The sequence below is a fragment of the Lepidochelys kempii genome, chromosome 2, assembly GCF_965140285.1.
Source record: "Lepidochelys kempii isolate rLepKem1 chromosome 2, rLepKem1.hap1, whole genome shotgun sequence".
NCBI classification, from domain to species: Eukaryota; Metazoa; Chordata; order Testudines; family Cheloniidae; genus Lepidochelys; species Lepidochelys kempii.
Genome location: NC_136381.1, coordinates 260243275 through 260387453, shown reverse-complemented (window position 1 = coordinate 260387453; position 144179 = coordinate 260243275). Strand labels below are relative to the sequence as shown.

The 144179-nt window shown below is 41.5% G+C and overlaps 1 protein-coding gene across 2 annotated transcripts; it reads right to left on the bottom strand.

Annotated features, from left to right (window-relative positions):
* Window positions 1-41829: 41829 nt before the first annotated feature.
* On the bottom strand, window positions 41830-141426 carry MINDY4 (MINDY lysine 48 deubiquitinase 4). Of its 2 annotated transcripts, none has more exons than XM_073334753.2 (18): window positions 141224-141426; window positions 138014-138133; window positions 136181-136401; window positions 129337-129595; window positions 127738-128198; window positions 100283-100341; window positions 99677-99786; window positions 97714-97830; window positions 95941-96029; window positions 83205-83306; window positions 82486-82549; window positions 79975-80040; window positions 79635-79702; window positions 68814-68877; window positions 65954-66115; window positions 53991-54171; window positions 50872-50944; window positions 41830-44501 (listed from the first exon to the last, which is right to left on the bottom strand). In XM_073334753.2, the coding sequence occupies exons 1-18, from the start codon at window positions 141299-141301 to the stop codon at window positions 44453-44455; spliced, it is 2343 nt and encodes a 780-aa protein (XP_073190854.1). In that variant the 5' UTR covers window positions 141302-141426; the 3' UTR covers window positions 41830-44452. The 2 variants fall into 2 exon arrangements, with proteins under 2 accessions (XP_073190854.1, XP_073190853.1); XM_073334752.1 differs by lacking the exon at window positions 41830-44501 and adding an exon at window positions 49903-50557.
* Window positions 141427-144179: the final 2753 nt, after the last annotated feature.

The following is a 144179-nucleotide window of genomic DNA, read 5'->3' as shown; positions in this document are numbered from 1 at the left end:
CTGAAAATCTGGGCCTGATTTCAAATGATGGCCTACAGCTGAAGCCCTCCATATCCTGTCCCTAATCTCCATGGCCATCCGGACCCCTGAAGCATAAATATTTTAACTACATGAAGATAAAGTTCCATGCCACAGGGCTTCCTCTTCTTGCACATCAGTGATGTCTGTGATACTCCAACCAACCCATGTGGCAAAAAGAGGATTTGGGTTTTTTTCAGCATCTTTTCTTGAAAGTGAAGTGCAGCTGTATGGATTTAATTTTGTTAGCCCCCTCTGAGGCTGGAAACCATTGGCATCTCCTCTATCCTATAGTCTCATTTCAGCACCAGTAGAGCTCCACTTTCACTGGCTAGGAGGAGGATCGTAAAAGATTCCAGGTCCTCAGAAGCGTGAAGCACCCTCTTATATTGGGTGTAAACTCAGTACCAATGTGTGAAAAGAAATAATTAGAAAGGACTGTTTTACATTTGAAAAGACTTCAAAACTTCAATCTTTAAAAAAGGGAAGAAGGAGGATCCTGGGAACTACAGGCCAGTCAGCCTCACCTCAGTCCCTGGAAAAATCATGGAGCAGGTCCTCAAAGAATCAATCCTGAAGCACTTGCATGAGAGGAAAGTGATCAGGAACAGCCAGCATGTATTCACCAAGGGAAGGTCATGCCTGACTAATCTAATCGCCTTTTATAATGAGATTACTGGTTCTGTGGATGAAGGGAAAGCAGTGGATGTATTGTTTCTTGACTTTAGCAAAGCTTTTGACACGGTCTCCCACAGTATTCTTGTCAGCAAGTTAAGGAAGTATGGGCTGGATGAATGCACTATAAGGTGGGTAGAAAGCAGGCTAGATTGTCGGGCTCAACGGGTAGTGATCAATGGCTCCATGTCTAGTTGGCAGCCAGTATCAAGTGGAGTGCCCCAAGGGTCGGTCCTGGGGCCAGTTTTGTTCAATATCTTCATAAATGATCTGGAGGATGGTGTGGATTGCACTCTCAGCAAATTTGCGGATGATACTAAACTGGGAGGAGTGGTAGATACGCTGGAGGGGAGGGATAGGATACAGAAGGACCTAGACAAATTGGAGGATTGGGCCAAAAGAAATCTGATGAGGTTCAATAAGGATAAGTGCAGGGTCCTGCACTTAGGACGGAAGAACCCAATGCACAGCTACAGACTAGGGACCGAATGGCTAGGCAGCAGTTCTGCGGAAAAGGACCTAGGGGTGACAGTGGACGAGAAGCTGGATATGAGTCAGCAGTGTGCCCTTGTTGCCAAGAAGGCCAATGGCATTTTGGGATGTATAAGCAGGGGCATAGCGAGCAGATCGAGGGACGTGATCGTTCCCCTCTATTCGACATTGGTGAGGCCTCATCTGGAGTACTGTGTCCAGTTTTGGGCCCCACACTTCAAGAAGGATGTGGATAAATTGGAGAGAGTCCAGCGAAGGGCAACAAAAATGATTAGGGGACTGGAACACATGAGTTATGAGGAGAGGCTGAGGGAGCTGGGATTGTTTAGCCTGCAGAAGAGAAGAATGAGGGGGGATTTGATAGCTGCTTTCAACTACCTGAAAGGGGGTTCCAAAGAGGATGGCTCTAGACTGTTCTCAATGGTAGCAGATGACAGAACTAGGAGTAATGGTCTCAAGTTGCAGTGGGGGCGGTTTAGATTGGATATTAGGAAAAACTTTTTCACTAAGAGGGTGGTGAAACACTGGAATGCGTTACCTAGGGAGGTGGTAGAATCTCCTTCCTTAGAGGTTTTTAAGGTCAGGCTTGACAAAGCCCTGGCTGGGATGATTTAACTGGGAATTGGTCCTGCTTCGAGCAGGGGGTTGGACTAGATGACCTTCTGGGGTCCCTTCCAACCTGATATTCTATGATTCTATTATTCTATGAAAAGCCTGTGGAAGTGAATTCAGCACAAATGAGAGGCTATCCGTTTATCTATCCTGCCCGTTGCTGAAGTATCTAAGTGCTCATGTGTTGCGGTTTGTATGAAGGAAGTTATACCTGATGAAACCCTTTACTAAGCCCAGGGACGGTGGTATGCCCATGCTCTTTACTTGCGTGGGGGAGGGATAGTTCAGTGGTTTGAGTATTGGCTTGCTGAACCCAGGGTTGTGAGTTCAATTCTTGAGGGGGCCATTTAGGGATCTGGGCCAAAAATTGGGGATTAGTCCTGCTTTGAGCAGGGGGTTAGGCTAGATGACCTCCTGAGGTCCCTTCTAACCCTGATATGCTATAAACATGTTTCAGATAATGCATGATGAAAATATAAGAACCTCCTCCAGCAGGGTCAGCTCTGGAGGCTTCTTTCCTTACCACTCAGACTTGGAATGGAGTTTCTGTTATATTCTCTTTGTCTACTGGGCATTACCTTAGGAATGGCATCGAAGAGTCAAACACTCCATCACTGCCAAAGACTTTTAACTGTTTAACCAAAACAAGTGTTTTCTAGCCATAAGAGCAGGGGTTTTGGAGTCAGCATCAAGCAATCCAGCAACTTTAAATCAAATCAAACCCTCCATGTACAAGTTATTGTTTCTCAGCTCAGCAACCAAACCAGCCTTCCAAGCTCCCCTCACTCCAAAGCATTCAGAGTTCATATCACTAAGCAAACGGATCAGAACATTGTGACACACTGAAGGAATGGTTGTCTGTGGGGATGCAGATGACCCATCCATCAGAAGGGAGGAGGGATTTCCCCTGGCTGGTGAGACACAGAAAGCAGCTATGGAAGAACTCTGGGGAAAGGTGAATCCAAATGAAAATAGACACTCTTAGCCCAGAGAGCAGAGATCACAACTCTCTAGAAGAAGAGTGTGGGGAAGGTCCCAATGCTGGGAGTGGGGATCACACAGTAACCCCAAGAAGGGAGATGGATTTTTTGCATCTGTACAGTTCGAGGGTTGGGAGACAGCTCAACAGAGGGCCAGCCAATATGCAGGATCTCCCTGAACCATTATCTCACCAGACCCTGTGGTGCCAGAATCCCAAATGTAGGATTAGATTGAGAACACAGGCAGAAAAGAACACTGGAGGAAAAGAAAAGCCAGTAACTGATTACATGCAAAGGTTCAGGAAGGAGATAAATGACACAATGAGTAATTAACAAACCAACCTCAAACCCAGGCTGATTAAACCGAAGGCGTAGTATAGTAAAAATACTTGGAAACGCCTACCCATGGTGAAAGATTTGCTGTTACAGTTAAACCTTGTAATAAGGATTTTGATACTGATGTTAAACCCCGTGATAAGATACAGTGTGCACAATTTTTGGGAAGAGCCTTTGAGCATACTAGGAATGATAATTGGGAACACCTGGAATGATAAGAACCCTCATGATAATGCTGCTGCTCAGCTATTATCTGTAAACACACTTAAAGTTTGTCACTGCAGAGAAACCATAATAAACCTGGTTTGCTGTACGGAAGGGGAAACTGAGGCATACCGCCTCATGGCTTTGATGGCTGGATGCCAAAAGAACCCTAACACACATTGCATTTGAGTTAGTCAGTGACTAACTATCTTACAGTGAACTAAGGGGGGAAGTGAGACACACTGTACCTCAAAAGGGCACCCTGTAACCCCCATAGTCATCATTCACATATAGTTGTGATACCTCATACAAAGCATGCCGTGTAAGATATCATATGAAAGGTCATGATCTACTGAAACCCATTGTTCTGTCCAAATATGTATATCATTAGTATGTCTGAAGTTATGAAATTTTGCTGTATGGTTGTTACTGAAATATGCTGTAAGCTTGCTAGTGACATACAAAGGATCCCCGCCCAGGATGGTGTTCAACGACCATTGATCAGCAGGGGAGTTGTAACTGAGGGATTTAGAAGTCAATGACAGCTGCCCAAGCACCACACAATGGGGCGTACTCAGCTCTATGACTCAGTTGCACAAGACCACACCAAGGGATTGGTCAGCACAGTGATTCAGCAAAGCCCACCAGGACATTTCTGGGCAAGTGTCTTCAGGGCACATGGACGAAGGATATAAAATAGGAAACAGAGGCAGCCTGCTTTTGCCTTTCTCCTCCCCCACCCACTCTGGAAGCTGCCGGAAGGCTGAGAATATGACAATTTTGCCGCAGGAGACTGGTCCAGGCGTAAGGGGAAGTCTGTGTATTAAGAACTGCAACATCCCATGAGGTAAGATATTGCTGCTCTAAATACTGCTTAATGTAATAAGGTTTAAGATTTAGATTGTGTGTTTTTCTTTTATTTTCTTTGGTAACTTTCTCTGATCTTTTATGTCTACCACTTATAGTCACTTAAAAGCTATCTTTCTGTGGTTAATAAATCTGTTTTATGCTTTACCTAAAGCAGTGTATTTTGGTTGAAATGCTTGGGAAATCTCAGCTCAGTTACACAGGCTTGTGCATCTCCTCTCCACATAGAGGGAGGGATGGACTGGGTAATAAACTTACACTGGTCAGGCTTCTGATCAGGACAAGACGGTACAGCTCTGGGGTGTAAGATTGCGAAGCTGGTGGGAATTGGCTGGACCCTCTCTATTGTTGGTTTATGAGTGGGTGAGAGAAGCATTCATATAATTCAGCTGGGTGTGTCCCTGCCTGTGGATGTCTGTGTAAGTGCCGTACCTGCCAAAGGTTTGCAGAGTGTCACAGTACTACACTGTGAGAAGGAGCCCAGGTTGGTGGGACAGAGGGCTCAGCAGTATCCCAGTTCTAGGTTGCACCCCAGGGATCCCGTCACAAACATAGACGCATTTCATAAGCACATACCAGGGCAGATCCTCGGCTGAGGTAAATTGTCATAGCTCTGTTGACTCCAATGGAGCTCATAGAATCATAGAAGATTAGGGTTGGAAGAGACCTCAGGAGGTCATCTAGTCCAACCCCCGATCAAAGCAGGACCAATCCCCAACTAAATCATCCCAGCCAGGGCTTTGTCAAGCCAGGCCTTAAAAACTTCTAAGGATGGAGATTCCACCACCTCCCTAGGTAACCCATTCCAGTGCTTCACCACCCTCCTAGTGAAATAGTGTTTCCTAATATCCAACCCAGACCTCCCCCACTGCAACTTGAGACCATTGCTTCTTGTTCTATCACCTGCCACCACTGAGAACAGCCGAGCTCCATCCTCTTTGGAACCCCCCTTCAGGTAGTTGAAGGCTGCTATCAAATCCCCCCTCACTCTTCTCTTCTGCAGACTAAATAACCGCAGTTCCCTCAGCCTCTCCTCATAAGTCATATGCCCCAGCCCCCTAATCATTTTCGTTGCCCTCCGCTGGACTCTCTCCAATTTGTCCACATCCTTTCTGTAGTGGGGGGACCAAAACTGGATACAGTACTCCAGATGTGGCCTCACCAGTGCCGAATAGAGAGGAATAATCACTTCCCTCAATCTGCTGGCAATGCTCCTACTAATACAGCCCAATATGCTGTTGGCCTTCTTGGCAACGAGGGCACACTGCTGACTCATATCCAGCTTCTCATCCACTGTAATCCCCAGGTCCTTTTCTGCAATCGTCCGGGACTTCCCCCGATTGCCATGAGTTTTCAAAGATAATGGCCAATTGCTCTGCAATCACATCAGCCAACTCCCTCAGCACCCTCAGATGCATTGCATCTGCACCATAGACTTGTGCATGTCCAGCTTTTCTACATAGTCCTTAACTTGTTCTTTCACCACTGAGGGCTGCTCACCTCCTCCCCATACTGTGCTGCCCAGTGCAGCAGTCTGGGAGCTGACCTTGTCTGTGAAGACCGAGGCAAAAAAAGCATTGAGTACTTCAGCTTTTTCCACATCATCTGTCACTAGGTTGCCTTCCCCATTCAGTAAGGGGCCCACACTTTCCCTAGCCTTCTTCTTGTTGCTAATATACCTGTAGAAACCCTTCTTGTTACCCTTCACATCTGTTGCTAGCTGCAACTCCAATTGTGCCTTGGCCTTCCTGATTACACCCCTGCATGCTCAAACAGTATTTTTATACTACTCCCTAGTCATCTGTCCAAGTTTCCACTTCTTGTAAGCTTCCTTTTTGTGTTTAAGCTCACCGAAGATTTCTCTGTTAAGCCAAGCTGGTCATCTGCCATATTTGCTATTCTTTCTGCACATTGGGATGCTTTGTTCCTGTGCCCTCAATAAGGCTTCTTTAAAATAAAGCCAGCTCTTCTGGATTCCTTTTCCCCTCATATTAACCTCCCAGGGGATCCTGCCCATCAGTTCCCTAAGCAGTCAAAGTCTGCTTTTCTGAAGTCCAGGGTCCGTATTCTGCTCTCCTTTCTTCCTTTTGTCAGGATACTGAACTCGACCATTTCATGGTCACTGCTGCGCAGGTTGCCACCCACTTCTACTTCCCCTACCAATTCTTCCCTGTTTGTGAGCGGCAGGTCAAGAGGAGCATGGCCCCTAGTTTTACTATTAGTTGTACTACATGGTCCCTAATTGTACATACCAGTGAGTTTCTTCTAAAATGTAAGTTATTGGCCGATGCTGGAATTCATACCAATATCAAAATTTAATTGATGCCACAAAATTAAGCCCTTGGTTTCCATTTTCCAGTGCAACTCTTGTGTGGTACTAGAATGTGGCAGCATTCTTTGAATCTCAGTTTGACATGGCAGATATATGGAGGAACACGGCCCCTAGTTGTACTAGGAAGTTGTCCCCAACACTCTCCAAAAACTTCCTGGATTGTCTGTGCACGGCTGTATTGCTCTCCCAGCAGATGTCAGGGTGATTGAAGTCCCCCATGAGTACCAAGGCCTGTGATCTGGAAACTTCTTTTAGTTGTCCGAAAAAAGCCTTGTCTACCTCCTCCTTCTGGTCTGGTGGTCTATAGCAGACGCCCACCACGACATCACCCTTGTTGCTCTCGCCTCTAAACGTAACCCAAAGACTCTCTACAGCAATGGTTCTCAAAGCCGGTCTGCCGCTTGTTCAGGGAAAGCCCCGGGCGGGCCAGGCCGGTTTGTTTACCTGCCGCATCCACAGGTTCGGCCGATCGCGGCTCTCACTGGCCGCGATTCACCGCTCCAAGCCAATGTGGACTGCAGGAAGGGCGGCCAGCACATCCCTCGGCCCGCGCCGCTTTCTGCAGCCCCCATGGACCTGGAGCGGCAAACCGGAGCCAGTGGGAGCCGCGATCAGCCAAACCTGCAGACGCAGCAGGTAAACATACTGGCCCGGCCCACCAAGGGCTTTCCCTGAATAGGCGGCAGACCGGCTTTGAGAACCACTGCTCTACAGGCTTTTCTCCAGTTTCATTCTGTAGCTCTGAGTAATCATACTTCTCTCTTACATACAGTGCAACTCCTCCACCTTTTCTCCACTGCCAGTCCTTCCTGAGTCACGACAACTTATGCCAGATGAGAATCTGCCCTATCATATTTTCTCTGGGACCATTGGATGAGCACATCAGTAACAGGGACTGGAGTGTTTCCTTTATCCAAAAGAGATGCAATAAATGAAGATGGAAAACCTTTATTCCTCTTCAGACCCTTTCCATACATCTCACCAACAGCTGGTGAATGCTGCTGAGCAAAGGCCCACTGGACTGAAAGATTTGGGAAGGAGGAGCAAATGGCGGCATGTGAATGTGATGGCATTCAGAGGAGATGCTGATCTGGGAAATGTTGCAAAGATTCCCGGGAAAGGAGATGTATTTCAAAAGGAATCTACTACAAGGGGGTTAGAAGTATGGACAGGAAGAAACAACATGATGTTCAAGCTGAAAAAATGCCTGCCAAAACATAGCGGGGGAAATAACCCAACACACATATGAAAACGGGAAAGACGGACACTGAAAGCAGCGGTGCTGGAAGAAATGGCAGCAAGCAGCACTGATAATATGCTGGAACAAAAAGCCATGTGAGGCTTGTCTCAGAAGAGGGAGACGCTAGGCTCTCTCTGTGGGCCTGATCCTGCAAGCTGGGAGTCATAAGTTCACAACACTGCGCAGAAGGCACTCAGCACCGGCCAGGATCTAATCCTACATGAATCTAGTGAGACAGTGCTTACAGCAAGGCTGTTTTGAAGAGGTGCTCTGCGGCAGTGCCCCAAGAAAGGGGACTGAGTTTTCCATTTCAGTGCCTTGGCTCTGCTGTGGGACTGGTGACACGAGAAATATATTGTTCCCCCCCCCCCCCGCTAAGCTGCGCAGTTTGCACTCCTCTATACCAGGAAGATATTGACAAATGAGAAGCCATTCAGAACTCATATAAAAGATTTAAGACACTGATGGGACTTCATCTAATCAATCTGTCAGAGTTGCTGGATGCTCAGTGCTTTGGAGAATCAGCCCACTTATTTACATACGGAGGCAGGAGCCTAAGATTAGGTACCTACATTTCAAACAATGCTGACCCGGGTTCCCATCTCTAGTCAGCAAAAATGAATTGTAGAACATATGGGTTATTGTCCTGCAGGTCCTTATGTGAAAAGGCAAAGGGCAAAGACGTTGTGCTCCAGCAGAAGCTTCCACTCCGAATGGCAATAAACACCAAGGTCATCTCTGCGCTCTGAGTAGTTCAAGGCAATACAGGGATCAGGTGTGGACAGAGGACGGTCATGTCTGAGGAGGCATGCACTTAAGTGCAATCCTCACCTTACAAATGAGGCATTTAGCTGGGCATTCCCCACATAGATTTCATTTCACTGCTGCTATTAGGCAGGACTAACTTTGAAACTTCACAGGATCAATCTTTTTAATGCCGGATCAGGTTCACCTGTGCTCGCTTTCCAGCTTCTGTGTCTATGCACTACACTCTGCCCCGAGCTGCACAAGATCGATTCCTTCATGTTTCTCACCTGCAGTGTAAAAAAGGGAGCAATCTTCCATTGGCAGCGAGTTGAACTGGATGATCTAACAGGTCTGTTCCATCTCTAGAGCATGTGATTCTACAAAAGTCGCCATGCACCAAATTTCCCCCAGGTTCCTATTGGCCTGAATATTGGTCAGAATTGTGAGAACAAACACTGAACTCTTCCAGTAGTTCAAGCAATAGCTGGAGTGTCCCTGAGCAGGTTAGAATGGGAGATCACGTCAGACTCAATGAAACCAGCCCTCTTCTCAAATCACAGTTCTGACAGCCTTATTCATGTCTCCTCTCTGATTCATTGGTGGGGGATCCCCAGCGACTTTACCTAGTAAGTAATCTGATATGGATGCTAAGTGAAAAACTCTCCTTGGTTTACCAAAATACGGTGTCCACATCATCAGTCCCATCCCATGGCATGAAGGAGAAACCCAGGAGCAAAAAAGACAGCGGTGAGAAATAAAAACAGCATTTCTTATTTTGTCCAGGCTCTTTCTCAAATGGATCCAGCACCGCTTCTAGCAAACAACTGGTCTGTGGCATGTTCTACAGCTGTCCAAGGAGCAGCAGCAGCACGGCTGTTCATACCGGGGCGTGTGCAAGCTGGCACCCTCTTCAGTTTTCCTTGTGAATCATCTTCTGGCGTTTCAGTTCATTTCAGTACATGCATTAAAAAGAAACATTCCGAGACTGGAACAAATGTCAGAAGGGAGATGCCCTGATATAAGAAGCTATAATTACATACCAAACTGCTTCTGGATTCATCACTGTGAGGAAACTGCACAGAAGGTATATTTTTAAGCATTAACATATCATAAAATAGCAGCAATTTCCACAGAACGTGTGTTTCAGACCTGGCAATCCTGCAGGAAAGCTCAGACAAACCTGTCCAAAATTAGTTCTAGCTGTTAGTGAGCTGTGAGACGTAAAGATTTGGGGTGCTGACATCAGTGCCAATTTTTTTATGTGAAATAAATGCCTTCCCAGTGCTTAGCTCCAAGCTGCTAATGGGGAAGGACCTAGTCATCATTCAACATTGTCACTTGCCTCTAGAGGCCAGTCTAGCTCCTGTTAAAGCCAATGAAAAGTCTCCAGTTGGGTTCAAAAAGGGCTGGATGGGGCTCCAGGCCAGCACGGATTGGAATTGTTATTGAAGGAGCAGACATGAAGAGGGCTGGACCTCTGAGGCAGAAATACCTTATGGCCCATTAAAGAGAGAGAAGTTATTTTGCTCAGGTGCGGGGTCTATGTGCAGAAGAGCAAATAGGGCAAGACAATGGGGATCCCAGAAACCCATCACAATAGCACCAGCTGCACTGGGCATAGGGTGCACTTCACCTTTCTCTAATGCTTCCTCTCCCTCTATACCACAGCCAAAGACTCTGCTTCGTGGTTGAGACCGCATCAGCCACAGCTCCTTCCAGAGCCTGTACAGCCTGGCCTCATGCATTTACCAGAAGGAGTTACTCCAGGCAGACAGAGGCATGATATGCCTTTACCCCATCCCTGTTGGTGATGGATGACAAAGTGCTTAATTTAGGGATGAGGAAATCTCACTTAAAGTTGCGCTAAATGACTTTGACCTAAATGTGGGTTCATACAGCAGTAGAAGATGGGGCGGGGTGGGTTTATACAGCATTTCAGGGTTAGAGATCTTTGAACAGTCTCAACCAGCATCCAGCAGCGTAGATCCAAATTCAGTGCAGGTGCGAGCTGGTGAACTGACTTCAATGGGAGTTACACCCACTTCTGCCAAGGCTAGAGTTGGTCCATAAAGCCTAATGGTGCTGATGTGGAGCTATGTATGCCACAGTCCCCAGCGGCTGAACATGGTGTCTCCACTGTAGCCTGGACACACGTGGACCTGGGAAATTCTAGGTAATGAACCCAAATGGTGCTGCTGCCCCAAGACTTGGCAGTGTTGGCCCGGGTGCTATGTTTATGGAGCCTTTTTGCAATGTTTGCACCAAGTTCCGAGTAATGTAAGAAATAAGTCAAAGCTCAGGGAAGACAGACGAACTTTTGCTGCACTATCGTGTGTGTGTGTGTGTGTGAGAGAGAGAGAGAGGCATGTGGTCAGCTCACACAGATGCAGCCACAAGATCAAACCGCACCCAGAAGCCTCTCAGATACACAGACCAAGACATGCTAAAGAAAACAAATCCCTTTTCATTCCACATCATTTCTGCAATTTCCTTTTAGCCAACTCATCCTGATCCAGTCTTCCCGAATGATCCAAAACAAGAGACAAAAGGAAAAAAAGCAGTGCCCAAAACACACAAAAAGGTGGGGATTCATTGCTCTAATGTGAATAACATTTGCTATCTGCTCACTTTCCAGAGTCATCATTTCTCATTCTATTTCCTTTTCATTGCATTTTTCATACAAAACGAACTGGCAGGCAACAAAAGAGCCGAACTATTAAAGATATTCTAGACACCGGGCTAGGCCATCATTAAGATTCTTCCATAACGGCACCACAACCACAGAAGGAGAGTTTACAAAGACCATTTAAGGCATCAGAGATTAAGTCCCAGTGCTTAGGACTGCACTTTCCAAGTCAGGGAATTCTCATCATGGCTAGACTAGTAATAGCTGGTAATAGCTACCACAGCTCCTAACGGATACCACCTAGTCCATTCATTGCTCTTAATCTACTCGTACAGTTCTCAACATTTGCTTAATCTCCCTAAAGGCTTGACGCTACATCACTGAAATCAATAATATTTTGCCATTCACTTCCATGGAACTAGGATCCAGCTGCTGCCACCATTTTTAAGCATTTAAATAACAGTAGGTCTGATTTTCAGAAGTGCTGACCACCAGCAGCTCCCACTGACAGCACTTCTGGTACTCTGGCTGTTGGCTGTGGATTTAGGAGCCTAACTTTAGGTTTGAAAAGTTAGGTGGTAATTGTTAGACGCAACCTAATTTCTATGGGAGAATGATCCTTAAACATAGAATGTTTTTTTCAGAAAAGGAATGTGGCTTACGCTCAGGAATTGGAGTCAAAAGGTTATCATTATTATTCGTAGTAAGCCTACACCCCAGTCAAGGATCATTGTGCGAGCGGCTGTACACACAGGTCACAAAGGACATTACAGTTCGTGTGCCAGAGAGGATGCAATCGGAGGACAAAACAGACAAATCAGGTGGGGAAGGGAAGATATAAATAACAAAATGAACAGTTTTGCAGAGACATGGAGATTCATACATTATTAGATTCCAAGGCCAGAAGGGACCATTGTTATCTTCTAATTTGAACTTCTGTGTAACAGACCAGAGAATTTCTGCAAAATAATTGCTAGAGCAGACCGGCTAGAAGAACATCCCATCTTGATTTTAAAAATTGTCAGTGAAGGAGAATCCACCGCAGCCCTGGGTAAATTGTTCCAATAGTCTATTACTCTCATTGTTAAAAGTGTGTGCCTTATTTCCAGTCTGAATTTAGCTAGCTTCAGCTTCAATTCGTTGGATCACGTCATATCTTTCGCTGCTAGTTCGAAGATCCCATTATTCAATACTATTTCCCTATGTAGGTGTGACAAAGTGGGGATTTTCCCTTTTTATGTTATATGTGAGTCTCACTGTTTTGCAGGAATGCTGTGTGTGTCTCAGTTTCCCTGAGTATTGCACCAATGTCTAGGTGGTGGGAATAAGGGGGTGTGACTTTTGCGGAGGTTGCCCCAACTGCCTGCACTGATGCTATAGCCTCCCCTTCGTAACCTGAGACACAGGAGGGGGATGCAACCAGGTGACTCTTGGCCCAGGAAGGGAGACAAAGGCCAGAGGAGTTGCTACGGACAGGGCAGGGGCCATTCAGCTGGAAGCAAGTCAGTCTTGACTGTCTTGGGGCTGAGGGGGAAGACCAGAGCCCTGGCTCTGGGCTCCCTGTAGTTCACAAAAGCTTATGCTCAAATAAATTGGTTAGTCTCTAAGGTGCCACAAGTCCTCCTTTTCTTTTTGCGAATACAGACTAACACGGCTGTTACTCTGAAACCTTCCCCACAAGATGGACTTGGCTGAAAGTCACTGATTTCTGTGCTAACAAGTTCTGTTCTATGCTGTGTTCCTGTCGACGAATAAACCTTCTGTTTATCGGCAGGCTGAGAGTCATGTCTAACTGTGGAGCTGGGGTGCAGACTCGCAGAGGGAAGCGCATGGTATGGAAGGGGATGCTGAATGCTCCGAGGTCAGATTCAGGAAGGTCAAAGCTGTGTAAGCTTCTTGCCCTGGAGACAGTATGCTCAGAGAGAGGAGGCATGCTCCCCCAGAGTCCTGACTGACTTTGTATGGAGTAGTTTCAGAGCATTGACCCAGTGACTCTGTAACAGTAGCAAGTCACCAGGACCAGATGGCATTCACCCAAGAGTTCTGAAAGAACTCAAATGTGAAATTACAGAACTATTAACTAGGGTTTGTAACCTGTCCTTTAAATCAGCTACTGTACCCAATGACTGGAAGATAGCTAATGTAACACCAATATTTAAGAAGGACTCTAAAGGTGATCCTGGCAATTACGGGCTAACGTCAGTACTGGGCAAATTAGTTGAAACAATTGTAAAGAATAAAATTGTGAGACACATAGAAGAACATAAATTGTTGCACAAAACATGGTTTCTGTAAAGGGAGATCATGTCTAACTAATCTGTTAGAGTTCTTTGAGGGGGTCAACAAACATGTGGACAAGGGGGATCCAGTGGACACAGTGTACTTAGATTTCCAGAAAGCCTTTGACAAGGTCCCTCACCAAAGGCTCTTATGTAAATTAAGTTGCCATGGGATAAGAGGGAAGATCCTTTCATGGACTGAGAACTGGTTAAAAGACAGGGAACAAAGGGTAGGAATAAATGGAGAGGGGTAACTAGTGGTGTTCCCCAAGGGTCAGTCCTAGGATCAATACTATTCAACTTATTCATAAATGATCTGGAGAAAGGGCTAAACAGTGAGGTGGCAAAGTTTGCAGATGATACTAAATGGCTCAATATAGTTAAGACCAAAGCAGACTGTGAAGAACTTCAAAAAGATCTCACAAAACTAAGTGATTGGGCAACAAAATGAAATTTAATGTGGATAAATGTACAGTAATGCACATTGGAAAAAATAACCCCAACTATACATACAATATGATGGGGGCTAATTTAGCTACAACTAATCATGAGAAAGATATTGGAGCCATCGTGGATAGTTCTCTGAAGACGTCTACGCAGTGTGCAGCAGCAGTCAAAAAAGCAAACGGGATGTTAGGAATCATTAAAAAAGAGATAGAGAATAGCATGGAGAATATCTTATTGCCCTTATATAAATCCATGGTACGCCTACGCCTACTTCCTGAATACTGCATACAGATGTGGTCCCCTCATCTCAAAAAAGATATACTGGCATTAGAAAAGGTTCAGAAAAGGGCAACTAAAATGATTAGGGGTTTGGAACAGGTCCCATCTGAGGAGAGATTAAAGAGGCTAGGACTTTTCAGTTTGGAAAAGAGGAGACTAAGGGGGGATATGATCGAGGTATATAAAATCATGAGTAGTGTGGAGAAAGTGAATAAGGAAAAGTTATTTACTTGTTCCCACAATATAAGAACTAGGGGCCACCATATGAAATTAATTGGTAGCAGGTTTAAAACAAATAAAAGGAAGTTCTTCTTCACTTAGCACACAGTCAACCTGTGGAACTCCTTGCCTGAGGAGGTTGTGAAGGCTAGGGACTATAACAGGGTTTAAAAGAGAACTGGATAAATTCATGGAGGTTAAGTCCATTAATGGCTATTAGCCAGGATGGGTAAGGAATGGTGTCCCTAGCCTCTGTTTGTCAGAGGGTGGAGATGGATGGCAGGAGAGAGATCACTTGATCATTACCTGTTAAGTTCACTCCCTCTGGGGCACCTGGCATTGGCCACTGTTGACAGACAGGTTACTGGGCTGGATGGACCTTTGGTCTGACCCAGTATGGACGTTCTTCTGTTCTTATGTTCATGCTTCAACTTCCCTGCGCAACGGGGAAAATACTACTTAAAGGAATGTAGCAAAGATCCATTCATGCATGTCTGTAAAATGTTTGGAGAATCTTGGATGGATTGAAATAAGAACGTGCAAAATATTATTATTTTTAATAGTGCTCAGTATTTCCATCTGTGGATGAAAGGTGACTTTACCATCATCAAATGCCTTATTAAAGGCTGCATATATTGTAGCCACCCTGATTCTCTTGTTCACCAATTTTGGTAATTCTGCCAACAAAACCGTGTGGTCCAGGAAAGGATTGTGCTGGAAAACTGAGGTGTGGTAGAGAATGTTTGCACTGCCATTGCCCAGACTGAGGGTGGAGCGAAGACTTACATTCACACCTGTGCTCTCAGTTCGGCCCTGCATTGCATTCACTTTGACAAGAGAATCCTGACCCTAAACCTCACATATGAAGGGCTCTAAACTTTGTGATTCCAGCTCATCTCTCTGTATGGTGGAGGGGGGCGGCAAACTGTACCTCTCCCCCCAGTATGGTCCTGACATCAGAGCACAAGTAAGCTTTGGAGCCTTCTGACTGTCCTTGACTACAATGACTATTCTAAGTCAAAGATACCTGTTCAACCTGGCTTTTTTGACAAATAAGTAAGATGCTTCTAAATGGCAAGATATAAGCAATTATACACTGCTGTTCGATTTGTTTGCTCTAAACGTTTTATGGTTAGCATGTTAATACTGTAGCAAGGACTGTGGTTAAAGCATTTTTTACTTACGTAGATCAACATGTTGATGCAGACTTCTTTTTACTAACATGTGTTAACATAATCACAACTGAATGCATGGCTTCCATCATAGGGGTTTACAGTTTTGTTCAATAGCTTTAAGCACTCCAATAATAAAAAGTTTCCCAGTGCCCCAACCAGGCTCAGTGCAAGCAGGAGTTCATCCTGTATCCATGTGTTTAACCAATGAGGGACATTCCTGAGATATCTCGCTATCCATGAGTCTTCCCAGCTGCTTGGAAACTCTTTGTGACATAATGTATACCTGTTGTATATGCCTTTCATATCCCCCCCTTGAAGGCTTGCATAAGAATGATATGTTCCAAGCTTGCTGAAATCAAAGCCACTGTGCTGGTGACACAAAGCAAAGATACAGAATATTATTATACGGCATGCTGGCTGGGAACAAAGTGTTCCCCTTTCTGAAGCCAGGTTGACATTTTTACCGTGATTTAGGATCTCAGGGTGTAATTAGGATGGGAGATGAGTGTCCAGGACAGGGTCAAACAGCTGAAGGGGAGATGTCTTGGCCAGGGATCCCTCAGCCTGGATGCTCACTGCAAACAACTCTCATGCACATCCGAATAAGGTCAACACCCAGCACTTGATTTACAATGTGCTATATCAATGTTGTTGGTTTTTAATCCGCTGCATTGAAAGAGGAATTATTTTGGGGACTTTCCATGGCCTGTGTTGTACAGGAGATCAGACTTGATGAACAGAAGGGTCACTTCTGACCTTGGAATCTGTGAATTTGTGTGGGAGAGCAGCAACGAAGGCAGGATTTGTTAAGTCTGTAAACTTACTGTTCTGTGCCACCCTCATAGTTTATATTCTTTGTGTTTTCCCTGCCACAGGGCTCAGAGGCTAGGGAGATTGAAGAATCACAACACACCGCTTTGGATCGCCTTAACAGTGTTGTGAAATTTTATTCAGCAAAATATTTTCCCAAGGAGCGCTAGAAATCAAAAGAGAAATCTAACTAGCTTTCAAAAACCATCAGACTTTTCCAGCAGCTTCCAGTATGGACTTTGTTTCCAGGCTAATTACATGAATGCGAGTGCAGAGTAGAACATTAATTGTAACAATGTATCCTCGTGTTCTCTCAGATACTTTTAGTCAATAAAAATACAGCAATTTACATGGATTGCCATTTATAGCGTGTGCATTCAACCCCATATTTTCCATGCACAATACCCAATGCACATGGTCAAGCTGAGTTTGCACCCTACTGCCCATTTTACATACTTGCCTTGGACATTTTGCCAGCAAAGAACAAAAAGTGCGTGAGCAAATTAGAAAAGTCAGCTCACATGGTTAAATGTTTAACTCTTTAGTTACTTGGACCACACTGCAAAACAAATATCTAACTGATAAGGAGGGGGATCATGGGCAATGCTTTTAGAGTAAGCCAATTTCTTCTTCCTTTAAGAGAGCTGCACAAACCAATTTACCAAATTACTTGAATGTAGGCCCAGGTGGGATGGGAAACAATTCTATCTGAAACGTCCAGCACAGAGTCCCTTTTTTCTTTAGGCATGTTTCTTTAGAGGCTTCCTACGCCATTCGCCCTCACGCAGTAGGAGAACACCAGCCAGAAGACTCACTCAACTCAGCCTTGTGTTTATAGAAACAACCCGCTCCCTTGTGACTGTTTCATCGTATGGAGCATAACTTTCCCAAACACCTCACAGGGCTAATTTTAAAAACACAAAAGCTTTTTAGAAAGCTTGGGTAGGGGAAATTTGTTGCAGAAGGAAAGAGATGGCAGAAATAGACTCCTTCCTTTTTCCTTTCTCTTGTTTGAGATAAGGAAACATCACACGCTAAAAGCAATTTAAAAACAACATGAAAGATGGATAAATATAGTCATGAGCATTCCATTGGGTGCAGAGTGCTTCAGCGATAGAGAATGAGGGTGACTCTTTGGCCATGGCAGTTTTTAAGAAAAGCCACAAAGTGGTCATTGTGGAAAAAGTAAAAGCAACACTTATATAGGACCAGGTTGTGAAGCCCCTACTCAGTGGAGGAAGGATGGCCCAATGGTTAGGGTATTAGACTAGGACTTAGAATCATAGAAGATTAGGGTTGGAAGAGACCTCAGGAGGTCATCTAGTGCAACCCCCTGCTCAAAGGAGGACCAACACTTGGACTTGGAGAGCTTGGGTTCACTTTCCTGCTCTACTGCAGACTTCCTATGGCACCTTGAGCAAGTGACTTACTCCCTTTGTGCCTAAGCTTTCCATCTGTGTAATGGGGATAATAGCACTGCCCCAGCCCACAGGTGTGTGACAAGGGTAAATACATTAAGGATTGTGAGGTGCTCAGGTAATGGGGGGCACATAAGTACCTACGAGAGAGAGAGTCTGATGAGGAGCTACTCAGGTGAATAGTCCCATGGGTGTCAATAGGTTAGTCATGTGAATGTGGTCTGTAGTCTCTTTTAGTTTCAAAACAGTTGATAGTCATTGGCTGTCTTATTCTCACAGCACCCCTAGGAAATCAGTCAGTGGGATAAGAGGGAAGGTTCTTTCATGGATCAGTAACTGGTTAAAAGATAGGAAACAAGGGATAGGAATAAATGGTCAGTTCTCAGAATGGAGAGCGGTAAATAGTGGTGTCCCTAAGGGTCTCCTGGGAACAACATATGCATATTCTGTACTGTTCAACATACTCATAAATGATCTGGGAAAAGGGGTAAGCAGTGAGGTGGCAAAATTTGCAGCTGATACAAAATACTCAAGATAGTTAAATCCAAAGCAGACTGTGAAGAATTACAAAGGAATCTTACAAAACTGGGAAACTGGGAAACAAAATGGCAGAGTAAATTCTCTATTGATAAATGCGAGGTAATGAACATTGGAAAACATAATCCCAACTATACATATAAAATAATAAGTACTTATCTGACCTCCATTATTACCTAAGCACCTCAGATAAAATTAGCTGTTACCACTCAAGAAAAAGGTCTTGGAGTCATTGTGGATAGTTCTCTGAAAACATCTACTCAATGTTCAGTGGCAGTCGAAAAGCTAACAACATTTTGGGAATCATGAAGAAAAGGATAAATAATAAGACAGAAAATATCATATTGTCTTTGTATAAGTCCATGGTACACCCATATCTTGAATACTGCATGCAGATTTGGTCGCCCCATCTCAAAAAAGATATATTTCAGTTGGAAAAGGTGCAGAAAAGGGCAACAAAAATTGTTAGGGATATGGAGAGATTAATAAGACTGGGACTTTTCACCTTGGAAAAGAGACAACTAAGGGGGGATATGATGGAGGGCTATAAAATCATGACTGGTGCGGAGAAACTAAATAAGGAAGTGTTATTTACTCTTTCTCATAACACAAGAGCCAAGGGTCACCAAATGAAATTAATAGGCAGCAGGTTTAAAACCAACAAAAGGGAGTATTTCTTCACACAACACACAGTCAACCTGTGGAACTCTTTGCCAGAGGATGTTGTGAAGTCCAAGACTGTAACAGGCTTCAAAAAAGAACTAGATATATTCATGGAGGATAGCTCCATCAATGGCTATTAGCCAGGATGGGCAGGGATGGTGTCTCTAGCCTCTCTTTGCCAGAAGCTGGGAATGAGCGACAGGGCATGGATCACTTGATGATTACTTGTTCTGTCCATTCCCTCTGAAGTACCTGGCATTGGCCACTGTCAGAAGGCAGGATACTGGGCTAGATGGACCTTTGGTCTGACCCAGTATGCCCGTTCTTATGTTCATGTTATTATCCCCTTTTTACAGAGGGAGAAACTGTGACACAGAAAGGTTAAAGTGTGGGGTTCTGTTATGAAGAGCTAACGCATATAAATGGCATTGGAGGGTCCCTCATTGTTTCTCTCTCAATGACTCCCAGGTCAAACGGGCTCTGTTTTCATCTCACTGCCAGCCCTTTAAATGTGATGGCCACCCTCTTGGCCAACATACTGAGGATTCAACCAGGGACCTCCTGAGCTATGAGCATGAGCTGCTCCAGCTTGAGCAAAAGAACCAAGTGTCCTTAGCTGGGACTCTAATAGACATATACCATCAATAAACTGGGCACATCAGGAGATCTGTAACACACACTGTCCAGTGGGTTACCCAAATCAGCCTGGACCTGGACAGCAAAGTTGAGGTCTTCCCATCCATCCTGAGCATCATCACTAGTATTACAGGTTACACAAGCCAAGTTAGACCATCACTACCTCTGTGCAACACCACTGTTTTCCAGTTATGTCCTCTCTGCAATCCTGTAATAGTCAGTGGATTTGCACGGGTGACATTAATTGCAACTTAGTAAATAGTTGTGTTGATGGTGCACCGGAAGGAATAGAATCCAGTTCACCATTCCATAGCAGTTTTGGCTCCTGCAGAGCTAAGAGCAGTGAAAACCGCGCACACACATTTTACCACTAAAGTCAGTAGATACAACTTTGAAAGAACAAAAATAACAATTCTGTTGAATAAAAAAATCTCATTTTTTTACATTCTTCTTCATCTTTTATCCTGGAGCATCTTTGCAGACATGGGCAACAGTATAGTATTGCCATTTATTCCTGTCCAGGCCTTGTTCCTCCAATAAGCCGAGCCTAGTCATGTCCCTACGTACAATGTCCTGCCATCCAGTCAGTGGTTGGTCTCTAGGTTGGACTGACCTTGGTTGTGTTTGCATTATTTTCTTTGGCATTCTATCATCCATTTATCTTTTGCAGTGTCCCCACCATTGCAATCTCTTCAACTGTAACCAATCCCACACCTTGATCTCACATCCTGCTCCTTCTACCCTCTTTATTTGTCTTAACAATCATTCCACTTTGCACCTGCTGTCCTTCAAAGAACTTTCACCTCTGCTGCCTCCAACCTTCTGATTAGTTTGGAAAAGAGGAGATTAAGGGGGAGACATGATAACAGTCTTCAAATATTTTAAAGGTTGTCATTCAAAAGGATGGAGAAAAATTGTCCTCTCTTGCCACAGAGGGCAGGACAGGAGGCAATGGGTTCAAACTACAGCATAGCTGATTTAGATTAAATTTCAGTAAAAAAAATTCCTAACTTAAGAACAGTAGGACAATGGAACAGACTGCCTAGGAAAATCATGGAATCTTCTTCACTGGAGGTTTCCAAAAAGAGGCTGGATAGCCCTCTGTCTTGGATGGTGTAGACACAACAAATGCTTCTTCTTGGCGAGGGTACACTAGATGACCCTTTGTGCCCCTTCTCACCCTATGATCCTATGTCTGTTTTGTTCAGTGCAGCTGCTTCCAGACCACAGAGTAATACTGTTAGTACATTGGTTTTAAAATTTTTAACTTTGGCACCAAACATAATGTTTTTATCGGTTCATAATTTCAACAACTTCAGTGCAGCTCTTGAGGCTAAGGCATTTTAACATCATCACTACTCATAGATGAACCCTCAGGCCAAAATTCTCACACCTGGTTGAATAAATGTAGGTATCTATGTGCTTTGACACTTACTTAAATGGTCTGATTGTCAGTGAGCAAGAGGGGGGTGGTCATGCCCAATGGTTAGAGCAGGAGTCAGCACCCAAGGTCAGAGCCGGTGCCAGAGGCCGGACGCCAAAGCCAGAAATCAGAGCTGAGGGTCACAGACAATTTACCTGGAGTGAGGCAAGGCAGCCGTGAAGCACTGTTTTGAGCAGCTGGTGCACTGTTGCTGCCTCTGGGTTTAAGAGCCAGTCTGCTGTCTCTGATGACCAATCAGAGGCTGTAGCCAATCAGGCAGCCTACTACAGGTGCTCGTTTGGTTGCCTGGAGGCTGGCTTTGCTGGCCCTGCTTCCTGACATTGATCTTCCTAGGTGCTAAGCACCTATATCTCCCGCTGAGAGAACGCTTATGGGGCAGAGCTCCACACTCAAAGACACAGGACTGGGATGAACCCCAGGATGAAGGAAGGTTGTCCTTGGCTTTAGGCTCAGACTCCGGTGATCTGGATTCAGTCCTTGTCTCTGCCACAGACTCCTTGTGTGACCTTGGTTAATCACTTAATCGCTCTGTACCCTCTGTAAAGTCAAGTTCCCTTTCTCCCCCCTTTCGTCCAACTTTTCTATTTAGATTGTACGTGCTTCAAGGCAGGGACTATCAATTTAATATGATTGTGCAGCACCTACCACAATGAAGCCCTGATCTCGGCTGCGGCCAGGAATTACCATAATGATAAGCTTGGGGAACTTTTCTGATGCTCTTTTTTGGCTTTGTTTCATTTTCTAGGTATGAACATTATCCACTGAGGAAAAACCCTTGCTTATCGCCTCTATGTTTTGTCCCTACTGAATCATTTCAGCGGCATCCATTCCCACAGCGGTCAGGTGAATAGCCCAGTTATTTTTCTCCAGCAGAGAAAATGAATACAATACGTTAGCCCAGTGCTTGAAAAGGAAAATGTCGTTAGTGGCCCTGACTCTCCTGGCACAATATTGGAAGTGAAATTATATGCAGTGGTTTGACTGGCTGCAGTGCATTGCAGGAGCACGTGTGAAACATACAATTGTGACAGCAGCATCAGTCAACCTCTGCTGCCTCGCAGCTCAGGGAAAGAACTATTGGTACCCCAGGCACAAAGGAGAGATGTGAATTCCTATTTGCTGATTATTTTTTTAAAATGTAAACCGCTCATCAGAGTTAACCATGTTTGCGCCACACACAGTCTCCAGGAATAATAATTGTGCAGGTATTCTGAATGGAACGAGATGCATCTTCAAGGATCAAGAAGGGCAAACAGGTGATGACAGAAAGTTATTTTGTTTGATATGAGTGCATGAGGTCTTGGTATACACTTTACTGAGAGGAACCTAAAAAGTCTCGATCCTGCTGCCAATGAAGTTAAAGGGATTTTTGCTCCCAACATAATTGGAAACAGGATGCAGCCCAGAATATATTAATTAAAATACACTTTTATTCAAAAAAGGGTCATTAACAACCCTTTCACATATGTAGTATGGTGAGTGGAACTGGAGAAAGAGGTTCAAGTTTCAGGAGGGACCTAGTTGGGTACGACAAAAGGGGGCTCAGGAATGCAAGCAGAGGCCAATGTGGTTTTCCTCAAACTGTAGAGCTCAGCATGTAACAATGACCACTACGCATTCTTAATAAAGATCTCTTTCCTACACCTCTGCAAGGCTGCCTGCCACATCAATGATTACTAATGAAACAACTTGAACCCCTTTAACTTAAAGTGCCTTTTATAGACAAACCCACTTCTCTGCAGGACAAACCCAGATACCTGAGTCCCCAGATGTGGTCTGGTTTTGACGGACACCTGAGTCAGCTGGCTAAGAGTTGTGATCTTAAGTGATGGACTCGGGCATTTGTTCATAACAAAGTATTGAATGTGCCTTGGCAGCAGTTACAACACATTTAGTTACAGAGCACTTGGGAGAGTCTTTGGTCATAGAAACGGTCTGTCTGAATGCTTGAATACGGAACTGGGCACAAGAGTTCTGTTGGGTTACATCTATATCTGAGTCTTTTAAACTGCCTTTTACTTTAGCCACCTATTCCCCCCACCCCCCATTGTTTACTCTACTACATAAAGGAGTGGCCATCATAAACTCCTAGCATTTTGAAAACCTCCTAATAATACATTTATATATAAACAGATTCCAGCAATTATCCCCAGATTTTACCAACATGAATATAGTGAAAACGTAATAAACCCCACTGACAAAACCATCACTGGAGTCCCTCCCCAACCCATTCAAGAGTCTATATAAATAATATATTTATAAGCAGTATCATAAATTATACTGTTTGTGTGTTAACTGATTTTTCTCGAAAGAAGGAACATAACCTAGTTCTGGAGTCCAGACATTCCTGGTCTCTATTAGACTGGGACACAACATTTGATTCTCTTTTAAATCAGATATGAAATGACAGGGAACTTTATATTCCCAAGACATGCATTCAGACTGGGAGTTGTGGGGGGAGTGTATCTGCAAATATAGCAAGTAGAGGTGAACAAGCTACTTTTGATAAAACATAAATGTCACCTTTAACTTTTCTGAGGGTCAGAAAAAAATGGTTAACTTTTTTGATGTGTGTTTTTTTTCATATTTACTGCCTTGCTACATCCTAGATTTGGCTAGGAGTGGAAGTGAATCTGCCAGAATTTAGTCAAAGGTGTTTTCCTTATGATAGTTCCGATTCAGCCAGCACCATGAATACAGCCCTTTTCTCTTTTGGTTTCATATAATATGCCAATCTCTCCAGTGAATGCGGACCAGAAAGCTCAAGCTAGAATTTTTTCTCATGAGTGTTCCAGCCTGGCTTCCAGATGAAGGAGTTCAGATAAGTACACATGGATTTTTGCATAATTATCTGGATTGAACCTCTGAGAACGTGAGACTCGCCTATCATGAATAGTCAGACATTTCTTCCAGAAGAGATTAGTTACCAGAAGTTACCAGAGACTTTACAAGCCAGCAGTCTGCTACATCACTGCTACAAACCTGATCCACGAACTTTGCAATGATTGTATGAATATGACTTCCTTACCCATTTTAATTCACTCCTCTTCTTTTCTCTTATAAATAAAGCTTTAGATATTAGATACTAAAGGATTGGCAACAGCGTGATTATTTGGTAAGATCTGAATTATAGACCTGCCTATGTGGCTGATCTTTTGGGATTAGAAGGACCCTTTGTTTGATTAAATTGGTTTTAAATAACCACTCATCATAAAATCCAGTGTCTGGGTGGTGAAATGAGTGCTGGAATGTCTAAGGAGACTGCAGTTTGGACTTCTTGTTAACCAGTGCGGTGAGACGGAAGTTTACTTTTGTTTCTGACTTGGTATATCTGATGATAGAATAACCACCAGTTCTGGGGTGATTCTGCCTCATTTCTCAGCAGTTTGACCTGAATCTGGTATTCTCAGCTGTGACCCACTGAGGCATGGTGACACAGGGTCAGGATACCAGGGGGTCAGGGTCCAGAACAGGCCAAAGTGCAAACCAGGAGTGAGATTATCAGGAGATCAGGAACAATGGAAGCAATCGGAATCTAGTTGCATGGATAACTTCCTGTTCCTGTGCTTGGATTAAATAAGAGCTGGGAATCAGTCAGGACCCCCCCTGTTCCACCAGCTGGATCCCAGGATTTGAGTCCTCCGTCAGAGGTCAGCTTCTACGCTGGCAGCTGTTAGGAGGTTAATGGGTGGCAGCTCAGAAGTGCCTAGCCCCTAAATGTTTTCTAGATAAGGGGTTCTCAACCTTTTTCTGCATATAAGAGCCAGGGCCAGCGTTAGGGGGCAGCAAGCAGGGCAATTGTCCAGGCCCCATGCCACTGGGGGCCCTGTGAAGCTAAGTTGCTCAGGCTTTGGCTTCAGTCCAGGGTGGCAGGGCTTGGAGTTCTGGGTTTCAGCCCCAGGCGGTGGGGCTTCGGCTTTCTGCCCTGGGCCCCAGCAAGTCTAATGCCAGCCCTGCTTGGTGGACCCACTGAAACCAGCTCGTGGCTCACGAGGAGCCCCCGGATAACTGGTTGAGAACTACTGCTGTAGATCAGGTTTCAAGACAGGATGCCAACATATGTCCTGGGTTTGCTGTTTTATAGACTCTCACAGGGTTTTCTTTAGCCACAACTTCATGATTTGACCTACTGTTTACATTTTAAAATGTTAAGGAAATTTAAGTCAACATTTTCATACGTGTGTGTTTAATATGAGGTGCTGAAATCCATATTCAGGAAACTCATTATAGTCACTCAACACCTCTTAAAACCAAGTCATCAGTGTCCTACCCAGTGGGCTCTGGCATATTCTGATGTGGGTCTCCCTCAATCGCTCCTATTGCAGTTGTTCCACTTTAATTCAATAATTGAATAGTTAAATAATTACTGGGCCAGGGAGAAAGTGAGAATGACTCTACAGTCCAGTGGTTATAGCACATACCTGAGGAGGTGGCAATCCCTGCTTTCCTCATGAGGTAGAGGGGGACTCAAACCTGTGGTTTCCTACAGTATGGGTGAGTGCTCTAACCACTGGGGTAAAGGTTACAAAGAAGGTCTGCTGGTACACACATCCCCAGCTGTTTTGAGTGAACTGCCTTCCCCAGTTAGCAAATCACTCAGGGCTTAGGCGGGAAATGGGCATCCAGACACCCAGAGTGAGGCAGCCAGGCACGTGCACAGAGGTAGAAGCATAGGCATTTAGGGAAACTTTCCTGAAGAAATGTAGGCACTAAGGGAATGCAGGCACCAATAGGGTTAGGCAGTAGCCAAACAGGGGTTTTGTCAATCGCAGTTGTTCCTAAAAAAGGGACTTAGGTGCCTAAATACCTTTGTGAATCCCACCCTAATTCCATTAATTGCTAGCAGTAGCAGGCTCTTATCCTCTGTGTGTTCCAGGCTGGAGAGCGAGAGAACCCACTTTACTAGTGTATTAAAAATAAGGATTTCAGACTAAATGAACATATGCAAAATTCATCACTGATGGGTGAATGGGTGTAACCCAAGTTGATGTCAATGGATTTGCACCCATTTCACTGAGTGCTAAATTTTACCCTTCGTGTCTTTTGCAAACATTAATGTTTCTAGCAATGAAGGCAACATATACAGCGGGGGAGTTGTATCATTATGAAACCAGATCCAATCTCTTTGATTATCTTGATAGCTGTAAAATGCTGAACAGCCTTCAGAGTTGTTATTAATTTTCCTGGAAAACTGTCAGGTTCTAATGTGTTTTCTTCTGCCTCCAAAGCTCTCAGGCAAAAATGAATATGACCAGGAATTCTTTGTGCCTGGTTTATATTCTGTGCTTCTCACAGTTCATCCTAACACAGTACTATTACAGAATAGGCTGCGAGAAGCAGGTCATTCAAATAAAGCAGATGCAAAATTATGACTCTTGTTCCTTGGCTTCAAAATGCCAGAGAATTATCCAGTCCACCTGGATAAAAGGAACCAGGGTAGTCTATGAATTGCTCCCCTGGGAACTCTAACAGTGAGCAGTTATCTAATAATGACTCTCTCGGGTCTTGTTGTGTAGGAAAAGGTCCCACTTGTTCTGGCCTGTTCTAATTTTTCAACTGCTCAGCTTTGGTAATGGCCTTTTTGTCACTCCCCTATTTTCTTTTCAAACAGTGGGTTGATTGTTTTGGTTCCAGATTTCTCCATTTCTTTTCTTCTTTTGACTATGACCATTTGGTAAATAATTCTGTTGTTTCGTACTCTGTAGTTAGGACATGACTAATCACTTTCACAAAAAGAACCAGACTTCTTCTTGACAATCGCTTGCATCTGTCCAGGATTTCCCCGTCTCCAATAAAAACAGCAGGGACTCAATTACCAGTTTATTCACAAATCCAACAGTTTAAAAATGTATCCATCAAATGAACTTCAACTATTGTTCAATAAACGGGACTGATTATGGAAGAAATTAACAGAACAGAATCAATTTTCTTATATTTTGGCTAAGAACCTCTACGCTCGTGGCAATATATCATACAGTGTGGTCTTAAAATATATATCGAAGGATCCAGATGTGATAGCTGTGATGATAGATACCAGCTCCACTTCCGTGGGTTTGATACAATAAGAATCCACTCCATAGGTCTGATTGTGAGGTTGGGGCCTCAGAGCGTAAGCTCTTTGGAGCAGAGAACATGGGACAAATTTGGAGGTAAACTTAAAGGGGTCTAAAGTGTCGTAATGTACACCTTCTTACAATCCTATCAGTATTAGACTCCCTTGGATTCACTTTGACCTGCTTAAGTGGAGTTATACTCACTTGGATTCATACATCTCAAAATGTAGCTTGCACCCCTCTATCCCTCTGTATTTGGCTCTGATTGTCCATCCTTACTGATCTCTAAATGCTCATTCTGTGTGGTGCCTAAATGCCATATAATGGGGGAAGTTCTTAAATGCAGAGTTTTATCAGTGATTCTAAATATCCAACAGTAAATTCTCCAGGTGAAATTCTGTCCCTATTGAAGTCGACGATAAAACTCTCATTTTATCAGGATTTCACTCAAGCCATATCATTAATAGTCTTTTGAACATATTTAAGGTGCTAGTTTTCTTCATTTCATGGTGCAATACAATTTCGTCTGGAAGCATATGGGAGATAACACAATCAGCAAGAATGGAAACTTACTGTATCTGAGCTGATATAAGTCTATAGTGCAAATACCAGTACTAGCTTAGATAATTTTTACAAGGCATGTTATTTACAGTAGGGACACATGGAATTCAAGTATGGTGCGCTGATCATAAAAATGCATATATTTCCCAATCTTGCAAAATCTACACAAACTCTCAGAAGTCTGGTTTTCCTGAACTTTTTGTGGGTGTAGATTAGACAGAAAAAAATGTATAACTTCTTTGATTTTGATGAGTCTGAGTCTTTTTAAAACTATTTTATGGAACAAAAGAAGAAATGAAATAATTCAATGGTGATAATGTGATTTGTGTTCACATTCTATTCTCCCTGAGTTTCATTTTGCTTCCCAGCTGTCATCTGTACTGCTGTCCTTACTATAAAAATTGTCTCTTTTTCACACTAAATGAAGACTGAGCAGATGGTTTTGGTTGTTTGACTTTGTAATTTTAAAAAACAAACACACTGTGAGTCGGATTCTCAAAAGTGCTCAGTGTTGGGAAGGGAAGTCAAGGGAAATGTTACCCTTGGTTTCAGTGTGAACAGAATTAGGCCACTACTGGGTGTGTTTGAAAATCACATCCTTTTCCAAAATGTTGAGGACATTTGATACATTACTGTGAAACTGTTTCTTTCTCTTTGTGCAGTAGCTCTGCAGTTGAGATCAGCACAGGCGCCCTAACTAGAGCCTCCTTAATATAAATGAGTTGAGGCTGCAGGGAGACCATTCTCCAGGCTGGAACGTTGGAACTTGCTACCTCCTTTGATGCACCAGACCCTCAGATTTGTTACAGTGAGGACACAGGCCATAGGACTGGAAAGGACCTCATGAATCAAATCCAGATCCCTGTTTGCTAATGCAGCCAACCCATTATATAATCCCATTCATGAATTTATTAAGCTCCATCTCAAAACTAGTGAACCTTCCAGACATCTTAAAAAAGATCATCATCTCTCCAGGGCTTTTAGGGATGGGATGGGTTAAAATTTAAAGGGGTTTATTATGTGTGTTTATTGTATTATTGGAACTGCTGGTGGGTAATTATTTATGGCACTCAGGTGGGATGTTTTAATTTCAGATTCCCTAGCATGTTTCGTTTCAAAGTGGGTTCAAAAGCAGCAGAACCTATTCAGTGTATATCAGGAATGCGTTAATAACACATCATGATGGAGTTTACCCTTTAGAGGGACACACTCCTAACACAGGGCCAGCACACACAGTCCCTGCTGGATAAAGAAGTGATTTAATAATTTGGGGGGTGGGAAATTTTAGGAGCATTCAAATTCCACATGCCTTGTTCACAAAGAGGGGAACTGGAATGAGGCTTAGTTTTATTTATTATGGTAGTAGTTCTCTTGGCACATTCCAGCGCTGCCATTGAAAGCAGAATAATGTCACCAGAGGCCGTTTCCTACACACTGCACTGGAAGTGCTCAAAAATCTCAGCTGGAAGGCAACTTATTGAGGCCTGAGATCATAATGTGTTTCTCCTGCCTAATTGACACTTGTCCCGATGCTGGAACAAGCAGTTACCAATGCTTTGTGGACACAGAACAGAAAGCAGAAAAAGTCTGCAAAGCAAGATTTGAATGTTGCCATTATTTTCCTGGGTAGGTTTATTATCTGTGCACAGGTATCATTGGCTGACCCTACATTAAAGCTTCAGAGCTGTCACAGCGGCTGCACGCAGGGCTTCCTCTTGAGAAGCCTTTGTCTTTCCAGCTATTTGTCCAATGCCGAGGAAAACATTAGCCAACAGCTAAGGACCTCGGGATGTCTGAGTAAGAAAAGAATATAGTCAGAACTATTCACATGCGGAAAGGTTGGCAAGAGACGTCCTTTGGATAAGAGACACAAGAAGAAAATTGTATAGGGCCAAAGGGTGCCAGCTTGCACTAGCTTGCATTTGGGACAGTGTGGAGCCAGTCCACCCAGAGCATGATCCGTCCCCATGCTGTTTACAGGGGCTACAAAAGCAGCACTGTACTTCAAGTACTCTACAGGCTGGTGTGGAGGAAAGGGTGAGGCCATGGTTTGCTCTCCTCCCTGTAGTATATTGTGGTACCGTCTTTGTAAAATTAGTCAGAGGGCTTCCCCTTGTGAGGGGTCGCTCACAGGATGCAGGCAGAGTCAGGATCTGCTTGCTTGGAGTTTGTAGGAGCCATCTCAGCATGTATCCAACAAAGAGAATTGGGGTTTAAACTGTGTATTCCTGGTCTCAATGTGGGTTCCTGAAATGCAGAGACTGCAGCATAATCACAAGCAAGATACTCCCAGATGCCTGACTGTGGTAAAAAGCAAGACACTTCCTGCCCCCTTAGGGCATTGTGCATCCCAGGATGGGGAGAGGTAGAGACAAGGAGACCAAGGAGAGAGAGTCCAAGTGAGGACCAAGGGATGGTCCAGGGACTTAGCAGTAGGAATGGACAAGATGCTCTTGTCTTGTATAAGTAGCTGAGCATGCCCAGCATTAGGCTTTATTCCGACCAATGATCTAAGCTAATCAGCTGTGTAGTAAGGCATGACTCACCGGTACGGCGCCTCCTGTTGGTCATCCTGGGAATTAGCTCTCCAGCCTCCAGAGCACCCTCTGCAGGCCGGTGTACCACTTGCCTCAGGCCCCCGGGTCCATCCCGGACTCCATGCCCCTTCCTTCGGGGTTCTGCCCTCTGCAGTCCCCCTGCAGTCTCTGGGTCTCCCCACCCCACGGAACCGCCAACCCTCTATCCCCACCTCGCTTCAGTGGCTACTGCCAGTCATCATCTAGCCCCCTCTCTCTGGGGCAGACTGCAGTGTAATGGCCACTCATCATCAGCAAGGGGGTTTGGACCTGCTGCCTTTGCCTACCCCTGGGCTGCCCCTCTGCAACCCCAGTACTTTTCCCAGCCTTTAGTAAGGCCTGCAGCCTGGGGGTTTTCCAGCCTGGAGCTCCCCAGCTTCTCTGGCCTTTCCCCAGCCCTGCTCCACTCTAGGTACCCTGCTCAGCTCCCAGACAGCCAGGCCCGTCTCTCTCCACAGCTAGAGAGAGAGTACCTGAGCTCCTGGCTCATAGCCTTTTATATGGCCAGCTTCCCCATCAGCTGAGCCTTTGACTCCCCCGGGGCAGCCCTTTCCCTGGGCTGTTTTAACCCCGTCAGGGCTGGAGCGGGTGACCACCCCGCTACAAGCTGCATAACATGTGTGAAATGCAGAACGTGTCTCTTCCCCCGAATTTCACTCCCCATTCATGAATTTGCCCTGAGATGTTATCACTGGGAAGGCATGCTCCTTTGAAAGCGGGCCCAATCAGAGGATGAGTAGATGCTGCGATAAATACAATATGCTTCTGCAGCTACCCAAAGAGAGATTCGTTGAAAAATATAGCATTAGTCGCTTCATTGCTTGGACCACATAAGAATGTCTTTGATGCTGTTTACTCTGGTGCTTAGAGACAAATTAAGGCACAGAGAGGTTAAGCGATTTGCTGTGGGTCACAGATGGCATTAGTGTCAGAGCCACAATTAGAACTCAGGAGAGCCTGGTACCGTCTCCTGTACTCAGAGCACTAAACAGTTGGGGTACACTGTAATCAGAGCTGTGATTGCAGCCCATGTAGATGTACCTCAGCTAGGCTTTACTCTAGCTCGTTCAGTTACCGATAGTAGTGAAGCCGTGGCAGCCCTGGTTAGCACATGGGCTAGCTAGCTGAGTAATTACCCCGGCTCCCTGATAGGCTTGTACTCAAGTGGCGAGCCTGAGCTAGCTAAATTAAAACTAGCTGGAGTACGTCTACACAAGCTACAATGACCCTTCTGACTGCAGTGTTGTCTTACCCTTCGTTTCTCTAGAAAGCAGGTAACAGGACATGTTCAGATGTGACAGACACAAAATTAAAAGAGAGAAAATACAAGCAAGATGTATATAGTTTAGGCCCAGCACCTTCCCCTGATGCATTAACACCCATGACTAGCATCAGGGCCGGCTCCAGGCACCAGCGAACCAAGCTGGTGCCGGGGGCGGCAAATGTAAAGGGGCGGCAGGACGTCGGGCTCTGGGGCAGCAATCCACCCTCGGCGGGGGCGGGAATTCAGCGGCCGCTCCGTCACAGTGCGTTTCGCGGTCGGCGGCAATTCGGCAACAGGGACGCGACTCTTGTTCGGTTGCCGGCGGCAATTCGGTGGCCGCACCATCACTCCGCCTCTGTGTTTGGCCACAAGGTTTTGTTTCTTGGGGTTTTTTTTACGCTGGGGGATGGCAAAAACGCTGGAGCCGGCCCTGACTAGCATCAAACAATATGACCAAGAATTTCAAAAATTGGGGAATTGTAATGATTTTGCGTGCCTCAGTGTTTGGCCACAGGTTTCAGAGGGGTAATCATGTTAGTCTGTATCAGAAAAAACAACAAGGAGTTCTTGTGGCACCTTGGACATTAACAAAAAATGTGTTAGTCTCTAAGGTGCCACAAGGACTCCTCATCATTTCTAGTGTTCCGTCAATTTATTTCTTAAGCTGCGCACCCAAAATCACTCAGCATTTGTTAAAATCTTGGTTGCTTTCTCCATCCTGGTTTTGTCTATCCACCTCTATTCTGGGTGCAAAATGTTACATTCAGCATACATACAGCCTTTGGTTTCAGATCCTTCCTTGGAAATCATGGTTAGTAGCTTTTTGCTCCACAACATCAACACCCTTTAATTTCAAAATCCTTAGCAACAAACTGCAAAGCCCAAACCTGAGTGAGTGAGGAATAAAGGTGATAAACAGCAGGAGGAAACATCGAAGCAGAAACCATGAAAAATACAAAACTAAAGGAGCTGTATAATTACAATAAGGTAACGGACAATTGTTTTGCTTAGGTGTTTGATCACAGGGCTCTATTCAGCCATGGCATAATGTCTATTGTCTTCAGTATCTATCTAGTTTGTAAGCTCTTTAGGGTAGGAACAATTTTTTTTTTAACTACATGTGTGTAGCTCACTAAAACCCTGATCTGTGACAGGGCTTTTACCTGCTGAAATACAAACACTGATAATAATCAGTAATAAAGGCCTAATGTAGACCCTTTCATTTTACCTTCATTTTGGACTAGATGTTTAAAACTAGAGATGAACACAAAAACATATGAGAAATGTGGTGCCATATTGACGACCTTATTGAAGAAAAATGTTCTAGCAATTTAGGAGGTACATGGCAGAAAGTGACAGCTCTGATCCAGGGAATTTGTCTGTACAGAGAGGATGGGAAGAGAACTTGATCATTATTCTTTAGGAAGCAGGAATTTAAGGGGTGACCTCATGAAGGTGCTGCATATCCAATTCCAATGGGATTAGAGACTGCACATCTCCATTTGAGTTTTTGGCACATGTAAGAATCTGGGATCCGGGCTGAAGGGTAAGAGGAATGAAATCCTGAATCCAGGAGTATTCACATGAATTCCATATAGGCCAGTAGACTTCAACAAGAGCTGTGTGTTCATAGATTCCAAGGCCAGGAGGAACCATTCTGATCATCTAGTCCAGCCTCTATGATATAGGCCAGAAGTTCTCCAAAATAATTCCTTTTGAACTAGAGCAGATCTTTTAGAAAAAAATCCAATCTTCTTTTAAAAATTGCCAGTGTTGGAGAATCGACCCACAGCCCTAGGTAAGTTGTTCCAGTGGTTAATTACACTCACTGTTAAAAATTCACACCTTATTTCCAGGCTAAATTTGTCTAGCTTCAACTTCCAGCCATTGCATTGTGTTATACCTTTGTCCACTAGTTTGAAGAGATTATTATCAACTATTTGTTCCCCATGTAGGAATTTATACACTGTGATGAAGTGATCCCTTAGCCTTCTCTTTGTTAAGCTAAATAGACTGAGTGCCTCTAGTCTATCATTATAAGGCATGTTTCCTAATATTTTAATCGTTCTCATGACTCTTCTCTGAACCTTCTCCAGTTTTTCAACATCCTTCTTGAATACTGGGCACCAGAACTTCACACAGTATTCCAGCAGTGGTCACGCCAGTGCCAAATACAGAGGTAAAAATACAGAGGCATTGGGTTTTACCTCTATACTCCTACTCCAGATTCCTGTTTATGCATTCCAGGATCACTTAAGCCCTTTTGGCCACAGTGTTGTACTGGGAGCTCATGTCTAGCTGATTTTCCATCATGATGCCTATGCAGGAGCAAGTCCCAGTTCTAGAGACTGAGAGCACAGACAGGTTAAAGCCAACAGCAGCTGTTGGGTATAGCAGCTAACAAAGTTCCTCCCCGGCAAAAACCCAGCTCTTCCTTTCTGTTTCAACAGTTAAAAAGTTTGTCCAAACCCTATTGATCTCCTCCTTCTTTCTGGCCTCCCCTTCTGTCCATCTAAAAGGCAACAGCTAATATGATTCTACTCCCCTGTCAGTCTGAGCACATCACTTCCCCTCTGAAAATGGTTTCACTGGGTTCCCCTCACTCAATTTATGTCAAGTATAAACATCCAGGCACTGCAGATTTCTGCCCAACTTATGTGTCAGATCTAATTTCTTATTGTGTTCTCCTCCCCGTAGCCTCTTCCCTCCACTGGTGAAGCCAACTTCACTGCCCAATTACCTTCTCGCTCACTCCTGTCTCTAAGTCTTCTTGTGTGCTGCACCAATGCCCTCTCTTTACTCAGATCCCTCCTAAAGACTCTCTTTGGTTGCAAGGCTCACTAGCCCCATCAATGAAATGTCTTCTCTACCCCATTGTTTGATAAGAGGGGAAGATCAAATTGGTGGGGGAATTAACAATTATTAATAAATAATAATGCCCCTCTGCTGAGTCCAGGGCCTTGTAGGTTAGTTTCCCAGTGGAAGAGAAATCAGTGATGCAGAACCTGGGTATATTCTAAGTGTAACCTACTTGAGTTACACATATACACCTGTCCTGGAACAGAGGTGTTCACAAACAACATACAGGGCAATCCCATCTCTCAGGAATCTCAGCTAGCACCAATTCACAAGTATCAGGGAACAATTCTGTCTATCAAGGACTGAGCCCAATCAGAAACCAAGACAAAGCACAAATTCTCCTGCAGTTCACACAACTCCCTCTATGCAATACCTTGCTGTGGAGAATGTTAGGATATGTGTCACTTACCTATTATTCTAGGTATGAAGAATGTGGGAGGTGAAATATGTGGGTGGAAGTGAAATAATGGTTTGAAACCTACAGATTCTGTGAGGAAGCATTGGGTTTCTAGGAGCCTCCCAGAATGTCTGATTGAAAATCATCAGTGGGAAGAGGACTGTTGGAGGAGGGGGTGTGGACACTTGTCAGCTTGAGGCAATTGGGTTCAGACTGGATGAAATTGCCAATAAAGGTTTCTTCAGACTCCAAGGACTGGTCCATTAGGGTCCAGGTTGCTGAGTAGGTGGTGGTAAGACATGATAGGAGAGCATTGGACCCTGTGGCTTGTGAAAGAAAACCTGAACTGGGCATGAAATAAGACTTTTTGAGGCTTGAAAAAGGAAGTGGCTAGGATCAGTACCAGAATTCATTCGTAGGTTTTAATTGTAAATAACAAATTACAAATTACAAGTTCATTAATTCCATTTGGAGTAGAGCTGTGGTGACTGGGGATTTCTGCGGTGGCTTTTGAAGAATGCTTACCATACCTATCAGGGACCCCCACTGCTGGGAACAGGCTCCTCATAACATGGGATCAGAGGACTGGTGACCTGAGATAAGATTTCCAAATGAGAAGCTGGATGGTGATAGCCAGTAACTGAGACCGCGTAATAGAAAACCTGGGGTCGTGACACTTGCATAATGAAGGTTAAAAAAAACCCCAAAAACATAGCATGTCTTTCCAAGACTGAACATTTGCTTGCAAAATCAGACCTTAAAGAGAATGGCTTCCTGCACGTATCTGTTATTTTTACTTGCTATTACAAAATAAATACACTTTTATTCCCATGAATTTCTAGGCTCAAAGCAGTGGAGAATAATAACTTAGACAATCCAAACCCTATGGGGATTGTTAGGGATGTGTGCCATATCCTCAGTCGGTGTAAGTCAGTAAGTGGAGCCACACTGATTTACGCCAGCTGAGGATCTGCCCTCATGTTTTACCTTGGCCTTTCTTGCGTGCTCATTTAATGCAATCCAAGGCCAAAAATTAAAATAAATAATAAAAAAAAGAACAATTCACAGCTGGTTACATTTGTGCTCACAACCTACGCCTGTCCGAACAGGAGTTAAGCAGGACAAAGCACAATGGACTTCCTTGCCTTTATTGCTTTCATTCACTTCATGTCATGCCAAGGAAGGTTGATTATAGGAAATTCTAATAATTAACTGTTGATGTTTTTAACTGCCGTTCCCAGGAGATTTAAAATAACCTGTAATGGTTGTTCTGTAGGATTGTCTTTCTGGAACAGTTGTAGATAATATATACCCTCCTCATGACTGTTTTTTGACGGACTGGACTTGATTTTGGTTTTGTTTGAAAGCAAAGAATGGTATTCCTTTAAACAACAGTCATCTGTTTCCTCCCTTCCCTTGTAAAACTTTCTGCTTGTATTAGGCACCTGCAGCAAATTTCCTTCTCAGAGTCCATGGAAGAAATACACTCGCTAAGTCACTGTAACCCTGAAGATATATGCTTTGCACAACATAATAAACCAGCAACTAAGGGGTTAAAATTAGTCTTGACATTTAGAACACAAGCGATTTAGAACACAGTGATTTCTTGTGTTCCTATTAATTTTATAGATCAAATGCACATAATATCATTTTTTTAAAAAACAACCACAAACAAATATAGCCAATTAATAGAATGTATGAATAGAGACATCTAGGATAAAAATGACAGACAGAGAGACAAAGAGACAGATAATCCTTTTATTAGCCAGGAAAAACAAAATTGTGTAAGGTCTTAATCTTCTAACTGAGCTACATATTTCCACACAGTGGAAACAGGCAGGCCTCAGTGGAATTATAGTGGGAACGAATTTGGCTTTAATTGTAGTAACCTCCTCATTTAACTTAGTTAATAGAACAAAGAGAGAAGCAAATGCAGGTGAAATGCCGTTTGTCACAGACTCAAAAAAAAGAGAGTGTTTATCATCGAGTCCATGTTTCACAATGTGCTGCATCTCTGGGATGAAACAATTTGTTCTAGTTTCACTGCCTGGTATGTAAGGTGGATTTTTTGTTTTTAACCCAGGATTCTTAAAAATCCTTTGCCATTGCATCTTTTTGCTCTCACCTATGGTGATACGTTTTTTATGGTCTAGCATTTGAACACCCTTCCCCCTGTCAAAACCCAGATGAATCATGTCAATAACAGTTCAATCCACGGCTCGGTTACTCCGATTTCCTCATTTGGGTTTACAACTTCTCTTTGAAAGTAACCTTGTGAAAAACCTAGCCACTCTCGGACAGATCATGCCCTGTACATCTGCACACGTGGACAGCTGGGACCACACTCCTCCCTACCAATAACCTAAAATGTTCCCTGTTCACTGCAGTATGTCATATCGATGGGACAAAATCCAGCGTCTGAAGAGCTTGGCTGTTAGCCACAACACTTACTAAACCAAATACATCTTAATGGAAAATCTGTTTGTCGAATATAGCTTTTTAACCTCGCACTCTTGGTGTACTGCACAAAGGAAAGACTGGAGTGGAATATGTTCTGCTGCACATTCTTTGCTAGTATTTCATTAACTAATAAATATTTGCTAAATACCAATGTGCTGAATTCCTGGCATATTTTTGCTGATGATTTGGATTTCCATGAAAAATGGATTCAAGATAATGATTAGGAAATAAACAGAACACACACATAAAAGAGAACTGCATCTTTGCTATATTAGTGGCCTTCGGGATTTTTACGCAGTCTTAGGGCGGTTAAACTCCCTCTGTGTCATCCTGCCTAGGACATGCCCCAAGACTCCCTCCACATCCCAACCTTGATAAACCTCCAGTTTCCTGATCTGAGCTATCTACCCTCATCACCAACCCAGTCCCACCACATTGGCAAATCTCCGAGCTGTCAAAAGCCTCCTGACTTCTTTTCATAAACCCCCTTGACTAACTCCTGAACTGACTGGGAGGTTTCTCGGGCTCATATATGGAAGGTGAATAAGGATATGGAAGACAGAGGTGGGAATGGCATATATACAAGGAGGATTCTACCACCCACCAAGATCCCTATTGATTTCACCAGTTATATGCATCTATCAACAACTGTACCATTCACAGAGTTTCCACAAGCAAGAGCGAAGCTAGTGCAGCAGGAAGCCACTTGAGCAGGTTGCTATATATAATATCCATTGCAGATGAGGTTTTCAGAAACAACTAATGATCATGGGTGCCTCAATTTTTGGATGCTCAACTTGAGACACCTTAAAGGCCCTTGATTTTCATAGGTGGGTGTTCAGCACTTTCCGAAATTCAAATCCCTTTGAGGTGCCTCAAGTGGGCACCAAAAGCATTGAAAATCATTGGTTGCTCTTGAAAATGTTGGCCTACACATAACTAGGTTCTGCTACATCAATGAACCGGATAACAATGTGGTGTGTTCATGGGCTACTTTGAGAGCTTAGGTGGTGTAAGGACATTCTGCAGGTCTTCTGCATAGTGCTGAATTCGACCGTTAATAACCAATACACTGCATACCCTTCATACCCAACTTTCATGAAGCATTACAGTTAAGCAAAACATATGAGTTATAATGTAGTGTTAGAATTAAAGATCATTGTGTCAAGTAAAATGAGGTTGGCAAATATATCTTGGAATCTTGGAATAGGTATCACTAAAGAACGACACATGCCATCTCTTACAGTTCTCTTTTTAATACAGCACTTGTTTCCGTGTTGATATAATTCATTTGGCAGCTCTTTGTTAACTTAGAACATCATTAAAATAAATTGTTTTCTACAATAGCTACAATCCCATTCCATGCTAGTTAAAATGACCAAAGAAAATATCTGAAGAGAAACCTTTTCACACCACCCAGTTATAAATAAGGTTGCTAGAGAGAAAACAACTTCCTCAATTCAGAGCTCACAGTGGGGTTTATTATCTTCCAGCCAAAGAAAACAAATAAATAAAGAGTACTAATATATAGGAAGTCACTTTAATGGGAGCCTGCTGTGACTAGCTTCCACAGTTTACATAGCAAAGTGAACCAGACAGTGGGGCTAATTATTCTCTTGCTGTGGATTAACCTGTGTAGTTCTCAGACCTTACTAACATCAAACAAAAATAATAGCCACCAGTCATAACGGGGACTGGGATGCCTGCATCCCACTGAAAGTCAAGTAAGATTTAAGCACCTTAATTGCTTTGGCTTTTTTGAAAAGTATACATTTTGTTAGTTCAGAAATTAAGGCCAAGATTTGCTAAAGGGACTAGGGATTTTGGATGCCCAATTTGGGGGTTCCCAACCTGAGATATTTTATAGGGTCCCCCTTAATGGCTGCGTACCTGCCTCCTGAAAATCAGGCCTCCTTAAAGTGTCTCAGTTTGGTCAATCAAAACCTGAAGCACACTAGCTGCTTTTGAAAATGTTGGCCTAAGGCTGTATGATTTTACCAAGTTATATAGCTTCCCACTGCTTTCTACAGCGACCACCTCATGTCAGCTCAATTCCATTGAGCCCAGTATGTCATTTAAAAAAAATAATTAATTTGAATGTCATGTTCATGGCCAATGCTGGTTTGACAACAAGTTGCCATTTTTGCATAGGACGGGGACAGCACAAATAACGTTAGGACAAGCTTCTCCATAGGTCCTGCCAGCGTACCTCAACCTGTTCCTAGATATGCCTGTCACCTTAGGGGTGGATCTACACTGGAAGAATTAATGCTCACATCACAGCAATAGAAACCAATGTTGTAGCTCCATTTGTACTAAACCACTAGCATAGACAGGACTCAAGCAATTTTACCAGGTTTTCAAGACATGAATGTAACACAAAGCAAGAGTCCTAGCAACACTAGCATTTACATTGCTACTAGCTCTAATGCAATAGCTGCACCATCAATGGAAGTTGCAGTCATTTTTCTAGTGTAGAAAGGCCTGCCTAGTGGTGAGAAAAAAATTTAGTATCCAGGCTAAAACTGTTAACAAGTGGCATCTTTTGTATTGTGGACACCTTTCTACTGGCAACAAGATAAAGGCCATCAAACTAATTTCATAGAGGACTCCAAATCGCTCTGAGATGATAACAACTTTCATGGGTCAGCTAGTCCCATGAAATGTTCATTTTCAAATCTCTCCGTTTAATTTCCACTAACAAATTCATTATTCAAAAAGGGTGAGGGATCAAAGATGCTAATATTACGATTGGTTTGAAAGGTATATTTCCCACAAAGGTGACAAATTATATACAACAATTTACTCAATTTCTGATCAAATCCTCATCTGAGTATACAATATGTCACTTCTGTTGTCTACTAAGAGGTCTGTTTTCAGAAGAGGGTACATTTATTACACTATAGAAGGAATGAGCATGAAATTAAGATATACTGCAATTTATGAATATTACAGGTTTTAAATATTACAGGGGTTGCTGCTTTGTTAGTTTCAGGAAGTCACATTTGCAGGACAATGAAAACCAAAAGGGGAAACAATCAAAAGGAAAATGTAGTTTAAAAAACAGAGTTTGCTGGAACAAGACGTGATTCTGCAGAGAATTGTGTTTCTATATTGCCACTGAACCCCTAGAGAAAACAAAGTCTGGGGGCCCTTTATGCTTGTCTGATCCAAAAAGAGATCTATACATTTGCAACCATCAGTGTTCACTTGTATTTTAAATGAAATAGAATCACTCAAGTGGGTTGATCATCAGGCCTGTGGATAGCGTGAACAGTGATAGTGTTGATGCTCTGTAATGTCAGGCAGAAGAATTAGATCTGAGTAAGGGTCCCAATACCTTGGTCTCAGGACCAAGATAAGCCCTCATCACCTTTGAGAGAAGGATTACCGAACATCTTTCATCAGTGATTCCTCTCACCTGGAGAGCTATCTCTGAGCTCTGAACATCAAACCCTTCAGTGCCCTTTAGTTAGGATGGTGGCTGTATTGTGAGCCCTGAAGGGGATGTAAGTATCTTAGCAATGTGCTGATTCTCAGGGCCCCAGCCAGGTCATGGAGAGCTATGCTGTAGGAGTGGAAGTTAATCGATATATACATACAGTGCTTTTGTGGAATTGTACTGAGCACATTTATTTCTGGCTTTCTGATATACAGGATTTGACTGTAACTTCTGTCTGGATGAAATGGAACTTGGATTTTATTCAGATAAAGAGATTTCAGATACACAGGGGACTTTTCAAAGCAAATGGTATGTGTGGGACGACATAACAATTATAGGTAACAGGTCTTCTTGGATCAGAGGTAGTTGGATCCATAGGATTCTGCGGTGATGAAAAACAACTTTCAGTGAAAATACTTGCCAGTCACAGAAGAGACTCAAAAGTCTTTACAGTCTGGTTTGGAGAAAGACTCAGACGTTCACATGCTTACCTAAACTCCCCATTTCCTCACTCCACTCCTCTACCTTCCTAGGCCTAACCAAAACATTCCCTCTTTCTCTGGTCCTATATTTCCTTTGTCTTAAGTCCCAACTTTCTGTCTCTTACACTCAGACGATTTCCTATATCTTCCTGACACTAAAAAGCTCCCTAAACGCCAACAGACCCTCTACCTTTGTTGATATTACATATGGAAGATGTTCTTGGGATTGGCACTCTTTCTACAAGGGTCCAGCTAGGTGTTCTATTGACATCTTGCATGCACCTGGGTTTTTCCAGGCTAGAGGGCACACAAAGATATTTTCTCTCATTATATCTGACTCCAGGAATTCAACTTCCTTTGCTCTCCTATAGTACCTTCCAATTAGAATTCAAAAAGGAGAGTGAATTTGTGTGGGGGGGTGGAGGGTGAGAAAACCTGGATTTGTGCTGGAAATGGCCCACCTGTTGATCACTTTAGATAAGCTATTACCAGCAGGACAGTGGGGTGGGAGGAGGTATTGTTTCATGATTTCTGTGTGTATATAAAGTCTGCTGCAGTTTCCACGGTAAACATCTGATGAAGTGAGCTGTAGCTCACGAAAGCTCATGCTCAAATAAATTGGTTAGTCTCTAAGGTGCCACAAGTACTCCTTTTCTTTTTGCGAATACAGACTAACACGGCTGTTCCTCTGAAACCTTACAAACAGTAATTGATCAAGCCTCGCAACACACCTATGAGGTAGGTATTATTATCCCCATTTTGTAGATGAGGAAACCTAAGCACAGAGAGGTTAAGGGACTTGGCAAAGGTCATATATCTGTAGAAGAGCCAGGAATAGAAATCAGATCTGCCAGCTCCTGTTGATCTTTACTTTAATGGAAGGTTTGATCTCACAAGGTTTAAGTACAGTATCTGGCCTAGCTGACCTTGCCAGACTAGCAGAGACCCTGATGTGTGAAGGTAGAAGGCTTGCTGGGAACTGGAAGCAACAGAGGAGGAGGGTACATATCCAAAGACTTTTTAGGCTAAAAAAAGTTTCTGTTCAAGTTTGGTGTCCTGGCTCACATTCAGACAGGCTCATCAATCTATCCCTAGTGATAATTTCCCTCCGTGTATATATGTTTCTGTGTAGTTGGATGCTCTGCTATAACTTGTCTGAATACGTGCAGATGTAAAATTAAGTTTTAATCTGAAAATTCAGTCTGAAAAATTCTACTATTATTGATAGAAAAGTAGAAACTAAATATTAAATGATGACAAAGTGGACAACTGAAAAAAATGGATATTCCTAGGGTACCATTTTGAACATAAAAAACAGACATGAAAAATTCCTCATTAAAAGATATTTTATGATAGTTGCTCCCAAAGGCATAGGAATAAATTACAGATACACCACTTCTCTGTTGCCTTTCCATTAGTAAATAATATTGTTGGTTTGTTTCAAAGTTTTTGTTCCATTGTTCCTTTGATTGATCTGGCCCAGTTCTACACATTTCATTTGCAACATAACCCTCACACAGTTCATTCATGAACCCCTAGCTCTGGGTTTGGTAGCCTCTGGATTAATTGCAAGAATATGTTTTCACACATGCCTTTTATTTAACTGTCAGGCACATTACCTGTCACAGATATGTGCATCTTAAATGTAGAACATTATGGCTCCTCTGTTTTTTTACACTGCAAAGAGGCAAAGCATCTTAGACCTTGTCTACACACAAACATGATATGGCTTTAACTATGTCAGAATAGTTCATGTGGTACAACGCCCCTAGTGTGGATGCAGTTATACCAGTATAACAGTGCTTATAGTGGCATAGCTTATTCCAGCTACATCTACACTAGAACCGTTTACCTGTAAAGGAATGCCAGTATACTGTACAAGCAAAGTGCTCTGAGGCCTGGGCTACATTGAAAAGTTATATCTACATCGGTCTGTCAGGGGGTTGAAAAACCACACCCCCAATGGACCTAGCTATGCCGACATAATCCCCAGTGTAGACACAGTTATGTTGATGAAAGAGGGCTTCCACCAACATAGCTAACTGCTCAGGGAGGCGGTGTTCCTACACCAACAGAAAAACGTCTTCTGTCAGCATAGGCTGTATCTGCACCGTGTCTGGCGATGGTGGCATAGGTATGTTAGTAGCATAACTCAAGTCGACATAGCTTAGATCTACTTACCGCGGGGTCCACACTATGCTATGTCAATGGGCGACACTCTCCCGCTGACACGACTTCCACCGCTCCTTGAGGCGGAGTATGGAAATCGATGGGAGAGCGCTCTCCCATCGATTGAGCATGTCTTCACTAGACCCTCTAAATCAATGTTGCTGCATCAATTCCAGCAGCACCGATTTACCTCCAAAGTGAAGACAAGCCCATAGTCTCTGTACTGTAGTGATACCCCCTAGTGTGAATGCAGCTGTGCTAGCATAGCTGCACTCTGTCCCGATACAGTAAAACCACCCCCATGCGTGAAACAAGCTATATGAGTAAAAGCAAAGCTTTGCCAGGATTGCTGTATTCACTCTAGGGGCTTCTCCTGACACAGCTATGTTGGTCAGGGATTCCACCTCTTCATACCTCAGACTGATATAGCTATGGCTGCAGATGTTCATAATATAGACATAGCCTCCTGTATAGGAAGAGGAATAAATTCTACTGGTATAAATATCCTTATGTTGGTATAACTGGCTTCCACACTATGGCTTGTACCAATATAATATCAGTAAATATTATATCCCCACCTAGTTACACTAGTACAAAACCTGTGTGTAGACCAGGCCATACTGCAAGTGCCTACAGTGTTAATAACCAGTTCACTGGAAAGTGTGAAGTACAAAAACTAGTGAAAGAAGATAATTCTTTCTCTGGCAATGCTTCACATTTGTACCTTGGTTTCCTTGGGGTGAGGGAGGCTGTGAGGGGGAGGAAGGAAAAGCCAGTATCAAAGAAATCTGGGTGCGGCCTGTTTAGTCTGATCTTTGGAGAAAACTTTGCAAGATGCAGAATGAATCCATCAATGGAACTCAAGTAGAAGTTGACAGCTTTACTGCTTTGTCCAAAAACTTATCTTGGCAGTGGAGGCTCTGTCTCCTTTCACACATTGTGCATAAAAGGAAGTGAAACAGTATTTACGGAAGTGATGTTTACGTTATGGATGAAATATCTGAAGCGCAAGGTGAAATTCTTCCCGCCTGCATGCAGCATGTCACTCAGCTTCACCACAAATTGCAAGGGCAGCCAGGAGTTTCGCCCTTCTTCCTTACTGGTGAGAATAAGAACGTGCTGTTCTAGCAGGTTTCCTTCTATTTCAGTTCAGTCACAAGATGGGTTCTGTGCCATTCCAGTCAATAACTGCTCCTTGCCACCTAAGGACAAGAGAGATTGTTTTATTCTAATGGGTTAAGGTGCCAGTTGTGGTGGTGCCCCTCCCTCCTAAAAAAATAGTGTAGGGTGTGTTTAATTGGGATGGACCCATTAATGTCAACCACACCCATTGTGAATTCAACAGGAATCCACCTCTCTGGAACCACTGCTTCAACTGGAACCCATTCGCACTCTGGATGGTACTCTCTGCAGAGGGGACCCCAAAACTGAATTGACCTGGAGACTGAGAGGTCTCTTATTAGGTTTCTGCCCTTAATATTCAAGGGTGAGACTTTCCAAGGCACTTGAGGAAGCTAGGTGTCCAACTCCCATTAGATTTCAATGGGATTTGGAGCTGCTCCCCGCTTAGACTCCTTTTCAAATCCCAGTTTAGAGCCTAAGTTCCAGGCTTCCTAATGTGTTTTCTGGGGATAATATTACTGATCTTATTTAAACTTTGTTAAGGTCAAGCATCAGATGAGAAATAAAGGGGGGACACACTTGAAAACTCCTTATCTTCCCCTTCCACTATAATCAGAGGCACACACTTAAAATCAAATAGTTGTTCCTATTATATACTGTCTTCTGCCTTAACATCTCTCCCCACAAAATATTTGACACATATTTCTTGTGGTCTCTTAGTGATCTCTATAAGGGTTAACCCTAAGCACCTACTACTGCTCTAAACTCTCAAATGCCACTAGGTAATTTGCACATTCCTAAATAGACGGGCCTCTGAATAGGCAATTTGTATTTGTGACCCTAAGCCTAGGAAAGTACATTTTGCTGCTGCTGCTAGTGTTTATTTCTTTCAAATGCTCAATAGACAAACGTCTACAGGAAAATTCTATATCTTCTCTTCTCTTCTCTGCCACTGCCCTGCCCTGGAAATAATGCTAAGATACATACTTAGGAGAACATTTTCAAATGGGCCTCTACATCTGTATTCATCAACATATTTATTCAGTAATTTGCAGTGGAAGCCAAAGTGTGGTAGGCATTGTCAAACACAGAGAAAGAGACCGGGCTTGATCTAAAGCCCACTGAAGTCAATGGGAGTCTTGCCGATGACCTCACTGCGTTGAAGATCAGGCCCATGGAGAGTACAGCTGGGTATTTAGATGAAGCGTTACTTGAGCTACACATACAAACAGTTACTTGTACATGTAATATTTGCAAGCGCCTGTTTAGAAGCCTCTGAAAATGAGACACCTCTAGTCTAATACATTCCAACCACCAGTTACTTTGATCTGGCTTGAAGGTCTTGTGGACTTTCGAATTGGAATCACATTGGAATCACTGCAAAAAGTTCAGACGGTGATTCATAGATTCCAAGGTCAGAAGGGATCATTGTGATCATCTAGTCTGAACCGTATAACAGAGGCCATAGAACTTCCCCAAAATAATTCCTAGAGCAGAGCTTTTAGAAAAAGATCCCATCTTTATTTAAAAATTGTCAGTGATGAAGAATCTGCTATGACCCTTCGTAAATTGAAAAGGAGTACTTGTGGCACCTTAGCACCTCATAATGCTTGATTATCACTACAAAAGGTCGTCCCCCCTTCCCCCGCTCTCCTGCTGGTCATAGCTCACCTTAAGTGATCACTCTCATTACAGTGTGTATGGTAACACCTATTGTTTCATGTTCTCTGTGTATATAAATCTCCCCACTGTATTTTCCACTGAATGCATCCAATGAAGTGAGCTGTAGTTTACGAAAGCTTATGCTCAAATAAATTGGTTAGTCTCTAAGTCTCTAATTTATTCTCAAGTACTCCTTTTCTTTTTGCGAATACAGACTAACACGGCTGCTACTCTGAAACTTGGTAAATTGTTACTAGTTGTTAATAATTACCCTCACTGTTAAAAATTTACACTGGATAGTGTTATACCTCTCTCTGCTAGATGGAAGAGGCCATAATTAAATATTTGTTCCCCGTGTAGATACTTCTGGACTATAATCATATCACCCTTTAACTTTCTCTTTATTACGCTAAATAGATTGAACTCTTTGAGTCTGTCACTATAAGACAGGTTTTCTAATTCTTTAATCATTCTTGTGGCTCTTCTCTGAACCCTCTCCAATGTATCAACATCCTTCCTGATGTGACCAAAAAAGCAATAAAATGTGGCTAAGAAATATAACCCCCATCCTCTCCTGGCCTCTTTGGGAATGCTACAGAGCTCAGACACATCACCATTCATGCACACTCTGCCCACCACATCATCTTCCATCATCAGGAGCTGGTGGAATGATATGATACAACTGTCTGGATTGGCAAATGCAAAACCACACGGTAGAGAAAACACTCTAGTGAATGTGCTGTTATCAACTAAAGGATTGAGATACCATAGTTATAGCAGGCACCACTCTTCCTGTACACGTTGAGACACATGTTAGTCATGTTACACTGATGATTTTTTTTGTCATTAAGTGTTTTGCAAAAACAAAAATAGAAAAAAATATTCTGTGGCAAAAATCAGGATGACTCCCATAACAACACTGATTTTCCTCACTGATTTACAAACCACTTCCCTTGAGCTATTTGTAGGCTGAAAAAAATCCCTTTGTTGTTCACCTCCCATAAAAGCCTGAGTTGAAGATGCTGGAATGTCAGTGTTTTTCTTTTCATGAGCTCACACGAAGTGCTGAACTGTCAGGTGCTGGGCAAGTTCTTTCCTTATTGGCAGAACAGGTAGGGCATAGAGAGTGGCAGTTCGAGCTTTCCCCCCACGCAACCCTGCTGAAATATACCTCAACTCTACCCTGGCATTTTTGCTTCTGATTCAATTCTACTTTATCAGATTAACAATAAAAAGAAAATCTAATTCATGCCATTCACTTGAGGCCTCATCCAAAGCCCATTGAGGTTCATGGGAGTATTGTCATTGACTCCAAAGGAAGCTGCATTAAGCCCTTGCAGAGCATTCAGTCTAGAATAAAGTTCATAAAGCTGCTGCTGTGTTGATTATTTGGCTGTTGCATAATGTGTGAGTAATTTGGGGTGAAATGTACATTCAGTGCTGCCCTGCATATGGTACTTGGTACATCCCTGTTGTCCCAGTGGAGTGTGTCACTTCAAAGGACAACAGCAGTATTCTGCTACTGTATAGCCCGGAAACTGCAGAGGAAGGTAGAGGACGGGTTACTAAAATATATTGCCAAATTTAGATGATAAAGTAAGATCAAAGTTTTGCCTCCTCAGGCAGAGATGACAGATGTTATTTCCACCACTGAAGACAGAAAACAACTGAGGACGGGGACTATGATACAAGTGTGTTCTACTGAAGTCTGCACGGCATCGCCAAAACAAACCAAGGACGCACGTTCCAGGCATCTTTTGGTCAGAACCGAACTGTTTCCCCCAGATGTCTGGAACTGGGAGGCACAATGGAAGGGCAAGTGGTTGCTCTGACTCATTGGTTGGGAGTCTGCAGTTGGAAGCAACATCAGGTGGCAAAGTTTGGACTGTGTTGCCTCCTGCTGCAAATGCAAAGTGCACTTCTCCAACCTTGTCTTCTCAGAGCAACATGGACATTAAAACCTTCCCCCTCAAAAGAACAAACAAAAACCCTGCACTGCACACCCATTTCTCCCCCTAGGGGGAGGACGAGAGAAGAAACCAAAGTGACAGATGTTAGTCGAAACTGCTTTCTGTACTACTGGAAGGAGCTCAGTTACTGTGGTGATGGGCACGATGTAAGAACCTGTATAGAACAGAATAGCGGGAAAGAAAGGGGAAAATTGAGTTCTCTTGAAAATCCCAATCTAGGACTGGAGTCCTTGGCAAAACTTCTTGGTTCTGAGAATCTAGAGGGGCAAATAACAAACTTGCCCCAAATCTTGCAGCTATTCTTGCCTCCATAGTGAGAGTCTTATGGCAACAGGTATCAAGTAGGGACTAAGGATTGTTTTTGTTTAATACAAGGGGTTTTTTGAAGTATTTCCTCTGCTCTGCCTGTACCATATAAAGTATTTTTCCTTCTCTCTCTCTCTGCATGTATACTTCAGTGCCTGCTTTATAATAACCTTTGTTTCCGGAACATACTTAGCACATGGATTTTCAGTTACACATAAGAACACACAATATTTGTTTTTCATTTTCCCTCTGTGCCTTCTGGTGATTCTAAGGAACACAGTAATCAAATGGGGGTTGGGGGAAGGAGTGTAACATGACCACCCTCTAGACTTGCTACTCTTTGATTGGCTGCCTGCTGACAGTTCTCCAGTACAATGATTAGCAACTTATCAATAAGAGCACTAGACAGACAGACAGATCAATGAGACAACCTTTAGTCCTTAGAACTGATACATATAGATATGCTGAGAGTGGAATTCATTTTTAATTCCACCCTCTAAAAATTAATGCAGGGAAAAGTTAAAAAAAACGCTGTGTAGAATTGTGTTGCAATATGGCAATCCGCAAAAGTCAGGAAACAAAGTGATTATAACAACAAATTTAACTTTGTCTGCATTGCCCATCCGGTGTATTCTTTGGGCATAGGTTTCATATTCTAAACTGTCATCTGTTAGGCTGTGTGTTTAGCCAGATCATGAGAATACCAAGCTGTGCTAATGTATCTGTTGTAATGTTATGTTGTGCCTTTTCTAACTTGTTGTGATGCTGACTGTGTAATATGAGCTTTGCATTGCAATGATGTTAGACAGTTAATGTCCCAGCTTGTTTTTTTAAAAGAAAACTGGGGGTGGACGTGGAAGATGACAATAGGGAATTAAAAAATGTGGAGCTGTTTGTGTTGCTGATATAACAAGTGCTACAGTCTTCACCTATGATGCACATATGTTTCTTGCTTCAGAGATACCCAGTTAAGGGATTTTCCAAGCTCTGCCAGTGGAGAGGATACATTTCTTTGTTTAGCTAGTTGCGCACATAATCCCCATCCCCCTCCATTGACACAATTGGGAATCTTCCCATCCACTTTAATGTATTAACTGGATTAAGCCCTTAAATAGCTGCACAACCATGACCACCACACTTATTTTTAAATACCAAAATCTGTCCTCTGATATGTGCATGAAATATCCATTGCAGTGGGAGTGGTGTCCATATTTGAGGGCAGAATTTGCCCTAAGAGCTTACCGAACAAAACAAAACCAATTTCTATTGTGCATGCTCAGTCCCATTTCTTCAAACAATCAGAACATTGTGTAAAAACATGGTCTTTTGCAATCTTGAGAAATCACATACTCCTCATAGACGCCTGTTAAAAAGCCAGGACTACAGTTTCAAATAGCAGTGGGTTTTTTTGTAGTTATCACAATAAAAGAAAGGGTGATCACAATTTTTTTTACTATGGAAATATTTGAGATTTTTTTTACCACCACCAGGGATAAAAAGGATTTTACTCAAACCTTCAATAAAAAAAAAAATCAATCGATCAATAAAACACCATCAGGCTGACCCCAAGCATGGAATATTTTGGTTAAAAGGTTGAATGTTTCAGAGAGTTGTGAGCATGTGAAAAGAGAAAATTATAATAGAAACTGTTCTGTAGCCTTACCTATAATGGCCATCACCAGGATGACTTCTATACCATGAGTTGTTTGAGTTAATGCTATTATAACAGCATACCCCCTATATTTATGAGTATCCGTACACATACCTTATTCTGCCCCCGTGCTCATGTTTTATTTAAAGCATGCATGTTTATCTTACAAGTAGTGTTTGCTCTGTTAAGCTCACAGCATTGTCTGCCCTGTTACTGTTTTTTTCCCCATTCATGTCTAAATCCCATTCATATTACAGTTCCTTGTGCTTCCCTGTGCTTTGAATTTGGACATTTAAGAGGACAGAAAAAAAGGGCTTTTCTTCTCCTTTTCACTCCTTTTGGCAGAAGCTGGGAATGGGCGCCAGGGGTTGGATCACTTGATGATCACCTGTTCTGTTCATTCCCTCTGGGGCATCTGGCATTGTCCACTGTCGGAAGACAGGATGCTGAGCTAGATGGAACTTTGATCGGACCTAGTATGGCCGTTCTTATGTTCATGCATTTTGTGCTCTTGTAACAAATTGCTTTCGGGGGCCCAATTTTGGTCCTATGGAAGTCAAGGAGAATTACTGTGACATGGTCAGCTCTTAGTGATTTACTGAAGGTTTCTTTAAGCACTAAATTGAACATCCCAGCCCATTAATGTGGTCATCATAACATCATACAGGAACAGAACCCTATTTCCGATATGTTCTGTTACCAACTCTGGCTCATTGAGGTCCTTTCTTTTCGTTAACCAACAACTCTTTACGACTAAGCTGAACATATTTATTTTATGGCAAGTCAAAACCTCATTTTGAGAAAAAAAGTTAGGGAACTGAAACTATCTGTGCTACAAAATTGTAGATGAGGGTTACTTACTTTGTCCTAATACAGTGCTCAAGTGGAGGAATAAGGTCATTTTCTTTATCTTCAGTGTAAGGCTGAACTGTATCTGCAGAGACATTTCAGATATTTATCATGACCATCATCATGTCTGGAAGTCAACATCATGGACCAGAGCCCCACTGTGTTAGGCACTGTACAAACACAGAACAAGAACATAGTTCCTGCCCCAAAGTGGTGACAATCTACGTGCTAAATCCTCTTTCCAAAACCTGCAAACAATATTGGCATGGAATGGCAGATCAAATATTATCATATAGAGCCGATTCCATTCAGGATGAGTCTGGTAATGTAATATGAGCAAAGGTGTAGTTTAAAGAAAAGTATGATAGTCTGAAAACCTCGTAAGTGGTACTTCTGTTATTTAAAAATGGTACCCTGCCATTCAGAACCACTTATGTTTTACCAATCATTTTTCCACAAAGCCTACAGTGGCACACACAAGACCTCTCTTCTTAAATATGGGACAAAACTCTTTTTAACGGGAAGTACAGCAATAAATATACATGCAATAGCTAATAGCCTCAATCAATTCCATTTCAATTAAGTCACTCAAACTATTTATTGTAACTTATGGCGGCTGCCTTGAAGTTGGGGGTGGTAAATGCACCTCTGGAGAAAATGCCACCTTCTAATAACTTCAACGACAGTTATATTTCCCCCAGCAATTTAGTAAATGACTATGCTCTTGAGAACCCCATTTTAAAGAGTACTGAGTTCAAAGGATGTTTGAATGGGGTAAGATACACAGATGGTCGTCATCTGTAATCATTATAAAGATCAGTGACGTTTCTCCAGAAGTCCAAAAAACCTTTATTCTTTTCTAAAAGTTCTGTGTAAAATATATAATAAATATCCCCAAACCCATGGAGATTCTCTGAATGACTGACAAAGGCACATGGGTAAAACACGAGAGACATTTAAAGTTCTCATGGAGTGCATCGTTTCCTCCAAATAAATTAGCCTGTTTGCCTCCTATATTTGAGTAGGACTTTCTGTGTGGAAGAAGGCCCTTTTTGCCCTGTAAAGCAGAGTGAAGTTCTGCCACCCTGGATTTGCTCTATTTTTTGGAAAGAGATAACAGGTATCCTCTCTATCTTGCAGCAAATGGGTCCATATGAGTGAGCACCATAGATAAAATCTGCCCTTATGCAAACGGCTAGCATGAGACTGTACATCAGTTAAGTCCTACATAGATTATGTTCTGGTCCCCTACACAAGGGAAAATTTCACTCCGAATGAAGTTAATTCTGCTATCCACTTCTTCACTCTTTCTCTATTTTTGCAAAAGGCTTTACCAGGCTTTGATCCTGCCTTCTTGGTTACAAAGTACAGCTCTGGGTGAAGGTCATCATTTCAAGGAACACTACTTTTGCACATCTGGTCACAGAAAGCACAGCACCTAAGGACTCAGAAGACTCAGTTACACTTTTTAGGAGATGTTAAAGAACCCCAACTTTTCTCTAGATCAAACAAAGTTTGTACTGAGCAGGATGGCTATCTCCAAAGACACACAACAAGCTCAGAGGAATCTTGGAGAGATTTTCTAGCCAGAATGGTGAAACTATTTGGCGTTAATGCAGTACTGCAAAATTCCAAAGATAAGAAAAGATTTAGTAGTACAAACTGTTTGTGGGTGTGATGCCTTAAATTTAAAACATACTTCTGAATCCAAGCCTAATTCCAGAGGAGAAATAAATTGGAGTGATAAGAGTTGGTTGAATGGTACAAAGAAACAATACACAAAATAATAATTAGCAATTTCTCATCCACAGATCTCAACGTGTGAGCAAGTATTATTATTCCTGTTCTACTGATGGATAAACTCAGACCAACAGAGGTGAAGTGACTTGCCCAAGTTGACACAGATGTTAGTAGCAGAGGTGTAAATAGAACCTAGGTCTCTACTGCTATGCTGACAAAGGACGTCCTTGCCACAAACTGAAACTCACCGCTGTTAGAAATAATTAATAAGTAAGGATTCTCCTTGACCATAGACAACTAATAAGACTGGCTTAAACCAAAAGGTATGTTGTTGCTCTTTAACAAAGCAAAACTGAAATGTTTTTTCTCAAACTTACAAAAACATTGGAAAAAATCACAGAAAAGGTCAGCCCAAGAGGCATACGTTTCAAAAAAAATTGGGGCATATGAAAAAAAAAATAGTAGCTGTATGTAAGGATAGCAGGAGCTAGTTATAATAAATGTCCTCTCCTAGTGGCCCTTTGTACGATATATGTTAGTAAGTCTTCTCACTTCTGAAATAGACCACATATGGGTACCTGTTTATTTATGGAGATAACATACAACCATCATAATCATCCCAGTAGGGTGGGCTCTCGGTGAATTTGAGTAAGATGATACAAACTATGGTGCTGCTACAATTTCACTTACCAAAGACCAAATCTTGAAAGATTCTCCTGAGCCCCCACAACTCCTGACTGCAACTCTCAAGGGTTGGGCACATCAGCTCTGTTTAATGAGTGGCCAGATTGTCCATTTTACAACTAGCCATGACTAAAGGGCAGTGTGCAGATGTGCTGCCTCACGAGCAGTCCAAGGAAGGAATTGGACCGTATTAGCAGCAGCTTACTATATTCTCTGCACCAACTCAGCTGTCCCCGAAGGAGCATTAAGGTTCAAACTAAGGCTATAACCGTTCCCCACCCTCTCTGTCATTTCCAACCCATCCTGCAAGGGGAGGGGGAAATACTGAGACTGCGGGATCTACTCTGTCCCCTGCGCCTGCAGAGATGTGGAGCCTATCCAAAGTCACAACTGGTTTATGGCCCTGTGAGTCTGGACAGACCAGACCACAATCTAGCCCTTAGAAATCAGCTTTCTTTAAAGGTGTAGCAGCTTCTGGGAAACAGGGCACATTTTAAACTTTTAAACATTTAAGGACCCTTATCTTAACCTCAAAATTATCCTGCTGCAAACCACTATTTATTGTAACTCATAATGGAAACCTAGGAAGTGGGCACCAAACCTCTAATAGTTCGGCTAGATTTGGGTTATATTATCAGGACTCTTCTTTCAGGTATGATGCTGTTACTGTCACTGTGGAGGAAATGCAAAGGTTCTCCTATACATACCAACTGTTAACCGTATTTCCTCTTCCTGGTTGGCCAGGCCATCATAGTAATAGAGATCAAATCTCCGTTCCGTTTTCCAGTCACCTAGTAAGTCCTTTCTCAAGCAAAAAAGCACACTGAAATGGCTTTCACTGCATACGACCCAAATGGGATACCTAGGGGTCTTCAAATAGCAGCCAACCTGGAAGAAACAGAGATAGCATGAAAAACAAAACAGTTCATGGTGTACAATAATAAAAACAACAATAATTTTCACTTATGTATCGCCTTCAACATTAATTAATTAAGGCTCATAGTACACCTCTAAAGCCGGTACAGGTTATTTCCCCTATTTTTGCAGTTAGGTAATCTGAGGCACAATTAGGCTCAGTAACTTGCCCAAGGTTACACACAGATATGTTTTTCACTGCAACAAAGGTATGTTCTTATCTTGGGTTAATTAACAGGGGTTAAATTAGTAGTGAAGACACTGCAACTTGGCCTTTAACGCAGGTTAGCAGTTTGAGTTAAAGCCTACAGGGGAGCCTGGGGTTAAACTCAAGTTACTAACCTAAGTTAAAAGCCAATTTACTGTATCTTCACTGCTATTTCAACCTGAGTTAGCTAACCACAATTAAGAACACCTCTTTTTCACAGAGGGCAAAATCCTGGCCTGACTGAAGTCAGTGGCAGAACTCCCATTGGCGTCAATGGGCCCAGGATTCCATCCCTGGAATTCAGAAGTAAGGAGAATCCAGTTAGCTGCCGTAGCTACTAAACCACACTGAAAAGAGCAGAGTAATATGAAGATCATGATTTAGTTATTCCGAGGTGCCGTACAGACATATTGGAAGACTAAATCCCCGTTCTGAAGAGTTTACAATCTAATATAATCCCTGCATTTCAACACATTTTTTCATTGGCATTTCAAATTCAGGGGTTTGGGTTTTGTTTTGTTTTGAACGAGTCTAATAAAACAATAAAATCTTTTCACGTTGAACAACCTTTTCCATTGTTACTAAAACGGAAAGATTCTCAGAATCTCAGATGGAGTAAAATCAACACATTATTATTGGGCCGCCTTTGATGGACCTCAGTTCTTTCTTTTTAACCTTCAATTGTAAAGGCCTTATCATGCGCTTAAATCACATGTGCAACTCCTGCTGACCTCATATGGAAGTTCTACCCTCAGACTAAAGGCACAACATAAGTATTCTTCGTGGGGGGAAAAAAGTGTACTTTACTTGAATAGCCATTATTTTTAAATCTCCCAACAGTTTGAAATATAAGTAAATACAGTATTATTGATATTTTTTGAATAATCACCTAATTTATCATCTAATCTAATCTAATCTATCTATCTATCTATCATAGGGTTTTATCCTGCTGCCCACCACTGTAGAATCTGACCACCTTCCACGTAAAATCAATAGCAATAGCAAAGTCCCTACTGGACTTCATAGAGACTCTGACACGTCTTCCTTTTTGGGGTAAAAACTCTTCTTGGGGTGCATGTTTTATATATATATTCTGGTGTTTACAACATACTGATAGGTAAATTATTTAGGCCATGCTCCTATATCCACTGAAGTCAATAAGAGATTTGAGATTTTCTTTTCCTGCCTTAATCTGTTCCATGATGAACACCATCCCCTTCCCTCCCCAAGTCCTGGGTTGCCCTTTTATGATGACACCCTCCTGAAATCAATGCAATGTCCGGAGGTATTGGTTCACAGTGAGCAACAGCAGATGTGTTCACTTACTGGGACCAGACTATCATGCAGTACATTTTACAGCAGGGAGCAAGTTCAGGATTTCAGCCCCTCTACTAACATGTAAATGGGTAAATATAGTAGCTAGATTGTTTAATGAATCAGGAACACCTTTCTTTTTTCTTCCTGTTGGGATTTTAGTTTTCAGCTATAAAGGATATTTAGTTATTTGCTATATTCCTGTAATTGAAATATGGCATCTTATCACAAAGCAGCTTTGTTTTTCCCATAGAACTGCTGACAGTTTTATCTTCCAGAAATTATTTAGGGAAACTAAAGACAAAAATAAAACTTCTATTTTAATAGAATAGCTTTTATTATTACTATAAGTATTTCTATTGAGGTAGTGCCTAGAGACCCCAATCCTATTGTGCTAGATGCTGTACAAATCTTAACTTTAGAACTGCTTAACATTAGAATAAACGAGGAGTACCTGTGGCACCTTCGAGACTAACAAATTTATTTGGGCATAAGCTTTCGTGGGCTAAAACCCACTTCATCAGATGCATGCACTGGAAAATACAGTAGGAAGATATATATACACAGAGAACATGAAAAAATGGGTGTTGCCATACCAACTGTAACGAGACTAATCAAATAAGGTGGGCTATTATCATCAGGAGAAAAAAAACTTTTGTAGTGATAATCAGGATGGTTCATTTCAAACAGTTGACAAGAAGGTGTGAGTAACAGCAGGGGAAAAATTAGCATGGGGAAATAATTTTTAATTTGTGTAATGACCCATCCACTCCCAGTCTTTATTCAAGCCTAATTTAATGGTGTCCAGTTTGCAAATTAATTCCAATTCTCCAGTTTCTCGTTGGAGTCTGTTTTTGAAGTTTTTTTGTTGCAGAATTGTGACTTTTAAGCCTGAAATTGAGTGACCAGGGAGGTTGAAGTGTTCTCCAACTGGTTTTTGAATGTTATAATTCTTGATGTTTGATTTGTGTCCATTTATTAGGTCCTATGATAGTGTCCCTTGAATACATATGTGGACAGAGTTGGCAATGGGCTTTGTTGCAAGGATAAGTTCCTGGGTTAGTGTTTTTGTTGTGTGGTGTGTGGTTGCTGGTATTTGCTTCAGGTTGGCGTGTCTGTAAACAAGGACTGGCCTGTCTCCCAAGGTCTGTGAGAGTGAGGGATCGTCCTTCAGGATAGGTTGTAGATCCTTGATGATGCATTGGAGAGGTTTTAGTTGGGGGCTGAAGGTGACGGCTAGTGGCGTTCTGTTACTTTCTTTGTTGGGCCTGTCCTAGAGTAGGTGACTTCTGGGTATTCTTCTGGCTCTGTCAATCTGTTTCTTCACTTCAGCAGGTGGGTATTGTAGTGAATAAACAGTGAAGAAAACAGTGAAGTGAAGAAACAGATTGACAGAGCCAGAAGAATAGCCAAAAGAAGTTTGGATATTTATATGGGTAATGAGAATATCCACAGTTACATTAGGGTGAATAAAAATATATGAAAAGGCTCTAAATCCTCATCCACTGACTAAAACAAAACCTTCCCTTGGGGCTGGTTTTCCATAATAATTGTCCTTTACGTGGCTTCTTGCAACTTTCCCTAAAGCTTCTGGCGTTGGCCACTGTCAGAGAAAGGATTTTGGACTACGCGGACTGCTGCTCTGGATCTGATCTGATCATTCCTTCGTTCCTTCGTTCCTGGGACTGAATAAAGAGGTCAGGAGAGGGTTCTAGCAGGTATATTTGCTACTGTGGACATTATGGTATATATTGTATACATAATGCTGCTTCCAATTCTCAGGCACATTGCCTATAGCCACCAATGTGAGCTAATCAGCAGAAAAAATACAGCATATGGTGTGTAGCCCATTCTATTATAAAAATCTCAACAAAATTCTCAGCATTGTGAATTATGCACTTTTGTTAAAAAGAAATGTATTTTGCATCTGAAATGTTATATAAATACAAAATCAAGCATCTTCCTGAAGCAGAGTTCCTTGTGATGTTAGGAAACAATTCTCTAGATCAATAAGTAACTGACTCATTACTTTGTTAATGTCTATATAACACATCCTTTTATTCAATAGTTTGGAGAGGGAGGGTTTGTAAATTCTTGGCTCAAAAGTACAGAAGAAATTTTGCAAAGTTAAAAGCTAAAAAAATAGAACATAAAAGGAATAACAATAAGAGAAGTACATAGATCCAAGATTTCAAAAGATTTCGAATAAGAGGGAAATTGATGAAAATATTTCACTTTACAAAGATGCTTATATTAGTATTCTTGTAAATCAAAGACAAATGTGAACAGTGACTTCCTTGTAATGCTGTCATCCCATAAATGGCTGCTAAAATAATGCCCAAAAGGCTTCAAACAATATGTGCTGATGTGAGATTAAGGAAATAGAAAAAGGTTTCCAACCAAAGTTCCACTCTAGCTCTTATTCACTCGAACAGTCCCACTGATGTCAATAGGGCTGCTCATGTGAGTAAGGCTTGCAGGACTGAGCCTCAGATATGTATATTGCACAAAGAACTAAAAGCACATACTGCATTAACATAAGCGTTCCACTAGTGTTTAAAATACTGCATGCCAAATCCTCAGCTATTGTAAACAACAGAGCTACACCAATTACACTAGAGGAAGAGTTGGTCTTAACTGTATCATAAAGTAGTGTTATTCGTAGGACTGATAATCAAGGGCTTCAATGAAACAAATACTATCAGCTTTCCCCAAGATTTGAGACCAGAGACCAATAACACAGTGAGAAGGGTAATATGCTACACTAAAAGTGGAATTTTCACAAGTGCTCATTTGGTGGCCTAACTTGCTTCCATTGAAGTCAATGGTCAAACTTCAAATTTAGGCCAACATTGAGGGCTTTTAAAAATCCCACCCTGGGATTTCTGATGTAGTCACCTTCAAGAAGATAATGGCAGTCAAATATCCAACTTTTTCTGCAAGAGGAGATGAATGCTGTACCCATGCCTCTTGCTGGCCAAAGAAGCCAGTTGTTTGCCCAGCCTCACCCACTAGTAAGAAGAGCTTGCATATTTTCCTGATGTCTCACACTCAGGAGACTCATTCATCTTTGTCTGCTGAAATCACACTGATGCACATGCAGAATTCAGAGTATGTAAATAAAAACCCAAAGATTCCCTTCTCTCCTCTTGGTCTGCTGAAATCCTTTAGGCAGGCCTATTTACTTAGGCCATGTCTACATTTACCGGTAGATCAGCACTGCTGTGATTGATGCAGCAGTGTCGATTTAGCGGGTCTGGTGAAGACCCGCTAAGTCAATGGCAGACCACTCTCCCGTCGACTCCGGTAATCCAACTCCCTGCAAAGAGTAAGGTAAGTCAGTGGGAGAGCATCTCCCATGACACAGTGCGGTGTAGACAGTGCAGTAAGTCGACTTAAGCTGCGTCCACTTCAGTTACATTACTCATGTAACTGAAGTAGCAAAACTTAGGTCGACTTACCACGGTAGTGTAAACCAACCCTAAGAGCTTGCAGAGAGATCTGGCTCTTGGACTTCTTAATATTTAACAATTGTCATTTTTGTTATGGGCCAGCCATATGCTTTGTACTTTACAGGAGACAAGTATGAAGAGAGTCCCCTCTTAAGGAGCCTATATTAGTATCACAAATTAATTAAATACTATAATGCATCAGTTTTAAAATATTTCATCACTTTTGACAGATGCTTATTAATCTATTGCAGGCAGAAAGGTGGGGGGAATATAGGGAGTTAGGTATCTTCTTATGCTGCATGTTTACAATCCTACAGAGACTTCCCTACCACGGTGCCCCTCCCTTACAAATCCCTTAAGTACCCTCATAAATTTCACTGAGGCAATTTTCATCTTTGGAAAATGTCAACCTTTCAGAAGAGAGCACCTGCAAAGAAAGACTCATTTCCAACTCTGTGGGTGGTCTTTTTAACCATCTGACTTAATTTCATACTTGCACAATGGCAAATTTAACTCTCCTCACCAACACTTACTGTGGCAGAATCATTTCCAATGTATCTGCCCTTGTGAAAGTTCCTGAATCTGCACATATTTTACCGTTCATAGCTTATCTTCTTATAGCACAGGACAACTGCATTCTTGCTAAGTTTTCTTCAGACACAATACATATGAGGCAAAGGTTTTTTTTCCTGTTTTTGGTGCTCTAGTAAGGCACACAGCTTGAGCAGATACAAATTAATGTTCTCATCATTCCTTGTAACGTTTATAATTCAGATGGGAAGAGGATGCAACATCAGAAAAAACAAGATGACTGAATGGCCATGGCTGATGTGGTTGTTTTTTTAGTTCCATCATATCTAGCATAGTTTTTAATTTTTCTGCTTGCTGTGTTTTACATTATTTAAATTTGAATTGTATTTATTTATAATATCAACCCTGCCATTTCCTGCCTTATTTTTGTTTGCCTGGGTACTGCAACATTTGTTACAGTGTTACACTTACAAGCTCCCCTCCTGCAAAGTCCCATCTTGCAAAGTTGAGTAGAGCTCGGGGGGGGAAATATGGGTTTACTGGCAATTCTGAAAAAAAAATTGTTTTAATTCTTTTGGGAAAAACAAAACGTTTTTTTTTCAAAATCTCCAGTGAATTGAAAAAAAAATCCTCTGTGTAGGAAAAAAAAAAGTTTTATTTTGACATTTCCAAAATATTTTGATTTTTTTCAGTTCAATTAAATCTATTCAGTGGACTCAATATGAATTTGCAAATAGTTTTGGGTCAACAAAACTGCATTTTTCAGCAAATATATTATTAAAATTTCACCCAGCAACACTGCTGAAGTCAATAGGATTCTATGTGGGTACAAAGGCCCAGCCATACAGATCACTGTCTGGGATCAAGGCAATAGTTTGCTAACTCATTAATGCCCCTTTTAAAAACTCCCCAATCCTACTGAACTCAGTGGGATTCACTTTCATAGAATCATAGGCAAGTAGGGCTGGAAAGAACCTCAAGAGGTCATCAAGTCCAGTCCCCTGTGCTAAGGCAGGACCAGTAAACCTAGACCATCCCTGACAGGTGGTTGTCCAACCTGTTCTTAAAAACCTCCCATGATGGGTATTCCACAACCTTCCTTGGAAGTCTATTGTAGAGTTTAGCTGCTCTTGTAGTTAGAAACTTTTCTAATATCCAACCTAAATCTCTCTTGCTGAAGATTAAGCCCATTACTTTTTGTCCTGCCTGGATAAAATGGATGTAACGGTGTGATAGGACTCAACCCCCATCACCTGCAAGGCAAGGGGAAGAGTTCCTATTAGTCATGCTCTGCTCCTAGGGGGTGATTGACTAATTGCCTCCTGGCCAGACGAGGCAGAGCTATGACTTATAAGTAGACTGAGGGAGCTCATATGGGAACAGACTGCGGAAGAGACACGTCTCTGGCAAACAGAAGTCCTGGGATAGGGTTTAGTAGACAAGAAGCAATGGAGAAAGGACATTACAGGAGCAGGTCAGGCTCCTACAGGGGAAGCCCTGAGGTAGGGCCAACAAGGAAACTATCATGAAGCCTGAGAGGGGCAGAAGGGCTTATCCCAGAAGGAGTTTTTGTGAGTTGCCTGGAGTGCCAAGCCAGAGAACATCTAGGTGGGAGATGGGAGAAGAGGCAGGCTGAGAAAGGCTATTGTAGGTGCAAGGGAGAGCCTGATATGGGGACACCAGAGACACAGACCCTGTGCAATGCTACGACCAGAGACAAGGGGGCATCCATGAGGGGTGGACGTGCTACTACAAACGGATATAATTAGCCGGTGCTTAAGTGTTTACAGGAAATTGCACATTGTCTGTTCTATTAACAAAGGTTTTGATTACAATGACATTTGCTGTCAGGCATTAATATTAAATGATGTGCCCACAACGTTAGTCTGAGGAGTCGATACTATAAAAGAAGATTCCCTTTTTACATTCCTTGGGACATCTACAGTATCACAGCCTCAGCACACTTATTCCACCTGCAATAAAACACTAGCTCACTCCCCCTGGGTAATACACTATTTAGTATACTTGCAATTATATGTTTTCCAGTTCCAGGTGGCATGAAGGGCAGAGCAGTTGTGGCCATTACAATGTAGCAGGTTTCAAGTAGATTAAAGAAAACAAAATTCAATTACAAATGTTTGGGAATATTGATAAATAGAAGAATATGCCAGCCCTGCCAGAAACAAAAACGTTTTAAACAGAGATCTTTGAGTTCAACTAGAAGTAGACAGTCATTAGTATAACAGAAGCAGTATGTAATTTATTAATATTATTATTTGTATTGTGGTAGCACCTAAGAGCTCTAGTCATGGACCAAGACCCCACTGTGCTAAGCGCTGGACAAACACAGAACAATATGGCACTGGACAGTTTTGATATAGAAGAAGAACTGTCTCACATGATGAAATAGGAAACAGATGAAAAGGTGAAAAATAATGGAGAGGAATGGAAAAAGATTTGGGTCCAATCCAAACCTCACTGAAATAAGTGACCAAACTCCCTTTGACTGCAGTGGGCTTTGAACAAGACCCTATATGCAGCCACAACATACAATTATTACCAATTATTATATCACTGGTGCCTTACACAGGTCAGATTAAAGAGATCTATAGCAAATGAAGTGATGGCTGTGGGTCAAATGCCATATGCAACTTGTGCTCAAAAAGGCATGCAGACATCATGGTGCTGAGTGAAGCCTGTCATCCAAGACAGACAGGTAATAATAATGAATTTCCACACCAGTTACAGGCTTCACCAATCATAATGTGCAAGTGGTAGATCCAAAGGCTGGTGATTGTAAGCTCTTTGGTTCTTCTCATCATGTGGATGCAGTGTTTAATTCAATGGGACCCCACCCTGACTGGGGCCTTTAGGTGCCACTGCAATGTAAATAATACATGTAAAAATAACAGTGGTGGTTTTGAGAACAGAGGTTGGTAGTGCAAAAGTTTAACATTTCATTTTCAAGAAGTCAAGATTTACTAGCAGTGACATCAGAGACAGTCCAATGCTACAGAAATTTGGGCTATATTTGACCAAACTCTTTCTGCTATAGATGCTTGCAAAATCTGTGAAAATCTCTAAAATCTAAGGTTTAAATAAAGAAATGCTGCAATCTTGTTGTTTTGTCTTTTCTTAAACAAGTCAGTGTTAATATCCCAACAGTAATGACCAACCCTATGAAAACAAATCCACGGATGAGATAGAAGACAAAAAGTTTTCTGTAAGGAAACACATTTCATTTCCAAGCTAGAAAGGGATTTGAATAAACAAGGAGTCAAGAACAAATTTTTTTAAATGATGGATACCTTAAGATGGAACACATATTTTTCTCCATAATGGAGCTCACCAGTAATTTATAGAGATATTACAGTGCCTTTGCAGAATCCATACATGAAGCAGAATCTCTACTGCGTGCTCATTACCGAACAATAAAAAGCCAAACTGATGGATAATAAAGCTTGCCCACCAGTTCCCGTTTTGCATGTACATATTTTCATGACTTGTTTCTTAGCTAAGATGGTTGGATATCTTTTTCCCCCAGATGAGTTGCTTCTAATACATTTAAGTGCAAGAGGCACCTGCAAAGCAGACAAAAGGTTATGGGAAGAGTGTTGCACAGGGCAGATAAACAGATGAAGTACCAGAAGACAGAGAATATGCAGTGAATTTGTGAGTTAATGTAAAGCAGATCTTGTTAGTGCACACAGTGTGCAGGTTGCGTCAAAGGGGTTGAAGCTAATATTTCCCATCAGTGGCATTTTAATGAATAAGCTGAGTTAACAGATAACTGTCATTGTCCCAGTTTTCTAAATCAAGAAATGAAGGTAGAAAAGTTTGCTAACATGCTCATTGCCACCACAGTGGGAACCATTGGCAGAACCAAGATTAGTTCTTGATTCCGAGTCCTCCTATCAGATCACATGGCACTTAACATGTTAGGAAAAAGTGGGAAGATGAGGAGCTAAGATGACCAAGTAGCTATGGGAAAAGGCAGTGAGAGTTAAAGACATGATAGTGTCTGGATCATGGCAGCGGAGGCTAACATTGAGTTTTTATGGTGTGCACTGTATTCAACTATAGAGTAGCTCTGTTGCTTTAGACTTTTCAAGATAGACTTGACAATGGGCACAATCCTACACTTGGGAGGTTGACTGGATATGACCTCAAAGTACTTTTCCATCCCTATGTTCTGATTCTGTGATTCACTATAAGTCTCATACATGAGCCTCTAACTGTTGAAAAAATTACTGTTCTTATCCATTTCTAGTTCCAGTTACCATCCTCATTGCCACACTGTAATTTTATGTAGAACCTATTTACTGAAATGCTGCTAAGAAGGAAACAGTCAATTCTAAAGACTTAGAGCCCAGTTCTGCTCTCAGCTACACCAAAGTAAATACAATGTAACCTCACCCACTTTCCCGGTGCTACTCTAGATTCACATCGGTGTAACTGAGAGTAGAACTTGGCCCTTAATTCTGAAACCATGACAATGAGTTCCAGGCCTGGTGACATGAGTCCACTGGAATCCGATTTTTGTTACATTCCCTCCAGTGTGTATTGTGTTGTACTCGAAAAACTCAAATGTACAGCAGTGACAGATGTTCCAAATAAAATATAAGAAAGTTTGCATCAGATGCTTGAATTAGTGTAGACCAAAAAAAAAATGAAATTATGTCTACTGAGGTTTCTGCAACTGAGTAAGAATAATTGACTTGGAAAATATATCGCTGATCATGATTCTAATTCTCAAGCAGCTGCATATTCATAGAAGGCGCCACATCCCTTAAGTTTAGTATCTGAAGAATAAGTTGAAGAGGTCAGGTTTTCAGATGTTTTGGGATTTGGTAATGTAGAATTTTTTGGGGAGAGTGGAGGAGTAGATGAGTTATCATCTATACTAACCTCACTTAATGTTATGCTACATACAACACATCTTCCACTCTGGAGCATGGAAAACATCTGTAAGAGGTGCTAATCTTTTTGAGGTTCAAGCCAAGGAAGTGATACATTCTTTATAATAATACTAAGGAAGGACTAGAAGCATGAACCAGATAAAGCACATGTTTTCCTTGCTTTGTTTTGATCAGTATTCATCAAATTTGGACATTAATATCATATTGGGATATTTTCTTGACTTTATTGTTTTAGTCCTGAATACTGTAGTAGTCTTTTTCCATTACAAAAACGAAACATTAGAATTTATCAGTGTTAAGAAAATCCCACTAACTTCAGCCATATGGGAAACATTTAAAGTCAGGATTTGTTTTCAGATACATTTATTTGCATTTGATCAGTTAAAACAAATTATTAGCTAATTACTTGATGGGTGTCTTTTCATAGATTCCTAAATTGAAAAGGCCAGAGGGAACATTGTGATCATCGAGTCTCATCCCCCCGTATAGCACAGGCCATAGAATTTCCAACACTATTCCAGAGTCAAGCCCAATAACTTCTGGTTGTGAAAGAACATATCTTTTAGAAAGACACCCAGTCATGATTTAATGACTTCAAGTGATGGATAATCCACTACAGCTGTACATAAATTGTTCCAGCAGTTAATTACTCTCACTGGGTTATTTTGGAAATTTCAATCTAATTTTGCATTTTCTTTCTAAATGAAACTAAAATATTATTTTCAAAATTAAATGTTGAAAAGAAACATGTCCCTTTATGTTGCCAGATATTATCATTGTCTTTTATTAGTCTAGCAAAATGAAGACTAAGAAGGGATTTGATTCCTCTCTACAAATACATTAGGGAGGTAAACACAAAGGAGGGAAAGAGCTATTTAAGATCAACAACAATGTTGGCACAAGAACAAATGAGCATAGGCTGGTCAGGAATATTATTGGGCTGAAGGTTAGTGGTAGGTTTCTAACCATTAGTGGAGTGGGGTTCTCAAACAGCCTCCCAACAGGAGAAGTGGGGACAAATAACCTAAGTTCAAAACGGCGCTTGATAAGTTTAGATCTGTGATTATATGATGGTGCTGCTTGTAATAGCAGGGAACTGGACGCAGTGAACCAGGAGGTCCCTTCCAGTCCTATGTCCCTGTTATTATTAGTGGTAGTAGCAAAATTATATGGTGGCATCACCTAGAGGATTCATCCAGGCTGGCTCCCCAATGTGCAATCACACAGTAAGTGAAATATAATGTCTTACTGCAAGCATCCAGTCCATGTCAAGTTTCAGATTTGTAAATTGCTTCCCTTTTAAACTAAACTCAAAAGCAAATGGTACATACCTGGCAAACATCATAGTGCTCAAAGAGAGACAGCAAGCCGATATCACTGCGGTTAGTGATTCCTTTCAAAACTGTGATATTTCCATTTCCAGAATCCAGCTCTATTACATCATTGAACACGTTGGACACAGCTTTACCAGTCAGCAGCAAGTTCACAAGTTCCTGTTTATAATATAAAAAAAAGTCATCAACTATACATCTCGCCAGCTCACTAAGAATCAACACAACACATTGTGGTAACCACAGCTTTTACTGAAGTGGGGAGTTACCCTTATCTGGAATAAAGGCATTAGCTAAGCAGTGGGCTTTTCAAAGGATGTGCTTCAGGATTCCTACCCCAAAGTGCAATGAAGAAACATCAACTGGATTTAAAAGGCCAGCCAGATTAGGGCAGGAAAGCCAGTTTACATCCAATACAACCTTACATCCAATACTATTCTCAACCTTTCTAGGTTGGCACCCCTTATTCTAAGTCAATCATTTTCACTAGCCCTGACATGTTCTGTAACAGTAAGAGTAAAAAATGTATCAGCATAAATGCTAAGCCTATGTAATCGATGTGTGCGTGTTTTTCAAGAGGCTGACATACTTGAGCTTGAAGGGTGAGCAGATGCAGGGAGTGGGGGAGCGTGATTTTCTTTGCTTTAGATTGTAATAAAATTTTCACTGGCTAAGGATACCCCCACCCCCAATTGACTTACATTACCTGTCCCCTTGAGGGGCTGCAACCCACTGGTTGAGAAACATTGCAATACCAGAAGACATTATCAAGATATGGTTAACTAGGAGTTGAGTAAACAAGTATTTTATAATATTTTCCTGACATTTCTGCATGTGTGTGGGCATACTTTTTCTATCAGATTAGATTTGCCAAAAGGTTTACTAACTTTTGTGAACCTGGACTCACTCAGAGATGGATTTACCTTCATGGAGGCAGGGACATGCAGTATCTATCTATATGGCCCGTATCACTGCTGCCTTTGAAAGCCAGTGTGAACCCCAGGCCTCTCACTGCAATGGTATTACCATTGAAGATCATGTTGGAGAACACTGCAAGCAGGTGGATCCACTGTGGAAGGACAGCTTTAAAATACAATAAAGGTCTCAGAAAATTGTGACTGTGGAAGGGGATTGAGCCATTAGGGGTTTGACCTGAGCTGTGCTTTGATGGTTTGGGCTTCTTGGAACCTGAATCCCAAAGCACATCTCAAAGGGTGAAATGCCATGTGTATCTAAGCCAAAGAACATGTTCCTCCCATGCCCTGTGAATTGAAAGAGACAAAACTCATAAAGCCATTGGGTGGCTTTCCATGGAGAGCATTTAATCCATTCACATTGAAATTCAAAATCAGGCAGGGTAGATTCCTAACATTGTTTCATAAAGAAAGGCCAAGAAATGAGTGTTATATGGATGTGTTCATTTTCTAGGGACAGAGAAGAGAACAAGTCTTGCTTGTACAAAACAGCCTTCCATGTTGTAACAATGTATTAAATTCACCCAGTACAACTCTGAAACACCCTCCTCTGCCACTTACGTACAATAATCAGTGGTGGGCTTAGTCATGGCCTGTACCACCACTTACGGACTATACACTACATCTGCCAGAGTCTGCTCATGCTGTTCCTTCTAATATTACTGTTGGCCAGTCCATGGAGTCAGAGTGGTGTGTGAGTATAAAGCCGATGGAACTGAATGGGACACCACGCACATCTCACTTTGGATAAGGTCTCCACAAAACACGCTGACACTAATGGCACATGGCAATACACAGAAGCGAATTATGCCACACAAAGGAATTGGCTGAGCATTAATACACAATATTGTGAGGGTCCACAGAGAAAAAACAAAATATGAAGATAATTTTGAGGAAAAAAGTTTCAAGTTGCCATAGCTCGAAGGCAGAAAGAATTAAGCTCTTGCCAGTTTAGACTTGATTTATGATATCAATAACAAATTTACATATTTATAGCCAGTTTTTATTCCAAAGGATCCCAGGAGCTTTATAGACTTGCACGGATGTACAAACTACAGCAAGGGAGCTCTTAGTCCACCAGGGAAGTATAGCCCCCTCTTACAAGAAGCACCAAAGATGTTTAACACACACAGCAACACCGCACAACAGGTTTGGGAAAGGAAGTGAATAGTGCCTTTTTCCTGCAGCAATAATTTAGGTACTGTAGACAGAATGTCTTGAGTTTAAGTTTCACCAGGGCAATAAGATTACAACTACTTCTTTATGAGGACATGCCAATTTAATGATTACAGATTTTCAGGACCTCAATTTTATTTCTCATTGGAAGACAGGAACTCCACCAGCCCTGCAGCCTTAGTTCAATACTAAATCGGAAGGAAGAACAGTAATTTCTGAACAACAAACACTGCTTCCTGCATCATTGATGCTTACATGGCGGCTCAGTGGTATTTGTTAGGTCCCCCTGATCCAAGAACCCAGCAACTGAGCATCCAGTTCATTAAATGGGGATGGGAGAAAGATGCACCAGAAACCCAACTCAGGTATCGATCAAAAGCCCACTGACTACAGCAAGCTTTGGATTAGGTCCCAACTGAGCTTGCAAAAATAAAACAATTAGAAAAACAAAGAAAAAATAGAAAAATGGAAATAATAAAAAATTTTGTTTCAGGCAGGTAAGGAGAAGATTCACAAAGCGAGAGGCTCTCAGAACAAAGAAGAGAAAACGAAAGTCTTATAAAAGAAAAAAGGAGGAAGACACTTAAAAAAAGGGAAAAACACATGAGGAACCTGAAGTCAAGAGTGTTGTTTCTTCATGGAGTATAGTTCATATCATGTTGGCTTTTTGCACATGCTGTCTTTAACACTCACCCACCTCCCTTACTTACTTGTGTACAGTAGCCATGGGTGCCAATCAGTTGGTTAGTGAGCACATCAAAATCATTGCGCACCCTGAAAAAGGTTTGGGAAAGTTTAATCATAATTTCACAGGATTTAACATTTCTAAGGCTTGGAAAGTTGCTAACATGGCTCAGTTTTTGGATTTGTTTTGGGTACATTTCTCTAAGAAAAAATATGCTTGTTTATGTAGTTACCTAAAACCTGCTGAAGACATAGCAGACATAGCAAGTTGTTTTAAAAGAAATTAGCAATTAAGTGGTAAACTGTAGCAGTAAAGAGAAAGGGAAGCTGTTTTCAACAATAGTTAAAGCTACAAAACTCACAGCTCCTAGAGCGTTTTGCTTAAATAACTATTGAGCAAAAAAAGAGTGTTAGAAGAAGATACGCAAGCATTCTTCATATATATGCATGACTTCCAAGGATGATTGTTTTAGGACATACTTGATTTTGTATTTTATGTAATGTTTCAGATATGAAATATAGATATTACTAACAAAGGTGCCTCCACCAGGTTAGTCTGTCTTTGATCTCTAGGGAAATTCTCATTGCTATCAATGGGATGTGTCCATTAACTGCAGACAATTCTGTATATGTACTATACATAGTAGAATCTACCATACACAACATGGAAGAACAATATGCAAAGTAAAAACCCTATTCTGAGGTCCTTTATTCTTAGAAACAACAGAATCATCATAGTGCTTCATGCCACTGGTCCAGCTACTCCAGTACTCTGTCTCAGATAGTGGTCAGCATCAGATAATTCAGAAGAAGATTCAAGAAACATCCTAGTAGACATTATGGAATACTCTCCCCAAAGAGGAAGGTTTTTTTCCTAAATCCCATCAGTTAGTGGTTGGATTATGCCCTGAGACATGAGGGTTTATATCCATTATAATTCTCATGTAATTGTAAATATTCTTATACCTATAAATGTCTGATCCTTTTCTGAATGCAATCAATCAACTGGACCCTATGACAATTTTATGGCAATAAATTCCATGTGCTGGCCTAAAAAGTATTTCTTCTTTCAGTTTTAAATGTGCCAATTCCAGTTACATTGGTTCCCCTTATTCTCGTATTAGTAAACAGATAAAGGGCTTATCTGACTGACTTTCTCTATATATTTCATTGTTTTATATACCTGTTGCATGTTACCTCTTATGTGTCTCCTCTCTAAGCTGAACAATTCTAATCTTTTCACTCTCTCCTGATATGTAAGCCTTTCCATACATCTAACAATTTTTGTTGCTTGTCTTTGGACCCCTTCAATTTCAGCTTTAAAAAATACATATAGCTGTATAATATGTCTGTGATAATGGAAAAGGTATTATGGTGCACTTGGTGTGGTTAAAATAGGATTTAACTTGACATTTCATCCAAAACACGAACTTAACACTTATTTTCAGTTCAAAAATTTGGTTCTAAGAATAAAAAAGTTGGGGCAACTCTGCAGTTCCTGGTTACGTCCCAAATATTGTAGAGATATGTTTCTTGTGGTATTACTTGTAGTGCCAAACGCAGGATGTATTGTAAATCTTTTAAGATTTCCAGCCTGCTTTCAGGACTGAAGAGGTCCTTAGAATCACTATATCTGAACTGAACCTGCTGAGGTTCACATGTGCACTACTTCATGTGTATAAATGAGAAGGGCAATCCAAGAGCCAGTTCCAGTGATGTCTAAGTGCCTTACTAGCTAATAATATTTGTGCTGAATCAAAAGGGCTAAGAAGAATCCATGAACACTGTGTATGTGGTGTGGAAAAGTCTTGTATAAAGAGATCACAACCTTTCAAGGCATGGATGGAACGATAATAATCTTTGGAATTTGGCCACTTATTAGTTTTAGAAACAGTTGCATCTTGAAAATGCCATAGCCTTGTCCGAAATGAGCGGACTATACAATATACGTCAGCTAGGGGCAATGGGACATACAAGCAGGACAATGGAAGGAAGTTCTAATTGCCTCTTTAGGTGCAAACAATATGGGACTTTAGAGGTGTATCTCAGATTTTCAAGAAGAAACATGTGCATTTCAAATCATTTCTGCTAGGGAGGAAACAACCACCAAACATATAGCTATAAGATTTACAACGATTATAAATCATACTGTCACTACAGTTCCCCATTCCCAAGAAGTTAGCATGCAAGCCAGAGTGTTTATTTACAGTACAATAAGAGGTGTGGTATTTGACAGGCCTAGCACACTTTAGGCACTGTATAGACTGAAAATAAATACAGGTAACGACATTGCATTGTATATTTTTGTCAGCTTGCAATGCAGTACGTTGAAGACATGCAGCTTGTGAAAGGGTCATTAATTTTGATGTCCTGGTAATAAATTGTCTAAAGAACCTTAATAAATAAATTATTGTTATTAATAATACCACTTCAATAGCATTTTCCATCTGTCAGTCCTGGTTTATGCTTCTGCCTAAATCGATGTAAGTTACGTCACTCAGGGGTGTGAAAAAATCACCCCCGTGAGCGACGTAGCTTATCTCAACCTAACACAGTGTCTACACCATGCTTTGTCGATGGAAGATGCTCTCCCGCCAATTTAGCTTCAACCTCTCGGGGAGGTGGAGTACTGAAGTCAATGGAAGAGGGCTCTCCCATCGACTTATCGCATCTTCACCAGACCCGCTAAATCAATGCCACTGAATCAATCACAGCAGCACCAATTTACCAGGCCAGTGTAGACAAGCCCTAAGTCTTCAAGCACTCTACAGTGGTGAGTATCTTTATCCTTAAGTTAAAGATGGGGAAACTGAGGGACTATGAATTTTGTCCAATGGTACACAGTGAGTCAGTGGTTCAGCTGGGTATAAAATCCCAGTCTCCTGGCTCTATTCCCTAGGTCAGGAGGGTCTCAAGTCAATGAAAAGATGCTGCTCAAGTACAAGGCCATTAAAAAGGGGGATTGCCTTCTTTCATTACCCTATAGGGCTCTTGTGCATCTTCAGGGTGTGACATTATCAATATTTTCCTCTGTTACGATAGCATGGAAGTATTTCTGTGGAGTGGGAGAAAATATTTTGATTGGAGGCTGAAAACATGGAATCAAGTTAGTTATGGGATTTGGGTCATAAGCAATGGTCTGTAAAGAAAATGATCCAGTTAGATACCAAGGATCTGATTCAGGAAAGCGCTTAAGAACGTCCTTAAAGTTAAGTTCATTCTTAAGTGCTGCCCTGAATGGGCACCTATTTGCATAAAGCCATAATGATAGCTTTGGACTTCCAGATTGTTCTCAAAGGTCTTACAGATGAACTATTATTACTAGATGTGTTTTCTATTTTCAGCTTGCACTGTATTTACGGGAAACACATTTGCTCCATTTGGAACCCAAATGCTGATGTTAAAACTCCCTTCCCTATACCCAATTATTTGTAGCCATCTCTATCATCACATATTATTCTTTTAAAATATTTTTTTGGCGATGGTAAGTTCCCAGTGTAATTCTTTTGCTTTGTATCAGTTTGTCCCTTCATGACAAAAATACCACAGTGGAGCCCTTCTATAGTTATAAAACAATCCAGTGGCCCGCATGCACTTTTCTGATGCTTTCCAACACTGTCTCAGAAGGCTGCTGTTAGAGGCAGGACTGGTTCAGATACACATTACAGAATATCATCCTGACATACAATTAATCTCATTTTGCCTGGGCTCAACCACATTATTATATATTAACCTTGAGTCCTATTGGAATTATAAGCACTACAGTGCCATTAATCTCAAAGAGCTATACAAACTGTATGGGTAAGAGCCTCCGCTGATATAAATTCTCATTGCTCCATTGACAACGCTCCTTTGAAATCAATGGAGCGAATACAATTTACATCAGCTTACTATCAGCCCCAAAACTTTGTATCCATTCACCTACTTCGATCTGTCCCTCTTATTAAACCTATCAGTACATTGCAGCCACTCCTGATTTAGAAATTACAAACAAATTACACAAGAGTTTAGGAAAAGTAAAGAAAAAAACCCCATATTTAACTGAAACTGTAGTGAGAATGGGGATTTCTAGTGAGCGGTATCCAGGTTCTATCCAATTTTTAAGAATGCACACATAGAAGTTCAAAAAATGTAAAGAAACAAAAATACTTGAATACTGAACACGACGGTTTGAAATACTTAATCAGATGGACATCAGATGTGTGACACTCATGTTAAAAAAACAATGCTCTATAATGGTTTATGTTCTCAATCTGTTGATTCAAAAACCTGCAAGCTCCAAGGAAAATCCATGCCCTGTCTTTAATGGAAAACAGCTGAGAATTGCACATTAAATCCAAAAACCAGGCATACATTTAATACTGGGGGAAACGCTGACATAGCAAAACAAGCATAAAACTGGTTACTGTTCATTATTTATCTTAGATTTTCCTTCAGTTTGCTAGCTATAAAAAAAAAAAAGTGTGTGTTTAAGTTAATGTCAGTTCCTTAATCCTGAGGTGAAGCTGTAATAGTAAATTGATGACATCACACCCATTTTCATGGCAACACTGTTATATTAACAAACACACAATTAGGAGTCCACTACAGAAATAGAATTGACGCTAAGAAGGAGAAAAACTCCTCTTTGAATGTAAAGATCTCAAATAAGTATAAAGGAGATATGAGGAATGACAGGGCAGATTAATGGCTTTTTGTATTAATGGTCTATTTTTTTCCACATTTGCACAGTATGAAAGTCCTTTTACAAAGGTAACAGATGTTTAAAAAAGGGCAGAAAAAACCCGATGTTTAAAAACTGTGAAGGTTGTGATGTGACTCAATAAAAGCAAGGACACAGTGTTGTTCTTAACTCACTGTTTTTTCTTGTTTGGGTCCCAGCTCAGCAAATACATGTTTAACTTTAAGCATGTGAGTAGTTCCATTAACAAGACAGTCAGTTTTAATACATTCTGTATTCTGATTTAATACAACTTACTCCATGTAGGTACTTCAAATCCAGGCAGCTTCAACTCAGCCCTTCATTTTACCAAAGTATGTTGATTGTTTTCTGTATTTACCATGTCAAGCTCTTCTGTATCAAAGCCTGCCACAGTAAACAAAGATACTAAACCAAGACCGACCTATTTGTCCACATTGATGTTGATACTTAAGCTTAGCAAATATAACTGATCAAAGCTTGAGGGGAGGGAAAATCAGCTGAAACTTTGGTAAATTTGAGAGCGTTTTCCACTCTGTTCTGTTTCATAAAAGCCCAAGGTTTCATTTTCCACATATTCTGAGTTAGTTGTTGTTGCTTTGTTCTTTTTTTTTTTAATGGAACTTTTTGCCACCAGAACGAGAAGCACAAGCGGAGTCGATGAAAGAGCATCAGCTGTCGACTTACCGCAGTGAAAACTCCGCGGTAAGTAGATCTAAGTACGTCAACTTCAGCTACGCTATTCACGTAGCTGAAGTTGCATACCTTGGATCGACCCCATGTGGTAGTGTAGGCAATCCCTGAACTGAGAGAGTTAACAAGTGGAGTAGCATGAATGTCACTTTTGTGGTTATTTTATATTTAATCATTTATCACACATATCAGTGAATATATTGCTCCAGAGCCAGCGATCTCTTCGTTTTAGCTGCAGATTGCTCAAGCAAAAGACTTTTCCCACCGTGTTTCCTAGGCTAGAGTCTCTGTCTTTACTAGGCTTAGGCACTGACACAATCAAATGTGGTACCACACCTGAGGAAGGTCTAAGCCTTTCCTTTGGTACCAACAAGAGGGACCAAGGAACCACAGACATCTCTGGCATGCTCCACACCGAGGCTGATGAACTCGGTGCTCTCTCTGTGTGAAATGAGTCCAGTGGTGCCTGAAGTGCTGCCTCCCAGAGTAGCCCCTTGAGCCTGACCACTCTGTCCTTTGAGTGAGGTTCAAACCATTTGTAGATGTGACATCTGTCGCTGGAGTGGGATTTTCCCACACACCAGGCATGGGTCACTGCCTGGCATGGATTTAGCACAAGTGTGGCAGGACGTATACCCTGGTGAACATGGCATCGTTTTGGCACCCAGCCCTGTACTAAAGAATCAAAAATGTAGTCCAAAAGACCTAAGACTAAATCTATCAGTAAAAAAACTAGCTAAAACTAACTTATCTTAACTAACTAATTCCTAACGCAAAGGAGTGAGGGAAACACTTGTGATAAGTAGTCTAAGATCACTCCAACAACCATCGCTGGCAGTAAGAAGGAACTGAAGGAATCAATGGGCAGCTCCATCCTCTTATACCAGTGCACAGCCGCGTAAGGCAATAGAGGGAGCTTGAGCTGACCTGATGGGTACCACTGAGGGAAAAAGTTCTCAAATAACTGTGCACGAGGCTAACACACACATACAGCATAATGGACATGTGTGAGCACTTGAAGAAGAACTGCATAAGACAATTCAAGAAGGAGCTGGACACATTTGTGGAAGAGAAAAGACTACAAAGATGCAATTACTAGAGATTGGGGGTCGCAATAAGGAGATACAGGTTGACTCACATTTTGCTGGGTTTATAATAAGTCACCTTTAATGACCTACACAGCCTCCTCTTGACCCCTAACTTTTTGGTGGTTTTTCAGAGATCAAATGACTATTTTCTTCATTCATAAGAAACACTTTTTAAAAAGTTAAAAAGGTTCAAATAAGCACTGCTGTGTGCACAAATCTAGTTGCAATGAGCTACTATTAAGCAGTGAAATGCCCATGGTCCACGCTGGCCAAATAAGTTCCTGAAGTTTGTGAGTAATACACTGACGGTGTGTGTGATGTAGCCAATATTATATTTAGTCTTGAGGGGATGACAAGCTAGCTTCAAAGTGGTAATGCACTGTGCTTGCATACAGGAATCTGAGATAACATATTCAATTGGTCAACTGGGCCTCGGTTTGGCAATAGGTTATAGAACAGATGGTCTCATGTATAACAAAGGAGGGAGAGAGGCCAAGAAGATTTTATGTTGCTACAATGGGGGCTCACCGCAGGACCATTCTGGTGGGATGCAGGACTTTAAAGTAGGCTTCTGAATGGATGGATCAGTGCCAGAAAGGTCCTAATAGAGCAACAGAGTGTGCCTAACATTGCCTGGATGAGTAAGATGTTTGAGGAGGAAGTCTGAAGAAATGTGACAGCGTCTAATGTAAGACTGCAATTATTTCTGATTTTTTCACCACTAGCAGTAAAAATGCAGTTACAATCGTTACCAACTAGCATTGCTTCCCAAACCAGAGGCAACAACAAATCATGAGGAACTCACTTAGGAATTCTCTCTTGCCTCTTTCCATTTGTTATCAGTTCCGCAGCTGAGGGTTATGTGAGCATGCTGTATGAAGAAATCATACGCAAAATACAGAGAGCAGCATGAAAGCGCAACCCTTCACCTTTGTTACTTGTGTAGATCTATTTAAAAAATGCCCATGATCTTACTGACTTACAATGACTGCTGGATAGAGCTGGTCAAAAATTGGAATTTCTGTCCTGCAGGAAATTCCGTAATTTGTTTTCATCCTGAATTGTGGTGAAAAGTCAAAACTTTGAAATTTTTGGTGGAACAGAAAGTTCCAAAATTTTTATTTCTGAGTGATTTTATGAACTGAATTCAAACATTTTATTTAATTTGGTTTGACACTCACCTATGTAACTCTGAGCTGAGCAAAGCCTCATGGGAGTTGTAGTTCGAATGCCCTGTGCCCTCATTCTCTACCATGGGCTGGGCTCTTGCATCGGTTCAACCAGAGGAGAGACTGTAGTGCGGTCTCGGAGATCAGTAGTCCAGCCAAGGACTGTAGCCTATAGAGAAGTGTGGACTGAGGCACCCAAACTACACCTTCCATGAGGCATTGTGACCACTCAGACAGTTTAATAGCAAACTGACCTGAAATGAAATATTTGAATTCAGTTAGAGGAACCAAAATATTTTGATTTGGGCTGACATGAGCTGAAACAAAATATTTTGTTTTGATTTTCTCAATGCACAATTGAAAAATGTTGGCAAAACTGAAATTTTTGCATGGAAAGTTTTTATTTTGTGGAAATTCATTTTCTGTGGAAAAAAAATATTGTAACAGAAAATTCCCAATCAGCTCTACTGCTGGATTTGATCCCTTTAAGTATAACCAGAGCCGTCCCCAGGGCAACCGCTCTGGGCTCCGCTCTTTGGGGGGCCCCGCACTTCGACATCACGGTGTCAGATGGGGTGAAGACAGCAGCTGTCTGCCCTGAGCAGTGAGAAGATCAGGCAGAGGCAGCCAGTGAGCAGGAGACACCATGGTGTGTCTGGCCCTTCCTCCCTCCAGACAGCTGGGCTCCCCCATGGCACCAGCACACAGATGTTGTGCTGGCAGATGGGTGCTGCGCACGCAGCTCCCCTGCCCCGCATGCCCACCCTAGTCCCGCCATTATTTGAATGCGGAGGCCAGGGAGTGTGGGGATCCCAGCCCAGGCTGGGCAGGAGGCAACACTGTCATCCAGCAGACAGGCACACCCGACCACTTTGCGCCAGATAAGCCTCCTCGGCCCACGCCCCATGGAGCAGCTGCAGCCCCATTGCCCCCACCAGCGTGCCCCTTGCCCCATCTAGCGCCCCCGGGGGAGAGTCAGTACATCCCCTGCCCCAAGGGGTCCCATACAGGCTGATTTGTCCCAGGCCCCGCAACCCCCTAGGGATGGCCCTGAATATAACAGTTCTCCCTGGCCTTTGAATTCTCACCCAGAACTATGTCAGTTGTGTAAATAACAACCATTCACTACGTCTGTGTACGAGCCACGAAATGGCACATATTTCTGAATGATATGAGTAGTAAGGTCATATCTCCTGTTATTTTTCAAATCCTAACTGATGATTATGACATCTCCACTCATCTGTCATTGAAATATACATAAGAAGGTTTAGTTTTCTATTTAAAGGCTGTGCAGAGGTTTGAGTACACATTTCACTGTCTTTAGTGATAAATTCCTGTTTCTTATAAACAAAGGATCTGTTTGGGTCCTATTTACCTCATTCAGGGCCAGGAAAGCAGCACAGTTTCTGAAAGTTATCCAGTGGCATGGTGCTAGATCTGGCTTTTAAGAGAGCTGGGTTTTGTACCAGCACTGCAACTGTGGATCAGATTTATAAATATATTTAGACACCTGAAAATGCAGATCAGTGCCAAGTGGGATTTTTCAAAAGTGTCTAGGCATCTAACTCCCACTGAAATCAATTACAGATAAGTAGACATGGCATAATCCTTCTGTTAGGATTTCAAAAATAACAGGAGCTCTAACCTCACTGCTTGTATCTTTAAGAAATAGGTACTAGTTAATGGCTGATTCATGGACTGAAATCAATGGGAGTTAGGCATTTACATGCCTATGAAAAACCCACTTGGCACCTAAATATCTTTTAAAATCTCATGCCTGTGTGGCCTAAAAAAAGCCACCACATCTCTTTGGGCCTCAGTCCCCCAGCCAATAAGATGAAGATAATGCTAATATATTATATTATAAAATATATTATAATATAATATATTATATTATAAAATACAGATACTGTATTGCTATTATTAAACCAACCGCTTGGGTGTCAGCTCTGCATAAGGGCAAAGGAAACGTAGTGCAATGTTAATGTTAAGTCAACTAAAAAAACCTGTGAACCCTGGAACAAAACTCAGTGGATTAGCAATTGAATATATATATATATATTATATATATAACTCAGTTCCAAATTGTGATTTGTTTTCAACACAATATAGGGGTCAGAGGAAGAAAATCCTAACTGCAGCAAAGCACTTTGATAACCCTAATGCATAATCTTATGTAAACACAAATGATTTCTTCATGAGAGTTATTGTTGAGAGATGGTATACAATGAATGATGGAAAAGGAGTACTTGTGGCACCTTAGAGACTAACCAATTTATTTGAGCATGAGCTTTCGTGAGCTACAGCTCACTTCATGTATTGACACTTCTCTTTCACTTGGGGATGAATCTTAAAGGCTTTTGCAGGGTGTGCTTTGACATTGTGATATAGAGTTTACTGATTAGTCATGAGACAGATGGCAGTGAACTCTATTAAGTGCAAATAAACATCTCACCCATTGTCCCACATGCTGGTGACCCTCAATTTAAAACAGGCTATCTTAAAGAATGCTTCTAAATTAGAGCCAGCATGTCTATTACACTAACCAACTGACTCACTTAGTGATCACTGCTTCCTGAGTGACATCTGACCATATAAAACGGAATCACCATCCAAAACTGAAATGAAGTAAAACTGCTCAGGCTATCAGAAATTCTGCCAGAATTGGAGAGCCCGGAATAAAAAAGGTCTGTTATTTTGTTTGTATTTGTTATGTGGCAGAGAGACACTAGAGTAGACTAACCCAATTAGCACAGTACATGTCACCTGCTGGCTGGATTTCTTGTGTGGACATTCTGTACCTCACTGCAGATCTCACACAAACCGGGCTCCATGTGGTCCAAAGGACTGGGCTCAGCATCTTTCTACTAGAACACTTTCCACAGTGGACACCCGTAAAAACTCACCAGCTATAGATTAGGAGCCTGATCTAAAACTAACAGAAAGCCTCTTACTGATTTATTGAGCTTCTGATAAGCCAAACATAGGAATCAATCAATATCAGCAGTATTCCCTGTATTTGTAAGAAACAACACCTAGAATGCTGAAAATGCTGAACTAATATTATTTAGTGGGCCAAGGGACTGTCTGTGGAAACTAGAAAGATTTAGAAGGGTGACCACTCCCTGCCTGTGTTACACCTTTCACATGGCTAAGGCAACTCTGAAGTTTAGGAAACAGGAATATAAAAATACTCACAGGTCGATAGATCTTGTAAAGATAACCGACAGGGTAAGAAGAATGCACCCAAATGGACCAGTTTCAAACTGAAAAAAAAAAAGTTCCACTGTGTTTACATTTGTTTGTTCATTGAACATGCTTTTCAGCCCTAGCATAAGGATGCACCTCCAATTGGGGTCAATAAAGACTCACTCCCATTTACATTATGGTCTGAATTTGGTCCTTTATCTTTTTCAAAAATGGGATGCATCAGTGTCATACCCAAAATGTTGTTTATACAGTTTTCTACAAAACGTTAAATACTGAAAAAATAACAGCTGAACAATGACAAGTTTAATTTCCTCTCCATGCATCATACCTGATGAATATTCTGCTGAAGAAAAATGGTCAGATCTTCATATTTTGTGATGCTATGTAGTATTAGCTGTAACAAAATGTAAAATAATGTAATTAAAATAGATAACAATAAGCTGGTATAAATCAAGCCTGAATTATTTAATCAAGATTTAACCAAAATCTGTATGTTTGGCCAGATCCTCAGCTGGTGTAAATTGGATCACATCCATTTTGAAGCCCATGATGTTCACAACTCTCACTTTTTTCAGCAATGTTACTAAAATGAGAGAGACAACACTGGTAAGGTAGTATCTGGTCAAGTATTATCTTACGTACTTTGCCATGCTCATATCCTGGGACCAAGATGGCTACAACAACACTTACCAAAATAACATACTTTAAATCCTATTTTAGCTATAAAATTCATATATTCTGAGAGCTCTTTTAAAATGTTAGTTCCTGATATGTGAAATTTATTGCATGGAAGTTCATTATTAATTTAAGAATGATCTGTGGGTGGAAGGGCGATTCCTGGAGCCAGCTTCTGAATACCAAATCACTGGTGATTTTTAAGAGCAGGTTAGACAAACACCTGTCAGGGATGGTCTAGATCAGTGGTTCCCAAACTTGTTCCACCGCTGGTGCAGGGCCGGGCCGGTTTGTTTACCTGCCGCGTCCGCAGGTTTGGCGGATCGCGGCTCCCAGTGGCCACGGTTCACTGCTCCAGGCCAATGGGAGTTGCTGGAAGCGGCAGCCAGTATGTCCCTCGGCCCGCACCACTTCCAGCAGCTCCCATTGGCCTGGAGCAGTGAACCACGGCCACTGGGAGCCGCAATCAGCCAAACCTGCAGACGCGGCAGGTAAACAAACTGGCCCGGCCCGCCAGGGGCTTTCCCTGTACAAGCAGAGAACAAGTTTGGGAACCACTGGTCTAGATAATACTTAGTCCTGTCATGAATGCAGGGGACTGGGCTAGATGACCTCTCAAGGTCCCTTCCAGTCCTACTGTCACGGTTCCTCCCCCACTCTGAACTCTAGGGTACAGATGTGGGGACCTGCATGAAAAACCTCCTAAGCTTATCTTTACCAGCTTAGGTCAAAACTTCCCCAAGGTACAAAATATTACCCCCGTTATCCTTGGACTGGCCACTACCACCACCAAACTAATACTGGTTACTGGGGAAGAGCTGTTTGGATGCATCCTTCCCCCCAAAATACTTCCCAAAACCTTGCACCCCACTTCCTGGACAAGGTTTGGTAAAAAGCCTCACCAATTTGTATAGGTGACCACAGACCCAAACCCTTGGATCTGCGAACAATGAAAAAGCATTCAGTGTTTTACAAGAAGACTTTTAATAAAAAATAGAAGTAAATGGAAATAAAGAAATCCCCCCTGTAAAATCAGGATGGTAGATATCTTACAGGGTAATTAGATTCAAAAACATAGAGAACCCCTCTAGGCAAAACCTTAAGTTACAAAAAAGATTCTATTCAGCACAATTCTTTTCTCAGCCATTTAAAGAAATCATAATCTAACACATACCTAGCTAGATTACTTACTAAAAGTTCTAAGACTCCATTCCTGTTCTGTCCCTGGCCAAGACGACTACAGACAGACACAGACCCTTTGTTTCTCTCCCTCCTCCCAGCTTTTGAAAGTATCTTGTCTCCTCATTGGTCATTTTGGTCAGGTGCCAGCGAGGTTACCTTTAGCTTCTTAACCCTTTACAGGTGAGAGGAGCTTTCCCCTGGCCAGGAGGGATTTCAAAGGGGTTTACCCTTCCCTTTATATTTATGACACCTACAGTGTCTGTTATTTAAACAGTATCTGTTCTTTATCACTGATTTACACCCCTTGATTTTGAGGGGAGTAATAGTCTTGAGGCCAAATCATGGGACTCAGGGTCAGGAGAGATGGTTATATTTCTGGCTTTGTCATGGGCTTCGTGTGTGATTGTGAGAAAGCTCTTCTTCCCATTCTGTCTCAGTTTTTGGGGATAAAAATATTTCCCTAATTCATGGAGGTATTATTTGTAAGGCTTAATGCATTATTGCTTTATTAAAACAATTCCATCTTCAGATGGAAAAAAATGCGTAAGTGGAAAGAATTTAGTTTACAATTAATTATTTATTAATCAGAAAAACAAAGGGCGAGGAATACTGTAGGAAGGACAAGAAGGGAAAATCAGGGTTTCTTTCTCTGACAGTGTTGTGAAGAGCTATGGAAGGATCCATTTCCAGATCTCTTCTACTAGAGGGGAAACTGCTATTACTTGGGGCCTGGGAGAGGAGAGGGAATGAAAGGAAAGGAAAAAGGAGGATGTCGGAAAGCCCAATTCCCATTGAAGGGTGAGGTAGTTTGGGAGCCAATTATGTCACTTCCTCTTTGATTCTCCTCTGACAAGTAAATTAGAGTAATTACAGTGGTGTCAGTAGAGTTAAACCTTGGTGAGCCAGGGGAGAATCAGGCCCATTACACTATATATGTGAAGTTACAAAATATATTACAGGAAGATTACATATGAAACCTTACTGTTTCAAAGATTCCATCTGCTTTGTATTTTCCTGCTGGAGTGAACTGCTGCCTTCCTGAAGACCTAAAGAGGAGAATTAAATGAAACAGCAATTCATTTTAGAAGAATCAACAACACAACAAAGAGAAATCCATGGGCTGTAATGAATTGGAAGACTAAACAAAAAAAAAGTGACGTTAAATAAAAGACCTTTGGCTTTTTTAATACTACTTTATCTGAGCTCTGATTGCCTTTAGATTTGTTTGCAACTGATCAGTTCATGTTTCTGTATCTAGAAAGAAAAAAGGTATAGATGGAAGAACTTACTGAATTTTTTCATTGCAACAAAATAGAAGAACAATAATATCATAACAAAAGTAGAACAGACATTCAAAGTCTCTTCTGAGTTACCCACTGTAGTTGAAAAACATTTAAAAATATAATTACAATAGTCAGTGAGCTGCTTTCGGAAAGTTCTACTTCCAGATTAATAGGAAGGAATTCTCATAAAAAACCGTCCTATTGAATGGGGCCAGGAATTCACCCTGAGATTTCTCTGACTATTAGGACAGGTAACTCCAGCGAGCATGTGCCCATTAGCAATAAACCCTTTCAGACTAAACAGATACATACTGACCTTCGAACATAGTGATAGCTACTTAGGAGTATAAACAGAAACAGTCATTTTATACACACATGAGAGTCTTACATGATAATTAAAAATGCTCCTCCCACTTACAGTGCAACCACAGCTTTTTCACTGCCCCCTGCACGCCATAAAATATCTGCAATAGCCAGGGTGAGGCATTTGGTCCTATGAGCGTCTGAAGGCTGCAGACACCTGTTGTTTTTGGATATATGAGAAACAAGGAAAAAATCACAGTTAGTGAGACAGCCCTGTAAAAGTGAACATCTCTTTCAGTGGGCACAGGTTCACAGCAGGTGTGATATGTACAAAGGCCCAGATCCTCAAATGTATTTAGGCACCTAAATCCCATTGAAGTCAAAGGGAGTTATGTACTTAAATACCTTTGAGAATCTGAGACTAAATGACTAAAATCAATGAGTAGAGTTGCCTCACGCAGGACATTCTCTTTGCACTGCTAGAACATGCCTAGTACACTATGCATGATACACACTAACTTCTTTAATTCTGGAGGTTTAACTTTAAAGGGCAGTCTCTGGTTTTTTACGATTCACTTACGAGGAAAGATTCACATACATTAGCATGTGGAGCCTGGTGAAGCAATGACTGGGTGGAGGGATCATGATAAAGGATGTCAAGTAATGAGGCAGAGAATTACTTAGCATAATATAAAAGCTTATAACTAGGAATAAAGTGGCAAAAATCAAGACAGCCAATTTAGGCTGGATAGTGGGAAATACTTTTAGACAGTGAGATCTACAGTAATAGGCTATGGATTAAACTTCTAGGGGGAGCAGTACAAACTCCATCAGTAGGCACATTTAAAATTATCTCAAAATACAAGTAACTGTCCCTTGGGGACTAATCTTGCACTGGCAGGAAGTTTGACCAGGTGTCTTTATATATCTTTTCCATCTCTACATTCTATGATATGATTGTTTTATATGCTGAATATGCTTTATAGTCAAAAAAGGCCTTCAAATTTCATTTCAGTCCTAACTCTGAATGATTTAGCTTTTGTTGGCTTGACGCCTAAGCCTGAAAATCCTTATCTACTAATTGACTTTATTTACAATGTCATGTGCTGTAAATAAAATACATTGCATTTGTGCAGCACCTTTCACCAAAGGATCTCTAAGCTCTTTACAAAAATTATTTGCTAAGTCTCACAATACCCCTTGAGATAGGTAAGCAATATTATTCCAGTTTTACAGATGAATTGGACCACTGGAAAAAGGCGAATATAATGCCCAACTTTAAGAAAGGGAAGACGGAGAATCCAGGGAACTACAGACCGGTCAGCCTCACCTCAGTTCCTTGAAAAATCATGGAGCACGTCCTCAAGGAATCCATTTTGAAGCAGTTGGAGGAGAGGAAGGTGATCAGGAACAGTCAACATGGATTCACCAAGGGCAATTCATGCCTGACCAACCTGAGCAGCGGGGACAGCAGAGCAGCACACAGCAGGAGTTTGCCTGGGACTGGTAAGTATCCGAGTCTGTGTTTGTTTGCTTGCTGAGGAAGTATCCGAGCGTGTGTTTGCTGGGGGGGCAGTGTGAGAGCCTGAGTGAGTGTCTGATTGGCTGCTAGCCTGCAGGGGGCGGGCAGTAGGGTGTCTGTTTGTTTGCGACAGGGAAGCCTGGCTGTTTAAAAATAGCCAGAGCTTCGCAAACCAGCTGAGCGGCGGAGAACCAGCTGAGCAGCGGGGACAGCAGAGCAGCACACAGCAGGAGTTTGCCTGGGAGTTCGCCTGGAGGGAGCCCAGTGAGGCTTACGTCTTGCAAACTGTTCTGAGGAAGCTCATAGTAGGAAGGTGATATGGAAGGGGGGGGTTCAGCTGTTGTGACCTGCACTGGATGTGCCATGTTTGTCTTTCTTCCACAGGACAGAAGCGACTTTGTCTGTACAAAGTGCAAGCTGGTCTCCATATTGGAAGAGAAGATTGAAGGTCTGGAGCAACAGATAGCAACCCTGCGTTGCATACGGGAAACTGAGGATTTCCTGGACGAAACTCAGGATAGGCTTCTAGGGGCACAAAGCTCTACAGATATAGAGCAGGTTGCACAGAGGAGCCAAGAGACCAGTGAAGAAGCTTGGCAACATGTGACCTCCAGAAGAGGTAAGCGGAATGTCCGGGTTCCAGTAACACAGACACAGGTAACTAACCGCTTTCATGTTCTCTCCACAGGTATCGTTGCGGAGAGTGGACCAGATGATATGTCTGGGGCGAGAAAGCAGAAGGAGACTCCGCTGGTTGGAAGGCATGAGATGCGCTGTCCTGAGGTTGGGGGTTCCACGACCACCACCCCCAAGAGGAGAAGGCGGGTGGTGGTGGTCGGGGACTCTCTCCTCCGGGGGACTGAGTCATCTATCTGCCGCCCTGACCGGGAAAACCGAGAAGTCTGCTGCTTGCCAGGGGCTAAGATTCGTGATGTGACGGAGAGACTGCCGAGACTCATCAAGCCCTCGGATCGCTACCCCTTCCTGCTTCTCCACGTGGGCACCAATGATACTGCCAAGAATGACCTTGAGCGGATCACTGCGGACTATGTGGCTCTAGGAAGAAGAATAAAGGAGTTGGAGGCGCAAGTGGTGTTCTCGTCCATCCTCCCCGTGGAAGGAAAAGGCCTAGGTAGGGAGCGTCGAATCGTGAAAGTCAACGAATGGCTACGCAGATGGTGTCGGAGAGAAGGCTTTGGTTTCTTTGACCATGGGATGGTGTTCCATGAAGGAGGAGTGCTGGGTAGAGACGGGCTCCATCTTACGAAGAGAGGGAAGAGCATCTTTGCCAGCAGGCTGGCTAACCTAGTGAGGAGGGCTTTAAACTAGGTTCACCGGGGGAAGGAGACCAAAGCCCTGAGGTAAGTGGGAAAGCGGGATACCGGGAGGAAGCACAGGCAGGAATGCCTGTGAGGGGAGGGCTCCTGCCTCATACTGGCAATGAGGGGCGATCAACAGGTTATCTCAAGTGCTTATATACAAATGCACAAAGCCTTGGAAACAAGCAGGGAGAACTGGAGGTCCTGGTGATGTCAAGGAACTATGACGTGATCGGAATAACAGAGACTTGGTGGGATAACTCATATGACTGGAGTACTGTCATGGATGGTTATAAACTGTTCAGGAAGGACAGGCAGGGCAGAAAAGGTGGGGGAGTAGCACTGTATGTAAGGGAGCAGTATGACTGCTCAGAGCTCTGGTACGAAACTGCAGAAAAACCTGAGTGTCTCTGGATTAAGTTTAGAAGTGTGTGCAACAAGAGTGATGTAGTGGTGGGAGTCTGCTATAGACCACCGGACCAGGGGGATGAGGTGGATGAGGCTTTCTTCCGGCAGCTCACGGAAGCTACTAGATCGCATGCCCTGATTCTCATGGGTGACTTTAATTTTCCTGATATCTGCTGGGAGAGCAATACAGCGGTGCATAGACAATCCAGGAAGTTTTTGGAAAGCGTAGGGGACAATTTCCTGGCGCAAGTGCTAGAGGAGCCAACTAGGGGGGGTGCTTTTCTTGACCTGCTGCTCACAAACTGGGTAGAATTAGTGGGGGAAGCAAAAGTGGATGGGAATCTGGGAGGCAGTGACCATGAGTTGGTTGAGTTCAGGATCCTGACGCAGGGAACAAAGGTAAGCAGCAGGATACGGACCCTGGACTTCAGGAAAGCAGACTTCGACTCCCTCAGGGAACGGATGGCCAGGATCCCCTGGGGGACTAACTTGAAGGGGAAAGGAGTCCAGGAGAGCTGGCTGTATTTCAAGGAATCCCTGTTGAGGTTACAGGGACAAACCATCCCGATGAGTCGAAAGAATAGTAAATATGGCAGGCGACCAACTTGGCTTAATGGTGAAATCCTAGCGGATCTTAAACATAAAAAAGAAGCTTACAAGAAGTGGAAGGTTGGACATATGACCAGGGAAGAGTATAAAAATATTGCTCGGGCATGTAGGAATGTTATCAGGAGGGCCAAATCGCACCTGGAGCTGCAGCTAGCCAGAGATGTCAAGAGTAACAAGAAGGGTTTCTTCAGGTATGTTGGCAACAAGAAGAAAGCCAAGGAATGTGTGGGCCCCTTACTGAATGAGGGAGGCAACCTAGTGACAGAGGATGTGGAAAAAGCTAATGTACTCAATGCTTTTTTTGCCTCTGTTTTCACTAACAAGGTCAGCTCCCAGACTGCTGCGCTGGGCATCACAAAATGCGGAAGAGATGGCCAGCCCTCTGTGGAGATAGAGGCGGTTAGGGACTATTTAGAAAAGCTGGACGTGCACAAGTCCATGGGGCCGGACGAGTTGCATCCGAGAGTGCTGAAGGAATTGGCGGCTGTGATTGCAGAGCCACTGGCCATTATCTTTGAAAACTCGTGGCGAACCGGGGAAGTCCCGGATGACTGGAAAAAGGCTAATGTAGTGCCAATCTTTAAAAAAGGGAAGAAGGAAGATCCTGGGAACTACAGGCCAGTCAGCCTCACCTCAGTCCCTGGAAAAATCATGGAGCAGGTCCTCAAAGAATCAATCCTGAAGCACTTGCATGAGAGGAAAGTGATCAGGAACAGCCAGCATGGATTCACCAAGGGAAGGTCATGCCTGACTAATCTAATCTCCTTTTATGATGAGATTACTGGTTCTGTGGATGAAGGGAAAGCAGTGGATGTATTGTTTCTTGACTTTAGCAAAGCTTTTGACACGGTCTCCCATAGTATTCTTGTCAGCAAGTTAAGGAAGTATGGGCTGGATGAATGCACTATAAGGTGGGTAGAAAGCTGGCTAAATTGTCGGGCTCAACGGGTAGTGATCAATGGCTCCATGTCTAGTTGGCAGCCGGTATCAAGTGGAGTGCCCCAGGGGTCGGTCCTGGGGCCGGTTTTATTCAATATCTTCATAAATGATCTGGAGGATGGTGTGGATTGCACTCTCAGCAAATTTGCGGATGATACTAAACTGGGAGGAGTGGTAGATACGCTGGAGGGGAGGGATAGGATACAGAAGGACCTAGACAAATTGGAGGATTGGGCCAAAAGGAATCTGATGAGGTTCAATAAGGATAAGTGCAGGGTCCTGCACTTAGGACGGAAGAACCCAATGCACAGCTACAGACTAGGGACCGAATGGCTAGGCAGCAGTTCTGCAGAAAAGGACCTAGGGGTGACAGTGGACGAGAAGCTGGATATGAGTCAGCAGTGTGCCCTTGTTGCCAAGAAGGCCAATGGCATTTTGGGATGTATAAGTAGGGGCATAGCGAGCAGATCGAGGGACGTGATCATTCCCCTCTATTCGACATTGGTGAGGCCTCATCTGGAGTACTGTGTCCAGTTTTGGGCCCCACACTTCAAGAAGGATGTGGATAAATTGGAGAGAGTCCAGCGAAGGGCAACAAAAATGATTAGGGGACTGGAACACATGAGTTATGAGGAGAGGCTGAGGGAGCTGGGATTGTTTAGCCTGCAGAAGAGAAGAATGAGGGGGGATTTGATAGCTGCTTTCAACTACCTGAAAGGGGGTTCCAAAGAGGATGGCTCTAGACTGTTCTCAATGGTAGCAGATGACAGAACGAGGAGTAATGGTCTCAAGTTGCAGTGGGGGAGGTTTAGATTGGATATTAGGAAAAACTTTTTCACTAAGAGGGTGGTGAAACACTGGAATGCGTTACCTAGGGAGGTGGTAGAATCTCCTTCCTTAGAGGTTTTTAAGGTCAGGCTTGACAAAGCCCTGGCTGGGATGATTTAACTGGGAATTGGTCCTGCTTTGAGCAGGGGGTTGGACTAGATGACCTTCTGGGGTCCCTTCCAACCCTGATATTCTATGATTCTATGATTGCCTTCTATGATGAGATAACTGGCTCTGTGGATATGGGGAAAGCGGTGAATGATATGCCTTGACTTTAGCAAAGCTTTTGATATGGTCTCCCACAGTATTCTTGCCAGCAAGTTAAAAAAGTATGGGCTGGATGAATGGACTATGAGGGGACTAGAAAGTTGGCTAGATCATTGGGCTCAACGGGTAGTAATCAATGGCTCCATGTCTAGTTGGCAGCCGGTATCAGTGGAGTGCCCCAGGGGTTGGTCTTGGGGCCGGTTTTGTTCAACATCTTCATTAATGATCTGGATGATGGGAAGGATTGCACCCTCAGCAAGTTTGCAGATGACACTAAGCTGGGGGAGAGGAAGATACGCTGGAGGGTAGGGATAGGGTCCAGAGTGACCTAGACAAATTGGAGGATTGGGCTAAAAGAAATTTGATGAGGTTCAACAAGGACAAGTGCAGTGTCCTGCACATAGAGCGGAAGAATCCCATGCACTGCTACAAGCTGGGGACCGACTGGCTAAGCAGCAGTTCTGCAGAAAAGGACCTGAGGATTACAGTGGATGAGAAGCTGGATATGAGTCAACATGTGCCCTTATTGCCAAGAAGGCTAATGGCATATTGGGTTGCATTAGTAGGAGCACTGCCAGCAGATTGAGGGAAGTGATTATTCCCCTCTATTCGTCACTGGTGAGGCCAAATCTGGAGTATTCCATCCAGTTTTGGGGCCCCCACTACAGAAAGGATGTGGACAAATTGGAGAGAGTCCAGCAGAGGGCAACTAAATGATTAGGGGGCTGGGGCACATGAGTTATAGGAACTGGTCCTATTTAGTCTGCAGAAAAGAAGAGTGAGGGGGGATTTGATAGCAACTACCTGAAGGGGGGTTCCAAAGAGGATGGAGCTCAGCTGTTCTCAGTGGTGGCAGATGACAGAACAAGGAGCAATGGTCTCAAGTTGCAGTGTGGGAGGTCTAGGTTGGATATTAGACAAAACTATTTCACTAGGAGGGAGGTGAAGCACTGGAATGGGTTACCTAGGGAGGTGGTGGAATCTCCATCCTTAGAAGTTTTTAAGGCCCTGCTTGACAAAACTCTGGTGGGGATGATTTAGTTGGGGTTGGTCCTGCTTTGATCAGGGGGTTAGACTAGATGACCTCCCGAGGTTTCTTCCAACCCTGATATTCTATGATTCTAATTAAACTGAGGCACAGAGAGGTTAAGTGATTATAGGACCAAAAGTTGTAAATTGAGAAACTGGCAGACCTCTGAATAGAACCTAGGGGTCCTGACTCCTAGCCCCTTGCTCTAACTACTAGATAATACACCCTCCCAAATGGGAAGTTTGGAGTCTTTCTCCACTGGTTTTAACGGTGCCCTCTTTGAGCTTTAGACAATATCAGTCTTAGAGCACTGCCAGCCTGAGAGATGAGGTAAAAAAAAACATTTGCAGCACTTGAATTAAAAGATCTAATAATTCAAAACACTAAACATCAACCAATAAAAATTAAAAAACAGATTTTTAAGTTCTATGTCTGCCTGGAATATAATGTTTAGTGAGAAAACTCTTCCCTCTCTGAGGACGTGGGGCATTTGAACTAATAGATGAGAGAACTCAGGTTAAAAAAAATGTGCCCATAGCCCTTTCACATGTTCTTGTAGCCTAGCTGAGTTGTTCAGGTATTTGTGGGCAGTGCCAAAATTATATTCAGTGGATGGAGGAGGTAAAGGAACAATAAGAAAATCCATTATTTTATTCATGTAGCTAGAAGAAATCTGAAGCCTAGTGCTTGATGTGAAGCAGTCAACACCTTGAAAAGGCAGGTACGCTAGAAAAAGATGTTTATTTACACAGTTCAACCATGGAGACTCCTGTCCTTTTCTGATCAAGAATCAGCTTCCACTCTATGCAGACACATCTGAAGAAAAATATGCCTCTCTCATGAATAAAACAACCCATCTCGCTATTCAAGTTTTACATGCCTGAAGGCCTTTTTTGTTTCTGCCCATAAAGATAAAGCGCTTGCCTGTTAACCAGAATTCTTTTGGGAATTTCTTCATACTTCGTCAGTCCTTCTCATACACAAAATAGGGGAAAATAAAATCTTTTAGAATGACGAGGATGAGAAAAACGAGGAGAGGAGAACAATTTCCAGATAAACAGGGCTGGGAGAAGCCACTTTAAAGCAAAAAATCTATCTTAGGTACTTATATGGCTGCAATCACCCTAATATCTGAGCCCCTCATAACCATCCTGTAAGTTAGGGAAGTGCTATTATTCCCATTTTACAAATGGGGAATTGAGAGACAGTGAAACAAAGGACCAGATATTCAAGAGTATGTAGGTGCCCAAAGATGCAGTAGATGCCTAGTAGGATTTTCAAAAGTGCCTAAGGAGGTTTGGCACCTAATTCCCATTGATTTAATTGATGGACTTAGGCATCTAACCTGCTTAGGCACTTTTGAAAATCCCATTAGGCACCGAAAAACTATTAAAAATCTAGCTGTGACTTCCCTAAAGAAGTCTGAAGAGCTGGGAATTCAACCCTCATCTCCTAAGAACAAGGACAGCATCCTAACCGCTGAATCTTTCTTGCTCTCCTTTTTGTAAACTACCAAATATCAGACTCCATTTTTCCATTAAACATGGAACCCCAAGCCTCTTAAATGTTCTGGGCCACATTTAGCCCCAGAAAAAGAAGGAAGATTTCCCATTGATCTCCAAGATGAAATTAGGTTCCTGGTCCTCATGGTCAGAAAATGATCCTTTACTGACTCCAAAGGAGATGCCTATGCAATAAACTCTAAAACTGAATTTAAGCCTCATGGTGGTGTCAGATATCTACAATATGAACAAAGGTTAGAAACTGTCTTCAAAAATATACCATCATATCTGAAAGACAATAGACTGTTACATATTTCTTAATGCTCCTTTAGCCAGTGCTTGAGCCACCCCGAGTTGATTTCTTAGTTGACCTATATGTCAGATGTCATCAATTTGCAATGTGTTAATAATTTCCCTCTCCATTGAAACTAATTTTTGTTCTCACTGCATTGAGAAAGAAATGATTTCTGTTATATTTCCCTCATATTCTCTAATACGATGAACCAAACATAGTCCCTTCTAAAATTCAGGAAATTTCCTGTCTCCTTGTCCAAACTGGAGCATGGCACCACAATGTAAAACATGGTCGATCACTGTGTATTTTAATAAGTCTGTTCTGAACGAGAGGCTAGCTGGTGGAGCTACGGACAGATATGCTCTTCTGGAAGAACTGAGAAAAAATGAAGAAACAAAATAACAAAAATTGTGGAACTAACATGATTTTACACCCTGTTTGTTTGGAACTCTCTCCCAGAAGTGGTCTGCCAGAATCATTCACTGGCTGCCTTGGATGATTCAAATCACATGCCCTGCAAGAGACTCATCCCTGAGGGTTTTAGGGGCCTCTCCCCGGTTCTCTTGGTTTACTGTGTCTCATGTCTTTCCATCCCCATTCTGTCAGTGAGGAATCAGTCCTTTTCACCTGGTAAGGTGGCTTCCTCATGATTATGGGGTTGATTCTTGTGCCAGGGATCCCTACCTTTGAAAGCAGGGTTATTTTAGTTTGGATAGGTTGGGAGAGTTGGTTCTTTATTTGATTTTAATGTTTTACATTCTTTTTTCTATGACACTGACTGTCTCTAACTGTAATCAGAGGTGTGAATGCAGTTCGTGCAGGTATACGCACGCTAACTTTAATCTAGGTTGCACGGCTAAAAAAGAGCAGTGAAGATGCAGTGACACGAGACTCAGCACAGGCCTACCTGGTACCCTGGGTATTTGTATTCCTAGTCTGTACTGGGGTCCATGGTGCCTCATCGCCCACTGCTATTTTTAGCTGCACTAGATAAATCAAAGTGAGGTTGGGTATAGCTACATGTGTTGTAATCACGCTGCCAACTCCAGCATACACATATCCTTAAAGACATATTAATCGGTACCTCATAAACATTAGAAATAAGGGCCACCTCTGACAATACATGTATACATACAAGAATTTGCTACCCCAGCAATAGCTGTCTCTGCCTTATCATCTCCAGTTAGAATTCCCTTTTTCCTAGTAAAGCTACCAAACAGCCTATTTCGAAACCCACATTTGCACGGTGCACTCTCCGTTATGAAATTTAATGAAAGGATGAACCAGGGAAGCTGTGCCCAAGAGCTTGACAATATCCCTCAATAAAATGAGGCTTACATTTAAAAATCTATTCAACTGAGTTTAAAATAGGCTACCGTGTATACTGCGTGTGTGTGTGTGTATTCACAGTATATGTTTGCCTAAGTAACCTAGATTAGGGATTTGAGATAGCTGTCAGATAATGAAGTGGTTTTTATCAGAAAAAGACAAATTGAAATATATATATATATATTCAAACAGAATATTCTTTATCTAAAGACAAATCAAAATAATATTTTCCATTAAAGTGTAATATTTTCAAATGACAAAACAATTAAAATGCCTTAACTGATATCATATCATTAGAGCACTAATTTCACACTAGTGTCATAAAGAGATTACTGAGAAAAGTGAAGTTAAACAAACAAAGATTGTGGTTAAAAAGAATGTTTTAAAAGGTCAGCACCAGGCTCATCTCTGATTCTTCCCTCTGCTGGACATTTCTTTCAAGCACTCCACCAGCTTTGAATCTGATGCCTAAATATTATACATAAGAACATAAAAATGGCCATACGGGTCAGACCAAAGATCCATCCAGCCCCGTATCCTGTGTACCAACAGTGGCCAATGCCAGGTGCCCCAGAGGGAGTGAACCTAACAGGTAATGATCAAGTGATCTCTCTCCTTCCATCCATCTCCACCCTCTGACAAACAGAGGCTATGGACACCATTCCTTACCCATCCTGGCTAATAGCCATTAATGGACTTAACCTCCATGAATTTATCCAGTTCTCTTTTAAACCCTTTTATAGTCCTAGCCTTCACAACCTCCTCAGGCAAGGAGTTCCACAGGTTGACTGTGCGCTGTGTGAAGAAGAACTTCTTTTTATTTGTTTTAAACCTGCTGCCATTTAATTTCATATGGTGGCCCCTAGTTCTTATACTGTGGGAACAAGTAATTAACTTTTCCTTATTCACTTTCTCCGCACCACTCATGATTTTATAGACCTCGATCATATCCAAGTACAATGCCAGGTATAGTACAACAGACAGATTAGCAAGTGTGGGGCTTCTCGTGCTGGCAATATTCTAAAGAGCGATGACCTCTCAAGTTCCAGATATTACTGTTATGTTACTATCTACTCAAGAATGATGGGACTGAACCATTATCTGCTAAATGCTGATTCTTGTGGAGCTCTTTTTGAGCTGATGCTGTGGAGGTGAGTGCAGTATAAGAATCTAAATATAATAAGATAGGGATCACAAACATCATTTGACATTTGGGAACGTACCAATGTAATTTTTGCATGTTCAACATTTTTTTGTTTAGTTGAGAAACAGAGAGAGAGAGAATTTTAGTCCCATCCAACGTATAAGGCTCAGCCTGTTTTCGAGAGGGTATAAAATACAATGGGGTAGCTCCCAAACCTCAACTTTTTTTTCCTTCACAGCTGTGGGAGTGAAGGTGAGGAACTAATAATTGATTTGCAGATTTACACCAGTGTGACAATGGGCAGAATTTGGCCTCTGGTATTTTCATTTTGGGCCTATGTTGAGATTAGTTGGCTAGCAGTGCTGACTTATGCCCATCTATGCACTAATGGTGTCTTTAGGACAGATGAGGAATAAAATAAGATCCAAAAATAGATTTTTAATTTTAGACTAACATATAATTTGAACCCAGGTCTCCAGCAATTAGAGACATGTGCAATCACTGTTTCACTTTGAGGACATACCCCCTGAGATTTAGGAGTGGAGATCCAGAATTGTTCACAGAACAGTTTAACTGCTAATTCTCTCCCATTTTATGTCAAATCATAATTTTGGCCCTTGAAACACTCAAAATTGTATATTACATCACCAAGAATCACTGCAGAAAATCTTAACAGATATCACATAGTTTCCACAAGAATCTGCATATATTGGTGCAGATTCTCTTTCTCATGTAAAAAGTCCTTTGTCCCATTACACAATTCCGGCAAGGAAAGGGAATTTTAAAGTGGAAGTAAATTACACTTACACTCACTTTAAGTGTACATGGCCATTTACAAGGCCAGAGTGAAGTCCTAATGGGGCCAGAATTTCTGTCCACAAGTAGAGAAAGGGGCTAAGAGACCATTTTTAACGGTGTTTAGGCACCTAAAGATGCAGACAGGCACTAAAGCCTTTTCAAAAGTGTCTAGGTGCAGAAATCCCATCGAAATTAATGGGAATTAGGTGTCCATGTGCTTATGAAAATCCCACTAGGATAAAATCCCACAGTGAATAAGATTTGTCTCTTTAGCACAGACAGAAATGCTGCGTTCACTGAGTTTATTAGAACGTAGCAAGTAATTTTCCCTTGATGCTATGAATATCCTGTAACTTTTCTGTAAAGTAATTAAAAGACATACACAGTTTTTAAACCCCATTAGGGACTTTAGCTGTGTAAAATTAGAAAGGAAAAGAGCTGGTATGACTAACTTTTTGCAAGTTCATTGGGATTTTATATTGCCATGAAAGACCCCATGCATAGCATGGTCTTACAATACATGATTGCATTCTCTTTGAAATCATTGCTTCACCATGGGACTCCGCAGGTTCAGTAACTGATGCTGGCCATAATTCAGGGTTTCTTTTTTTAGAACGGTTCTTGGTTAATCACAAAAAACTAGTATGTTAATGAAAAGCTAGCCTTTAAAATCCACTGTTTAAAGGCAACTTCTATTAGCCTTAAGAAGAACAAGTAAAGCAGTTGGCACTTTCTCTCTTCTGGATACAAATGCAAGGGCAAGAGGGCCAAGCTTAAAAAGGTTTTTTTCTGGCCACACTAAGATAAAGTTTTAGTTTAATTTAGAATGGAAAATATTTCTTGTGTCAGCTGTTGACTCACCGCACATCGCTATTTCTGTTACTGTCTCCAAAGAGAAGTTGTTGCAGGACACAGGCTTGAACTGCGGCCAATACTCCACATGGGCCTCCCTAAAGCGAATAATACACTGGATGAACAAAACAACTAGCACTGTTTGATGCTGGTGAGAACTTTTCACAACCCTTATGTTTTCATTCAAGTTTAAAGCCATCCTTTGATCTATCTGTTTTGCTTACTGAATTTGCAGCATTTTGCTGCTTTTTGAAGCCACTGAAAAGTCAGCATTACTAATTGAGGTTCTGTTTCCTCTGTGTTTTGTCTGAAAGTCCCTAGAACATACCGTACAGACATCTTTGAAGCCAAGGACAGGAGTTTTATCTACTCCACCATCAAGCAAAAATATTCCTCCTAATGCCCCTTGAACATGCACCTTGTCTGAAGATGAAAAAAAACCCGAAGGTCTATATTCCTACTGGGTGAAATTAACCCCTAGGCAGAGCCAGCCCCCCCCCCCCCGCCATCAATTCATGAATTAAATCCCATACAAACTCTCAAAATAGGGTTTCAGTGGTGCATATGTCTAGTGTGGGCCCTCTACACAGGGAAGAATTTCACCCACAGAGAGTAACAGGGAGAGAGAGAAGTTGTGTGCTAAATGGGCTTGATTCAGACACTGTTATGGGAAGATGAAAAGCCCCTCTCTCTGCATATGTTACTGTTCTCAAGTCCAGGTTCATACTTAAATATATGAGCCAACCCTTTATAACCTTGTGCATTAACGTGATCTGCCATCTTAGACCATTATCAAACACAGGTCAGCCACAACACTGTTTAAAGAATATAAAAGGCTTCAATCTACTCTTCTGCCAAAGTCCTAGAGAGGCATGGCCCATCACAAGCTCACATTTTAAACTGCATCCAGTTATGCAATTTTTATCTAGTTAGCAACTTCATTTTGTTGCTTATTATTGGTATGTGCAACGCCATGCACAATGGGGCCCCATGCCCCAAATGAGGCCCTTAGGTGCTACCACAATATAAATAATAGATAATAAATGCATTTAATCCAGAACAAATATACAGCAGAGAAACTTAACTTTTTCTTCACTCTCTCAATAAATCATTTAAATAACTAATGAGTGAATCTTTGGAAAACTGACTTGCGGAAAACATCAGGGTTTATTTCAGTCTGTCAAGGAAAGCTCCCAATATTAAAAGTTTACATGAAACACAGCAATTGTTTAATATCACTCAGAACTACTACAGTTTAACAACTGAAGTGAAACAGAGAAACTAACACTGTAAAGCATCACTATACAACCAGTTAAGTGAAGTCAAGTTAGGAAGTGAAGAGAAAAATACAGTATCCATTTGAAATTTACAAATGTAACAAGAATTCCAGGGTTTACTCCCCTTCTCTTGGTCTCCATAGGAACTTTAATGGCCAAAGATGTTCTAGACCTCAAGGTGATGGCACCTCTTGTAGCAGAGTGTTTCCTAAAGCAATGGTTCAGGATTGACTTAAAGGAATAAATGTCACCTACTGATTCCCCATACTTCCTGGTGCACCCTGAGTTTTCTTCTGAAGTTTTCCATCTAGCCCAACTTTCCTTACAAGATTTAGCTATTTTGAAGATTTCTGAAGTAAAATTCCATTCATTAACCAGTGATGAAAAAGAAAAAGGAATATCTTTTAACAAGGATGGCTTCTTTTATTAAGGTAACACACAACTTCTGGAAACTTTAGGTTAAAGGTAAAGACCATTGAGCTTTTAAGGAAGTCATTTACTGTACCTTTTTTTGCACGATGCCGTATTTTAGCTGTGGTATACTATTAAATGTAAAGTTCTGTATTTTCCATTCTTCACTGAAGCAACAAAGGCTTGAGCCAAACAAAAGATTTTTTATTTCCTACAAAAAAAAAGAAAAAGGGTAAAAAGCTCTCATTTTAAAAACAAATCCAATAGGTATATTTTCTTTCCATAATTTATAAGAATGGAGGCATGTGGCAGGATAATTACTAACTCTATATAACCACCCTTTTAATTTTTGTTTTATAAATACTGTAAATAGCAGGGCAATTCCACTGAAAAGGAGTCATTTTTTCCTTTTCCTGCAATGTTCCTTCAACACATAATGCTATGTGTTGCTCAGCATTATGAGCTTTTTTCTGTAGATCATTGGATAAACGGTGCTTCTTGAAATGTTCACAGAAGACAGCCTCAAACTTAACTACGAGAGGAATAATATGTACTACTGGTTAAAAAAAAAGATTATCGCTATGGTCTTCTATTGAAGAGTTTTCAATTTCCCACATCCCAATAAAAGATATCATCCAATGGGATAAAATATAAGCTGTGAAAGAAGTACCTTAGCTGGCACATTATGTAGAATAGACAATCTGTTTCACCTACCAAAGGTGGTGGTCTGAGACCGATGTTGTTCAAAATTTTGAATAACACTTGTCTTGGGACATGTAACAAACTGTCAAATTCAGATACTAGCCCCAACCAAATTTGGACTGTTGACCCCAATCAGGAGCAGCTTCACTGAAGTCAATGAATGAATGCATCTGATGAAGTGAGCTGTAGCTCACGAAAGCTTATGCTCAAATAAATTGGTTAGTCTCTAAGGTGCCACAAGTACTCCTTTTCTTTATGCTAGTGTAAATGGATGTAAGTAAGAATCAGACTCCTTCAGTGTTTGGATACTTATTCAGACTGCTTTGGTCTAGAAATCAGGTTGGGAATCGTTCTCATGAGATTTGTAGTGCTTTTTAGCTCTGGCTGAGTGGGAAGTACAGTACTATAAGAATAGCCCTTCACATGGTTTTTAGATACTTCTGCTTCTGCCCAAAATAAAAGAGATAAAGATGCATGAGAAAATGGAGGGAGCACTAGGGAATAAAATGAATCAAATTACTCTAAACCTCATGAAAGGTTTGGTTTGGAGGATAGGTAAACACGTAAATTTGTTTCTGTTAGAGAGAGAGAGATGAAGGTACAGAATAACTCTTATTTTATTCAAACCAGTTTGTCTGCAACTAGTGATAACCCAGGTGTGCTAATGAGCAAGTCTACATTTTTCCACTCATAAACATACAATACCAACACACCAAGGGCCTGATTTACCTTGAACTAAAGTCAATCAATTGGGAGTCTTTCCACTGACTTCAGTGACATTGGATTAGGCCCCGAGTGAAATGGGGAAAATAAATTCTTATTTTGTACTTGTTTGTGAGGTTTCTCAGCTGCAAACATATTCTATGAAATAATAACAATACATTGCACCTGTATAGTGCACTTCATCCAAGGATCTTGAAGCACTCTACAAAAAATAACTGATGGATGAAGCCTTACAATATAACTGTGAGGAAGGAAAATACAATTATTACCATTTTACAAATACATAAAATGAAGGATGGAGGAGTGTGAGTTGCCCAAGGTCACATAGAAGTTAGTGGAATATCAATAAGAGACCCCAGTAGTCCTCCTTCCCCATTCTAGCCCCCCCCCTTAAAATACCACTTTTGAAATAACTGATTAAAAATTAGAACAAGTCAAAGAAGCACAGTTGACTGGAACCATTAATAAAGGAATGTAAAAATACAATTTTAATGATTATTAGGATTTACTGGATTATGAATCTCAGATGCACTAAATGTAAAAAACAAAACCTATTGTAGCTTTGGCTTACTCAATAAAAATAACAGGTTTTAATGCATCATTTTGTGTTTATCATCATACATGTGTCTTACTTTTGCTAGGGAAATATCAATTGCCTTTGATACTATTTCAAGTGTATACAGCGTTGAAAGTTCTGGGATCCTACTAACTTCCCCAATGGTTGCTTCATCATCGAAATCAACTGAAAGAGAAGAAACCTTGTAATATGCAGAATGTTGTCTGGTAAACCAAATTCTGCCCTCCAATACCACCAGGTAACCCACTGCTAGTGGTTGATCATAATGACAGATGCAACTTTAATACCTCTGATCTTTAAAAAGTTACGAGTACGGTGCCACTCTGAAAAGTAATGATACAAATTAGATCATGAGAGCCACTGTTTCTTATGCCCCAATAATTTACTATTAAATTTGTTCAAAGGTCAATTAAATGAAAGCGGTTTATTTGTTTGTTTAAATTTCCTAAGTGCTAGTTGCACTTTTTTGGCCTGGCATCTAAAAGTTAAACTGGGATTGAAGCAAGCACACAATGTTATCTAGGAAATTAAAACACAACTGTCTGTACCCTGAATCAACTAAGACTTGATCAAAAACAGACCATTATGCACATTGCTGTTAAGTTTTATTTGCTGTGAAAAATATGAGAGACAGACCAAAGCGAAGCATGACATGACATACCTAGTTCTAGGACATTTTTCATCTGGTCACTTTTATTGGATATGGATGATGGAGTCTTTCTAAATTAAAATGAATTAAAGAACAAATTACCAAAGGTTCACATTTAATGAAAAAGCAATATAGAAGATTAAGTTAAACAATGTATAAACCACCATACCTTATTAGGGCAAAATCAAATTTTTTCACAGAAGTATATGGCATTCTATATAGTATATAGACAATCACTAAAGCCAGAATAGCAGTCTGCACATTGCAACATAATGCAATCAGTTTGTATCACTAAATGTAACTCCCCTGTGGATCAGATCCTGCAAGTTCATATGCATGGGCAGGACTCTACACCCTCATGGAGTCTCAACTGACGTCTGTGGTGTTCTGCATGAGTACAATCTTTGGGTGCCCACAACTCAGCTTGCAGGATTGGGACCCATGGAGTGAAATTCACTCCTGCATGAGGCCTATGGACCACTTAAATCCAACTTAAATCCTTAAAATAAAATTTCAGTGGGATATAAATTGTGCTGGCTCACATACTGGCCTTATTTGTGTCATCAACAAGTTAAATGTTTATAGAAATAAGTAAATGATGATCAAAGCTAATTTTTTCAAACTTGGCTGTGAAGTTAGACTCCTAAATATCAGTCGGATTCTCAGAGGTAGCACAGGCTTGTTGCTCCCACTGAAATTCACACCAAAGGGAATACAGTCCAAGGAAAAGTTTCCTACTGTCGCTGTTAAAGAGGATTATTTTTTTTCAAAATAATAACACTGAACACTGAACACAGCGGTGCATAGACAATCCAGGAAGTTTTTGGAAAGCGTAGGGGACAATTTCCTGGCGCAAGTGCTAGAGGAGCCAACTAGGGGGGGGTGCTTTTCTTGACCTGCTGCTCACAAACCGGGTAGAATTAGTGGGGGAAGCAAAAGTGGATGGGAATCTGGGAGGCAGTGACCATGAGTTGGTTGAGTTCAGGATCCTGACGCAGGGAACAAAGGTAAGCAGCAGGATACGGACCCTGGACTTCAGGAAAGCAGACTTCGACTCCCTCAGGGAACGGATGGCCAGGATCCCCTGGGGGACTAACTTGAAGGGGAAAGGAGTCCAGGAGAGCTGGCTGTATTTCAAGGAATCCCTGTTGAGGTTACAGGGACAAACCATCCCGATGAGTCGAAAGAATAGTAAATATGGCAGGTGACCAACTTGGCTTAATGGTGAAATCCTAGCGGATCTTAAACATAAAAAAGAAGCTTACAAGAAGTGGAAGGTTGGACATATGACCAGGGAAGAGTATAAAAATATTGCTCGGGCATGTAGGAATGTTATCAGGAGGGCCAAATCGCACCTGGAGCTGCAGCTAGCCAGAGATGTCAAGAGTAACAAGAAGGGTTTCTTCAGGTATGTTGGCAACAAGAAGAAAGCCAAGGAATGTGTGGGCCCCTTACTGAATGAGGGAGGCAACCTAGTGACAGAGGATGTGGAAAAAGCTAATGTACTCAATGCTTTTTTTTGCCTCTGTTTTCACTAACAAGGTCAGCTCCCAGACTGCTGCGCTGGGCATCACAAAATGCGGAAGAGATGGCCAGCCCTCTGTGGAGATAGAGGCGGTTAGGGACTATTTAGAAAAGCTGGACGTGCACAAGTCCATGGGGCCGGACGAGTTGCATCCGAGAGTGCTGAAGGAATTGGCGGCTGTGATTGCAGAGCCACTGGCCATTATCTTTGAAAACTCGTGGCGAACCGGGGAAGTCCCGGATGACTGGAAAAAGGCTAATGTAGTGCCAATCTTTAAAAAAGGGAAGAAGGAAGATCCTGGGAACTACAGGCCAGTCAGCCTCACCTCAGTCCCTGGAAAAATCATGGAGCAGGTCCTCAAAGAATCAATCCTGAAGCACTTGCATGAGAGGAAAGTGATCAGGAACAGCCAGCATGGATTCACCAAGGGAAGGTCATGCCTGACTAATCTAATCTCCTTTTATGATGAGATTACTGGTTCTGTGGATGAAGGGAAAGCAGTGGATGTATTGTTTCTTGACTTTAGCAAAGCTTTTGACACGGTCTCCCATAGTATTCTTGTCAGCAAGTTAAGGAAGTATGGGCTGGATGAATGCACTATAAGGTGGGTAGAAAGCTGGCTAAATTGTCGGGCTCAACGGGTAGTGATCAATGGCTCCATGTCTAGTTGGCAGCCGGTATCAAGTGGAGTGCCCCAAGGGTCGGTCTTGGGGCCGGTTTTATTCAATATCTTCATAAATGATCTGGAGGATGGTGTGGATTGCACTCTCAGCAAATTTGCGGATGATACTAAACTGGGAGGAGTGGTAGATACGCTGGAGGGGAGGGATAGGATACAGAAGGACCTAGACCAATTGGAAGATTGGGCCAAAAGGAATCTGATGAGGTTCAATAAGGATAAGTGCAGGGTCCTGCACTTAGGACGGAAGAACCCAATGCACAGCTACAGACTAGGGACCGAATGGCTAGGCAGCAGTTCTGCAGAAAAGGACCTAGGGGTGACAGTGGACGAGAAGCTGGATATGAGACAGCAGTGTGCCCTTGTTGCCAAGAAGGCCAATGGCATTTTGGGATGTATAAGTAGGGGCATAGCGAGCAGATCGAGGGACGTGATCGTTCCCCTCTATTCGACATTGGTGAGGCCTCATCTGGAGTACTGTGTGCAGTTTTGGGCCCCACACTTCAAGAAGGATGTGGATAAATTGGAGAGAGTCCAGCGAAGGGCAACAAAAATGATTAGGGGTCTGGAACACATGAGTTATGAGGAGAGGCTGAGGGAGCTGGGATTGTTTAGCCTGCAGAAGAGAAGAATGAGGGGGGATTTGATTGCTGCTTTCAACTACCTGAAAGGGGGTTCCAAAGAGGATGGCTCTAGACTGTTCTCAATGGTAGCAGATGACAGAACGAGGAGTAATGGTCTCAAGTTGCAGTGGGGGAGGTTTAGATTGGATATTAGGAAAAACTTTTTCACTAAGAGGGTGGTGAAACACTGGAATGCGTTACCTAGGGAGGTGGTAGAATCTCCTTCCTTAGAGGTTTTTAAGGTCAGGCTTGACAAAGCCCTGGCTGGGATGATTTAACTGGGAATTGGTCCTGCTTCGAGCAGGGGGTTGGACTAGATGACCTTCTGGGGTCCCTTCCAACCCTGATATTCTATGAACCATTTTTCATCCATCTTTTGTTTGGAAAACTGTGTTGCAAATGACAGTCCTTTCAAAAACTGTATGGAATCACTTCCTCAGAAACACTCTTTCTATGCACATTATTATTATGGCAACAGTTGCAGCCATATCACATATTTTCCATTAACTTAATTTCCTTTTTTCACTATGTGAAAGAAGATGAATGAAAGCAGAACACACATGCACACCACACTCAGGACTTTTCCAGTCTGAAAACCTTCTGGCACCTTTTTCCTTTACAAGCCTTTCTAGAACTTAAAAGTAGGAACTACCATGCTGTTTTTCTTCACAAAAGCATTAAGGGATTGATTCAACTAAATCTGGCAGCACGCACAGAGTCACAACAGACACTCTACAGCAGGAAATGAATCACCCATATTACTAGTAAGTCAAAGTAAAATAATTAATGTTCATGAGATCAGTCCTGAGATCTAAGTATGTGCGTTGAGAGCAAATATGCATAGCAACATACTAAAAGATTCTGAGCTACAGTGGAAAATAGCAGTACTTTTTACTACAGTGTATTTTAAAATACAGTTAGTAGTAGTGGTGGTATTTATTATGCATTAGAAGTGATAATCATGGACCAGAACCCCACTGTGCTGGGTGCTCTATAGAAACAGAACAAAACCACAGACCCTGTCCCAGTGAGATTACAATCAAAGGATAAGATGAGAGACCTCAGATGGATGCAGAGGGACAGGGGAGCACAAGGAAACAATGAAACAGTATTGGTCAGCATGATGGGCAACGGTCTCAGCACACCAGCGGACTAACCACTGTCAAGTAAATTACAGTACATTCTAACAGATCTTACTAATATTGGTTTCCATCATTCTTTTCAGTTTATTTTTTTCTGCGTTACTTGCTAATATTTTCATACTTACTGGTCAGGTGGAGGGTCCCAATAAAATCAGTGTTTACGCACAGAATGTGTTTCAACGGAATACTGAAGTCACTGAACCACGCTTACAGCAATAACATGCTTTTTTATTTTTATTTCTGAGATTGCAACTATTCCACCTGGCTTCCTAGCAAGAATGTTTTTCCTTCCAAGGTCAAGCCCTTTGGGTCCAGTCTTACACATACAGTACCTCTGAAAGCTGAGATCACAATACAGATAGGGTTTGGATATAAAGGAAAGTTACAAAAAGTGTCATTTGGTGTACTTTTTGGTGAGCAAGTCATTGTTCCTATCTACATCAGCATTGTTTACACTTAAAAGAGTGTGTGTGTGTCACCAAAATAAGCCACTCAACCCCGTTTACATTACATTGCACTTCACCATGTGCCAGGTCGAAGATTTGATCATGAATTGAGCCACAAAGGTGACAGGATATATTACAGAGATTACAGACTAGGATTATTGGAGATGATGACTGCCAAATGCTGCCAATGGCAGTCTGAAATGGAAGGATAGGGTTTACTGGTCATGTTCTATCCCCCTTTAGAAGGAGCCTATCATGCATTCTTGCATCAGCATTTACATTCTGTCTCTCTATATATATAGTTTTTATGGGCTCTACAACCATAGTATCTGTGCTCCACACAAACATTAATAAATGTATCCTCTTTAAAGTATTCTAAAGGTATGGAAGTATTATTATCCCTATTTTTATAGATGGGAAACTAAAACACAGAAGAGTTAAGTGACATGCCCAAGGCCACACAAGGTGTGTGTGGCAGAACTAGAAATTGAACCCAGATCTCCATCCATGGTCTTAACTACAAGACCATCCTTCCATCTGGGCTCTTGTAATGTGCCCAATCACCTTAGTATCTGACTGCCTTTTGAAACAGAAAGGACTAGAAACAGGTTAAATTAATATTCTGACTCTTTCCTCTCCCAAACTCCTCTTCTCCCAAAAAATCCCCAACCTGAAAGCAATTGCAAATGAAAAAATACATAGACCCACCACTGAAAGAACTGAAAGAAAGTCTAAATGGATGATCTCAGAGAACTTCCAAGGCGTATATCACTGGGGAAAGCACCAAAAGCACAGATCCACGTAGGATGTTTTCCTGCACAGAAGGGTATTTTTGCAGGTGGAGATTATTTGTGAGCTCCCTTCTTAAGTTACTTGAAACTTCGTCAGAACTTCTACTGTTATTTCCACTTCAACAGATGGCCACTATTCCAGGAACATTTATTGTGCATATAATATCATACAATTAAAGCGCTTTGCAAGGAGGAAGTCATCCGTCATGTCAGAAAAATGAGGCAGGAAGAAAATATGTATTATAAATATACCATACTGTACTTTCTCCAAATATTTGAACATTCCTATCTCATCTCCATGCATAGAAAACGTTGTTTACATAGGATAACCAAACTCAGAGAAAGTTCTTCCCTCTGCACAATAAGGCATGTGTCCTCTATGGTTTCCTATTTATATTAACCTATGCTGGAGGTCAAAGAAACAAACGTGCTTATAAAATAAGCAATGATCACCAGCTAGTTCAGAATAACTAACTGTGTTGGAAAACCATAGTTTCCTTGTCAATTTAACGCATTCTGCAGCTCTTGCACGGTACTTACATCTTGCCTCTGAAATAACGTAGAGATTCAGAAGAATTCCTACAGGTTCTGAAACAATCCTAGGGTTGTATACTGTTCTGTTGCTGTACACACAGTACAATAGAAGTATACAGCCCTCATTCCATTCTTGTGATACTGGAGACTGGAGCCCATAGAGCTAGCTTGCCTTTATTATATTCACTGCCTTGCCGTCATTATATTTAGCTGTTTTCGTTATATTCAGCTATAACGCAAGAAACTTAAAAAGAACAAGAGTACTTGTGGCACCTTAGAGACTAACAAATTTATTTGAGCATAAGCTTTCGTGGGCTAAAGCCCACTTCATCGGATGCATAGAATGGAACATATAGTAAGAAGATATCTATATACATACATACAATACCCTGTAAAACATTAGATGAAATGTAAGTTAGCGTAAGTGTTGTTAAATAGGCCATAACCCATGGCATAGATCAACTGTTACCTTTAGATTTTAGGAACTAGGGAGACCTTGCTCAATAGTAGGAAGTAGAATGTTCCAGTAAGTGCCACCACAAGGAACATAGAAGTAATAACCCAACATCTGCTTAAGCAAGGGGTGATGGGTATGATCATGAGTTGACATGGTAGTACATGTAGCAATATACTAACCGATGAAGTGAGCTGTAGCTCACGAAAGCTCATGCTCAAATAAATTGGTTAGTCTCTAAGGTGCCACAAGTACTCCTTTTCTTTCAGCATTAGTAGGATGAGAAAATACAAATAAGGAAAAGGGGAGAACCTCTTACTGAGTATGCATTAGATATAGTGGTGTCAGCGCAATATATCATAAAAGTCGCATCCCAGCCTGACGGGGTAGAAGAGAGAGAGAAATGTGGCCCTTGGAAGGAACCAGAATGATGGCCACTCGTGATGAGGAGGAAGGTGATGATGATGAGGAAGATAATGGCTAACATTTCAGGTCATCCTGCAAGGCATGGTGTGAGTATATGGATGTGTAGAGGTACATTCTATAGTCTCTTTATCTACCTTATTGAGTTAGAGTGCTTGTGACCTTGCTAAAAGTATTAATAAAATATTTGGAAATACAGAAGAGTTCCCATAGTGTGAGTGTTGCAACTGTGCACATTGGGGTTCCCAACTATCTAGTAATTTTATAAAACTGGGTCTGATCTTGGGACAAGAACCTGTCACCCCTCAAAGGGATAACTGGAAATTCTTAAGTAATCAATACAATTATATATTCAATATTATATTATTACATTGGGCTAGAAGACGTTCCAGAGGACTGGGAAAAAACTAATGTATTTTGTGCCAATATTTTTAAAAGGTAAACGGGATGACCCATGTATATATAGGCTGGTGAGAGTGACATTGATTCTGGGAAAAATCATGGAAAGACTTATACAGGATGCAATCAGTAAAGAGCTAAAGGGTGGCAGCATAATTAATGCCAGTCAATATGGTTTTATGGAAAACAAGTCTGTTCAGATAAACTCAATATTGTTTTTTTATGAAATTGCAAGTTTTGGTGACAATGATAACTCTGTTAACATAATATACTTCTGAAAATCATCGGATTGAGTATAGCGTGAAATTCTGATTCAAAATTAGCACCATACAAAATCATCATAGCACATGTTAAATTGATTAAAACAGGCTAACTGATAAATCTCAAAAGTAATTGTAAATGGGGAGTCATCATCTAATGGGGCATTTCTAGTGGTATACCACAGGGATCTGTTCTTGATCCAACGTAAAGCAATATCGTTATCAATGATTTAGAAGAAAACTAAATAACTGTTGGCAAAGTTTTCAGATGACACAAAAATTGGAGAAGTGGTAAATAATGATGACAGGTCAGTTCTATTGAGCAATATGGATTGCACGGTATGCCAGGCTTTCTTGAATAACGTGTTTTAATGCAGATAACTAATTACAATTTGTAACAATAGCATTTTATCAACCAGGCAAGGTACTAACAAGCTTCAACAGGACTTTATTTTCAAAGTGGAAACCTCTTTACCAAGCTGCTGCTGCACCCTCTGTCTCTCTCCCAGCCTCTCAACTCCTCCCCCCTCCTTCCTGTCTCCTGTCCTTTCAGACTCTCAACAGCCAGTGCTCCCAATTCTAATAATTACAAGCAGCGTCTAAACACCACATTCCCTCCTCTCTTAAGAAACTTTTCCAATTAAAATAAACATTATTGTTCTAGCCACAGGAACAAATATGAAACAAGACACTATACTGTTGGCAGAAATATTACACTGAAAACACTGTAGATACTATATAACATAGTCTCTAGTCCAGACAGGTGGTCATCTGGGTCTGACAGGCCGTCTCTCAAGCCCCGGTTCCAGTGCAATGTCTTGTTGTGTTGGTACTACGGTGAAATCATCCAATTCAGACTGGGTGTTGGCATAATCTCCTCTTGGTGCATAGGCAGGTGCAAGATAAGAAGCATTCAATACCCGCCCATCAGAAAATCGATAGGCGTAAGGTCCCTTCTTCTCTATGATTTTAAGAGGAGCTGTGAATTTATGGTCCCCTTTGTGTAAAATTCCAAGTTTTCATATTTTAACGAAGGAACCACACTCAAACTTTGGTTCCTTAGCACGCCGCCGCTTGTCTGTGAAAGCTTTAGATTTTGCTTGGTTCTGTTCAACTGTTTTTCTCACATCATCCTCGTTTAGGGCATTAGGTTGTGCCTTTAACAATCCAGCAATATTCAGTTTAGTATTCATCTGTTTCCCATGCAGTAACTCTGCGGGTGATCTTTGCATTGTGGCATGTCATGTAGCCCAGTATGCTTGCAACAACTCAGTAGTGAAGGGTATCCACAATTGCTCTTCCAGTTTAGCCGTTTGCAAACTCTCTTTCAAACGTCTGTTAAACCATTCGATTTCCCCATTGGCTTGAGGGTAATATAGGGATGACCTTCTGTGTAAAATGTTCCTCTCTGCTAGAAAAGTTTCAAACTCCAGGGAAGTAAATTGACTACCATTATCTGAAACCAGTTCTTTGGGGTTACCTTCCCTGCTAAAAACTGAAGAGAGGAACTTAATTACTGTAGCAGAAGAGATTTGCCATGTAAACGCTACCTCAGGCCATTTACTGAAATAGTCTATTAAAGTGATGGCATAACGACAGTCAATTGGAGCAGTATCAAAGGGTCCTACAATGTCAATCACCACTTTTTCCCATGCAGATTCAGGAAGAGGAACAGGCTGTAATGGAGGGGTACATGTCACTGCTGTCTTATCATGCATTTGGCAAGTGACACCGGATTTTATAAGTGCTTCAGTTTGAGAGTCCATCCCTGGCCACCAATACAGATCCCGTAGTCTTTGTTTGGTTCGGACAATTCCTTGATGAGTATTGTGTGCCAGGTGTATGAGTTTTGACTGTAATTCTTCTGGCACAAGGAGCCGGTGTGTACCTCGTAGCACACAGCCATCAAACAAAGAAAGTTCATCCCAAACTCTAAAATAAGGCAGCAAAACTGGGTCAAGGTTTTTAGGGTGACTGGGCCATCTCTTTGTCAGAAATTCCCATAGTTTTTGTTGAATTGGACACGCTGAACAAGCAGCTTGAAATTGTTCTCTTGTAACTGCAGTAAGAGTGCTTGTAATAAGCTCAACCACTACATCCTCATCCTCCGGTGGACCATCTGGTGAAGGCAAAGGCAGGCAAGAAAGGCAATCAGTGACCACATTTTGGTTTTCAGGCTTATATTCCAGTTCATAATTGAAAGAGAGCAGTCTTCCAGACCATCGAGCAATACGGTATCCTGCTCTTCCCAGTCCTTTCGTGGTGAGCAACATCGTCAAAGGGCTGTGGTCTGTGCGCAACTTGAACTTGCGGCCCCACAGGTAAGTTTGTCATTTTTTCAGTAGCCCAGACACGAGCAAGTGTTTCTTTTTCGACTGTAGAATATTTTCTCTCAGCATTACTTAGTATCCTTGAAGTCCTCTCTGTGTTGTCCTCATGCAGTTGTGTGAGAACAACCCCAAGTCCATAGTCAGAAGCATCAGTAGTTACAATTGTGGGCAATGCAGGACTGAATAGTGCAAGTACTGGACTATGTACAATCAAGTCTTTCACCGTTTCAAAACTAGTTTGTGCATCCGTTGTCCACACTAAGGTTGAACTTCTCCATAGTAATTCCTGTAACGGTTCAATGACAGAAACATAATTGGGAATGAATTTTGCATACCAGGAGGTAAGACCCAAGAAGGAATGTAAGGTTTGCAAATCTGGAGGATGAGCATTTGAAATTGCCAGGATATGATCTGGATCAGGTTTTAGTCCAATCTGTGAAATTGTATGCCCCAGAAAGGAGAGCTCCATTTGTCTACATTTGCATTTGGACCTATTGAGCTGGAGCCTTGCTGTGCCGATGCAGTTTAGTGCAGACTGCAGGTTATTGTCATGCTCCTCAGAAGTATTTCCAAACATGATAATATCATCCAGATAGCACTGAACTCCATGATGATTCTTCAGAATCAGTGACATCATTTTTTGAAAGGCACTTGGGGCAGATGCGAGACTGTATGGAACACGTTTAAAACGAAATAGTCCCTCATGTAATAAATGCTGTGAGGTCTCTGCTATCTTCATGCAACATAACCTGGTGGTATGCACTCTGCAAATCAAGAGTAAAAGACATCTTTGCTCCACGGAGTTCTGCAAATACTTCTTCTATGTGAGGAAGAGGATGGCTGTCAATCACAATAGCTTTATTTGGCTCTCTTAAGTCCACACAAAGGTGAATGCCTCCACCCTTCTTCTGTGTCACTACTATAGGTGAAACCCATTCCGAGGAGTTGATCTCTTCAATAATGTCCTTTTGAACAAGTTTTCTGAGTTCCTCTGAAACAGCTTCCCTGACTGAAAATGGTAAGCGCTGTAACTTCTGTCGTACAGGCATCGCATTATTCTGCATTTTAACTTTATGCAGAAACCCATAAGCACAGCCGAGTTTCTCCTCAACCTGGTGTTGGGTCTCAGCTGAAACTGGTGTGCGTACCACAAGAGTGCTTTGCTGAGGAAGATCAATTTGTCCATTAACTACCCTGAGATTTAAATCTCTGCCAAGGATAGGAGTGCCTTTGTGGACAACGTAGAACTCTGCAGTTACACAGCAATCACCAAAAGTAACTATTACTGGCAGGCAACCATTTACTGGAATATGGTTTTTCAAATAGCACACCAAGTGAAGTTTGGGTTCAGTAAGAGGTACATCTTTAAAGTAACTCAGATAGATGGAATCAGGTAGTACAGATACTGCTGAGCCAGTGTCCAGCATTAGCTGAATAGAGTGTGGTTTGCCTGAGGGTATGGCGGAAACATTTACAGTGCACTTTACCTGTTCTGGAATATGTGCAGTAGTGATTTTGTCCACGCTCAGCACAGTAACATCTGGTATCGTAATTGCATGGACCTGTTGATTGAACTGGCTACTATGACATACTTTGGCAAAATGTCCAATCTTTTTGCAATGATTGCACTGAGCTACTTTTGCTGGAAATCCTGTGTAGCTTGCAAGGTGTTGTGGGGATCAACAGCGAAAGCATGCTTTTACCGTATTTTGAATTTGCTGATTCAGTAGTTTTTCATTAGTTTTCCTCTTGCAATTGTGTGTCTGCAGTGGTAGTGAACTTTTCTGCAAAGGAGTCACAGCCTGGACTGTGCCTCTTGTAACCATGCTCATTATTTTGGCTTCAGCTGTAGCTGACTCAATCTGAGAAGCAATGGTTATTGCTTTTTCTATTGTAAGTTGTGGTTCTACAAGTAAGCATTCTCTTCCATGAAGCATGGTTGTTTTCTCAATGAGCTGGTCTCTAATCATCTCATCTGCCATATTCCCAAAATCACAAATTACAATCAGACACCTCAGGGAAGCAATATACTGCATTATAGTTTCCCCTGGTTTCTGCTCACGCTGGCGAAATCTGTAGCGATTAGCTATTTCATTCACTTTTGGCACAAAAAAATTCTTTATTATCATCTGCAAGGGGAAAAGTGTGAAATATAAGCTGCCCTTCTGTTCCAAGGAAGTGGATTAGCAGAGAACACTTTCTTACTTCAGAAATCTCCGTAGCACTGATTGCAAGCAGATAAGTCTCAAACATATGGATCCAGGTAGTAAAAGCAATTGGAGGCTCACCTGGGCTTTGCAGAAAGGGTGCAGGTGGGTTCAGAGGCAGAAGACTCATCCTCGTCGCCAAAATGTTGTATCAACCAGGCAAGGTACTAATAAGCTTCAACAGGACTTTATTTTCAAAGTGGAAACCTCTTTACCAAGCTGCTGCTGCACCCTCTGTTCTCTCTCCCAGCCTCTCAACTCCTCCCCCTTCTTCCTGTTTCCTGTCCTTTCAGACTCCCAACAGCCAATGCTCCCAATTCTAATAATTACAAGCAACATCTAAACACCACAAATAGTACAATAAATAACTACAGTTATCACTGGATATGGACAAGGAGCTAACATGCTGAAGGTGCAGTTCAGTTATAGATTCTACTCCTAATAAAGAATTCCAAATTAAAACTTCCACACTGGAACTCCCTCGCATCCCAACACCACATATAGTAGCCTGAGCTGCAATGCTCACACTGCTGCTTTTAGCAAGCCGATTGAGCCCTGCTAGCACAAGCCTGTCTACCTAGGCTGGGAAGCTTGCTTCCAGTTGCCGTGCAGACATATCCTAAGACACTCAAACAATGGCGGTAGCGACCAACAGAAGAGCTAAGGGAGGTAAACTACTTTACATTAAATAAAGGCACATTCAAGATACTGTCCATTGTACATGTGGCAATGACAACCCTAAATAATGGGTTCCCAGCATTTAACAGTCACATGAGTCTTCTCAGTGTGGGCGGTTTAAGAACTCTCTCCTTTGCTTGTCTAGGAGAAAGTAGCCACTCCTTCAGTTTTTGACCTTCATTTGTTTTTAAGGATGTGGAAAGTGTCTGGTCTGACATTTCCTGTGAGAAACCTTAGGGCTTTCAACACTCCCAGACAATCTAACCTAACAGTTTCTAGCCAAATGAAGTCTCTTCCTGAAAAGTAATGTCCAACCTGAAATAGGAACATGAGGAGAGCTTACACTGAATACCGAATTCAGAGTAGCAGCAGTGTTAGTCTGTATTCGCAAAAAGAAAAGGAGTACTTGTGGCACCTTAGAGACTAACCAATTTATTTGAGCATAAGCTTTCGTGAGCTACAGCTCACTTCTTCGGATGCATTCAGTGGAAAATACAGTGGGGAGATTTATATACACACTGAACATGAAAAAATGGGTGTTATCATACACACTGTAAGGAGAGTGATCACTTAAGATGAGCTATTACCAGCAGGAGAGCAGGGGGGGCAGGGGGGGAGAAAACCTTTTGTAGTGATAATCAAGGTGGGCCATTTCCAGCAGTTAACAAGAATGTCTGAAGAACATTACAACCTTGGGGGGTGGGGGGGTAAAATAAACATGGGGAAATAGTTTTACTTTGTGTAATGACCCACCCACTCCCAGTCTCTATTCAAGCCTAAGTTAATCGTATCCAGTTTGCAAATTAATTCCAATTCAGCAGTCTCTCCTTGGAGTCTGTTTCTGAAGACTTTTTGTTGAAGAATTGTCACTTTTAGGTCTCTAATCAAGTGACCAGAGAGATTGAAGTGTTCTCCAACTGGTTTTTGAATGTTATAATTCTTGACATCTGATTTGTGTCCATTTATTCTTTTACGTAGAGACTGTCCAGTTTGACCAATGTACATGGCAGAGGGACATTGCTGGCACATGATGGCATATATCACATTGGTAGATGTGCAGGTGAACAAGCCTCTGATAGTGTGGCTGATGTGATTAATGGCTCCATGTTAGTGATCAATGGCTCCATGTCTAGTTGGCAGCCGGTATCAAGTGGAGTGCCCCAAGGGTCGGTCCTGGGGCCGGTTTTATTCAATATCTTCATAAATGATCTGGAGGATGGTGTGGATTGCACTCTCAGCAAATTTGCAGATGATACTAAACTGGGAGGAGTGGTAGATACGCTGAAGGGGAGGGATAGGATACAGAAGGACCTAGACCAATTGGAAGATTGGGCCAAAAGGAATCTGATGAGGCTCAATAAGGATAAGTGCAGGGTCCTGCACTTAGGACGGAAGAACCCAATGCACAGCTACAGACTAGGGACCGAATGGCTAGGCAGCAGTTCTGCGGAAAAGGACCTAGGGGTGACAGTGGACGAGAAGCTGGATATGAGTCAGCAGTGTGCCCTTGTTGCCAAAAAGGCCAATGGCATTTTGGGATGTATAAGTAGGGGCATAGCGAGCAGATCGAGGGACGTGATCGTTCCCCTCTATTCGACATTGGTGAGGCCTCATCTGGAGTACTGTGTCCAGTTTTGGGCCCCACACTTCAAGAAGGATGTGGATAAATTGGAGAGAGTCCAGCGAAGGGCAACAAAAATGATTAGGGGACTGGAACACATGAGTTATGAGGAGAGGCTGAGGGAGCTGGGATTGTTTAGCCTGCAGAAGAGAAGAATGAGGGGGGATTTGATAGCTGCTTTCAACTACCTGAAAGGGGGTTTCCAAAGAGGATGGCTCTAGACTGTTCTCAATGGTAGCAGATGACAGAACGAGGAGTAATGGTCTCAAGTTGCAGTGGGGGAGGTTTAGATTGGATATTAGGAAAAACTTTTTCACTAAGAGGGTGGTGAAACACTGGAATGCGTTACCTAGGGAGGTGGTAGAATCTCCTTCCTTAGAGGTTTTTAAGGTCAGGCTTGACAAAGCCCTGGCTGGGATGATTTAACTGGGAATTGGTCCTGCTTTGAGCAGGGGGTTGGACTAGATGACCTTCTGGGGTCCCTTCCAACCCTGATATTCTATGATTCTATGATTCTATGATTAGGCCCTATGAGGGTGTCCCCTGAACAGATATGTGGGCACAGTTGGCAACAGGCTTTGTTGCAAGGATAGGTTCCTGGGTTAGTGGTTCTGTTGTGTGCTGTGTGGTTGCTGGTGAGTATTTGCTTCAGGTTGGGGGGCTGTCTGTAGGCAAGGACTGGCCTGTCTCCCAAGATCTGTGAGAGTGATGGGTCGTCCTTCAGGATAGGTTGTAGATCCTTGATGATGCGTTGGACAGGTTTTAGTTGGGGCTGAAGGTGATGGCTAGAGGCATTCTGTTATTTTCTTTGTTGGGGCTGTCCTGTAGTAGGTGACTTCTGGGTCCTCTTCTGGCTCTGTCAATCTGTTTCTTCTCTTCAGCAGGTGGGTATTGTAGTTGTAAGAATGCTTGATAGAGATCTTGTAGGTGTTTGTCTCTGTCTGAGGGGTTGGAGCAAATGCGGTTGTATCGCAGAGCTTGGCTGTAGACGATGGATCGTGTGGTGTGGTCAGGGTGAAAGCTGGAGGCATGTAGGTAGGAATAGCAGTCCGTAGGTTTCCGGTATAGGGTGGTGTTTATGTGACCATCGTTTATTAGCACTGTAGTGTCCAGGAAGTGTATCTCTTGTGTGGACTGGACCAGGCTGAGGTTGATGGTGGGATGGAAATTGTTGAAATCATGGTGGAATTCCTCAAGGGCTTCTTTTCCATGGGTCCAGATGATGAAGATGTCATCAATATAGCGCAAGTAGAGTAGGGGCGTTAGGGGACGAGAGCTGAGGAAGCGTTGTTCTAAGTCAGCCATAAAAATGTTGGCATACTGTGGGGCCATGCGGATACGCTCTCTTATCTCCATTTGTTATGATAAAAACCAAACAAAGATGATAGCTGATTGGTGAGAACAGGCACTGTAGAGATAGCCTTTACCTCCTGTTAAAGTAATCAAAAGGGGTGTAAGGCTTTGGGAGAACACACTCTTTGAGCTACTGCCATACATGGAATTGTTCTTGTGGGACAGTGATTTCTTGCATTAATTCTCCTTCCTAATGTGTTACACCTGATGTTCCCAAGCAGACATACTGAAAAGGAAACGTGTAAAGCCCTAAGTGCATAAATTAATGTGTACCGCCTTTCTGCTTTACATACAGTATGCTTTAGAGATACCATGTTTCCAGTGCTCTGATTAAGAAAGTTGTCTTGTTCACTGACTGCATTTTAGGCCATGCGATTGTCCTCTTCCAGTCTGATATGCTTTCCAAAAATAAAATATAATGAAGAAGCAATTAATCATTTCCAATAATTGCACACAGCCTCTTCCTATGAAGTTTTGGGAAAATATTGAAAGGGCAGATGGCAACATGCACAAATGTTGTGTTGACATATCTGGTGCCATGAATCCACTGGCACCAAAGGGCCACAATAGATTACTAATCTTTCTTTGAGCTTTTCTTACCAGTCCAGACTTTCCATTATGAAAGGTGCAATGCAATTTGAAATAGCTGAAGGTTTTCTCCCGTCGTTTATTTCCCATTTTAATTTGAAAAAAATCAAGTGCAATATTAATATGGGCTATTTAAATCCATAACTCCTAAATTGACCTGATCTTGTTTGACAGCAGTTCACTTTGCTGCCAGTTAAGAGAGTCAAGTGCAGACTTATTCCCAGGCTCAAGGCTGAGTGTACTGTAGAGGTGATATGTTTAGTCTCTGTGAAGAGGTGCTGACTGTCCTATTCTTACAGTGCTTCCTGTCTGCGGAGTCACACAGCAGCATTGACGTCAGCTGCGGATCAAGCCACATGCCTACTCTCATGGCAAAGGGTACAGCATGGGGCCACACAGACAAGCTGGGTTGGGAATTCAGAGAGGATAGAAAGGAAGCATGTGCAAGTAATTACATTAATTGCAATGCTTTAATGTTGAACGCCGAACCCAGACTAAACTGACCTTTTCTATAAATGCAACCATTGTAAAGCTCATCCTCTCCTGCCTATTATGGGAACAATTAAACATATTTTTGAAACATCAAACAAACCTATCATACGCTGGTGTGGCCCTACGGCCTAATCCAATGCTCAATGAAGCCAACTGGATTTCTGTGGGATCTGGATTAGACCCCACTACACAGTCATCCAAATCAGGCCACACCCTCTCAGAGCATAGTTTGAGACCCATCAGTCATTACTCAGCAGCTTGTAGGATAATGGCATTAATGCTTGCTAATTAGCAGGTTTAGTTATTTTAGATAAAACAGTCCGAGCTGATAAATTAAGTTACATATTTAACAAGAGAGCATTACAGCACACTGGGTAAACAACACATTTAAAAATATTTATTATGCTTAGAAAAACTACTTATCCACAGGGTTGCCTGACAGAAAGGATTGGAGCCATTCATAACTCTTGGGTAAACGATATGCATTATATAACCTTCCTGGAAAGACATTTATTGTTTTTAACAAGGAAATTAAATTAAATTTTAAAAATGTACCATTAAATCTGGACCATTGATCAATGAAATCTAGGAAATCAAAAGTTAAAGATGAAACCTTATCCTTTACTGAAGCCAGTATGATTCCCCCGTCTTCCTTAAAGACAATATATGTTAAAGGAGCAGCCATTTTAACTCTGAGGGCCTGATTCACCCGGCTTTTATACCAGTTGTACTCTGATGCATCTCTGCTGATTTCCATGGAGCTACCAGCATTAAATGGAGTTAACACAGTGATGAATCAAGCTCTGAATATACTAGGATTTGTCAATATCACAAATCTTTGTAAAATCATGACTTTCTCCATCCCGGAATATTTTTGTCTCTTCCTTGCTGTTAACTAATTACATATAATGTCAAGAAACATCCTCATGCGGCAACCCAAGTTCTAATGCCCCCCTTCACAAAAGACTCTTCTTAAAGCACAAATTGGAAAACAGATGGGCAGAAAAGTTGAGTGGAAAAGTTATTTTAAATAGATAATAAACAGTTGAATCCAGCTGCAGGTCTTTGTGACATTTAACTTGTTTTATAAATATTGTTACTAGATGTCAGCATAACAATAATATCATAGATGCAAAACTAAAATGAGAAAGCTCCACAAGAGTTCAGTAATGTTAGGAGTCCAACACCTTTCTCCTTGACCTGCTCACCCATACCCTGCCTCAGAAGTAATTAATGATGTCTTAATAACATCACATCAGCACTGATTTTTTTCTATCCCATGGGCCAAATCCTGTAGTCCACCACCAGAAAAAATTCTCATGGAATTCAATGGGAGTTTTGCCTGGTGAAGGATGACAGGGTTTGGCTCTACGCTGAAAGTGGATGTCTGCAGATGTTTATTTTATTCTATCTGGAGGAACTTCTTTGGCTCAGATGCTCCACTTTACTATTCTGATAAAAGTTTATGAACACTAAAAACCAAGTTACGATGCTGATAAGCACTTTTCCTTTGCAGTCAGCTATTACATTTTTCCTAGGCTGCTGAAAAGTCATTTCAGTGTGATATGCTGAGTACTGTCTGAAAGCCATCCACATCTGTTACTCCAAGTGGAATAGCTCTGTTCTGGATTTGACAATTCTCTCTCCTACTTAACAAAAATGAGCTGTGAAAAATAAGAAGACATTTATCTGAAAAACCAAGAAGTATTTTCTTTTTGATACTACTGTCATTCAGATTAGGGAGAGTATTAGGAAGACTTTGGGTAAATGGCTTGATTCTGATTTCACCTACACCAGTATAAATTAGGAGTAACCTTCCTGAAGATAATGGAGTTACACCATTGTAAACCTGGGAGAAGAGAAGATCTGGCCCAGAGTATACCATATGAACACATTTTAGAACAAGAATTTCTTATTTCACTGAAGTTCTGAAATAAAGTGCTTTGTGTATTTGCTATTATTTTCCTTTTAGACAAGGAGAGAATGCAGTTAAAATTCAAGTGCAATATTGACTGTATCCAGATGTACACTTCCATTGAAACCGGTATTTATAATGTTAGATCAACACAATTATTTTGACGCCAGCTTTAAACTGGGAGGAATCCCCAGAAATGGAAGGATTCCTTCTTTCCCCAAGAGCATAAAGGCTTCGCCATTTCCAGCAAAGCTGAAAATAAATGGAAGGAAGTTAGCACCGTCAAGATTCATAATGAGTTAGTCTAGCGGAATGTACAGTACACCTTCACTAGAATGCTTTTCATAGCCCCATAGCCCTTAATTGCCCACTCGAACCAAGGATACAACTGTTCCAGCTCCAACGTAACAGACTTCCTCCAGGTTATTTCTCATTTAGCACAAGGGACAAACTGTGTGTGTGTGTGTGCGTGTGTGTGTGCGTGCAGTTCATCAGTCCTTCAGAAATGAATATCCATCTTTGTGCTTATATTTTAATGTATGCCAGCACAGACGGCTTGTGGGTGGGAAGCATGCAACAGTTTACCAGGAGAAAAAAAAACCACTGAGATCTCAGGCAGTTCTAAACTAATTAAGCATAGAGAATTGACAAGCATAGGCTTGAGTCCTCCTGTAGGCAATTAAGCTGTTTTACTCCAGTTTTAAAACTCGTTTAAAGCAAGAACGCTGATTATTCAAAGGGCCAAGTCACTGTTTTTGTTGATAATTTTTATTTTTGCTGGTTTCAGATAACTGGAGAAATACTAAGAAATAACATTTGTATTTTAAAACTGGTCACCTTGATTTTTCTACTGAGTTTCTTAGAGGGCAAGAGGTATATTTGTTTGCTTCCAGTGGTCTTCTATCTAGAGCTGGTCAACAACTTTTGGTCATTTTTTTTTAAAGCCGATTTGTTGCTATTGAAAATGTTAGTGAAACAAGAGTCAACAAATCTCCCAACTCAAATAAATATTGAGAAAAAATGTTTCAAATTTGTCAAGATATTTAATTGCAACATTTTCAAAATGAAAAATTCCAGTTTTCCAATCCAAATAGTTTCAAAATGTAAGCTAATTTGACTAAAAAGGGTAAAAAACCACAACAAAATTGAAACAAAATATTTCAGAATTATAGAAATGAAATGTTTTGATTGACCTGAAATGAAAAAAAAAAAGTTTTTCCAGTTCATGAATATTTAGAGATTTTGACATTTTGTCTAGATTAAAGATGGGAAAATATTTCAAACTCTTGAATATATTTGTGGGACAGCAAAGCCCTTTCCTACCCAGCTTTGCTCCTATTCCAAAAAAAGTGTCTTCAGGTTGTTGGGTTTTTTTCTATACTTTTTACTGAAATGTATACATAGGGAAAATCCTCTCTTAGCCAAGAATTTTTCATCATCTCTAAGAAAGAACTGTCAGTAGTGTCCACCTTCATTAATCTTAGTTAAGGTGAGAGTGAGAAAGCGAGCAATGATTCAGAAGACAAAACAAAGTGATTCAGACTCACAGCCAAGAGTCGCATGTAGAAATGCCGTATTGCAAAGCATAGAGAAAGTGCCTGTACTCACCAAGGCATAGGAATGCAGAACTATTGTACCACAATAGATTCATCTAACCCCGTATCCTACATCTAACACTGGCTCATAAAGAATGGTTCAGAGGAAGACACTCAGGAAAGGTTATGTTTGCATCACTGTCCAAAACTGAAATTAATAATACACGAGCTTGCAATGCAATGTAGTGGCAAGCGACACCAATGTGATATTTCACCACATATTAAGAAATATAACATCAACAGAAAGATTTTTAATCTCCATGTGGCACTGGTGAGTCATGCCTAGAATACTGTACCATTATGGGAGCCCCGAGTACTAGAAAGAAATAGGAAGGAAATCAAAGAAGAGCAGCAAAAGACAAAAATTCAGGGGTTGGAGGGTTAGAATTATGAGCAAATATTAAAATCATTATATATAAACTTTAGTCAAATGATGACTAATGGAATAAGATAACTGCCTACAAGTACTTAAAAGGGGTAAACAAAAAGCAGGGATAGGAATGACCAGGACAGTAAAAGCAGCTATAACTACAAATAATGGGACAGAATTAAGCAAAAGAAAATTTAGGCTGAATATAAGGGCGAAAATCCTAAAACTAAGATCTATTAGACTTTGGAATAGATTCCCAAGGGAAGTGGAGGGAGTTCTGCCACTTGAGCCATTTAAAGACTGAACTGGACAAAACCCTGGAAAATGTGCTGTAGCAAATATATATATATATAGCACTAAATAATACACTGTAGAACAAAGTGACCTAAAAAGGTCTTTTCCATCTCTAATTTCAGTGACTCTGTGAAATATGACTAATGTTCCAATGAAGGCATTAGTATCTATGGCAATTCACTACGCTCGGCCTGTTTGTGTTTGGATGCGTAGCACAGCTTGGAAAGAATTCATGACTGAATAATGAGTCTTTGCCGTGATATTTTTGGACCAATTAAAACGTTCCCATCTGGGGAATTTTGGTTGAAAGGCTATGCATTGCCATATAGGAAAAGAAATTCTGGCAGTGGACTCATTTGGCACTTACTCCCCAGCTAGTGCAGATGGAGCACATCACGAAGCTGCTAAGGTTTTGGTTGGAAGAAGAAGGCTGACGCCAAGCCACATGCTCATAAAACAGTCCCTACTCTTCAAATTACCCAGTTACCTTGGCAGAGTCTTGAAAGGAAATCCCAGCTCACATTCCATTCCTAGCCAAGACTGCAGGCAGTAAAGAGGACAGTATAGACGGAGTAATTAGACGTACAGAAGAGGTAGGGATGACTAGTGTTCACAATGAAAGAATGAGTAAAAACTCAATTAAGTGCCTCATTCCTGATCCTGTATTATAAATCCCTTCCTTTGGACAATGGGATCTTCTGAGATATTATAGCCTGATCTCATAGATTCATAGATACTAATGTCAGAAGGGACCATTATGATCATCTCTTTGTTTGGTCTCCTGGTTCTCCATGTAATTCCAGTCTTAAGTTTTGTCATGCTTCCTATGCTGTTGAGATTTTAGTCTCTACTCTGTTTTCTTGGGGAATTGGTTTTTTTCAGCTCCATATGTCATGGCAGGCAGAACACAGATGTCAAAACTGCCAGAATATGATACCGTTTGATGGGCCAGATCTTCTTACCCAGCTGTGGGTAAACAGAGGTCCTGAAAACATCAGAACTGTTGCAGTTACACAGAGAGTCTACCCTCAGAGATGCCATGAAGCTGCATGGACTCCATTTGCATTAATATAGAAAGAAATTTAGGGGTGGGTGCAAGGATGCTGGATCAGCAAATACAAGGATCCACCTGCCAACTCATATCCCTCATCCTTTCAATGAGGAGATTGGGGACACATCAGACTAGAAGTCTACTATCATCTTAAAGCTGCATTGACAGGAGTAGGATGACTCTGTAGGTGGGCAAAAGCTGCCATGGAATGCCCTCAATTCTATATGAGGTATAGACAAGCAATAGAATTAATTTGATCCATGTTAGACATTCCTCTTACCTATTTAATTTTTCCCATTCACAGTGATCATATATTCTGTTCCATGATTGATCCTCATTCCTTATTCTGCATGCTCAGTTCACTGATAATAGAATTCTTACCCTTACGGGTTCAGCATCAATGACAATACATCAGAGGGGCAGGACATTTTTTTGTTATCTTTTTGCACTGCATTCCCATTCAAGACTCTGCTCAGCTAGGAGCTTAGAAGGTTTGGTGAGGTCTTTGTTAGCTTATAGCCTCATATCTGAATATGCTCTTTCAGACGTGAACTTGTTGAACTTATAGTGTGATTATGGTCTGAAAAGTCACTGTCACACTTAACATGTTTGATCCTTGTGCCTCTCTTTGTGCTGTACATTTATTTTTAAAAAAAATATTTTTATTCCTGCTAGAGCCAAAACAGCTGAAGAAGACGGAGCTGCATTGCACATCACTAACATTATTTTCAAGTACCATAAATTCAAATGAAAGGATAATGAGGATAGAAAGGGATAGCTGAAGACTGATGCGCATTACTGGTGATGAACATAGAAAGGGTAAGGAAAAAACAGCTTGATTTTGAGATTTTATATTGACTGGTGTTGAAAGTTTGAAAAATCATTTTTGACTTGTTAAATTGAGCAATGTTGATATGAAGTCATGCCAAGGTGTCATATTTACAGCCTGTTCCCAAGATCTAAGTCTTGAGGAACACAGAGAAAACAACACCTTTGTTCCTCTCATTTGCACTCTTTAGTTTTGTATAGAAGCACTAAGACACCACAGTGATAGGCAGTATGTAAGATAGATATTTTTCCATCTCTAACTTCTGTGACTAAAGGGATGTTTTAAAAGTTATTACATGGCAGTAGACACAGTATATCTACAAGGGGATGCATGGTAAGTCAAAAGTGTATTGAAAAATAGAGAGGTCTCCATTAAGAAGTCAACATTTTACCACAATTACCAGTGGTAGTGTAGTAAATGTAGTTAAATGTTGACTTTTTAATGGTGGATGTTTGGAATCTTTGTGAGACCTATAAAATGGACAATATCTGTTAAGGTAAATAAATCAGATATTAATCCACAGATCCCTAATGGTGTCCTTTAAATAAACTGATAAATGCCACAAGCTACATCCATACTCTTTGTTTCTAATTGATTTTCCTAAATGCAGTCAGCTATTTTATGAAAAACTACTTAATAAGAAATAATAGCAACTAAGTTTGCTTTTCTAAGAATATTTGGAGAATATTTTTATTACTACAGCTGATCATTTTTGGAAGTATTCCATTCATAGTCAGTTCATCATTCCTCTTATATGTAAATCTAAAATGGCTGAGCATTTAATTTTGGTTGTAAGAGAAATCCAAATGTCTTCTCAGTTTGTCTACCTGGCTAAAATGTGCCTATAAAAATAAGATTCTAATCCTGAAGTTCTTATTCAGAACAAACTCCCAACAAAGCTAATGCAATGTTGGCCTCAGTACTTACTGTTGAATGTAAAGGACTGGTTTTGCATTTATATTTTTAATACTGTACTATATATATATATATATATATATATATATATATATTATTAGTCTAAACTAGTCAATAGAGCACTAGACTGGGATTTAAGATACCTGGGTTCTATTCCCAGCAGCGGCGGATTTAGCCTCTGGGCCAATTGGTCATGTGCTCAGGGGCCCCAGCCAATTGGGTGCCCCCGACCCCAACCCACTCTGCCCGCTTGGCACTCCTACCAGGGAGCAGGGGAAGCCCCCAAGCCCTGACCAGCAGGAGTGCTGGGCACGTGGGGTAGGGCAAGCCCCCGTGCCCCGACCTTGCTCCCCATCAGGAGCACCGGGCGGGAGAAGCCCCTGCGCCCTGACCAAGCTCCTCAGCAGAAGTGCCAGGAGGGGAGGCGGGATGGGGCAAACACTTCCGCCTTGACCTCGTTTCCCCAGCAGAAGCGCCAGGTGGGGGGGACTGCAGGTGAAAGGGGTGGGGAGGGGCCCCCATTTGCTCTGGCCCAGGGCCCCACAAACCCCTAATCCGCCTCTGATTCCCAGCTTTGCCATGGGCCTGCTTGGTGACCTTGGGAAAGTCACATCACCTCTTTGTGTTCAGTTTCTCCAACTGAAAAGGGAAAATGATATTGATCTCCTTTGTCATTGCTTTGAAATCTCCTGATGAAAAGCATAAGAGATCAGTATTATTATTATCATTATTAAACTGAAGTTAGTTAACAGATAGCCTCCTGTGCCCCCCAATTCTTGCCTTGTCTAAGACTAATTAATGATATAATGACTCACAAAACAGCAAACACAGCATGGTGTTCATCTTTCTCTTTTACTTAAGTGTGGGAGCCCAAATATTGAGGAATCCATATTTCTTCAGTAGATTTTTATAAACAGTTATTTTTGTCTGCTCTGTCAGCAGCCATTATTCATTGATATTCAGATAGTCCTTTGATGTAGCACTGTGGTTTTGCCTTCTTTTTTTGCCAAGTGCATATATAGACAAAAGGTGCCTGGGGTGGTGAATAACAATAGGAACCTTTGAAAATGGCTAGCCAGAAAAAGGAAAAGAAAACAGGAATGAAAAATAAGACTGGAATGTCTTTACTTTGCTAAGGGAAAAAAAGAAAAAGGTTACAAAACCCTGCGGGTGAACCAGCTGCAATCAGTCCTAAACTAAATCTCAAATATTAATCGAGAAGGGTCAAAATCTGTCCTTGTTAACACTGAAGTCAATGGAACTACATGGGAGTTACAGAGAGTGAACTTTGGATCCCAATAAATAGCGACTGTTATACTTTCTGAGACAGATCCTGCAAAGTTATTATTATTTATTATTTGTACTATTCCAGCACCTATGAGCCCTACTCATGGACCAGGACCCAGTCATGCTAGGCACTGTACAAACAGGGAACAAAAAAGACAATCCCTACCTAAAAAAGTTTACAACTGAAGTGCTAAACAATCTGCCCAAATCTGGCAAAGCATTTAAGCATATGATTAACTTTAAGCACAGGAGCAGACCCCTGACTTCAAAGAGAATACTCATGTGCTCACAGTACTTCCACACTTTGCTGGGTTTGGCCAGAGTTCTCAGCACCGGGCAGCAGCCTGAGAGCCCTATGTCAGCAAGGTCTTAGGATACTAATACCAATGCAATGATTAGACAGACTGTTTATGAAACAGCTCCCTCCACTGTTCTTTCTGAAATCTGCTCATTCCATCAGAGGAATCAAAGCTGTTTTAGCTCAGTGACATACATACATTGTGCAGGATTGTGCATGGGGTGTCAATTCCTTTCAGCACAGCTACTGCTTTTCGTCTCTGTCCCACAGGTGCTGATTTAGTATGGTAGGTGCTGCGAGGCCCAGCAGCAGCTGCATGGAGGTATTACAAACGATTTGTTTGAACAAAACCTCCTGCTCAGTTTGAGCCAGCCCTGTGCTACAATGCAAAGCGGTGATAAATAATCTGCTATACTCCTGTTATTTCATTAGTATTGGGAACATACTCACTCTTTTCACCCTGTATTCCCTAAAACAATTCTTTCTGGTAGTGCAGAATACTTATTTTTTCTTACTCGTGACATAATGGCTTTTTTTGGCCATCTACTGTAAACCTCTTGGGATGCTGGGACCTTGAAGACGGTGTTCTGACAGGTTGTTCAGCAATCCGTATCACTCAGATGAAGCCTGCTAACATGAACAAATAACGGTGTCATGCAGGTGAAGGAAGAGGAAAGGGGAGGAAATCCAACAGCCTCTGCAAATGTGTTTTGGCTCCCAGGAAGAGAAAAGTGCCACGCTGGTCTCCATGCAGCTTAAGTCAGTCCCTTGCTCGCTGCTTCCTCCAGTCCACTGAAAAGGAAGGTGGAGGGACCTAACATACTATCATGGATGTTAACAGTGCCCCATACTCATTAGGTTGCAGAATTTAAATACAGAAACCAAATAAACCAAAAGAGAGAATTTAAGTTTGCAGTTTGGAATAGTGATCAGGTCATCCTCAGTGTTTTGGTTTTAAACCTACTCTTTTAATAACCAGTATTACATTCAGTCTAAGATTTTCAAACCAGGTGCCTAATGCTACTCTTCTATACCCCCAATAAGGCACCTACCCAAGTCTCCTCATTTTAAGAGGTGCTGACCACCCTCAATTTCTATTGACTGAATATTGCAATTCAGGCCACTTATTTATACACTTATTCTATTGCAATTCAGGCCACTTATTTATGCACCTAATTATAGACTGCTATAATCAATGGGCCAATGAAGATGGAGACCAAAATTAGAAACTTTTAGCCAAGTTCATTCTAACTTCAGGCAAGATAACTCTTAAAGACAACCTGTCCTAGCATCACTTGAAAGGGAAAAAACAACACTATCTCCAGCCTTTTCCTCTTCTGCTGCTCAGATATAAAGCATCCTAATATGTTCAGAAATCAGCCTGCTTAAACCTGATGCACTATAGCCCTGCATTATTCCAAGGCCTAATCAAGATCACAGCCCCATTCAGACAATGTGTATTTACTTCACATTAGCGCCCTGAAGCATGGATCAGCATCAAGGTCCCAATGTGCTACGAGCTGTACAAAGCTCCTATGTATAAAATACCTCAGATCCTGCACTGAAGAGTTTATAATCCATGTGAAGGTAGTGACATATAAGGGTGGAAGGAGAGGGAAAGCCATCAATATGTTTTTGGGGTTAAGGAAGCTCTCTCTCTCCCTCTTAGAGACTTGAAGATCACCTTCTATATTCCCTCATTTTACATGAGGACACGGAGACCATATTCTCATACTTCTCAGATGCAACAGGACTCAGTTCATAAAAACACAAGAGCAGCCATACTGAGTCAGACCAATGGTCCATCTAGCCCAGTATCCTGTCTTCCAATGGCAGCCAGTGCCAGATGTTTCACAGGGAATGAACAGAACAGGGCAATTATCAAGTGACCCATCCCCTGTTGTCCAGTCCGGCACCTGGCAAACAGAGGCTAACAGCCATTGATGGACCTGTCCTCCATGAACTTACCTAATTCTTTTTTGAACCCAGCTATACTTTTGGTCTTCACAACATCCCATGGCAACGAGTTCCACAGGTTGACTGTGCATTGTGTGAAGAAATACTTCCTTTTGTTTGTTTTAAATCTGCTGCCTATTAATTTCATTGGGTGAGCCCTGGTTCTTAGGTTATGTGAAGAGATGTATCATACTTTCTTATTCACCATCTTAACACAATCCAAAGCTCATCAGTGCTAGTTCTTAATGCATAAGAGGTGTCTTTCTTGAGCACCTCCTTTTGTGCCTCTGAGCTAAATGAAAATCATATGTAGGCTTCCTGCACAAATCAATATTAGTTAACTACAACACTTCCTGAACTCTTCAGTGCAGTAGTTTTACAGATATTCTTCAAAGATACCCAACAGTCTTACCTGCGTCCTGATAACCGATTCTCATTGTTTTTGGGAGATCTTTCTCTCTTCTCTCTTTCAGTTTCTGAATGTCTGTGAAGAACATTTAATTTGATGTTTTTTTCACTGGTGTCTATATCAGAGCTTGTCATTGGTTTCCCTTCTTCAACCTTGGTTCTTTCTCTTTCCGATAAGAGTTTGGCAAGTGGATCAGCTGTGTCTTTGGGCGTATGTCTTAGCTTCTCACTGACTGAACTTGTGTATGAGTTTGATGAAATCTTTGATGAAAATTCCATATCTACTTTCAGAGCACTGGCATTGTGTGATGAAAGGTAACTCACGGACTCTGTGGAAGTTCCTTTAATCTCTTGAAAATCACTAGTTGGCATCTCTGAAGATTTTTTCTGATGATCTTCCCCTTTGAATTGCATTGTGCTATTTATGCCAGAGGATCGTTTCAGAAGCCTCCTTTTTACTAAATCCTAGAATAAGTTGTAAATAAAGAAAATACCAGATTCAATGTTCAGCCTTTTTAAACAAACACACAAGAAAGCAGAAGCCCCTATTAGTCTAACTACTGGGATATGCAGTTTATTCTGTTATTAGGGATGGGGGAGAGCCTGTTTGGATAATAACAGTAAGAACTGACTTGCATCTTCAACCAAAATTTGGCCAATATCAAGCCAGAACTATATGGTAAGTCACTTGGGGTGGGGTCCACCTGGCCCATGATTAGTGCTACTTGGTGCTACAACATAATAAATAAATAAATAATAAGGATCAACTTTTTTGGTGTCTTAATTGTTGTGCATTTTCAGGCACTCCTTCTTGTCATCCAGGATCAGAAATGAAATAGTTCACAAAAGCTTGTTGTTGAGGTTTTACCCAGCTCAGATGAAACCAGGAAGTACAGGAAAGTATCCAGTCCTATTTCCAGACCAAAGTGGTTTAGACAAGTTCAGATACACACACAAACTTTTACGTGCATCTGAGAAATTACTCAAACTGATCGTGTGAGTTTTTCCATTGCTAATGATCATAGGTCCAACTTTACACTCTTTACTCAGGCAAAACTCCCATTGACATAAAAAAACAGAATAGGGAGAAAAACCAAAAACATGAATCTTGGTGCTGGTTTTCAAGAATACTCACTGAAACAGTAAAGTACAAAACACATGAGAATGTTAGTTGAAGTTTAATTGCTGGAACCAAGAACTGTTTTTGATTTAGGCTGGGGTTTCCAAAGAAATTCATTGGGATTTGAGTGCCTAACTCCCTTAGGTACCCTTGAAAATTCCAGTCTTAAAGAAATAAAAGGTAATGAGAATGGAAAATAAACAATAACTATACATGGTGTAATCAAAGATCAGAGAGTTGCATAGGTTAGTTATTATACAATGTGATGATTGCTGATGGTTCTAAATCATCTAAAAGATTTCCTTAAATTACTAACTATAGTTGCTTCCTTAAATTACTGCTCTACTACAAACTGTAAATATAGTAATTTAATATACAAAAACAATCTGCATGTTATATTCAAATGTCTTTACTAGCAAATATAATGTAGAAATCTATAACTCTAACCCTCTATTTAATCTCTCTAGAAGTACAGGAAAGCACCTCTTGTGAACTTGCAGTGGGTCCAGCCATCATTCCTCTGACAATGAGACTAGACCTGGACTTTTGCTTCTCTCTCATTGTGGTCTTCATCTCCTCAGAAGTTTCTGTTATTTTCAAATCATCTCTGCTATTTTTTAACTTTTTATCTCCTTCAGAGGATGAGCCACTATTGGGTTCTACCACAGTCTTGGATTTCTCTCTTTTATGTTGATGTCTCTTCGATGGAATGACTTTATCTCGTGGAACATCAATGTCATATCTACAAGGGAAGAAAGGTATTTAAAATGAAATTATACACAAATACTATCAATAAAAAATTACAATAATAACGTGGTTGAGTTACTTGTGAATTATCTAGCAATTATATATGACTATGATAGCTTATCACTTAAAATGTCTACATACAGCTCTTCAGTTTTTAATCCTGCACTTTTTCTGGAATGAATTATAAATTAAATAAATCATTATTTTAATTTTATGATATCTTAATGTGCTACATACCATATCCTAATGGAGAAAGTATGTATAAAATCCTAAATAGCTTTTAAACCATTAGCTGTCTTCAGTGAGAATTAATTTATTATTATTTCTTATTTGTAATTAGGGTTGTCGATTAATCATAGTTAACTCATGCAATTAACTCAAAAAAATTAATCATGATTAATCAATTTTAATCGCACTGTTAAACAGTAGAATACAAATTGAAATGTATTAAATATTTTTGGATGTTTTTCTACATTTTAAAATATATTGATTTCAATTACAATACAGAATACAAAGTGTACAGTGCTCACTTTATATTATTATTTTTATTACAGATATTTGTACTTTAAAAATGATAAACAAAAGAAACAGTATTTTTCAATTCACCTCATACAAGTACTGAAGTGCGATTTCTTTATCGTGAAAGTGCAACTTACAAATGTAGATTCTTTTTGTTATATAACTGCAACTCAAAAACAAAACAGTGTAAAACTTTAGAGCCTACAAATCCACTCAGTCCTACTTCTTGTTCAGACAATTGCTGAGACAAACTAGTTTATTTACATTTGCAGGAGATAATGCTGCCCGCTTCTTATTTACAATATCACCTGAAAGTGAGAACAGGCATTTGCATGGCACTTTAGTAGCCAGCATTGCAAGGTATTTACGTGCCAGATATGCTAAATATTCATATGCCCCTTCTTGCTTCAGCCTCCATTCCAGAGGATATGCTTCCATGCTGATGATGCTTGTTAAAAAACGTATGCATTAATTACTTAATGACTGAACACCTTGAGGGAGAATTGTGTATCTCCTGCTGTTTACCCACATTCTCTGCCATATATTTCAAGTTATAGCAGTCTTGGATGATGACCCAGCACATGTTGTTTGTTAAAGAACACTTTCACTGCAAATTTGACAAAATGCAAAGAAGGTACCAATGTGAGATTTCTAAAGATAGCTACAGCACTCAAACCAAGGTTTATGAATCTTAAGTGCCTTCCAAAATCTGAGCGGGACAAGGTGTGATGCATGCTTTCAAGAGTCTTAAAAGAGCAACACTCTGATGTGGAAACTACAGAACCGAACCACCAAAAAAGAAAATCAACCTTCTGGAGCTGGTATTTAACTCAGATGATGAAAATGAGCATGCGTCGGTCTGCACTGCTTTGGATCGTTATCAAGCAGAACTCATCATCAGCATGGATGCATGTCCTCTGGAATGGTGGTTGAAGCATGAAGAGATATATGAATCTTTAGTGCCGAATACAACAGTGCCATGTGAATGCCTGTTCTCACTTTTAGGTGACATCGTAAACAAGAAGAGGGCAGCATTATCTCCTGCAAATGTAAACAAACTTGTTTGAGTGATTGGCTGAACAAGAAGTAGGACTAAGTGGACTTGTAGGCTCTAAAGTTTTACATTGATTGTTTTTGAATGCAGGTTTTTTTGTACATAATTCTACATTCATAAGTTCAACTTTCATGATAAAGAGATGGCTCTACAGTGCAATGGAAAAATACTATTTCTTTTGTTTTTTTTACAGTGCAAATATTTGGAATAAAAATAAATATAAAGTGAGCACTGTACACTTTGTATTCTGTGTTGAGTAACTGAAATCAATATATTTGAAAATGTAGGAGAACATCCACAAATATTTAAATAGATGGTTTTCTATTATTGTTTAACAGCGTGATTAATCGTCCCTGCCCCAAAGAGCTTGCAATCTAAGTATAAAACAAGACAGATATAGCCAGAGGGGGGAATACCAGGAAACAATGAGGCAAAATTGGTCAGCATGATGGACAGGGGTCGCAGCAAACCAGCAGCCTAACCATTGCCATTCCTTCAAAGCTTGCCAAGAGTCTCTGATTTGGAATGAGACTCACTGATTTTGGATTAAAGTTAAGGATGTTTTTAAAGTATTTCATTCTTATGATTTACATTTTGTAATGTGTTTCTGTGAGGCTTAGATTTTTGTGTCTTGCTAATATTACATTGCCAAAAGTTCTGACTCCTTATTTAAACATAGGATGTGCAAGAATACTATATGGCTCTCATCCTGCAATGACTTATGCAGGTGCTTATCTTTATGTATGAGTAGCCACATTGAATTCAATGGGGATTGCACTCAAATTGTAAAGTCACCCATGTACGTAAGTCTTTGCAGGATTAGGCCTTAGTCTAGTATCTGGTTGATAGGTGAAATTCTGGCAAAACTCCTATTGACTTCAGTGGGGCCAGAATTTCACCCTCTGACTTTAGCCAGTTCCAGATGATTCACAGGAAGGTATAAAACCCCATAAAGCATCTATGGTAGGGGCTCTCAAACTTCATTGCACTGTGACCCCCTTCTGATAAAAAAAATTATTACATGATCCCAGGAGTGGGGACCGAAGCCTGAGCCTACCTGAGCCCCGCTGCCCCAGGTGGGGGGGGGGGGGGGCAAAGCCAAAGGGCTTCAGCCCTGGGTGGGGGTGGGAGGTCTGTAACCTGAGCCCTGCCACCCTGGGGTGAAGCCGAAGCCTGAGCCCTGCCACCCAGGGCTTGAAGCCCTTGGACTTCAGCTTTAGCCCCAGGCCCCAGCAAGTCTAATGGCAGCCCTGGCGACCCCATTAAAACAGTGTCACGATGCACTTTGGGGTCCCGACCCACAGTTTGAGAACCTCTGATCTACAGTATTGTGCAACCCAAATGGTATATCATGGGGGGATTGTACTTCCTGACTATAGTTGGTGAGCAATTTATGCCCTGATGCATGAGTATTAGTACCAATATAATTTGTATCCCAGCTAATGTAACTGCAGAGGCTAAAACATTAAGTGGTTAGCATGTTCATATAAATATCTAACCTTTTAAACCTTTTTTTCTAATTAACTATTTTCATCATTAGGATCCTTCAGCAGCAAGTTCCATGAAGTTAAAAAATATGTTGTGTTATAAAATATACCTTTTAATTAAATAGTTAAACAGTTGCTTTTAAAAGCAACCAAAATATTGCGCAATAGGGAAGGGCACAGTATACAGAAAGGATACATGGAAGTTCTAGAGGTGCTAGGGACAATGACTTGTGAATCAGGGCCATGAAACTCTTGGCTGGCAAAGGGCACAGTGGGCCTGATTTAAAAGGTATTTAGGCACCTAATAATGCAGATAAGTGCCTAGTGGGATTTTCAAAAGCGCCAAGGCACTGAAGCTCCATGGGTGCCTACGTGCTTTTGAAAATCCCATTCGGCATCTATCTGCAACTTTAGGTACCTAACTACCTCTAAAAATCTGGCCCATGTGTGAAATGCTGGGGCTGTTTTTAAGAGTTTGTCAAAGCCTCTCTAAAGGCTGTGAAGAGGTAAACGTATCTATAAGAGATGGTTATTAGATAATCACTCAAGGAACCAGCGCTTGGCACAGAAAATCTAATTCTCATTCTGTGCCGTCTCACTTTTTTTTTTTTTTTAATTTTCAGGAAGGCTGAAATGAGGACTCATCTCAGGCACTGGCGTTTTACACTGTAATTGCACCATTTCTCCTCTGGCTGCTGCGGGCTGACTTGGTTACGGGGGTCACTGGAGGTAGCATACTCCAGCCACACTCCTTCGTGCCTGGACATTCTGTGGGGAGTGGACGGGCTTAGCATAGCCAGGTGGGCAGTCCCGCAAGCCATTTCTTGTTACGGCAGCTTTGCAGCCCCTCTGTGTTGCCAGAGCATGGGCCAATATGCATCCCACTGTCCCCACTGACAGAGATCTGCAGCCCCATTGGTATTAAAGATGGGATGGAGAAATCCCCATCTTTATTCACATCCCGTCCAAGGCCACTCAAAGGTAGGAATGAGATCAACATACAAATGGGCTGAATCTCAGCTGGTGTAAATTGGCACAGCTCCATTGCAGTCAATAGAGCTACACTGATTTATACCACCTGAGCACAAACCCACAATGTATGCCTCTATGGCACACCCACTCAATTTACTTTCTTCCATTCCCACATGCATCCACGCTCAGCATCGCCAACCCCAAGCATGCAAGAATCATGAGTCAGGCAATCCAAAAAAACCCCACAAGCCTGACAAAACAAAAACACAAAAACAAACCATCATTATTTTTTAAGTGAATACATTGTGTTATTTTTTCTTTGCCTTCTGGTTTCTGAGCTTTCAGAGTACACTGGGGTCATGTCATCAAGCTTATCTCTGCACCCACAGTGGCTAGAAGTGTAATCTTTCTGTAAAGAAAGCTAAGTGTCTCAGGTAATCACTTGACTCCTGGAGCTGGGGCTTTTTTAAAAAAAGCACCACCTCCTGTGAGAGTTGGCAACTCACCTTTCTCAAGCTACCTTTGGAGCAACAGAGGGGGGGGTGAGACCAGGCATGTCAGTGGGGTCACCCCTCCCCTGGCTGCACCCTGAAACCCCACCATATGCTACTGGGGAGGGGAGAGACGAACGTGGGTGTGCCTCTTTAAAAACAGCTGGGCACTCCTCCCTGCCCTCCTCCGCCAGGGAAACACTGCGCAAGCCCAGCGGCTTTGGAGGGTGAGGGTCATAGAGTCCCACCGAGGCACAGAAAGAGAGTGAACCTGCGCCATCACACTTCCTGCCAGTCGGGGCCGCCCTGCGTCCGGAGCGGAGAGCTCGCTGGTCAATCAGTCCTGCCTCCTTGCGCGCGTGCGCGCGCGCGCGGCGGGGGTGGGAGAGAACGGTCGCCTGCTTCATTGCGCCTGCGCGACGGAGGTGTTGCACGAGAGCGGAGTGCGCAGGTTTCAGACGCGCCCGCAGGGCTCGAGCTCCCTGGCTGCCCCCGCTGGCGGGCAAGCCCGCCTGTGGGGGAGGGGAGCTCGCGCCGCCTTGTTTCAAACTGTCTCACTGGGGGCGGGGGAAGGGGCGGGGGAGATGCGGTGGACGCGTTTGCTTTCAACATCTCCCTCCCTCACACTGCTGCAGACCTGCCATGTCTGTAGGGCTCTTCCCTCGTTTGGGGTGAGGCGTCATCGCTGGCTGAGAGGCAGCTGGGCAACATGCTTAAAAATCCAGTTTGTTCAGCCTGCCCGCGCATTGACCCTGCTAAAGGAACCAAGAGTAAAGCACGGGCAGCTACAGAGGACTTGAAAGCCATGGGAGCGAGGGGCCAAGCATGGTTCAGATTGCCAGAGGCTCTGGGCCTTCAATTGATCTAGCCCAGGGGTTCTCAAAGTGGGGGTTGGGGACCCCTCAGGGGTTGCAAGGTTATTACGTGGGTGGTCACAAGCTGTCAGCCTCCACCCCAAACCCTGCTTTGCCTCCAGCATTTATAATGGTGTTAAATATATAAAAAAGTGTTTTTACTATATAAGGGGGGTCCACACTCAGAGGCTTGTTAACGTGAAAGGGGTCACCAGTACAAAAGTTTCAGAACCACTGCTCTAGCAAATAGAAGAACCTGCTTCTAAAACTGTTCAGTTGAAGCATAGTATCTAGCATAAACTAAACATAAACATCTGAACAACAAAGGGACATTAATATTGAAAAGTAAGTCATAGAAAGGATTTGTACAAGCTCCACACTGCAGGATATACAGTTGGGTAGAAATGGGCTTAAAATACTTGGAAGTTGTTAAGTTAGTGGGGATGAAACAAATACTATCATGCCTTTTTTTATGGTTCTGATCCTATGTACTCTATTTCTAGTTACAGAAAAGAGAATTTATTGCCTAGAGATTTATCACTACTTCAAGCAGTGGTGGGCAACCTGTGGCCCATCGGGGTAATCTAATTGTGGGCCATGAGACATTTTGCTGACTGACTGTCCGCAAGCACGGCCCCCTGTAGCTCCCAGTGGCCAGGAACGGCAAACTGTAGTCACTGGGAGCTGCAGGCACAGCCCCCCCCCCGCAGCTCCCAGTGGCTCGGAACAGCGAACCGTGGTCACTGGGAGCTGCGGGGGGCCGTGCCTGCGGACAGTCAACGTCAGAAAAATGTCTCACGGCGTGCTATCAGATTACCTTGATGGACTGGCCGCAGGTTGCCCACCACTCATTTAAAGGCATGCATTCATACTGAACTTTCTCAAACATCTGGTATAATAGCTCAGAACCCCTTGTACAGCAGAATGAAGATGTAGGCTAGAGAGATTGTCAAACACCAAGTATGATAGCAGAGGGCACCCTAAGACAAATCTCAAGGAGCACATAATTAAGAGGATGGTCTCAATTTAGAATATATTTACCTATATTGATCATAGTACCCCTTTTAATAGTGTGGCAAGTTAAAGGCACCTAAGAAAAGGTGACAAAACTGAATGTAAAAACCGAAACCTCTTTATATTTGTAATTTTGAATGTAGGGATTAGACTGCATACATACTTACATAAAGTAAAATGGAACTATACCTGTAAACTTCAGTTTTACTTGCATCAGACACAGTTGTTCTGCCATGCATGTCTTCATCTGAGTAGTCATTAACTAGTGATGTTTCTATACACCTAGACTGTGAGCTCTTAGCTTGTGGAACTGAAGCTACAGGACTTGTGATGCATCTGGTGGTCCCAAAATGTTCAAGAAAATAATTGGTGATAACTTCAAGAATTGTTTTCAGTGGATTCTCCTTTGCCTGGAGAGGAGGAGGAGGGAATACGTTGCTTCACAACTATTGAAAGTCTCCAGTTAACTTTAGTTAAAACAGAAGATTGAGAAACATTTTAGTTTTACAGTGCAGCAATTTAAACCGGCTCATGGTCTTTTAGGATGCACTGAGGGGTTTTGCACATATAAAGTCATGTTAGTTCATAAATGGTATGATTCAGGAAAATATTAAGGAATGTTGAGTAGTCAGAGATCCAGTTTATTTTACACCTTAAAGATTCTTAAAGAGTCAGAAGATTAAAACAGAATAGGCAGACAGTGAAACAAAACATTCTTTCTCCAGTCCTTTTTTCTTGGCTTCATATTTAAAAATATTTCTTAATACAATATCCAAAGAAATTACTAAAGTGATATGTTTATTCCAGTAAGAAACTACTCCTTGGGAAACTGACCATAGGGGATTGAACTAACTAGAATATTATACATGCAATAATAACTCAAACTTCTGATTTCTGTTCTGTTTTTCTGGCAAAAAAAATCTTTAGTTCTGCAGCTAGCATTAGCTATCCAATTAGATATAAGTAAATGTAATCATGCATGTTGAACTACATTTCTCAAATGTTGGTTTTAAAAGAAAGTCAGAAATATTGGGTGTCAACCACTTCTGTGTAAACGTAACAAGGAAAAGGTACTGAACAAAACATATGTCCTTCGAAACCAGTAAAAAACTACACTGTGTAACCGTACAAAGCTGAGCATTAAAAGCAAAACCAAACCTAACATAACTATGGTTATACCAGGATAATTGCCACTCATTTTACATAGTATATATTGTTCGAAAGTATCCTAAACCAATTTACATGTGTACCATTTAATGTTTCCAGCAACATCTGTAGTTGAACAAGGCTACCACATACAGAAGCACAATACAGTATTTTGGGACAAGTGAAGTAGCTGAACATGATATACCCATAAAAATGCAGGAGAAACTTGGGTAGGTAAAATTACCTGAACTGAAATATAGTTAGGACAGCAGTGCTAACACACCTACTCTTACTGAAAAATAAATAAAAATGTATTGTCTACAATGCCCATAAGTGGCAAAGGCTTAGTTTTACAAAATGTTTTGAAAGCATGATCTGATAACAGTGCCTGTAAAACCAGGCAATGTTGCATTCTTGTTCAATTCTCACTCAAGATGATGCTTACTATCCATTCTGTCTGGGTTAGATTCTGGTGTACAAAAAACTTCATTTGGAAAATGGGTACACTAAAAGTGAATAATCTCTGATGGAAAATTAACTGCTCCCTACTCTAAATAACGTTTATGTAGACTGAAGTTGTAATAAGAGTTAGTGTTCCATCTCCAGCCCTTAACCTTGTGCTATGCAACTTACACAACCTCATTATCTCAGCCCCTCCTTAAAGTCAAAATGTAGATCAGGTCTATTCTTTACAACCAGTAATGGGAAATGACACGTAGTAAGTCCAGCTAAAAGCTCTTTGCACTTTAAAGTAACCCCATAATGATGATTCTTGTCTGACCAGTTTTTTTAAGATTGCTTTTAACATGTAATAACATACAACTGTTGGTGATGCTGACTTCTGGCACTTAAGTACAAAAGTGAAAATTCCCTTACCTTGTTTTCTTTGTACAAAGATTGTAGATGCAAAACATTTCGCAGTTCATTTCTATTGTTGATGCTAAGTGCAGTACGTGGAAATTCTCTGTCCATAATGGCACTTGTCTTTTTTAAACCCTCAAGGGAAGAAATGTCAATTTTAGACATACCGCAGGAAACTGTACAACTTTAAAGTTTATATCATCTTTATTCAATAGGTCATACCTAATTTGAAGCTTGCTATAATTGCTACAGCACATACAGCAGTGGTGCTTAAACTTCCTACTATTGTCTTAGATAATTTAACTATTGCTATATTATCTAAACTTCTTTTATAACTAATCAAGGGAAGACTGCAAACACAATGGTTACGTTATCCAAGGTGATGCTTAAAACATGGCTACAGTACTTTTACGTCAGGAATAAAATCTATATGCTCACAATATATAAAAAATCAATAAAGCTTGGTTATGAAATATGTACACCAGTGGCTTGACTTTTTCATAGGTGCTGAACTTCAGAATCTCATTAATATCTGATGGGGCAGCCAATATTACCAGTGAAAACTGGGCCTGTTGTGAATATAAATTCCCAGAATAATTAGGCAGCAGTTGAAAATCTTTAAGAGGATGCTATGAGTTTATAACATGTATCTGAAACAGTAGCTTATGTTTTTATAGTCTAAACACTTCCACTGATCAGGTCTCGTTATATTTGTAGAAAACAAAGCTGTATTGTATGTTCAAAGGTCAATCAGGCATGCATGACATCTGATAATGGCTGTCTGGAAGGCCTCGTATTCTTCCTGTGTTGCACAAGCTGTTGGGTATTTTCAGAAAGTATTTGACCATTAATAAATAATAACTTGAATCTGCTTTGTAATGTATTATCTTTTGTCGAACATAAAATGTTGGGCTTGATCTGAAGAGACCTTAAAGCAGGCTAAAAACCAATCCAAAATTTCAAAATGTATACTTCTACAGTACTCTTGTGGTTTTCTCCAGTTAAGAGAACCAAAGCACCACTTTTAGTTATATGAAGTCTCTTTCTAAACTACTTAGTGAACTTATGAATCAGGTTGAGTTGAAAGATTACACAAAAATGATTAAGAGCAGTCCCAGGACAAGATTCAAATATTAGCTCTACACCTGAATATCTTATAAAATCTCTACTTTAGAAAGACTCCATACAAAGTTGCCCTGAAATGCTAGGTTTGGAGAAGAATCCCAATTTTAGTGTAAACAATGGGAAGACTTCAGAGTGGTAGCCATGTTAATCTGTATTAACAAAAACAACCAGGAGTCCTTGTGGCACCTTAGAGACTAACACATTTATTTGGGCATAAACTTTCGTGGGCTAGAACCCATGAATGGGAAGGTTGAAGCTAAATCCAGCAAAACAAATTACTTTGCTCTCATGAGACATGAAATTCCTACTTGATAGTTACGCTGAGAGACTGCTTTAAGGAGTTAAGGTGGCTGGCTTCAGTCACAAAGATGTGTGGCAAAACTGCTAGTGAATGATTCTCTGCTGCAGACACCGTGCTTCTGAGCTATGAAATAGCGCCATAGAAAGTCACATGAACACACAAAAAGCACTATGGCAGAAATGAAATAAAAGCAGCCTCTTTTCAATTGTAGTGTGTCCCTTGCTTAATGGCAGAATAAATTCCAGGAGCTGAATCTGGCACAAGTGCTAGGTTTTGGATATGAAGGACCTTGAAGCAAGTCTTGTATTTGCCCATTCTGCCATCATCCCACTGCTCAGTTTAAACTGATAATTTTGATAGTGGTTCGCTATGTGTTCTATGTACATGTCTAATCTAAAAAGCAATGCAATATTTTTACCGGAACATCTTGGTACAATGTCATCCTGGCAGATAACTTCTGTTGTACTTTGAAACAAAGAGTTGGTAGCATAAGACAAATAGAGAATTAAAACTTGTTTTAAACTAATTCCCATGGATGGCAACAGCATCTGGATCCTGGAATCCTAACTATCTCAACCCATATACTAAAATTATAGCTCTAATAGGCTGGGGTGCAGATGGAGAATATTATGAGGTGAAGAGTGGATAGTACAAAGATGTATGAATGTGGGGCTTTCTATAATCCCTACCAACTAGGGCCTTAACTCTGAGAAGGCTGAGAGGAGACATGATAACAGTTGTCAAGTACATAAAAGGTTGTTACAAGGAGAAGGAAAAAAAAATGTTCTTAACCACTGAGGATAAGATGAGAAGCAACGGGCTTAAATTGCAGCAAGGGAGGTTTAGGTTGGACATTAGAAAAACTTCCTAACTGTCCGGGTAGTTAAGCACTGGAATAAATTGCCTAGGGAGGTTGTGGAATCTCCATCACTGGAGATTTTTAAGAGCAGGTTAGACAAACACCTGTCAGGGATGGATAATAGTCCTGCCACGAGTGCTGGAGGCTGGAGTAGATGACCTCTCGAGGTCCCCTCCAGTCCTATCATTCTATGATTCTGAAAATGGATTTTTGTTTTATTTCTGACCCTAAGTTTGGTATGAGCAGCAAGAACATTATTTAGAGTGGATGATAATGCCTTACATGGAGTAGCTTTTTTAAATGGGGCTTCCAGAAAAACTAGTTTTTCAATTAACCCTTATCAGGATTTCAGTTTTCCCTTTAATATCTGAAACTTTCCAGAGGGATCTGCATGAATGTTTGAAAATTAAATAAATTTAGAATGGGATTTTTTTACAACCATGAAATCAGTCCCCTATGTGTAATTCATGATTGTACTGTTTCTCTGTATTCCCCTGTTCCCCACATCCATTCCGACTGCTTGATCTCTATTAGGTTTGGAAAACTTAATATTTAGACAGTATCAGAATGGACACTTCCCAGTAGCCCCCAGAAATATTCCATAACCTTTTTAAAGTGTTGATGGGGGCATTTTCAACAAAACAGATTTTTATTTCCAAAGTCATGTTTCTTAAGCTAGATAAAACCCAACTTCCGTATTCAGAAGTGTTACTGTTAAAGAAATGCCTTATGGGAAATGTAGTCTACTGTTTTTATTCTAATAGCTTGTTACAGTGTAAATACAAGCACCCAAAAACTGGAAAAAGTCTTTCCTCTCCCTTTCCCTCCCCTCTCCAAGCATCCCTTAATCTCTTTCATTGGCGGGGTGTGTGTGTGTGTTCATGTGTTGTTTTGCTAGGGTCTCTCATGCATTGACTGAAGCAAAATGAGACAAAATTACCTTTCTGCTGAGAAATTCTCTAACCAAAGATGCAGCCACTTCTTCCACAAAAGAGTTATCCATTTTATTCCAAAACATACAGGGTTGTTCTTTACTTGATCAAAGTTGGTCATTAAAATTTGCTGACTTCCTAGCTCTTCCGTACAGCCATTAACCACTGCATTCCTGAAGCAGACAGCTCAAATTGCAGCCTGCAGTACCCTCCTCTGTTGCGTTGTCATGGATTTGTTGCCATGGAGACTGTGTGTCATCAGAGATGGCCAGAGAACTCCTCCCCTCTGTGAGAAAGTAGATTTTTCATGCAGCTGAAAAGAGCTCTTGTGTTAACATTTAGCATGCAACTAGTGTGCATAATATTTCTGTTAAAGTTCAATATATTGTAAACATCAGATTCCAAGAAAACCATTCTCAACTTGAGATCATAATACTCAAATCTCAGTTTACCCAAGATTTTCTAAATTATTTACTAACATATTTAATGAAAATTTGCCTGTTCATTTTAGTGAGCACTTTTCTAGATCCACATTTAAATGTCAACATTGGCATTAGAGTTTAGAGCTAAGCTTACTATGTATGACAATATGAAGCTAGTAAAGTTCTTGGAGGCATCCTAAAGGAACAATATCATAGATACCAAGGCCAGAAGGCATGGCTGTGTTCATGTAGTCTGATCTTTTGTATAAAATAGGCCATAAGTCTTCCCCAAAATAATTCTTAGAGTCTAAATTTTAGAAAAAAACATTCAATCTTGATTTAATAATTGTCAGTGATGGGTAATCCCCCATGGTTCTTGGTAAATTGTTCCAGTGGTTAATTACCATTATTGGCAAAAATCTATGGCTTACTTGCAGGCTGAATGTATCTAGCTTCATTTCCAGCCATTGGAATAACTGTGCTTGACTGAAGGGCCCAGTATCAAATATTTGTTCCCCATGTAGATACTTAGACTGTAATCAAATTACCCTCTTAGCTTCTCTTTTTAAACTAAATAGATCGATATCTGAGTCTCTCATGTGGCATATTTTCTAATCCTTTGATCATTCTCATGCCTCTTCTCTGAACCCTCTCCAGTTTCTCAACATCCTTCTCGAATTGTGGGCACCAGAACTACTCACAGTAGTGTGGCAGCAGTCCCACCAGTGCCAAATACAGAGTAGAGAGATTGTTTGCAATCATATTGTAGCAGCATATGATTCACTTTTCAAACACCAGCAACTAGTAAGATAATATGAAAGCTGAATTTTTCTACCTTGGCAGCTTCTGTTGAGGTGGGAGCATTTAGCAGTGGAAATACCCTTGTAAGACCTTAGTAAAACATGAACACTATATGTAGGCTGTTATACATTTTCTATTACAAATTCTGAGATGAGTTTAAGGGAGTCAAATACAACATTTTTTCATAGTTCATTGTAGAAAAAATGCATAATAAAACATGCATTAAGATGAATTTCAGAGTATCACAATGAAATCAAGGTTGGCGTGCCACATTTTGCTGTCTCATGCAAGCCAAAAAACAACTTCCATTTCACTTTTCTGTTAAGGTACCTTTACTTGATGTGCTGCACATTATAATTGTCTATGTACAGAGGGCCTCTTCCCTAAACAGATGGATACTCTAGATCAGTGGTTCTCAACCAGAGATACGTGTACCTCTAGGGGTATGCAGAGGTCTTCCAAGGGGTTCATCAACTCATCTAGATATTTGCCTAGTTTTACAAAAGGCTACATAAAAAAGCACTAGCGAAGTTGGTACAAACTAAAATTTCATACAGACAATGACTTTATACTGCTCTAACTACGATATCTATATACACTAAAAACTATGTTTAAAACAACAACAAAGAATTAGAGTCCAAAAACCACGGGGAAGACTTGCTGAAGCAAGAGGGGTCATAAGAACAGCCATACTGTGTCAGACCAAAGATCTATCTAGCCCAGTATCCTGTCTTCTGACACTTGGCCAACGCCAGGTGCCCCAGAGGGAATGAACAGAACAGGTAATCATCAAGTGATCCGTCCTCTGTCGCCCATTCCCAGCTTCTGGCAAACAGGCTAGGGACACCATCCCTGCCCATCCTGGCTAATAGCCATTGATGGACCTGCCCTCCATGAACTTATCTAATTCTGTTTCGAACCCCGTTATAATCTTGGCCTTCACATCCTCCTCCAGCAGGGAGTTCCACAGGTTGACTCTGCATTGTGTGAAAAGAATACTGTACTTCCTTTTGTTTGTTTTAAACCTGCTGTCTATTAATTTCATTTGGTGACCCCTAGTTTTTGTTATGAGCAGGAGTAAATAACACTTCCTTATTTACTTTCTTCATACCAGTCATGATTTTATAGACCTCTATCATATCCCCCCCTTAGTCGTCTCTTTTCCAAGCTGAAAAGTCCCACTTTTATTAATTGCTCCTCAAATGGAAGCCGTTCCATACCCCTAATCATTTTTGTAGCCCTTTTCTGAACCTTTTCCAATTCCAACCTTTTCCAGCATCCATCACGGGCAGTAAGAAGAAACTGACAGGGTTCATGGCCATTGGTGTCCCTTATACTGGTGCATGAGCGTGCGGCTCCGGAGGGCACTATTGCCATCCCAGAAGATACCACTGAGGGAAAAATCTCCAGTAATGGTGCATGTGGCATGCACACACCTAATGTGGAATGGATGAGTAAGCACTCAAAGAAGAATCATCCTTACCCTGTCCTGTTGTATCTTTCTTACTGCCTTGTGGATCAATGGAAAAGCATGTATCAAAACTCTTCCGAAGTGCAGAAAGAAAGGAAGGGTCTGATAGGGATACTAACACCGCCCACTCTGGAACAGAAGAGGCAACACTTCTTGTTGGACCTCATTGTGAACAGGACCACAAATGGTTGACCCCAGCTGCAGGAGTTGGTCTGAACCAGCCTGTCCTTTAAGGACCATGTATGCATCTGAGTGCTGTTTCTCCTGAAA

Excerpts from the sequence above, each read along its gene's own strand:
- MINDY4 (XM_073334752.1), bottom strand. The coding sequence starts at position 141,301 with ATGTTTTGGAATAAAATGGATAACTCTTTTGTGGAAGAAGTGGCTGCA. Across the intron at positions 97,831-99,676 it reads TTGATATTTCCCTAGCAAAA|GAAATAAAAAATCTTTTGTT; the intron begins GTAAGACACATG and ends TTTTTTTTGTAG. Across the intron at positions 83,307-95,940 it reads AACAGAAATAGCGATGTGCG|GTGTCTGCAGCCTTCAGACG; the intron begins GTGAGTCAACAG and ends CAAAAACAACAG.